The sequence below is a fragment of the Enoplosus armatus genome, chromosome 8 (assembly GCF_043641665.1).
Source record: "Enoplosus armatus isolate fEnoArm2 chromosome 8, fEnoArm2.hap1, whole genome shotgun sequence".
Classification (NCBI taxonomy): Eukaryota; Metazoa; Chordata; class Actinopteri; order Centrarchiformes; family Enoplosidae; genus Enoplosus; species Enoplosus armatus.
The window spans coordinates 18,743,913-18,865,059 of record NC_092187.1 but is presented as its reverse complement, the minus strand read 5'-3'; the positions used below and the strand labels follow the sequence as shown (position 1 = coordinate 18,865,059).

Here is a 121,147-nt window from a genome sequence, read left to right as displayed (position 1 = left end):
ACTCATAATTCACGCAGCAGAAATCCATGCTGCATTAAATTCACTCTAACAGATGCTGTCTGTATCACAGTGGAGTGACTCACTGATCAGTCAATGGTAAGAGCCCTCTCCCACAGCAAGCATGAAATCTTGCCTGGGAGCTGAATGTGGAATGTTAACTGCACACATTTTCATTCCACTGTGTTGGTTTGCCACTTCTTACGTCTCTTTGACCTCCCATACGCTCTCTACAGTGTGAGAGCAGCCACTTATCTGAGTCAGTGTTCCTGGACGGGCACAGCGGTGTGCTGACAAATAACACCAGCGTTTTACAACGGCGCAGCACTGCTGTAATTCATCCACCGCGAGCTGACTATAGCCCCACGTGTTCACATCCCGTAGGCGCCACTGCTGACAAAACTGACGCACACCTACACACTGACACACCAACACACCACTGACACACGCAGAAACGTGCTAACCACCCACCCACCCGTCCACCACACAAACGAAAAACCCTGTCAAGTGTTGAGCATCACAGGGGCAGGATGAGAGAGAAATAATGTTCACAGTTCATGTAATTCTGTCACAGGTTCAGTGCATCTGTCTGTCGGTGGGATGGTGGCCAGCAGGCTCCTGCATAATTACAAGGTGAATGAATCCTTGGACTGCATGCGATGTTAGCAAATATGTCTCTGCTTCACACACACACACACACACACACACACACACACACACACACACACACACACAGTAGGGAGGCAATAACTGGCTGTGGGAATAATCTCAGAGAATCTTGCACATTCAGTGAGTGGCAGTGAGTGTTACGTCTCTTTCACCAGCAGCTACATGTGCGAGTATACGAGCAGCACCTGCATCATCAGAAAGCATCACCTCAAATGATCTCATACGTAACTGCCTGCCATATTGGTCGCAGTTGTAGTCCACTTATGTAATGTAGAGAGCGATCTGATAGTTGTTTGTGTATTCTGGTCCTGTAAGGGTCATTTGGAGGGTAAAAACTCGATTGCTGTGTGAAGGGGAACTACGGAAAACCACAATCACCGTTAAACATTATGGAAAATTAGATTTGACAAGAGTAACCTTGTTGTGGTCGAATGTCTCTACAGTGAGTATTTATTTTCCAAAACACATCTTACAGGACTTAAACACCTAATAGTGTAACTGTTAAGATCTAAAACATTTAAACGCAAAAGCACTGAACAAAAAGACTGATTTTAAGTCTTTAAAGAGAAAACAGACAAGTCTTTGATCTCTTGTTCAAACACAAAGAAAGTAGTTTGATAAATTAATAAAAGTGGATGTGAAAGTAAACAAAAGGCTTAGTTTACTTAGGCTTACGTTAGCTGTCTTTACTCATTTTGTAAACTAAACAATATCTCTTTGAAAAAAAAAAGAGTCATGAATAACAGTGTGGGGACAATCCCAAAACACATGTAATGTTTTGTTCGTCTGGTGGCAAATCACATAACGAATAAAGTCTTTTTATAAGTTAGAGCAGGTCAAAGAAGCATTGCCTCGTCCCCCTGTGCCATAGGTCTGAAAAACAAAACTGAAGGGTTGATCCACCAGGGCCTTTAAAAAGCATAGTGATGTCTCGAGCTTTAACATTTGTAACAAGGAAAACCTCTTTTTCCATGGAGAGTCAGAGAGGGTCAGGAGAAGTGTGCTGCAGTCAAGACTGCTCTCGGGTATGAAAACTGGCTAATATGCATACACAGAACAGAAAATAGACTAAAGATTATTACTACAATTCATTGCTTGCAAACGATGAGCATATCAGTCTAAACATTATATATTACATAATTTTACATTGAATAGATTCTCTCTTCTACACAGTTGTCCCTCAGTAGCCCAAAATGTTTGCAGAGTCAAACAATCTCAAATTCCAAACCTGCTTTAAATGTAAATATTTGCTATCATATCTTTTACTTGAACCTGCAATAACTGATTTTTTGGCCACTTGGGGGCAGCAGGAAACATATGGTGAACTTGTAAGTATACAGTTGCCTTTTTAAACATCCAGCAGATTCTGAGAAAAATTAGCATTCAGTTATTTAGCTGCTAAATGCTCCAACAAGATTGAGAGTGTGCTCATTTCAAGTAAACATATTATAATCCAACACACAGTTGCTATATTGTAAATTTCATCAGTATCAACTCTTCCAGTTACTCTATGAAATGTGGCATCTGGAGATAAGTAAAAGTGGTCTATTATGCTGAGATTAAAACACATTAAAAACACAAAGGTTAATTCTGCATATTTCTGTCTGAAGATACTGTATCCATTGGCACGTATGTCTGTCATAAAAACTATTTAATATCTTAAAACTGAAATTTTAATCATATAGGGGCCCTCTGATGGTCAAACCACCCTCTCATTTATTGCAGAAAAGTAGTCAGATCATACTGGCTATTACTGTATCCAGCATACATGTGCTTATGGGACCGCCTGAGATCTGGGACTTGGCTCCTGTACAACGTTGCTGTCACTGTCTGTTATTGTGTAGGAAAATCAAAGCCAGATGACAAACAATAAACAAGCACAAATGTTATCGAGGCTGCAGCTTTGCAAGGGGAATAATTTTCATTGTTGGAAGACGTTTGAGACTTTCCAAGTACTTTGTAGTTATGTAATGATTCTCAAGCTTGATCTGAAAGAAAAAGCCTAGTGGGGAAAAAATTATACTTATAGTATCCTTTAGGGTATGCATCAACTTTTCAGCTGTCAAGATAGAGGTGTTTTTGATAATTAGGGCACTGAACTGCTAAAAAAAATACATGAGCCACAGAACATCACTTCTGTCAGTTTTCAATATCATTATGATTAACAGCCATGACATTGTCTTTTACTTTGCCTTGAAAACTAAGTTAGTGTCAATACTTAATAAAATGTCAATAAAAACTGACATGCAGGTTTTGCTACATTAATACAAGTGCATACAGAATAATTAGTAAAGGGGTCTAAAGTCTCTTTAATGATGCTTTGTTGGTTTGTTTTGGTAAAATAAAACAAAAGAAAATAAAACATATACAATGAAATATAAGCAACACGTTTTGGGATAATTTTTTACACAGAAGTTTAAAATTTAACAAACGGAGATGGAACACAAATGTACTTTGACAAAACAATCATCCTCACAGGGCCAGTGAAATTGCTGCTACTTTATCAACCCCCCGCCCCCCCCCCATCATTGGCCAATTGGGAGGTGTTGTCACGTAGCCCAATGCTGACATACAGCCCCTGTTAGCTCTACACGAGGCCCTGCTAACAAGCAGAACCAAGAGTTGCTGGGCTGTGTCCCACAGAGCCACCAAGCAGGCCTGTAATAAATGTCTCCTGTGGCTGTGCACTTCCCCTCCAGCCTCCGGTGATGAGCAGAGGGAGGGGAGAGACGGCGAGGAAAGAGAGAGGTATTGATCCAGGTCTCGCTCCTTGTTCTAAGGGTGAATATACAGCTGCAGGGTATTGGCTTTTGCAGTCTCCTTCAATAATCACCTTTTTTTCCCCCTCATTACTTCTCCTGGTCATCCACTCTCTTTCAGCCACACGTACAGTACATTTACACTACAGTCCACTACAATTAAACTGTGCATTCTTTAAAATTCTGTTTAAAAATCCTGTTTCTATCTTTTATAAATGATATAGGCTAATATCAGATGCATCTAATAAAATGTTTGATTACCAGTGAAAATGTATCCCTCCTCCACCAAGCTGCAACAAGTACAAGGTCCATGTTTCCAGTATTAACACTTTAGATGAGCCAACACCATCCGTTTTCCCCACTGTCTGGTGAGAATCTACTAATAGCTTGTTTCAGTCACAAAGTTATGTCATCGGGGCTTCCTGTGGATAAAGCAAGTGTTGTTCTTTACTGTGCAAGTGTTATTCTCTTCTGCCTGAGGAAAAAGCAAGAGCTACAAGGCTCATTTGGATTTTTAAGAATTTGAATGTTTTACCTCCAGTTGTGGAGTTCCCATAAGTGTTTTTTAATGACAGATCACATAATACACAATTAATTCCATTGTCACCAGCATTTGATCAACATTAAAGGAATAGTTCAACATTTTGGGAAACATGCCCCTCTCGGAGAGTTAGATGAGAGGATAGATATCACTTTCATATTTGTACTAGCTTAGTAAGCTAGTCTGGCTCCGTTCAAAGGTAACTAAATCTACCTAACAGCACATCTAAAGCACACTAATTATCACAAAAAATGTGTTTTGTTTTACGGGGAGTTGTGTGCCAAATTTTTTCTTGTCTGGTACCAGTCATAACCTCCCATAAAACAATGAATTGGTATTAAAATATTGGTATGTATTAAACAAATGAGATAAAATGTGTTAATTAGTGAGCTAAAGAGGTGCTGGTAGATGGATTGTATTACCTTTGGACAGAGCCAGGCTAGATGTTTGAAATCTTTGTGCTAAGCTAAGCTAACCTGGGCTGCTGGCTGTAGCCTTATATTTAAAAGACAAACACGAGAGTGGTATCAATCTTCTCGTCTAACTCTCCACCACAAAAGGAGCAGGTGACACTTACATAAATTATGTATTACGTGTTATTGTGCTTATTAGCCTGGTTGCTAAGCTAACCAGCTAGTTGCTGTATGTTCATGTTTACCTTATAGACATGAGGGAGGTATCAATCTTCTCATCTAACTCCAAAGCATGAAAGAGAATTTGCATGTTGAATGTCAAACTATTCCTTTAACATGAACAAAACAGGCAAGGCCAATAAAAGCACATCCATTAGACTCTCTTCTGTTTCTGTGTTGCTGAAAAGGCCAAATCCATAACCAGGAGGAGTGAACATTGCATGTACAAATACACATAAAGACCTCTTTATGTTTTAGCTTGCCTTGATTGCAAAACACTTTTTGTTTTTCAAGGATTATCAGTGACATTGAGTGTCCAATAAGCTGGAAGCCAAATAATTGAAATCACATGTTCCAATCACTTCCATGGCCACAGGTGTATAAAATCATGCACCAAGGCATGCAGACTGTTTCTACAAACATTTGTGAAAGAATGGGTCGCTCTCAGGAGCTCAGTGAATTCCAGCGTGGTACTGTGATAGGATGCCACCTGTGCAACAAGTCCAGTCGTGACATTTCCTCGCTCCTAAATATTCCACAGTCAACTGTCAGTGGTATTATAACAAAGTGGAAGCGATTGGGAACGACAGCAACTCAGCCACGAAGTGGTAGGCCACGTAAAATGACGGAGCGGGGTCAGCGGATGCTGAGGCGCATAGTGCGCAGAGGTCGCCAACTTTCTGCAGAGTCAATCGCTACAGACCTCCAAACTTCATGTGGCCTTCAGATTAGCTCAAGAACAGTGCGTAGAGAGCTTCATGGAATGGGTTTCCATGGCCGAGCAGCTGCATCCAAGCCATACATCACCAAGTGCAATGCAAAGCGTCGGATGCAGTGGTGTAAAGCACGCTGCCACTGGACTCTAGAGCAGTGGAGACGCGTTCTATGGAGTGACGAATCGCGCTTCACCATCTGGCGATCTGATGGACGAGTCTGGGTTTGGCGGTTGCCAGGAGAACGGTACTTGTCTGACTGCATTGTGCCAAGTGTAAAGTTTGGTAGAGGGGGGATTATGGTGTGGGGTTGTTTTTCAGGAGCTGGGCTTGGCCCCTTAGTTCCAGTGAAAGGAACTCTGAATGCTTCAGCATACCAAGAGATTTTGGACAATTCCATGCTCCCAACTTTGTGGGAACAGTTTGGGGATGGCGCCTTCCTGTTCCAACATGACAAGCAAGGTCCATAAAGACATGGATGAGAGAGTTTGGTGAGGATGAATTTGACTGGCCTGCACAGAGTCCTGACCTCAACCCGATAGAACACCTTTGGGATGAATTAGAGCGGAGACTGAGAGCCAGGCCTTCTCGTCCAACATCAGTGTGTCACCTCACAGATGCGCTTCTGGAAGAATGGTCAAAAATTCCCATAAACACACTCCTAAACCTTGTGGAAAGCCTTCCCAGAAGAGTTGAAGCTGTTATAGCTGCAAAAGGTGGACCGACATCATATTAAACCCTATGGATTAAGAATGGGATGTCACTTAAGTTCATATGCGAGTCAAGGCAGGTGAGCCAATACTTTTGGCAATATAGTGTATATATATCCAACAAAACCATTCAAACATCATTTATAGGCAACAGGCTATATCACTGAGACATGTTCCTCTGCAGATGGGATGTAACTGCCAAATGTTGGTCAATCACATTAAAGGAAGAGGCAGAGGTTGGTAAAATGATTTGAGGAAAGAATCAACAGCACCCAGGAAAATGGTACTCCTTAACACAATGGGAAATAAGACTTCATATCTATTTATTCTTTCTGTCTACAGCTGTTTTTTTTGTTTTTTTTTTAGAACAACACTATTATATTTGAGGTTTATGAATGATTAGCTTTTTTGGCATTTATAAAACGCTGGTCATGTTTGAAGTTGATGGCACATGTTAGCAGTGGCCAGATGTTGTAGACATGACGTGAAGACCAGACTGTTAATAACGTGGGACTTCAGGGAGTTTTGAGTATGCTGTTAGTTTAGTAAGACTATCGGGAAGGCAGATAGTCAAGCAGATGGGGGACTTTACATAACAGCACAAGCTAGAGCAGACGACAGCTTTCATACTGCTCCCCTGTATTTACTGTAGGTAGAAGCTATCCAAAACACCTGTTTATCTCATTCAGTGACTGGCTTGCCAGGGAACTGTGGGAACTTTGTTGATGGCATGCACGCACGCCTCCCAAAATCTGAAAGCATCTTCCTTTCACATAGATGAACATGGGTGATGTTGCTCTCAAAATGTGAAGCCTGCTGAAATATTCAGAGCTAGGAGCATTTGCCGTTCATAGGATTCTCATCAGTGCTTTGCCCATTAAAGTGATCCCAGTGCACCGCTCTCCCTCGTTCACCACTGCACGCACTGAAGTGTAATTAGAGAGAGAGGTTGCACATTTCCCTTGGGCCATTTACCATCCTCACTGTACTGCTGCTGGTTCCTTTCTGCATGTTTTCATTTGGTAACATCTTGTGCCAGCACTTCAGCACTGCCTGACCAGTGAGATCCAGTTCAGTGACTCTGCAAGATTGAATGCATGTCATGGTGCTGAATGAAAGGGTCAACACTTATGGGTTTAATTAAAAATAAAAACAAATAGGCTGTAATCCCAATGTTGGCTTATTGGATAGCCATGCAGTGATGCATGAATGTAGAGATGTGTAAATCACGCCATCACTTGCTGGTATTAACAAGATAAAAGAACAAAAGGCAAATTCTAAGTTTGAAAAGAAATGACATGATTTTGAATGTGCATGTCTGTATTTCTGTCCTCATGCAGCAGAACTGTAGCAGAAGCTGTAGGGCTGGTGTTGAGAGCTGTGAACTTACCTCCCTGACAAAATGACTTTGACACTGTATTGGTCTCAGGCGAAATAAGACATAAAGCACCCAATAAGCTGCGTGTTATGCGTTAACCTCTGCAGTCATGTGCTGTTGTGTCATGCATGCTAAGCATGGACAGCCCAGTGTCTACACTGTTAAAACACGCTACCCATACATTCAGCACAGCCCCTGGGCCCCGGGGAATTATTGCATGCTATTGGTTAGTAGCTGCCAGGGTGAATCCTCCACCAGAGCTCGTTTAAAATGCTGTCAAAGCTTTAATAGTCCCGGGGGCTTGGGCTTAGAGAGGAAACGCTTCAGTCTACTCTGGAAACAGAAAAGGCAAAACAGACAATACTATACCACAGGAAGTGGTACAATTGTTTTGTTTGAGCTTTGTTGAGTTTTAAACTAATCTGCTGTCTGGCATCATGCTCTGCACAACTGTATCTTGCATTTTGAACCCATTTTCAAACTATTGGGGTTAATTCTTTGCAGGCTGGATTAAATCTATCCGTTTGATTGTGAGCTGTGTGTGGTTTATCTCTTTCAATGCTAGCTGACCCCCAGAGTAGGACTGGACTTTCTCCAACATACAGCATAAAAGTGACCTTAAATCATCACATGCACATACAGTAAAATAATTATCCTTATTGCTTGTGTCCACTCAGTTCATGCATTTTTTCTGCATTGTTTTCGTCATGAAGACAAGAAGGACTCCTGACAACAATTAATATGACACCAATCTGGACACCATTAGTTCTAAAAATAAAAAAGAAATATGCCCTGAAAGTTGACCTACTGTGTAATTATTCAATATAAAGAGCAACAGTTTGCTGCATTGGGGGTTTGCAATTGCATTACCATAAACCACAACAGCTTCAGCTACATTATATTCCAGCCCAGGGTGTCATATTAAACGGATTTCTCAGAGATAGTCCTACGTAAATCCTACGGGAGGCAAGATCAGGCCAGCTGCACAGCAGCTGTCCCTAGCTGCTCAAATTGGCCCCCTGCACTAAAAACAAAATCAAATTAATATGCTGTTTTTCTCTCTGTAATGTGAAGGGATTAGAGCATCCAACAGTATCAGGATTTAGGATTCAGTGTATACTGCACATGACCAGGCAGAGCAGTTCAACTGCAGCAGCCGTGGTCAGGGCAGGGCAGAGGTCTGGAGGAGGAGCATATCCGTCCATTAAGAGCCATTCTTAAACAGGAGCAGAGGCTGCTGTGAGGATAACACCAAGGTCATATTAAATATGCGCAGATATCTTTTTTTTTAAGCATTGCAAAGTGGTCTAATTAGAGTGAACATCAAAGCTTGTTTAGCCAGCAATGAAAGTAATAGGATCAGAGGAAGCCACGGGATCACATTTATAACTATTAGTACTGAATATGAAGCAGTGTTAGGTCTTAACATGGTGAACAGTGCTCCTTCATTTTAAAAAATCAAGAGCAAAATCCCAAAAGGTGTAGTACATTATAAACCTGTTTATAATTGTTTTAATATTAAAACACAGATAAGAATGAAAATAAGTCAATGTGCTCTAAACTTTCCTTACTGTCATACCACAACCCTGAGCATCGGCACAACCTCCTGCTACACTACCCCCGTTTCCCAACTGAGTCATCCAGCCAGTCCATCACTTTAAAATTGTACAGCTAGATACCAATGAATTATCTGCACATCAACATCTTTCATGTTGGCAGGGTCACTAGAGGAAAATGTCTTCTCTCTCTGCCAATACGTCTTACTGTCCATTTGCACACATAGTATGTTTAGTAAGGGTTAGCTCATGTCTTCTGTATGTGTCACTGAAGGTGCCCTCAAAAGCCAGAATGTACACGTGCCGCCTTTGTGGACTACAGAGGGAGATTTGGTTTCTGCAACATGCATGTGTCCTTGGGGTGATTTAGTGTTGAATGAAGGTAAGTGGTGCGTAACTAATCAGGTGGTTTTCATCAAGTTTGAACACTGAATTCAGCCTTCAGTTGTCCATCTGGAAGAGCATAGTGCCAGTGGAGATGAGCACAAAGACAATTGTGGTATACATCAGAGAACTGTCTATCTCTCCTTCACATGACAAAATCATCTGCTTTCATTAAGGAAGAGGATACTTCAGATGTGGGCAGTCCATATATCTCCTTGGAGGCCACAACTGCAGGATGTTGGTGGTGACCATTTCCTGAGCATCAGACACACTGAAATATATTTATCAACAGAGTCACCGCCACTGGTGGATGAGACAGACCCTCTTTTTCAACAGCTGTGAGAGAAAGCTGGTGATATTGTAGGACCCTTAGGGTTATGGAGATTCAGTGGGGGGAGCATTGGTCACAGGGAAAGCTGGCTCTGCCAGCTGAGCTGGGGCCAGCACAGGTTGGGGGCTAGAGAGAGGCACAATGACCAAGCCCACAGTTCTGCACTTGTCTCTCCTTTCAGGCATAAACACTATGCCCTGTCTTCCGGACCAGAAAGTTGTTTGCAGGATACAGCTGTCAAAGGAACATGATATTTCATCTCTCTCTCTCGTTTCAGATGCTGGAAACATTTGGTGGTAAGGAATAAGGATGCTCTAAGATCTTTCCTATCCTTGTATTGAAGGATGATCATGTCCAACCAAACAATCACTAAAGCCAGGGTTGTAATGCAGTATATAGCAACAGCAACATACTTTCTTATTCTGTCTTACTACGAGTGACGCCAGCTCCCAGCATAAGGAAAATCGGGTTAACATATTCCACCAGCTCCTTGTCATTGACCAGAGGCGTGATGAGCTTCCGAGTCCCCAAGCATTGCGCACATCCTGTTATTAAATCTGTAGGTAGCACATCATCTAAAGAGTAGCCTGGCATTTGTCAGATCAAATCTGGCAACGGGAGCCCTGAATGGCAGAAGCTCCAGCCATCATCTTTCCACAAACTCTCAGATATTGTCACGTACGTCCTGTAGACACCCGTTAACAGGCAGTTTGAGCAGTGATGATGGACTGGAGGTAGACACAGAATACTCTGCTGCGCCAATATGGGCAGTGCACGTCTCACAGATGACGCACTGTAGCTCCATCTTAGAAGAGTGCTAGGAGAGTACTTCCATTGCTGCTGCTGCCATCTCACTAAGCTCGTCAGTCAGTGTTCTCCAGCTGGTCTGTGATCCCATGCCTGCTTGACACCAAGGGACATGAGAGCAGAGCAAATGTGGATCAACGGCAGCAACCAAGACAGGGCGTGATGGGCAGCGTTTAGCCAGTGCAGTGTCAGACTAATTTATCCTTGACTATGCTGTCGTCTTGCAACTGAGATGAGTGGCTAAGCCTACAGAGCGGGCAAAGTGAAAATAGAACATATTTCTGTGGCTTTAGATGTTATAGTTCACGCTTCGAGCAGCTGGAGGTTAAGTTTATGGTACATAGCTTTTTACGTTTCTTCTTTCTTCCCTGCTACTGGGAAGAAGCAGGTATAATACCAAACATATAAATGTATCCAGGGTCATATTGCTTTTGCTTTAACTTCATAGATTTCGGTGGATAGACACAGTGCATTGGTAACAGCAGAAGAACAAGTCTGCAAATGTAATCCACACTGTGTCACACACCAGCTTGACTCATTTTCATTCTCAGTTATATATATATATATATATATATATAACTGAGAATTAAGTATATCTATCTATCTACCTATCTATATATATATATATATATATAACTGAGAATTAAGTACATATATATATATATATATATATATATTCACAGCTCATGATGTGCTTGCCAACACACAGGGATTATAGTACAGTAGAGCATCTACATATTTAACTTCCTCAGTGATGAAGAGAAGAGCTGTTTCATTATGAAAGAAAAAGCCTTTTATAATCAAAGCTTTAGGAATAGAAGGGAATAGAATAGAATAAAGGCTTGAAATAATAATTAAGGTTTCACTCTTTATGTATAAACAGTCAGTTAGTATATATACAATATAAAGTACTATATAGGGATTGCGGCTGGTTCTGAAAGTATTTCTCACCATTGTAAAGACCATATAGGAATTATATTTCTAAAGATAGTGGAATTATCATTAAACTAAAATCTTTCATTTTGTATAATTGATATGCTCAAACCACAATAGAGGGTTATGTTGTGACCACCAGCTATACACATATACAGTATATATGCTAATATATACCCTTCCATTTCTGCTTCTGAGAAATAGCGTTTCAGTTAGTTTAATATGTCTAATACTACATTACCCACAAGCCTACATGGCTGTAACTACGGCAACGGTACTGGCCAGAGGCGCAAAATTCTTCTGGCCAAGAAATTCTCTGGTCAAGCAATCCGTTCAGTAATTCTGCTGATACTATTAAAGACAAAGGACAAAGGAAATAGAGTTAGAAAGGGAGAAAACCAGCTGTGATCAGAGCAGTTTAACTGAGGGTCAACTCACTGACTTCATATATGTCTATACCACTAAACGTCCAACTGAAATCACATTCAGAAATCCCTTTTTGCAGTCAAAAATAATGTCAAAATGTCTTTTAAATGTATTTTTTAATAGTTTTATACTATTAAAAGGAAGCAAAAATGTGTCGGGCGTGTGTTTGATTGACCGCAGCTGGTAGGCTGAGCACCGGCAGGGGAATGACCAAATAAACAAACTGTCGCTGTAGTTTACAAGCCACGGACAGACAGTGTGTTGCTAGCAGTGGTACTGAAGAGTACACATCAGCATCAAAACTGACCAACGTGACATTTGCAGGTACGTTTATAAGCTCTTTAATGTGCTGTAGCCGAGCAGCTCATTAGGTATCTATGCAAACTTATGTTAGAAATGTACTCTTCATTGGTGAATGTTTGTCTTGTCGCTCGTTCAACAAGCTAAGGCGTAGGGTAAGACGTGTGTTCATGTAAGTTTGATAAGGAGACTTTAGCAGGAAAGTTAATGTGGGTTGTTGTTCAGAGTCTGTGGCTCTTGTGTTGTGTAGCTCAGTGTGACCGTCTGCCATTGATAGAACACTGACATTGCAGTGCCTTATGGAAAGATTTGATTGGCTGAATGGAAACAAGTTCTCCATCTACATAGATGGACGACAAACGACATTCTGACAAATGAATGCAAAAATAGGGGCCGCCAATTCTGAAACCAAAAACTATAAAATCTAAATGCATCTCTTTCTGTTTGTTTTACAGGGAAGGTGATTTACAGAGACGACAGATGCTTTAGCAGACAAAAAAGACAAAAGGCAATTTAATTTCTCTTGGACTTTAAGATATGACAGAGGTTGAAGGGACCGCAGACCAAAGCAGAGGACAGGTTTCTCTTGCTTCATCTGCAGCCAGATGGCCCAGTAGGCAGCTTTTAAAAGAAAAGCAGAAGGGAAGTGAGAGTCCGTCCCTGTGGGGCTGTTTAACGCTGTAGGACAGAGCGTTGAGCTGGGCCTGTCTCCTAGGGGCTCTTGTCTCCCTGAGCCTGCTGCTGGGCACAGACACAGAGCTGTGGGCTGTGGATAGGTGTGTGGGCCACAGGATCACAGCAATTATTAAAAGCAATCACAGCATCGAGTAAATTACTGTTATCAGTGAAACATTTGGAACGAGCGCAGACATCTGCATGAGCTGACGTCACCGAGTGACTGAAGAAGTTCCGTTTGATCCTCATTGAACGTGTCTGAACGCCCATCAGTGTAACCTTTATAGGTCAGTCTGAGGTCGGTAAGTTGTGGCTGTTGCTGGTGGAAGATGATGCAGTATGTACCCTGGTTCCCTGATTATTAGTGTTTTGCATTTTGTTGGATATCTGGATGAGAACAAAACTTTGTGTAACATTATGAGCTGTAGGAGACCTTAATGAGTGTTTATACATAGTGTTGGTTTAATCTAAGCAGTGAGCTCTCGATGGTTTAATTTAAATTTTCAATTGTTAGATTTTTCCTTCAAGGTGCTTACTGTTGTGTACAACAAGTGTATAACTGCTGGCAAGATAATTTTAATTTGTGTTATTATACAAAGATGTGATGCTAATGAAAGTTAAAAAATGAAGAACAATTATTCCTCTCTGCTGTTTATTCTTTATTTCGTTGTTTGGGAACAGTCCAGCTTATTCTTGGACAGGAAGAACATCATGTCATGTTTGTGAAAAAGAAATCTCTTTATATTCACTGGACTTCCCAAAGGGACATTTTTCAAGTAATATTTCTCCAGGAGACATAAAATTAGATTTTTGAAACATTCATTCAGTTTTTGTGCATTACTAAGTACAATGGATCCTTTTTTAAAGTACACAGCCAACAACTGTTGAAACTATAGAGACTGAGCACATAACAGCAACCTCCCGTGTGTGTGTGTGTGTGTGTGTGTATGTGTGTGTGTAGATATTGTATATTTACGCAAAGCTGATATTAAAACACGCAGACATGAACAGCAACATCCCCCCATTCATTAAACTCTAATCTGCGTATGATTTCTTTCTCTATGACTGTATGACTGACACTGATATCAAACATTCACATCATTGTGTGAGCGCAGAATGGAGTCTTAACATTCATCTCAGAAGTGTATTACTGATTCTCACATTGTCGCCATCACTAACAGCCATGGGATTGTGTGGTCGAGTCACAATACTCGTGACAACAATGACAAACGCTTGGCTCGCTTTACGCTCGAAGCATCACATCATCACAAAGCAATTCCACCAACAAAGCTCGGCCTTGACAACAGTGTTCTTCAAAAATAAATTACTAAAGCTTCCAAATATGCATAACATTTTATTTAGCTAAAAACTCTCCAAATGTGCATCTAAAGCTCCTCAGAGATTCATGAGAGTCATCCATCTGCGGGAACATTTGTGTGCCTTCTGTTCCCTTCGTATATTTATGTCGACACACAGAACAGTTAAAACTCTACCTGGTTAAGATCTGAGTATGGGTTAAGAATCCTGGCTTACATTTCGATGTCCTCCAAAGTCATGGAGGCAAATAAGACTCACTCACACTCATCTACTGCCATTCTCATTTCTTCCCTGGGAGACAGGTTGGCAAACTCCCGTGTTTTTTTTAGAGATGTATCTTTTACTATCTTTTATCTGTTGTGTTTTTGTGTACATTATTTTGATTTGTGATGCCTCTAACTCTTTTTGTATTCATTGTTTCTGGCCACCTCCAATATTCTGACTGAAAATCTGACTTTTTAACTGCTAAATAGTCCGCTATGTTCACCAGCTAGTCGCTAACTGTGTCTGTCTGCTGTTTGTTGCTGGGCAGGTAGCGTACAGTCGATTATCAAATGTTGTTTGCTTAAAAAAGCTGCCTGTTGTGGCCGAAAACTGATTGAAGAGGGCAGTGAGAATGAACCAAAACAGTAATTTCACATTACACAGAGTCATTTAATCCATTGTTAATCAAAGTATTGATTAGTGCAGCTTTATTATCAGCAGTTTGACCTAAGCAAGACCTTTACCGGAGAATCAGTGTTGCATGAGACACTGTAAAAAAGGCTTTCAAGTCACAGTCTTATACATACCAGCATGCCTCCAACAATGGCAACAGAAGAAATTGCCCTAGAAGAATCCACGCGGATATAAACAGGCTTTAGAGGATTGTTGATTATTGCCAGACTGGGGTCAATAGTGACAACGTATGAACACTTAAGTATTATAATAAAGACACACAAATGGACTAAAAGTGTCAATTGCATGCGGTGATAATTTAAGCAAAAAACCTCACTAACGCTGGTATGATCCTTCAAGGTAGCATGTGGACAAGTTCATACTGTAAGTAAATGGGGTCTAATTGGCAGAGTGACCCCGTAGACCACGCATTTGTTCAATTGCTACTTTCTCCGATAAGGAAGTGTTGCAGCAGAGGGACGAGGTGGCGCGGATGAGTGCTAAACCTGTGACTGATGAACACAGAGCAGGCTGCATTTCTCTGAGTACCCTCTGCTGGAAGGACACTCATTTACCAGATTGATGGGGCGCTTTATTGCCTGCCACCTCTCTTCCTTCTTTCTCACCATCCCCTCATCTCCTCCCTCTCTCTTATACCTATTTCTCTCTTTATCTCCACCTCCCTCTCGGTCTCCGGCTCTCTCTCTGCTTTGTCACGCACACAAACACATACTGTAAATCCACACACACTCTCCTCATCACTTCACACACACACACATACACACACACACACAATCTTCTCCTGGCGCTGTGATTGCTTTGCGGAAGGACAATGAGACTCTCTCCTAACCTCTTTAACACCTCCACCGCCACCTCCTTCGCTTATTCGGATCCCCATTAGCTGCTACCAAGGCAGCAACTCATTGGTGTTCAGCCACTCAGCTTTGTTCATCAGCAGAACAACAAGCAAGAAAGAACACACACACACACACACACACACATACACACACACACACACACACACACACACATATACACTTGTGGTTTTAATTGGAACTACAACTAACAATGATATTCATTATCGATTTATTTGTAGATTAGGTTTTTGACCACTAGTAATGCTATGGAGCAGTGTGTTGTTTGTCTAATGCACGTACTTTCTTTCTTTCATTCTTTCTAATGACCATCAGGGGGTGACTCCACTGGTTGCAAAAGGAAGTCAGATTGCAGAGAAGTCTATGAGAAAATGACCCCGCTTCTCACTTGATTTGTTACCTCAGTAAACATTTTCCTAATGACTTTATGGTCTCAATCGCTAGTTTCAAGTCGTCTTCAACACAGCGTGATGTTCATTTAGTAAATTATTATTAAATTATGAGGCAGAGTATGCTTTAGGGCGGGGCTACCTTGGGATTGACAAGTCACTACTGCTGTAAAACCTGTCAATCAGGATAGCGCGTTCGGTTGTACTAAAAGACACAAGGAATCGGCTGCTAATTTTTTCCGATAAGTGCGTTTACAAGCTAACTTTGTAAGCAGCTACTTCCCATGGCATAGCTAGGAGCCATGTGCAGTAAGGTTGTCTGTATAGGTGGGCGTGCATATTATCTTCTCAGATCCCCATCTCCACCCTCTCGTCCAAGTATGCTCACTTCTGGTTCCAAAAAACCAAGATGGCGACAGCCAAAATGACAAACTCGAGGCTTCGTTACCAATGGGTGACGTCACGGTGGCTACGTCCACTTCTTTTATACAGTCCATGGGTACATATTCCTGCCAATGGTTTCATATTATTCCACTGATCTACAGGGGGCTGTAATGCATCAATAAAAGCAACAATGCCTTAAGCAAAGGCAGAGAAGAAGAAAACTGCTAGCAAGTAAACATGGATGTAAACAATGCAGGTTTCAAAATGTTAAAAAAATAAATCTGTAAATGTTTTTTGAGGAAGGAAACCTCAAAGATACACACAACGCATTTTGGTGAGTAACACTGAATGTAAACACACACCTTCACTCATTTAGTCTATTAAATGTCAGGAAATAGTGGGGTAAAAATACAGATCACAATTTAACAGCTCAAGATAACATCTTGTTCTGTCCAACAGGCAGTCCAAAACCCAAAGATATTCAACTTGCAGTGAAAGTTCATATTTGAGAAGCTGCAGAAAGAGAATGACTGTCATTTATGCTTAAATTAAATTACTTAAAGTGGCTATAATCTGTATTTTTTTCATTAACAATGGATCGCCTGACTATGTGTGTGATGTGAACGGGGTCTCATGACAAACCCACGAGATTTTTCACTCAACCCTCCAATTCCCCTTAACTCTACAGAGGTTTTGTGCTTTTCTGTCTGTTTAAGTTCATTGTTTTGGTTTCATGGACCCCAACAGTTTTCAGCAAAAAGCTCTGGTAAACCAACTGTACGCCACCTGCCCAGCACCAAACGGCAAACAGACAAAGTTAGTGACTAGCTGATACATAGTGGAGCATTTAGCAGCTAAGGAGCCAGATATTTCCCTCAGTAGTTGGACTAAAAGAGAGCTAAAACAGAGTGAGTAATGGACTAACATTCATCAGGTGAAACACAATCTCCAAATGACTGATAATATTACTTTGTATCTGCAGGATGTGTAAATGAGCAACTGTTTACTGTCACGTTTTCCATAACAACTTGTTCAGAGCTTGTCATGCTGCCCCAGTGTGGCCAGAAAATGTTGGTTTAAACAAACAATCCAAATTGTTGACAATCGTAATCGTTTCTGCATTAGTTTCAATATTTTCAAAGAAATCAGGGATTACATTGCAAATAGCCATCTCACTATCTAGCATGATATCCAGGTTGATATCCACAATCAACAACAACAGCTGCATCAAATCAAATCAGTGATCAGCTGGGAAACCGCTGCCTCATGCATAAATAAAGGCCACCCCCTGGCCCTTGTGCGCTCTACGCACCTGATCTTACTCACACAAACATTAAAGGCCTTATCTAACCAACTCCAAGCGCAAGTCACACTCATATGATAACTTATTCATGTGCGGGAACATGCAAGAGACAGACCATAAATTGCAGGTGACATATGGATTTTCTCCCCTTGGGTGACGGTGACGGGGAGATGAACACATGGCTGCACAGACGTGGCAGCCAATGCCACTGAGCTCATTGCCCCTCGTTGACCTGAGAGAGGCCAAGGGCAATAAGTGATGAGTGAGTATGTTTTTGACCCTGAAGAATCTCACGCTAATACAGCATCCATACATGTCTTTTACCCTCCCCCCAATTCAATACTACACAGTCTGACTCACCAGCTGCTCTCACAGAACAGAGCGACTGTTTTCACACTGGCTGAATAAGACAATGCAGGTTTTGTTTTCTTTTTGTTTAGTCTGTTTGATGTCAAAAGAGATATGAGGTAGCAGATGTGAGCGCTTTTTTCTTTTTCTTTTACCGGGGCCCTTTCTCAAACCCTGGTGATTAAGTGAATCACCTGACACAAAGCTAGTTCTAAATTAGAGCTCCTTCTCTGCCGGTGAATCTTGCCAGAATTGTACGTCGATGGATGCTGTTCCTGCAGAGGGACCATTAATAGTGTGGTGATCATCATCGATTTCCCCCAGGTAATCATCATTTGTCACATTTTAGACATCCGAGGGTTTAATGCGGCATCACAAATGGCTTTCTGATTAATAGGAACAATGCTCCAAGGAAGCAGCAACACAGAAGCCGTTCTCTGTGGCGCCACTGCTCTGCCAGGACGACCCTTCTTTGTCGCCTGTTTGGAAATTCAAATATACAGCTGGTGTAAAGCACGACAACACCGTGACCTAGAGCAGGGAGGCAAACTCAGACCGAACAGCAGAACAGGGGAACAGGACATTTTTGGGATAACAATTCCTAACTCTAAGAATGCACACACAGACCAGCGCTTAAATGCCAAAAGTCCATCAAAATTAAAGCACGTAGCACGACTCTTCTCCAAAACTCCATGCTTTATTCACCAAACATTTTCCTCATATGTTATGTGACTGATAGATACCAAATATACAAAACAACATTATCGTCATCCCTTTTTTAAACAACTAAGAGTCTCCAGCCATGTTAGCAGCTCTGTAAGGCTGCATTTATGCTAGTGCAATGTTTACCATGTTCACCATCATAGTTTAGCATGTTATCATGCTAACATTTTACTATTTAGCAGTAAACACACAAAGTACAGCTGAAGTTGATGGGAATGTCATTAATTTTGCAGGTAATTGGTCATAAATTAAGTATTTTGACTTGATGGTGCTTGAAGAAAAATGTCATTGCACTCCTATGGCATTGTCGGACAGTTTAAAAAGTTTAGAAAATAATCAAAATTGTATCTGAGATATCGTCTTTTTTATGCCATGCATTCTTCTTCGTTATCAAAACCTGGTGCCTACATTACCCACAATGCAACGCGACCACCGAAAGTGCAGTTGGACACTGTGCTAGTAGCTAGAGCCAATGTTGCCTCAAGCCGCTCGCCTGAAGCAGAGATGAGTAGCGGGCTACAGAGGTCTGGTAAGCACACTTCTTTTTAACTCCACACCCCCAGATTTCTTTCATTTTCAGACTTCAGCAGCAACAGAACCACAAAAGAAATTCCTCTGTAAGGAAAAGATGATAATAATGTTGTTTTGTATACGTGGCATTTACAGTGGTCAGTCAGTCACATAACAAATGTGAAAAAGCATGGTGTTCTGGAGAGGAGTTGTGCATCTCGTTTTAAGCTTAATAACAACATGTATAAGGAATAAAGTATTTGACCTAAATCATTCAAATGTGCTTTGTGCCGCTCAGCTTATAAAGACTTTGAGGAGCGCTCAGAGATGCTCCTCTCCTCACCAGCACCAGAGGTCAGGACCCTGGACAGCTCCATTAACTCCGACCTCTCTGCCAATCAGCTCAAGGAAAAAACGTCTGTCAGCGCGGCAGCAGGCGACTTTGGAGTTAGGCATTAAATAAGTACGGATCTCTAACCCTCTGTGGAGTCTAAACCCCGGCTTATACGCAGCTGTGTCACGTGTCACATCCGCTCCAGCTGTACCTCATTTGTGCCTTTGGTTTGATGGGTCAAAGGTCCCGCTGTTTTGTCTCCTCATCACACTTAGGATGACACTGAGATCCGGAGATAGCTGCCCTTCGCTTTAATCTCCCTGGGATGAATTTAATCTGAATTAAGGCCTGGCCATGCGTCATTACTTTTTATATACACTAGACTTCAACTGAGGTCAGTCAACATTTAACTGAAGTGCAAAAAAAAACAAACCGCAGAATGAACAACATCAGCAGTTAGAGAAGTTTGTCCACGATGTGACTAACGGAAGTTCATTATGTCCACTTAACAGTCCATTATTCAAATAGATTCACTAATAAATAACAATGTGTTTATTGATTTTGTTTAATTAAATAATGGATCCTACAGCAGAGACACATCATCCTCACTCATACAGAGAGCTTAAACCTCATGCGGCAGACAACATGACACTGTATAAACTGTGATTTATCATTCACCGGTTTAACCACCAAACCACATCTCACATTTTACTCTCAGAATTTTGACATATCTATTCAGAAATGCGGAAGTCTCTTTAAGACACCACTAGATAAATTATTAATTCATGCCGTGGTCACACAAAATAACAAACAAACAACAACAAACTCCTTGTTACTCAGGATAACACACAGAACATTTTAACAGGAGAGTATTTTCTACTAATCATAGAAACTAGTGAAAACTGTACACAGCAAAGATGCTTACTGAAATAAACCCATATCATAGGGCTGTTGTATTGCTTTACATTGGATTGTGTAGCTGTTTGTGTTTGTCTTTTTTGTGTGCTACAAATATTTCAAGGAAAGGTTAAACATCTTAGTATATATGCTTATTTGCTTTCTCCCATGATTCACATGAGAAGATTGATACCACTCACATGTCTGCATGCTAAATATGAATCCACTGCCAACAGCTAACGTAGCTTAGCATAGAGACAAACAGGGGAAACAGCTAGCCTGGCTCTGTCATATTTCCCAAAATGTTGCACTTTTTCTTCAAGCAATCTGAATTTAATATGAACATGAATACCACTCCATGAAAACAACACTGGACCCAATAATATACAAATCTTATCCAATGTGGCTTTAGTGTAAAACATTGTGGACATTTGGATGCATTCAAACAGTAAGAATATTCATTCTATTCTAATAGAAAACAGGAACTTCGTAATTGTATATAGCAGTTCTGATCTGTTTGATATGAAATCATTTTCTTTCATTGGAGTTCAGCACAGGATGTGAGACTCTAAGACTGTGTCAGGCTACTAAGACAGAAACAAACTAAATCCATCATAGATTTCAGAAAACCAATTCAACTAAACTTATTGGATTCTTATTTGAAGGTTTAAAGCTTCTGAAGTACGACACATGAATGAACTGTTACTGATCTGCTGTTGATAAAAATCAACATGGAATTTTCATGAAGAAGGTTTGTGATTTGAATTATATAACAATAAATAAATAATAATAAACAGCTGCTATTCTTAAGCATGCTATATACTGTACATCTCCTGCACTCTCTGCCGGTAGAGAGTTTTTCACTCTGCATTTAGTTTTAATTTTATGACTTCCAGTTTCAGTGACCATACACTACTTCCTACATCTGAGCAAATATTGAATGAATCCATTGAATCTTAATGATGGGAATGAGAAGCTCTTTTCTCTTCTTTTCATTATAAAACTTAGAAGATGGGTGGATTTCAAAATACAATGATTTATAAAGCTTTAAACCATAGCTTTAGCTATGACAGCTATATCTAAACGTCAAGTGTGACTAATGCACTATCATGTGTTAAGAGCTGAACATTAGGCAAGTATTTAATAGCGCAAAACCAAATAGCAAACAACAGGCACAATAAACAGTTTACTTTGAAAGCTATTCATGGTCTGCATAAATTGAGGGGATTAAACACAAACACATTAAACCCAGGAGACCTTAGCGAACCTTCTGTCATTGTATATGTATGAACAGGCCCTCAAGGTCTCTACCAACCCTTCTTGTCTTTTTTTTTGCCAAGACATTTTCTCTGGTAGATGTCTGAATCAATGACTTTCAAGGCAGGAGAGAAATGGAAAGAGGAAAATAAAGCAGGCAGAGAAGAGAGAGGCAGGCAGACAGAGAGAAAAGGAGTTTGTGTGAAAGATTTAGAGGTTGAGATTGAAAATGCATAAAGGCAAAAGACGGCTTAGCTCCAACCCAAAATCATTTGGCTATTTTTCTGACAGCCAGGACTTTGAATTGATTTCAAAGCAAAAAAAAAAAAAAACCTTCACCAAAACTCCTTTGAATACATTACACAAAGAAAGTAAGCATATTTGAATCCGAATGGCTCCGTAGACACAAGACCGACTCTTGAGTGTGTAACATGAAGCAAGTTGATGTGACAGTTTTACAAGTTTCCCCAGAAGACAAAAGCAACTCTGTCACTGGATGTTATTCCTGTCACTTCATTTCTGAGTCACATCCTAGAATTTATTCTTGGCCATGGAAACAGCTGTTTGACAAAAAAAATCTTAACTCAAGGTCCACTTTCTAGTTCTACAAGCTTTCTCCAGTGCTTTCAACTGCATCATCTCAGATATCTGCGACTACACCTTAAAGACAGGACCGGAGCCAGAGACGAAGTGTGTAACATCACGTGCAACAACTGTAGGTAAAGTTGACATCAGCTGTCTGTGAACACCGGACAGAAAGCGATCACAGCTCCGACTGAGAAGGGTTCAAAGGTCGTCGACTGGGAGGCAGTGGACGACCAGAGAAAGATCAAGGAGGCTGTTCACTTCCAAGGCGAGGGCCACATGCTCGACAGAGGAAGCCGACCTAGCATTACCACTAGCGAGCTAATCTGCTTGCATGTCTACTTCCTGCTGGTCACTAATGGCTATGCAAGGTTTTTTATTGTAAAACAGAAAGTGACTTATATTTACTGGATGTTTTTACGGGAGGTTTTCAAAATCTGATGTATAATGTCATATTCTGGAGGGAGGTTAATTTGTTACAAGTCTTTATCTAGTTTGTCTTTCATAATAGTTTTTATTCACAGTGGTGAGGTAAGATAATGCTGTGTCCAAACTAAATACACGTGAAAAATAAAGAAGGGTTGATCGACAAGTTGTTTTCCTTTGCTCCAGAGAGTTTTTACAAATTTTAAACACATTTTAAACACAGCTCTTTTATGCACTTCTTCACTAACCACCTTACAGTCCAAGTAGACGAGCTAGCAAGGTTAGCTATCTGTCATGTGACCCTCGTCTTGCAGGTCGTAGCGGTTAGTCAGCAGTCTTTAAACTCAGACGTAGTGCTGCCGTGCTCAGGGGCATCAGAGGCAGTAAGTGCTGCTAACCACAAAATGCTGATGCAGTTTAATGAAAGTGTAGCCGTGCATTATGGGAAAGGGAACATGACAAAAACATGCTTTAAATGGTGCCCATTTGCCGTCACGATTACCCATAATTTTGGGCATGATTACACAAATAAATGAATCAAAGTAATCTGTGTACTATACTACACACTAATCAATGTTATCAATCAATTATATAAATTATGTAACACGTACGCTGTAGTTGCCGTGATTTCATTTAAAGACCAGACTTGCTTTTTTTTTTTTTTTTTTCAGTTGAAAAGTGGTCTAATTATAAACCCAGTATTTACTTCAGGTCACAAACTTACAACAAAGACAAGGCAAGATGTCCTCGCTCATCCCCCAGCCTTTTCTAGCACAATGTCTTCTCCAGTTTCACATGAATTATTCATGGCAGCAGAGATAAGGAATTATGTAAAAGAAGCAGCACATAAATCTCTGTGGTTAGGAATAGTTAATCAGAGCATCCCAAGGGGAGGTGATAATGCCACGGAGTATGCAGTTGAGACGGCTTCTCAAAGTTACTTTTTCAGCTCTGCAGCTTGCTGTGTGTGTGGTCCAGGTGTGGACATGTGAGTTGGTGAAGGGTAAGGTCACTCAGCTTAGTATTTTAATATTAGTATTTTAAGATTGTAACATACACCATTTGGTTTATAATGGGCAGGAATGGATGCTGATGAGAGAGATGAGTTGTTGTGAGAGGATAAAAGAAAAAAGGAACTCCACAGCACTGACTGTCAAACGCACCTATTTTGATTTCTCCTAAGAGCCTGGTTCACAGGTGTGCGTAGCTTTGGTTCACACATAAAGACACCAGCAGCACATCGACCTCTATCATCCTATCTGCTCCGGGAAATATCTCTCTGCAGAAATGGGGTGGATTACGTTGACCTAGTGTGACACGGGTTACTGGAGCAAAGCGAGTGTCAAAATGTGACAAATCTTGCTGAGCCCTCAGTTCCCAAGTCCCCTTTGTCCACTCCCACCTCCATACTAAAGAGGCACTCAGTCACAAAAGGCAGCGCAGTGGTAGAGGATATGGATTTAACAACAACCATGGGCACCTGGTTATGTTTTAAATGGGGGAGCAAACTTGGAAAGATACATAATTGGCCATCCTCCCCCCCCAAAAAAGGTAATTTACGTAAAACACATTTCCTGCATTTCTACACCACCTAACCTCTTGGATTAAGAGGAGCCGACTCTTTGATTCGTGTCCTTTGCGAAGGTCCCATCTTCACGGCCGAAAGTTAGTTAACGTTTACTCGCAAATCTGTTTGGCATTTCGGCAATATTACAATCCTACTTTTGGCTAATTTAATGTTTGGCTGGAGTCAGTGGGCCAAGCAGGTTCAATCAACATACACTAGCTTGTCTTTTCCTATGATCTATTTACCGTCCATGATCGCAGTTAAGCTAAATGGCATGTTTCTCTCCTTTGTAAAGAGTCAGACTCCTGTGTGGTTTGACAGACTGTGACTGACAGCATGCTGGAAAACGATCAGCGGCAGGTTTGACTGAATCAACTCAAAGGGTTGTTTTCCACTACTTGTTTTTGTCAGATGCTGAAAATAGTAAAATGATAATTGACATAAGCTGCTTAAATATAATCACCTGTTTGCGGGAACTGTATGAAGATATGTTTATTTTTTAAAAAGACAAAACGTGGTTGGACAATGGGGATGCATTTGCTCCACTTGCTCCATTGCTCAGGCGCTTATGACAACAACATGGTGGTTTGCTGTCTGCAAAGGCTAAAAGACGTGCTTATCATCATCATTTTTGGTTGGGAAACTGATTATTCATGAAGAGTTCATGAAACTTGGTGGAAAGCTTACATCTGGCAACACCTAGGGGAGCCCACGCAGGCGGGCCAGAGACGAGACTTGTAAGGACAGAAACGGGTGTGAATGGAGATCAGCTCTGACACACTGGCCCCGATATGTGAGGCCAGTGTGGGCAACGGCCTGTCAGGTCGTAGGCAGAGATGGCTCCTCATTGGACTGGTGTTAATTATGGGGCCAAAGGCTTTGCCAAGGCTATTTGTCATGATGAGAGCTCTGGCAGGCAGAGGACACAGTTTTATTTGGAAATGTATGATCCCCCATAAAGAGAGAAGACAATGAGAAACTTTCAAGTTCCTGTACAGGATGTGATAATTCATTTTTTTCCACTAAATAAACTTTCAGTACAAAACGATGGCATATGTGCACTACATTAGGCTGTTTAGACATTCAGCAAGTTGACTTTTTTGTGTTATCTTTTAAACAAACTATAGACTGGGAGCCATCTCCGGTTAGTTATCAATTATTCACAGGACAGGCTTTTTCTTTATGTTCCCCAAAATAATGACAGTCCAAAATATTCCCTGATAAAAGGGCCGATTCAGAATAGGGAAAGTCCATCACGGTGCGCGGCCTCAGACCATTACGGTTTCACTCTAAGTGCAAACAGTCTCCACATGAGTCATCTCGGTTTTCTTTAGGCCGGCTGAAAACGACACTGGACTCGTTTTTTACTTTTAAATGTATAAACTTCACCGAGGATACATGGCAATACAAAAGGGCCACGGTGTCCTCTTGCCCCATCATCCTTCACCGGACGATCATTTTTGACACAGGAGGGGTGTTGAGGGGTGCATGTTTTCTGGATCACATGCGTCTACCCTGCATGTCCGTCACCTGTCTCCGGCTCCGGAGCCTGACAGGGCAGCAACGCCATCTCTCTGGATAATTAAAGCTGTGAGTGCAGACTGACATGTCCTGCAGTGAGAGGCGAATGCTCACAGAAGCAGAAGTCCTTCTGTATCCAACTTTGCCTGCTACGATCTCTTACCTCATTAACTCAAGCAGCTCCGATCTAACGTTGCCTGGCTTCTGCATGTGTGAGAAAAGCGAATCTGACGAATAATTACAGATAACTAAAACCTATGTCAATATCTTATGTTGCAGGCCAACTATAATGTGTATTTATTTAATTGTACAGTGCAGTAAATGCCATCATCATGGTAATTTGTAGGGTGAGGGTGAGTTGTACAGACAAAACATCGCTTTTAACCCCCTGGCGTTAGATGGCTCCAACAGAACAGCAGGTATAATTATTATTCTAATTGGGGGCAGAACTACCAATCATGGGGTCCAACAGTAAAAAACCAGTGATATGCTACAGTGTTGCTGCGGACTGCATGAGCAGTGTGAATGCTTAAAACCCTGGCTGTTTCCCTGTTTGTTTCATTAGGTCACGGTGACATCTGAGAGCAGATGTTCAGGCAACACATCCCACAACAACAACAACAACAACAACAATCTACCTGAGAGCTGCAGCGCGCACACATTCACTCTCAACACACAGACACACACACACTCTTATCTTCGCTGCTGCATAAACGCTGCCTCATGTTCTCCTCCTCTTTCATCTCATTGTCTTTCTCTCACCCTCCCCTCACTGAGAGCATAACACAAAATGGAAAAAAAAAAAAAAGTGCTGACTGTGAAAGGGATGACGCAGTAAACATAGCTGCTCTGAATATCTAAATTAAAATTGGCCTTGTGTATTGTTTGAATTATTCATAATGGAAAACTGGATGCAGCTGCTACTACAGGGCAAGAGAAAACCTCTGAGTTACAGTTACAGTCGGGTAGGTTACTCCATTTAACTCACTAAAGTGTTAAATTATATTTAATGAACTGTAGTCCTATAAAAGCATTTAGAGACATGGATTAAGTTTTGCCATCTAACCTACAACACCATTTCTTAATGAGATACTTTAATAGCAGTAGCAGTAAATGTGCAAACAAACAGCAACCTACCAAAGTGCATTTAACAGATTATAGCAGACTCAACTCCAGATCAAGCCGGCAAAGCCAGATACACAGTATATACATTATGCAGCATGTACTCAACAAATATACACAAACAACAATGTGTTCATGTACAATAAATGATTACTTGGTACAGTACTTGATCAATGTTATAATTAATTACATCACGCAGGCCATCACCTAATTGAAAATCTAAATTAATGTTAATAGTCATATATATGTTGACATATGTGTGAAATTACTTGACGATGCACCAGAAAGTGTTGTAGATTGTAGTATCAACACCCTGTACCCGGTTTCATGCTATCTGGTTTAAATAGAAATGTATTTCCATCATCTATTGTTATCTATCATGTGATGAGTTTTTTTGTCTATTTATTTGTTGTGGTGTTTTTGTTGTTGGATCTTTTTGTCATTTTCTGTGTTGTGGCTGTAAAGACTACATTTGGGTAAAAGCAGAGACCACGGTAGTGTTTGAAAAAGTTCAATTTAAAATCTTGTAAAGTTAAAATTTTCTGTAACTAAAACACTTTTTATCCCCCTCAGGATGAATTGTAATTGCTTTGATGAACCCCTGACTTTTCCTCTAGCGCCATCATCAGGTCATAATTTCAATTTGTCCAATACTTTCGTAGTTATGACCGAATACCTGCAGAACTAATGAAAATTCCCATCAGCCTCAGGTGAACTTTGTGTTTAGCGCCAATTAGCAAATGTTAGCATGCTAGCATGCTAAACTAAGATGGTGAACATGGTAAACATTACACCTGCTAAACATTAGCATGTTAGCGAGCATTGCTGTAGACTCCTGTTACATAATGTGGCAGAATACGTCTACATTGTCTTGTATTCAGGATACATACTAGCATTATAGTACTATAAAAAACATGAAAAGCCACATTATTTTATTCATTGCCTTAATAAATGCAAATTAAAGCAAACTATGACACTCTGCATGTTTCTTTTTCTTACTCTTGTACTGCTAATATTTTACATGAATCACCTATGGCACGGTGTCAAACAGCGCAAATTAAAAGCTTTTAAGTGCTTCCTTGTGCTCATTAGCATAAGTACTGAATGGTAGGGACTGTGACAGCTCTTCAGAAGACAAAGATAACCTCCTGGAATGACGAGCCTTGAACCTCACCTCTCGAAGGGATACGGGAGAGACAGAGGGAGTGATCTCAGCTGCCGCCTGAATGAGGGCACCTGGTGTGGGCCGTTGTTCTATCAACCCCTCCCACTGAGCCTTTAAATCTCATCCACTTCATGAGAGTCACGTCTTCACTTAGATAATGAATTATGGATCCCAGCCAGGGTGATATTCAATTTTAGATGAACTGCATATCTTCATTTGGTGACAGTGCCACCGCTGCCATAAGGGACAATCCCTTCTCAACAGCATGAACCCAGATACAGAGGAAAAGCTCATTACTATCTATATTCATGATGAGGACTTATGCAGCGTGCGCTTGATGTGTGCGTGCACACTTGTGTCGTACTAATGCTGTGTAAGCACCGTAAATGTATGTGTGTGTGTGTGTGTGAGTGTGTCTGTATACTGTTTGTATGTGTGAGCGTTGGTGCTTTCACGGGAATGTGAGAACAGAAGATTTGCTCGACTCTGGAGCAGGCAGGTTAATTCTGCATGGTCTTTCTAAATGTAGTCGCAACAGAATGCACCCGGCTGTTGTTCCTTCTGCCTGAATACACATGAGTGGCCAGACTGATCTTTCCCCTGCTCTTTCTGCGCTGAAAAAGACTAAGATGCTGTACGCAGACATGTATAGTACATTTATGAGAACATGGACCAATAGTCTGTGTGAAGGTTCAGTGCAGCGTGAGCAAATACAGAAAAAAACACTGTGACGAGTGGCCTTCTGCTGCTGAGCCGGTGCTACACTCTACCGTTCACATTAGTCTCAGTTCATAGAAATATACCTATTGTAATGGTGCTTGTTGTTGTTGCTACATTCAGGCCATTATTTCGCCAAAGTGATGGGCTAAAAATAGGCTGGCATTTTAAACATTAAAAGGGTATTGCATAATGCTACATAACTGTAGCTGCATGAAATTAGATGGCAACAGCATCACAAATCTTTAAAATCATTGTAAATAGAAGAGGAAAATACAGCACATGTGACAAAGAAAACAATTAAAGGAGCGCTCTGCGGATTCACTGATTTTGCACGTTATAGTCAGTTTACTATCACATGGCTGTGTTGCTCTGTTATAATAAGTAAATAATAATTAAATATTAATAAAAAATTATACAAACTAATATTTAACCATAATACTAGGTATTAATCAGATAAACACTAAATAAATGGAAAATAAATGAGTAATGTCCACACTCTTATTTGTGGTTAGTCTTAAAGAATCTATGTTTTGCTCTGTGTATGTGACATTTATGTAAATATTATATAAACAACAATATTTGATCGATTTTTCTAAAAACCATCCTTGCCGAGCCACGAAACATACTATTAAGATATTTTATTGTCATTGTTACAAATGTAAATGTAATTTTGAATGAAGTTTTCTTACTTTTGCATCAGAACTCGGAGGTTCTGGTTTCGCCGGCTCTCTGTAAAAGAAAGATGTGGGAATTTAGCAGGCAGGGAGGGCCAAACAAAAGACTGAATTACATTATGGGAGGTGTAGGATCAAGAGAGCTCGACCTATATTAAAGTCAGGATATCTCGAGGTCATCTCTTTTGACCATTCGTTTTTTCAATATGTGAGTCCCCCAGATTCATGGAAGTGCTAAATCGCTGGATCATTCCTTCAAGAATGAACTGTCTTCTGTTGTCTGGTTTACCAAACAACCTCTCTGTTGATGCACCTTCGTCTTCTAGTCTTGCTGTTTAAAAAAAGTCCTGGAGAGTCTTAATAAAGGGCAAGGATTTAATGTGCTGATGCCTGCCTGAGAAAGGAGTCATACCATGCATATCCTGGAATGGCAACCTCAATTTCATACATTACTTCGGAGAAAGGTTAAACTACTGCGATCTCAGATGAGATCAGTCCGTAAAAAGCAAGATGATAATCCACTGGAGAGGAACTTTGATGCCACATTCGTCTCCCTTGTGGCTGCCGGAGAAGAACTAAAAACAACACATCACACAGTGCGCTCCGCTTAAGACATAATGAGACGCTTTAAAGAGCACATGGTGTACATCTGGCAACTCTGGGCCTCATTTTGGATTCAGTTAGGAAGATAATCGTCCTAGCGTGCAATTGCATTCTCTTCCAATTCTAACAAAGTCTAGGGTGTGTGGATCAAACAAACCAGAACTTGCATCCAACTTGGATTTCTTATGGATGTAGGACACTGACTCTCAAGCTGAAGCTCCACTGACAGGTCTCCTTGGCAGTATATTAAAGTGCATTACGTATGAAGGCCAGGGTATACTTTATTAGTACACATATACACACTCGCACTTACATGTACATACAGGTGCTCGCACAGACTGTGTATATTAGTCCAAACATCCATAAGCACCCCCAAATTCACACACACACACACACACACACACACACACACACACAATGCATAAAGCTGTTTTAAGTGACAAAGCATTGTCCTTGGATGCTCAGGCACACTTTGCCGCAATGTATTTGAGCAGACCTCCTTGCTGTCATGCTGCAGTAGTGCGGTCTACTCGTTATCTTGTGTCATGTGACAGCATCTCTGAATCATTTGGCCCTGGGAGCTGAACCAAAAGGGGAAAAAACTCACAGCCGCGGCTAAACTCAGATGACAGGGAAAGCGAGCAAAAAACAATGTCCTTGTCCCTCCACGGATTACATAAGAAATTCCACCGATGTCAATCATGCACTAATAGGCACTGTCCTCCAGAGACGTTTTCTCCGTAGAAAAATAGGTACAGCGTGTAAAGCAGCACACAGAATTTGGCAGATGCGAGCATGCATGTCTGTGTGTGTGTGTGTGTGTGTGCATGTGTGCAATAAGTCAATTTAGAGCCTCTTCATTATAATTTAGATATGTTTAACCCTGTCAGCATAATGGCGACAGTCTATTTTTATGTCCTGTGTGCACGGCAGATCCTTTAAAGAGACTGAGCTAGAATGTGATGTTGTTTGTCAAGAGAGAGAAAATAGAAGTGGAGTGCAAAGGGTGCTTCAAGGTTAACATTTAAAAACAGCTGGTGAAACAGGTGAGCTTTGAGGATCAACTTTACAAAAAAAATGTAATTCAAAGATAAAAATCTATTGCTTACTTTAATAGTAGAGCCTCTTCTAATTCTCAGGACGCCCCTGATAACCCTTATTGGTAAGCCAGTTGTCTGACATTTGAGAGGCGGCATTGCTGTCAACTTCTGACTTTTATGTCAACAAGTCCAGTGTTAAGTTTGCATTCCAGCTAGTTAGCTTAACTTGCTAACGTTAGCACTGATTCCCACCGGATGTTGCTTTTTGTTCATGTTATTCCAACACTTGCTGAGTCAGCAGCAGTTCTTGCATACTTAGTGTTGTGTTCGTCCCACATTATAGAAAGGAGGTGGTCTAACTAGCATCCAGTTGTGAAGACAGCAAATGACCGGTAGTCCTGTAACCTAACGCGCAGTAACTAACGTAAGGACTAACAGAGTAACATAAGGAGTGCTCAAAGCATCGGCTAACAACGTAATTCTCCAAGCTGGTTAGCTACCCAAAACTTCCCTCCCCCTGGAGAACACTAACATAGGGGCCCGATCACTGCAGAAAAACACATAACACTTACATTTCTTCTTTTTGGTAATCACCAAATAAGTACACAAATCAAATCAAACACCAATGAGTGATGTACTGATTGTGACGTATCTTGGATTTGCAGGTATTGTTTGTTTTTTTATTATTATAGTTTCTGCTGGACAAACATTAACCATCTGATACTGTACAACAGTGAAAAATGCTGGATATTTATGGATAATAAGGGCCTTCTTCTAAAGCAAATCATCACAGTTAAGAATAGAGTATAGAATAAGTAAAGCTAGTACCTGTAATTTCTCCATCTCAATGTACTGCAATAAAAACTCTGTTCCATTGCACAAGAGGCACTCACAGAAATTACATCAGTAATATGAGTAAACGTAAAATAGATCGACTGAGCGGAAGTGGATTGACCAAAAAAAAAGTGAAATACATTTCACTTCAAAAAACAACTTCTGGATTGCACTGATCATCAGTCAGTATGATGTATAGTATTGTGAGGTATTGTTGAGTTTGTAAGGGCCCACTTTACGATGAATAAATCCAGGACATCACAAACAAAGAAACAATAAAAGCACATGGACACAAAGCAATTGCTTAACCATCTGTTCTGTGTGTCTTTCATTATCTCATCTATCTATAAGCAGGGCTGGATGATGTCAGTGACAGCAGACTCAATGAGCCACCATCTGAGAGAGAGAGAGAGAGAGAGAGAGAGAGAGAGAGAGAGACTGCAAAGACAAGGCACATGACACTGGAGGACATGACAGCAAACTGCAAACAGCTTAGCAACATCAAGGCGCTGCACAGGCGTCATGCTGATCAGTTACATCATGAACAGAAATATATGGCACCAACTTCTGTGGTTCAACAAGGACAGGAAGCAGCAACACAAACCAATGAGCCCGGCACTGCAGGTGGTCACTGGCAGAGATGGAAGAACATTGTGATTTTTTAGCAAAACAAGTTTCAGCACATGGGTTTTGTAAAAAAAAACAAAAAAAACAAAACAAAGGAATACAACAGAAATGTATCTAATAATTGCCTCTAGTGTAACAGCATGAACCACTAATAGATCAATCAGAGAAGAAGAGGACGCGGTTGTGAAAGGGCAGCGCTCTCAAACGATGCAGCGCGTGTGTGATGCTAGAGGACATTTACGGTCAGCAAAACAAGCCTTAAAGGTATAATATGTAACATTTCAGCATTAAAATGTATTAAAACGACTAGACCTATTTTGTCGGGTTGTGTACTTAGATTATCCCCAATGCTTCCAACAATGTACAAACCCAGAGAAATCATATCAAATTTTATTCACAGTAACCAAGAATTTCATTTGGTTGACTGTCAATGGCGTCATATGCCCTTTAATTAAATCTCCTCTAGTTGTTGTAACTTCTGGGGAAACACAGGAAACACCAGATGTTATTGATGTCATTTTGCAGCACAGTAATTCAGTAGAGACCTAATATATTGATGTGATATTTCAACATCGATCTGGGCCACTACGATGTGCAACTATGGCTCATGTCAGCAACCAAGCTAATGGGTACAGTTACGTTACAACGTTACAACAACGTTAGACACGCTCAAAAGGTTATTTTTTGTATGATTGTTTTGACCACGGACAACAGTGCTGGGCTACCGCACGACTGAATTTGCCACATAGCGTTAGCTACAGTAGCTGTATGGGTAGTCGACTCATCTTGCTAACTTAACATTAAAACATTTGCCAAGATGATAACTCTCCAGAGACCCATATTATTATAAACCTCTGAGCAGTGTTTAATGTCTGGTAACCCTTTAATTCCTGGATCCTATTCCATGTGTTTACTGGTACCTGAAGCAACACCCCACCCCCCCCCCCCCCCCCCACACTAATAATGCATTTTGTTTATGCAGGACTGATTGTCTGTTTCCACAGTACAGATAACAGTTAATGGCCCCATACTGGCCTCATCAAGTTACAAGGAGGCTCCACTTACTGGACGGACTCTCCCACCACTTGGTCACTCTTGGCCAGACTAACCACACTCACTATCTGTCCCTGTACTAAAGACAAACCCCCTCTGATCAAATGTCTGCCAAGGGTCTTCTAGAGGACAACACCCAGGAGACAGCTCCAAACATCTTATTGATCCGACAGCGAGATCAAGCCCGAGTGGCCAGCCTGAAGTCTGAGCCGCCACGTCCAAGACCGCGGGAACTACATGCAAGCGTCGACACAGCAACAGACATGATAAATAGAGGAGAATTCATCTCCTTGGGGTGTAATCCTCTTAAACTGGTCAATTTTCCACAGCAACATTTATGAAACCCCGGTCAATATCACTGACAAAGTGAAGAAGGGCTTATGCCATTAAAGCCTGGATAGCATCACACATAAATCTCACTCACAGTGGCAAGGTGGTCAAGAAAAAGCTTGATAAATGAAGTGATATGAGCGTCCTCTAAAACGCTTTAAGTTTATTGTATTAGGGCGAGGTTGTGGCTGTGTGGGTGCGTGAGTGGGTATCCATTTCAGGTGAGCCGGGCCTGGGAGTATCAGCTGCAGCCATGCACTTCTCATTACTCTGGTCAGCCTGCTGTGAGCACTCCATCACGCACAGCCATCATGCTGCTGTCAGGCCAGCTGCACCAAAACACACACACACACACACACACACACACACACACAGGAGGAGCATTCGGTAACACAGCTTATCACCGAGCCTTTCACACCCGAGAGCTACCGTCAAAAACTACGATCAGCTGCATCAGGGGCACTCGCGTACGTGATGAGAGAAATCTTAATCGCTAAATTGATGTGTAGTTGCTGCACTTCCTCTCGTTCGCCTCACTGGATTGGTGTCTGCACCGCTGAGTTATAGCTTTAAGAAGGAATAGTAAACACTGACTGGACGGTGACCGATGTTGTAATCAATACAAATCATCTGTACATTATGGTCAAATACTGTAGGGACGTATTCATCACAGGGTTTATAATTGGTCAAATGATCAATTGATTGTGATTTACTGATTCATGAATTATTATATTCTTTAAAACAAGTAAAAAGCTGTGAAATATAATTCCTCTCTGTTCTACAAGCGTAGCACCTTTCAGCTCATTGTTTTGGTCTTTACGGCCCCTAACTTTACTGTGTTGGTTCACTCTCACCGCTATCTCATCAGTGTTGTTTCCAGTCGCAGCATAAACATCAACTGTACGAGGTGATAATACAGCTCGTTTCCACTTCCAAGTGGTCAAGAAATCTGTAAATGCAGGTTTGATATAACTTTTAAAGCAGTGGTTTGGCAACAATCGAAAGTACAGCGGTGTAAAAGCAACTCACAATATTCCATATTTCGCTGTCGTTTAAAAAAAAATGTGTTTACATTCACTATAAACAATCTAAACATCATATTCTTTTGACTTGTTAGGGTTTCAGCCTGCGTTGAGACACTGTGCTGCCTGAAGAAAGTGGTTTTATTGTAATTCCAGTGAAGCTTCTCTGAGAGGTCAAACAATATCAATACACACTAGTTAGTAAGAAGCATGTATTAATGTTACGGTATATCTTGTCCATAACTGGGGAAATCAGATGTCTTGTGTTAAACCTACAATTCTGCATGACTCAAATGTCTTGAATGACTGAAAAGTGATTTGATTAGGTGACTGATAAGGTCCATTCTTTTTAGGGCCAGGCCTAAAGCAGAAGCTATACTAGAGGAATTCAATTAGTTTATCCCTTTTTGTAGGATTTGGCATTGTTGTCTGACAGTGTGACCACACAGGACCACCCTTGACCTTTCACAAGCTTAAAGTGAGATTTGATATTGAGGGGATTACAAACCAAAGAACAGTGAGAAACCATTTGTATTGCTCTAATACCAATAATCAAAGAAAGAGAAATAGCTGTGTGCTGAAATCTCAAAGTGGCATTGGCTTAAACTGATAATCTGACAGCTATTGTTGCAGCGGTTATTCTACACTTGGGCTTCGGCTATGTTTACGGCCCCATTGCACAGAACATAGAGAACAAGCCAATTTTTGCTTCCAGTGGCTGAATGTGCTTCCGTTTGATTATTAATGTCTTTTATTGCATGTCTTCTACTATGTAGATGAATAACGTAAGGAAACATTTGCAAACACTGACACAAAATAAAATATAAATGGTGCTGTATGTAGTCACATTAACTATTTAGCACTTAGCTGATGATATATGGACCTTCAATTGTGTCGGTCTGCATTTTGCTATCAAGCATATGTAAAACATAGCAGTACAAAAGCGACATAAAATCTTCCATACGTTAACCCCTAATACCAGTAGTGTAGATTTTTGATCATTGGGCTTATGTTACTGATAACATCTATATACATACAGTATTTATCATGTGTTCACAGGGTTTAAGTTGTGTGTGTGTTTAATTTGGCCTTTAAGAAACATATTTTTTGAAATACAAACATTTAAGCTTTAGACAGAAGGAAAAAAAGTGTTTTGTGAAGTGACTGCAGAGTCTGGCCGCAAGGATTCCTGACATCAGCACTACCGGTTGATCACATCAAATAACAGGCTGTGAGTCAGCTTGCTGGCTGGCTAGTTAGTTAGAGGGCAATGATTCAGATTTACTTCTGAGGCAAACTTAAAATTCATGTATATCCTGCAGTGGTTTCTGCTGATGAGCAGATTTGCTTGGAATCAGAGGATGATACATTAAGTGATAAGCGGCTGGTTAAAAAAATAAGAGGGATTTATGTGTTATCTGTAATCTGTTAGTGGGTGCTGATAAGATAAAGAGGTTACTTAGTTAAGCTGTTTTGACAGAAAATTAATGAAGGGGGGAGAAACAACATAAAAAACATTGAATGGAAGAGACTTTTGAGATTTTGTTATTTTTCCAAGGTGACTTCTAGATACTTACAAAAGCACTCATTAAAGGTTTTACTAATAGAGAACGACAGAAGTTGTCCTTTTTCCCTTGACTGTGTCGCTGATGGTCTCGGTCAGCTGGGATCGCGTACCACTGGGATGAGAGGAGCCATATGTCATGGGGGAAAAAATAATAATATTCACTATTAGCATACCAAACACCAAGCACATAAATAATGCAAAAGTTACAGTTTCTTTGTTCAAGGATACATCACTCAGAACTATAGATCAGCATTTTGGGTGCCAGCGTGCGGAAAAGTCTTTGATAATGAAATGCTGAATGCAAATCCTGACCACATGTTGAGCCAGAGGGGAGGCCTTGATCTCAGAACAATACAAAGCAATAACAAAGCTGGCTCGATCAATAGAGGAGGTGTCCCATGAATCAAACCCGGCCAGAACCGACGCTGATGAGTTTTGAAGAATCGATTTCCTACAACTGCATTTTTCGAAGGTGCGGCCTCTACACCCTTAAGTGTAATAAAAAAAGACTTACAAGCACAAAATCAAGGTGTCGAGACCCAACTGACACTTGACCATTCGCTAAGCCTCGCTCCCGCTTAGTCCGTTTTTCCATTTTCCCACGGCACATATGCAGTTTACAATGATAACGTGGCAGATTTACCATCAAAATTCATAGTAATTTTTCAAACAATGGGTTCTTGATTTCAGACAAAAGTAAATACAACTAGGCTTGTATTTTCTAGTCAACTTTGCCGCCTTGAATGACAACTGGCAGGTTTTATCAGTTATAGCTAGCTAGCTAATTAAGTTAACATATGCTAACATTCCAGCTGTTTGGCTGCTTATCTTACATATTTGTTGTTTTTTGAAAGAGTATGTTTCCACTTTTAACATTACAAGACAAAATGCTTCGAGGATGAGGACTAATTAAGTGTGTTAGGCAAACGTAATGCTATTTCAGATACCATTGCTGGGGTTGCTGGCGTGTAAACTTCCCCAAATCCAACAAAGCGCAGTACCAGAGCTAGCTAACATTAGCCTAAACTCTGACATGCGTATCGATTACAAGTCTATGTAAACCAATTCAACATGTGAAAAAATCCAAAAGTTGACATGTTGCTAAGCTATGATTTGTGTTCGGGAGCTGACGTTCAAGAGAGAGATTTATAGCTGTATTTCACCAACATGTTCATCTTCATCAGCAGCGGGAATGGCAGCGTCATTTAAATGCTGGCGATCAAATAAATTATCAACAGAAATTAATCACCACCACCAACAACCTCCTCAGATTACCGCAACCACCATTACTTCAGCTGACATTTCCTCTGTGTTACACCTGTTTGGCCGAGTCCGGCTTCAGCTTGTGACAAATGAGCCTGTCCCGCCCTGTTTACCCTCAGGTACCGCTAATTTTCAAACCCAGGCCTCCCTAATTTTTAAATACATTTTCTGTCAGGTGTTTACTTTTTCCATCTCCTCCAGGCTGCCGCTACCAGCAAGACGAAAGAAAAAGAGAGGAGCACTGCACCTTATGGTTTATCAAAAACTGAATGAAATGAGAAAGGAGGAGAGGAGAAAGTCTGAGTCAAACTGAAATTTGAGATGAGTCTCAGTGCGACAGACTCGGTGCCAGGATGGCAAGAACATTTAAAAGAAGGAACAGACAGTAACAAGGGCAAAGACGAGGAGAAACACTTGAGAGAAAAAAGGGAGAAAATAAATGAAGAGGGAGCATTTAGGATAGAAAACTGCCAGCTGAGAGTGAAAAATAAAAGTAGGTAAACAGAAATGTGTGGGAGAACCATACACAAAAAGGATTGTACAGGATGAATGAGCGAAGATAAGTGATGAGGTGAGGCTGCTGCGCGACAGACGTGTCGAGCTTGATGTATGAGCCTCTTGTCTTAAAAACACTGAGACAACCTGACAATATGTCTCACTGTGAGCACACGAGGAACAAAACTGGTGGGTGTTAGTGTCTCCGAGTCATGCCTGAAAAAACTCTCACTCCTGTGGGGTGCGTTACATGGAGCAGGCGGGAGGGAGGGGGGTCTAAGAAACCATGACGACTGAAATGTGATGTCTTAAAGTTAGATTTCGTGGGAAATGGCAAACCACACAGCAGGGCCCCGTTGCAATCACAGCACAACAATGCCAAGCATTGTCTAGCACTTTATGTAATATCACGTCAATGAACCTCAAAGTAAACCTCTAATAATAACAAGTTTCATCTGTGATTTCTTGTGTTGTGTGGCGTTTTGAAGAACAGCCATAGCCTACATGAATAGATGAGCCAAATGCTGTGAAGGCTAAAAACAGAATTATTGCATTATCAGGTGACTTTGCAAAGGCAGTGCAGTTTCATCTTATTGTCATACTGATTGAATGAAGGCCAGGAGTGATGACATAGCAGTGGGGAGTGAGAGGAGAGTTTATCCTCTGGCCTCAAGGAGGGACAAAGGACAATGGCTGGAGTACACAGAGAAAGAATATATAAACATCTCTCCGCTCAGCTCTTTTCCATGCTTATACAATCATCCCTTCCTTCCATTCTTTGCCAGTATAAACCTTGCTTTACTTTAATGCTTTGAACACTGGGATGAGGAAAAGGGAGAACTTGAAAGCCCCGTCAGGCTGAGTTTGAGGTCCCAATGAGGTTCTTAATGAAATCCCAGCGGCCTGTTTGTCCATCAGTTTGACAGCAAATCGCGACAGAGCCGCTCAGTTAATAGTTTGGTGGAATGAGACAAAGCTATTGTGCTTTTGAGCTATTTTCTTGCTGGACAGGCTTATTTAACAGTTTTGGCTGTCCAAGTCCAAGTCAAGCCTCAAGTTCTTAAGTACAAGGGCAAGTCACTGTAGATCCTTCAGGTCTCTGATTGCTGACAAATAAATTATGTTGCATTTGAACATATTCCTTTTGAAAGTCGTGTTTATACATAGCTGAAGCCAAGTTCCTTTCATTCGTAGGCCTAATAATTAAATACTCAAGGTGTGGGGCTACACTAGGCCTGCCTGACACTGTCTTTCAAAGGAATAGCTCAACATTTTGGGAAATATACTCTTTTGCCTTTTGCCAAAAGTTAGATGAGAAGATTGATACCACTCTCATGTCTGTACGGTAAATATAGCTTAGCTTAACATAAGTAATGGGAATAACTGCCAGCACCTCTAAAGCTCAGTAATTAACATGTTGTAGACGTGAGAGTAGCATCGATCTTCTCATCTAACTCTCAGGAAAGATGTGTATCTCCCAAAATGTCAAACTATTCCTTTAAGTTTAAGTTAGTTACATTTCTGTAATTTAAGTCCAAGTCTCAGGTCTACACTTTTGTCATAAGCATCACATGTGATGTGCAACAAGAGCCACCAGGTCATCATGTCTTCATGGTGGTAAGACAGTGGCTTCCGGTGTTGCCTGGCAGTTTTTAAGGACAGTTTCCCATGGATTAGGTGGATGGACGGCCCCTTCATCCTGGTTCAATTTCCTGTGAAACAGTTTCCAGATTTGAATGGCTTCCATAATCCACCAGTGCTACTTGTTACTTTATGACGAGACAGTTCTGTTCCCCTCACACTCCGCGATGTGGTTTGCTCCCTCGCAATGATCTGAGATTGCCGACTTCAGGTTTTCTCGGCTGGCTTGTTTCCCCTCCTCTGTGTTTTTGGAGCGTGTGCTCCAGAAGTCTCCTTTTCACACTCTTTTCATGTTGTCTTTTCCCGGTTCCAAAAGCTTAGCCTGTCTCACATATGTTTTTGTTGCAAGACAGGTATCGGATCTTTTAAATGACGTCACTTTGTTTTTCGCTGTCAGTTTTGTCCTCGGATCGTACTGTACGTCACCACCTGTGATGCTTCTAAGAAAGGCGGCAGAGCTACAGCTAAAACTGTCAGAGTAAACAAACAAATACGCTGGGCTGTCAGTTTCGTACATCTGAGACCAGCTGAACCTTTTCCAAGTAAGATCATATCAAAAATATGCTACTAAAATAGGAAAAATACACACTGGAGTTACATCTACAGTATCAGCTATACTTCAAAATGACAGGTCAATGACAGGTTTTGCCTTTATTTGACAGTTGACAGTCTAGAGAGGGATAGGAAACATGGGCAGAGAGAGAGAGAGGTATGACATGCAACAAAGGTCCCACGGCCAGGAACCACTACCGGACTCCCCTCAGATCAGCAGATTGTACCTGCTCACTTGGTATTTAGTACTTCAACCACAGCCACCAAACGTTACACACAGTACATTTATAATATAAAGTAGATTTGTACATGGAATCAGCTCAACTAAAGGAACAGTCTTCTCCCCCTCAAATGCATCTAAATTGTTTTTTACAGCCCCTCAGTCGCCACTATTCATTCTAACGCAGGCTTCATGTTTACATTTGTCGCTTGTGATAATGATAATGGCCTCCTTTTATGTTCCCCGTTCCTTATACATTCATATAAAACGGCCTTTTCTGTGCCACACAGGACACACATCTCCTTTGCTTGAATCATGACATTCAGCTTCTGACGCTCGCCCACATTTCAGTCATCCTTGGGAGGAGACAGAGCTGGCAGCCTCACATCGGCCATCCAGGGACAATGCGGCAGGCAGGCAAGCAGCTCTACTACAGTAGTGGCATGGCAGGTTCAGCTGAAGGAGAGGCACTGACACACATACTAATGAGACTCTACGCAGCGCAGTGACCAGGCGTATGCAGGAGGATCAGGCAGAAACAATCACACAGCTACCAGAGAGCATATTGCCTCGTGGAAACCCTCCTCTCTCCACCGTTCAGGAAAAGTTATTTGCTGTCTTCTCTTTCAATCTCGATCCTTTCAACTTTCAAAACATATAGACAAATCTGTTGCGCACTAAGCATTCACAACAACAGACACACATCAATCTCGTTACCGCAGGAACAACAACCACTGTTGGTCAGTTAGATCAAGAATATCCTGCAGGCTGAGCACAGGCTGTCTGCTAAAGTATTCGATTACAAATTATTGAAATTAATCCATTAATGAGCATCTTTTCTCCTTAAGCACTAACAAAATGTCTTTGACAGAGACAGAGACACATCTTTATTTTTTTATTTTATAAAATTAGACTCTAGAGGCACTAGAGAACCCCCAGCAGCAAGACAGCAAGACATATACACCACCTTTCATTCAGTATTATTGATATTAAAGGTACTACAAGTCTATATTATGTCAAATACAACAGTTTGTCAAAGCTGCTACAGTGTATTTAATGCTCATTCCAGTATATTATCTGGTGTGTTGGCAAAAAGGCAAAAACAGCTTGCATCTGCACTCTGAAGTGATGCTCCAAAAAGATTAATTTAGTGCAGTTATCTTAATCAAGTTTACGATATACAAAGGAAAGGATCTTTTCTTTGTGTAGGCCTGTTTAATCACACTTACACACAAGACAGCTTTCTTTATCAAGGTTAGCGGACAATCATGGTCATGGTTTAAAAAAAACACACACAACATTGACTGCCGGTCCGTTCAGACACATTTCCATCTGGCCTGTTTATCTGACATGGGGCCGGTTCAAGCGCCATTGAGGTGTTGTCGTAAGCAACCAAGATGGCCGTCACCGATGTGGAATGTTCTGAATCCGCAATCGTGTCAGTATTAAACGTACCGGATGGTAGTGAACGTTCTTCTAAATCATGTCATGCCAAACGTCTGTGTGTTATGTTGAACTAGAAGCCATATGAATTGGATGTTGAAACTAGCTACCTAACCTAGCGGCCTACCGCTATGTCACATGTTCTGTTGTTCTTATTTGTTGTAGCGTCCAGAGGAATTTTGGTCTGCGCCCGTTGATAACGCCAGGCTAGAAACGACTGATATTGTCATTCTTCTTGGTAAGACAGTCTCTAATTGATTGTAGGGCAAATCAGACAAAGTCTATATGTAGATCTTCTTTGTCTCAACAGAGCTGACAAAGACAAAGACATCACGTTGAGACGCTGAAGCTGTGCTGAGAAATCTTTGTGGGAACATCAATTTGAAGTACCTATAGTCTATAAAAATACAACAATTTGAAATTCTAGTTTGTACAATTTCCCCCCGGGGATCAATAAAGTATTTCTGATTATGATTCTGTAATGTAGTGCAAATATTTGGTGTAAGCCAAACCTTGTCTCTCAAATACAATCAGTCAAAACAGGATTTCTCAGCTTGCATGACAAAGAATGAATGTAACAACAACAGAACATGATGGTATTTATTGTACGTACAGTATATGCTTCTGTGTGCTATACAAATTAAAATAGAAGAGAGGAGGATTAGAGGGAGAGATGAAGAGATAGAGGAAGCAAGAGTGCAAAAAGTGACCTTTGGGAGCCCTTGCAATTCTCCAGATGAAATTCATTACCACCCCCAACAGATTATTAAAGAGTGAGATTGCCTTGTGATGACGGACAGATGCTCTCCATGCAGGTGGCAAATCTGAGGCTAACATTAGTTCTGTCATTAGTCAGCTCCTAATGCTGGACTGTGTGTGTGTTCCTGTAACTATACCCATTGAAATGTACAGCTTTCAAGAGGAAGGCAGCTCCTTTATCAGGGACCTACAGTCATGTTTCCAGACAGGATCCCTTTGGGAAAAGCTGGAACTGCATTACATCTCAGAGTCATCCAGGATGTGCCCTCCAGCCTCCTGTGAGGCTCAGGAGCATCTTGCTGCCCCATTACCTGCCAGTCTTCAGGAACAGCTGCCTCCCTCCTGCAGTGAATTATGCAACAGTGGTGTTTACAATGAAGGCACACTGCCTGTAGAAACACAAACAAGGACGTATAACCTCAGTGGGGTGAGGATGGAGGCTGGGCGAGTCTTCCTGCTGTCTTACAGTTAGCAAGATAGGAATTTACTACAGACATCTCAGGGTGACCCGCTCATCGACTGACGCTCCACGCAGAAGGATGACAATGAGACCGGAGGTCAAGTCACGTTGAAGAAATATAAGTAATACAGACAGCCTGCTGTGGTGGCTGTGAGGTTTAGGTACACACAAGCACAAGACAGCAGAGGAATTGCAGAACTCAGTTCTTTGCCTGTGTTGCTAATCCTGCCGCAGTGACAGAGCAACACAAGTTTCTCTATTGCATCACACGACTCTCTCTCCAAATCCAGTGAAAACACACAGCACTGATGTCCATTAGCCCACGTTAATGAACAGGGAACACAACAGTCCATTAAGTACTATGGATACTATCTTGTTTTTTCCCCTGGATTTATCTTCTAAATGTTTATTTGGTTATAATCTGGACAACATATGACATAATGAATGAATAGCGCTAATATGACAAGATCTCACGTGTGTTATTAATTATTCATGTGACTTTGAGTGCTACTTAAACGCAACAAGCTCCACTTTGTGCAATGAGTGTGAATGCGCATGAATGCACCATGAATAATATATATAAGACAGCATACTGAAGCATAGAAACAAAGGCAGCCGTCACATGTGCTAATACTGTTGTTAAGTTTGAGAGTGTGAGGATGTGACCACATTGTCATGCAAATCTCTCGCAATTCTAATCGCTAAGATAAAACGGAGAGCACTAGATGTATCAACTTAGATTGGGAGGATTTATACCTCAGGGATTAACAAAGAATAAAACACAATGTTTAGCAAACTGAAACACCCTTGGGCTGACATAAAATACAGTTGTCTGTATGTGTGCAGTATATATTGGTATGGTATTGGAAAAGGTATATGTGGAAGTTAATACACTAACAGCATCCAGGCTAACAGATAAGGTGCACTGAGGACCAAAACTTTAATAAGGAAAAGCACACCTTATGTCATGTGGTAAACTGTGCTATTTAGCTTCAAGGTTATAGTGAGGGTGAGTGATCATGAGAGTGTTTGTGTTTAGCAGTCCTGGGGGACGTGTTGCATCTATCTGTGAAAAGGGAGACAGGCTTCAAATTGCCTCACCGCTGAGGATGACACAGTGCACTATCACTCCTTCCAGCTACAGTCAAAGTTTGTGTGTGTGTGTGTGCGTGTGTGTGTGTGTGTGTGTGTGTGTGTGGGAAGAAGGGACGCGGGTGTGTAAAGTCACAAGGTTGAATGCTGTTCTTGACTCTTTGTGGCCCTGACAGTGAAGGGGCTGTGTGGGTGCGCACGAGAGAGTCCCTCCTGACCACACATGGTTGCGAGTTACTAAAGTAGTAAACAAGGCACGGGGGCAGCAAAACATGTAGAAACCAGCTACGAAAACACATTAAAATCAAATAGCATCACCTAAAACCTAAAACACGTATTACAACAACAACACAAGCAATCCTGTCCCCTAGAAATTACACTTCTATACATAAAATATGTTTATAGAAAAATCTAAGGCCACCTGAATTACGTTTTTATCAACTTCATCTGGAAACATTTTCTCCTTATGTTGATGGTCAGTAAAGTGGCTATCATTTACAATGGATCACATGACTAGGTGGATGTGTCAAAGTGATGAACCCACCATTAAATTATCACCTGACGCTGCAGTTCCCCTCAGCTCTATGGAGCTTTATAGCATCTTTGAACACAGTGTTTTGGTTTTCTGCCCCTCAACTTTACTGTTTTGGTTCACTCTCACCGCAAACATCAGTGTTGTTTTCATCCACAGCAGGCAGCTGTTTTCAGTGAACAAGCTCTAAAAATCCACCGTCCAGCATCAAACAGTAGATGCACACAGTTAGCAACTAGCTGGCAAACATAGTGGAGCATTTAGCAACTAAAGAGACTGCCATCAGGAGTTGGTGGAGACCCCAACCTGAGCTAAAAGACTAAGAGAGTAAATAATTAGATTCGTCAGTGGCTAGAAACACGACTCCAAATTAATGTTAATGATAATACCATCCAGCCCACACTGCTGAAGGCCAAGCTGGAGGAACTGCAGGTGGACGCTCCCCTCGTCGCATGGATCCACAGCTATCTGACGGGCAGACCACAGTTCGTAAGACTACAGGGCCGTGTGTCTGACCATCTGATCAGCAACATCGGAGCCCTCCAGGGAACTGTCTTATCTCCCTTTCTCTTTACCACCTACACTGCAGACTTCAAACACTGCACAGAGTCCTGTCATCATCTATCTATCTATCTATCTATCTATCTATCTAATGTTGCTGCTGACACATTTGCATTGTCAGTTTTACATGGTGATGTTATGTCAATGTTAAGTTTACAAGTTGTTTCCGCTGCCCCCAAAGTGGCCCAAAAAATAAGTTATTGAAGGTTTAAGGAATCTGATATTTACCCCTATGGTAAAAATACAAGTTTCCAAAAATTAGGTGGGTAACACTTAACAATAAGATCAACAAAATTCTACGTTGTTACTGAGAAACAAGTGAGGAACAAATCACAACAAAAACATGATAGAACATTTTAATGTTACGTTTAGGTGCTCCAACCTCTTGGATAAAGTTAGGCAAAGATCATTGTGTTGGTTAAATGTTATTATATTATTATGAGACACAATGTGTTAAACTGAAACCACAATCTTTCCAATACTTTAACCAAAGTGCATTTGTTGCCTGAACCGAACCACACGTGGGAAAAGTCCTGCTTGTTGTACCCACACACTCCAACTATGACTTGCGTGTGGTGCAGAAACATCAAATTTCCTTCATTAATAAAATATTGACATAATTCAGGCGGCAATAATGTTACACTAAAATGTTTTTGATAAAACAAATTAGTAATAGGCTCTGACGTAATTTCTAGGAGACAGGATTGTCACAAGTTGCATTTATTGTTGATGGTTTGCGCACTACAATTGAAAGTTATATCTCTGCAGTTTTCCAACTTTTCCGTTATCTCAAGCTATGGAAGTGACTTTACGTTATTATGCAAGATCTTGACACTGTGCACAGGCAGGATTAAGTCAAAGCAGAGCCATGGTGTGATTTCCCAGTCTCCAACTCAAGCTTAGTTTAATCTGCAGTTCACAAAGGGCTACAGTATTCCTTCCTGAAATCCCCCACTCAAATGTGTGTGTGTGTGTGTGTGTGTGTGTGTGTGTGTGTGTGTGTGTGCAGATGTCATTGAAAGTGCACGTCAGCTTGCTGCAGTTTGACTCATTACTTTACAGCTAATGTAGACAGTAAATGCTAGTTGAAGTGACGTAAGGTTTGTTGGGTGCACGCTCATGTAGATTGTGTGTACCCTCCTTGAACAGCATTTTTATGAGTGTGTTTTTTTGGTAAATTGTTTAATGGGAGAAGGTTTCTTACCGCCGTGTTACGGCTGTTGCTGTAGAGACACATTAACATAATAAAGGTCGGTGTACTCCTTGAGAAGTAGCAGGTTCTTTAAAATTAAAACCTAATAATGAGAGTGGAGCATTTTTTAAGCCCATGAAGAACTTGATTTTTTGTACACTATGTCAATCTCTCTCGGTTAATGTGGGTTGAAACGGCTAATCACAAAGGCGTGAGGAACTCTTACAGTCCAGCTGTTATGTTGTAGATGCCATATGTCCAGTTCAGGGAAAAACTGTTACCTCGAGTTTAACATTGACTTTCACTGTAATACAGAGACTGGTGGTGTCTGATCTGTATAAAGTTTGGGTTGTTAAAAGGTGGATATCTATCTTAGATATTTTAGACTGCCCAGTATTGCCCAGTATTGAATTATGTCAATATTGGATGAATCTACATCCCCCAACTTACACCTACATTCAGTGTAATGCAGGAAGTAGTCTGTCCATTATGCAGGGAGGCAGGAAGTGAGGGTGTGGTGGTTGGGTGTGCAGCACATCTGACTTTCATGCAGGAGATGCTGCCATATTTCATGCCTCATCACAGACCTGCAATTAACATTTGTTTGTATTATAATAACCATAACCATGATAAGTGTTTTAATTGCCTAAACCTACCAGTACCATGACCATATGTATTTGCTATAACCACAGTCTTCCCCTGATTGTAATTGTCGGACACAGATGATTTAAGAATTGCAAAGTTATACTAGATTTTTCTTAAATCAAACCCCATTTTTAATGCTATTCATGGTCTGCATTTTTCTGCAATAGTCATTCAATGTGTTTACATACGGTTATTGTCTCTCTATGTAGTCGTTTCTATTGTTATCGGTCCGCCACTCCCACACTGGAATCAGATCTCACAACTTAAACACAAGGGATCCACATGATGCATGTGTGTAATCCAGAGCAACTTTATCTCATTGACAACAGCCTCACTGTTTGCTGTTTGATCTCCGTACATCGAACAGTGGACTGAACGCTGCTCCTGCTCCACATTAAAAGCATTCAACTGGTGAAACATGGGGAGGAGGAGAGTAATGGAACTGAAAGGAGCAGCCACGGTGAGCTGTTGGATAAAAAGCTGCAGGCAACAGGCTGCAACACCTCCAACTCCTCAGCAAGGTAACCAACTTTACTGTGTCCTGCTGCTGTGTGGGAAACTACTCACGCAGTGTGTAGCATGAAATCAGATTGCAATTACTTTTGACTGGCGTCTTTATGAAAACAATATAAGTTTGTTTGGTTGTGCAAGTAAACAGACATACAAGCTGCTCCTCTGTTGTATTTGAGGCAAAGTAGCTGCTCAAGGACTGTTTGCTGTGGTATTAAACCACACTTGCTGTTACCACGGTAACCACGGGTGTCGCCAAATCAACCAGGACTGAAATTTTAGGATTACAACTTTAAAAATGTTGGAATTGGAAATAAAAAATAATAAAACACATTGCGACAAAATCATCCAATGTTGATTTTCTTGTCTGGCAATGGGGTTGATTTTAAAACAAAACTTCTAATCTTCACAGAAGAAAGACTAGCGGTACTTTGTCTTTCTTTTGTCTTTACTATTGAACAACGACGAACAAAAGGAGGTGATGCAGTTTGGCTGTGGTGTATCTCTTGGCATGAATATGAAGTATCTATTTAGCAAACAGGCTTAATCATTGCGTAAAAAAAAATTTAACCACAGGCACACAAATCTACATCAGTCTTGGTCAGAAATGTTAATTCTCTCTGCTGACACGTGGGACCCTGATACTGATATCAGTGCATGAAATAATGTGGAGCCACGCGTGTCAAAAGGTGAAAACAATCTCCGGGTGTGGTGGGTGAGAAGCGGCGATGGCAACAGGCATGATAACACGAGACGCCGGGTCCATATGGTGCTCAGGGGGGCCGGGGCTGTGACACAGGCGCGCCCGGGGTCAGGCCTCAGTTTGAGTGGATGTAATCGGTGGCAAAAGCCAGAAGGCAGACATCCCATGGTGTTAATCTGCACAGGGCTCAGATCTGCTCCCTGACTTCCCATCAAGCCCACTGTGTGTGCACGCTGACTCCCTCGAAGTGACGCGACATTTTCAGCTAAGACAACCAGTCAGTAAGGAAAATATATGACATTAATGATGACACAATCCATTTACAGTAACTTGGCATAATGAGAGGGAATCAATGCAGCAAGAACTTGATAATAACTCCCAATAAAGTATTTTTCCTTTCATCTTGTCTGCATGTTTGTTTGTTCACCACAATGTTCCCACATGCTTGGCCATCAACACATTAAAGTCAATATGAGAACGTTTCTCTGTCCTCCTGCTGTTCTCTGGAATATGTATGTGAATTTATACATTTGATTTGGACCTGCTAGTGGGAAGCAGGTTTCCAAAAGGCAAAAATCTGTTTTGAACACCATGTTTTCTTATATTTACATGGAAGTAATTAAAGCCAACTTGTGATTCAAGGGCAGCGGTTATTACAGTGATACTCCTGTGAGCTCTGTCGCTGTCCAAAAAAGTATTTTTATATACACACAACCACCCACAGACACAATCACCAAGAACTGCCCCAGAAATTCAAGCAAAGGTTATAGAAATTCTCTTTGTAGTCGCAAAAGAAAATATCCCTGAGCTTTGAATATCACCCTACATTATTTCTGCAGCATCCTCGGCGCTCTGTATTGCTTCTTCTTTCACACAGCAAAATGTCTCTCAGTCATGTTCAGCAGCTTCTTCCATCAAGGCTGTTTTATTTCTTGTCCATGACAATCAGTTGTTGGTTTGATTGTAAACTGTGAGCAGAAAAACGAAAGCAAATCTGTTTATTCATATTTCCGTTTCATTTAAACCCAATTTTAATGCTTAATATCCCGAGAAAACTATTATCCTTCGGACGTTGAATGAAAAATATGGACCGCCATAAAAACATTGACACAAACAAACAGCTGTTGCTGGGATCTTCCCCACATTGGACACATGAGACATAATTAATCACCAGGGGACACAGACTCATTAATTGCTGTGTGCTGATTAATTGTCCCTGGTGAGGAGCGTTCAGCTTAACATGCAAATTTGTGTCAGAGGATCCATTCAGCGACGCAGCCCAGGCAGGGACTTATTGTAAAATGACACATGCAGGGAGATAAGAAGACGCTTGTCAGGGGCCTACTGTAAAACAGTTGTTTCTATTTTGAGCTCTAAAACAAGAAGTGGAAAATGTTACAATTTGAATTTGACGAATACTGAGAGAGACCTGAGACGCCAGGAGGAAAGAGAGTTCTTCAGTGACGTAGAAGACGGAGAAGAAGACTGTTTATCTTTTGATTTGCTTTGTCCTTGGGTTTTTTTTTTTTTTGCTGCATTAAACAAACCGCTAAACAGCAGAGGAGAGGAGAAGTGAGGAGAAGGAAGAGGAGAGGAGATGAAATTATGAAATGGAGAGGAGATGGCGATAGGAGAAATGAGGAGAGGAGGAAGAGGATAGGGGAGGAGAGGAGATTAAATGATGAAGGGGAGAGGAGACGAGAGGAGGTGAGAGGAAAGGAGAGGAGAAAAGAGGAGAGGTAGGAGAGGAGAGGAAAGGAGACGAGAAGAGAGGAGAGGAGATAAAAGGAGAGGAGAAAAGAGGAGAGGTAGGAGAGGAGAGGAAAGGAGACGAGAAGAGAGGAGAGGAGAGGAGATAAGAGGAGAGGAGAAAAGAGGAGAGGTAGGAGAGGAGAGGAAAGGAGAGGAGACGAGAAGAGAGGAGAGGAGAAAAGAGGAGAGGTAGGAGAGGAGAGGAAAGGAGACGAGAAGAGAGGAGAGGAGAGGAGACAAGAGGAGAGGAGAAAAGAGGAGAGGTAGGAGAGGAGAGGAAAGGAGACGAGAAGAGAGGAGAGGAGATAAAAGGAGAGGAGAAAAGAGGAGAGGTAGGAGAGGAGAGGAAAGGAGAGGAGATAAGAGGAGAGGAGAAAAGAGGAGGGGTAGGAGAGGAGAGGAAAGGAGAGGAGACGAGAAGAGAGGAGAGGAGAAAAGAGGAGAGGTAGGAGAGGAGAGGAAAGGAGACGAGAAGAGAAGAGAGAAGAGGAGATAAAAGGAGCGGAGAGAAGAAGTTAAGAGAGGAGGAGAGAAGACTAAAGGAGGGGAGAGAGGACAAGATGAAAGGAGAGGAGAGAGGAGATGTGATAGTTGAGCTGTGTGACCTGATGGCAGGAAAGGTCACTGACTCAGCAGCACTGAGCAGCATCAGAGGAGGCCGACTTTAATCACCTCCACAACACTTCATCAGCTCCTGCGTGAGATGGACTGAGAGAGCGGCACCACCAAGGTCATAAAATCTCTCTCAGCTGAAGTAATACGGAGCGAGATGAGCCACTCTCCTTAGAGATGAAACCACACCATTTTGCTCTCCATTTGAGTCCTCTTTATCCGCCACTTTGAGAGGGCGACGATGAGACAACAGCTGATCAGATGGAGCACCGAGACACTTCACCAGTGGTAAGGAGGAAGTGTGCACATGGCTGAGTTTCATAAGTTACACCGATGGCTTGTTGCTATGGTAAATATAGAGCAACAACAGCTTGAAATGACACATCTACTGTATTTAAACCATTCACAAGTCAAATTTACAGGCAGTAAACACATTAGTATCGTCTTTCCTCCCTTTCAAACTGACTAACGTGAACATGCGCTTCATACTGCAGCAGACATAATAACATAGGAAACGTAAGTAATCCACCCCGACTCGGTTACAGCCGCTACATCATTCAATATAACACAGCGTGACGAGTGACATGAAAGGCTGGTGAAATCCGCTATATTGTAATTACCTTGTTGTGTTTGTCAGCTGACCTTAACACCCACCACATACGACTGATGCAGCAGAGAGATTGGCAGAGGAAAGCCGGCAAGTTGATAAAACGGAAAGAGAATAGGAGACTACGAGAATGAGAGAAGAGGCCGGGCTTCAGAGACTGTACGTCCATGTTCAGTGAAATGCCAATTAGGCCGATACCTTGTGACATTTCTGCTCTTTCTCTTCTCATGATACAGCTAATGCGCCCCAGCATGGGCAGTCATACTTCAGAAAGCCTTATAATGCTGAAGCTCTAACACAGGAGGTCAGACACACAGGATCTCAACACGTGTGCTCTCTTAGCTGCCATTTCTAAAACTAAAGGATATGGGAAAGTACTCTTATAGTATTTGCTGTTGGTGGAAGACGTATTCAGACGTTTTACTGAAGTGGAAGTAGCAACACAATCAGGTAAAAATACTCCATTACAAGTAAAAGTCCTGCATCCAAACTCTTACTCAAGTAAAAGTACTTAAGTATTATCAGTACCTACAATATAAAAAGTAAAATTCAATAGTCAGTTACATAATATATAGTAATACATTTTACCTATCATTCTACATACACGAGTTCATGTAAATAAATGTACTACTTGGAACTTATAGTTTCTTGTTTGAATGTTTTGTTTAGATGCTCAGTGCCACGAAAGGTATTACTGTATTGTGATTAACCTGATGAAGACTCAAGAAATATATAATATTTTTTAAGTAATCCCTTTATTAAGCAGACAAACTGCCCCCGTGGTTGTTATGTTGTTGTTCATTACATTATTGGATAATTGTTAACGATGCATTAAGTGCATTTTACTGCTGTAGCTTGTCGAGGTGTTCATTGTTTACTGCCGGGTAGTTTAATCTGTAACAACAGGTCATATTTTATGTTTTGTATATAAAATCATAATCAGCAGAGTCATATGTAAATACAGCTAGCAAATAAATTCAGTAACTAAGTACATTGACTCATACTGTACTTAAGTACAATTTTAAGTACTTTACTTGAGTATTTCCATTTTATGTTACTTTATACTTCTACTGCAATTCAGAGGGATTATTGTACTTTTTACTCCACTGCATTTATTTGACATCTTTAGTTACTTTTCATATTCAGATTATTATAACAAAATATAATCAAAGAATAAATTATAATTATAGATTTAGCTACCCAGCAGTAAAGAGAGTATTTGAAATCAGCTCCAACTTTACCAGCTGCAACATTAATGCATTAATAATTATAATCCAGTAATATAATATATATTATTCTGAAATGGGCCATTCTGCATGATGAGTTGTACTTTTGTTACTTTAAGTAGTTGTAAAAGAGTATTTCTACACTGTGATATTGCCATACTTTTACTTAAGTATACGATCTGAGTACTTCTAGTGTAGTGCAGTAACAAGTATAATATTTCCCTCTGAAATGTAGTGGAGTAGAAGTATAAAGTAGCATGAAATGAAAGCACTTGAGTAAAGTACCTCAAAAGGACAGTACTTGAGTATATGTACTTGGTTATATTCCTCCGCTTGTTACTAGTGAAGCTGGAAAGAGCGTTCAGAAGACACAATCCACCAACTGCAACCTTCTCAGACGAGGACAAACGTTCATGCAGACAATTTGCATGACAGTAATCTAAATGTCAACTTCATGTATTCAGTACGACCGTTTGCGCAGTACTTCTTCGGTTATTGCAGGACTCCACAGGGTGTTAGCGTGAAAAGACTTTTAAAGCTCTCGTGTCCTTTGACGTCATACTGATGTGTGTGATACTGTACAGCATCTTGTCTAATCACTCCCTGCAGTAGCCCTGACTAAGCCAGTTTAAAAAAAAAAAACACCCACATCCTGGATGAGAGCCAGCTGGGTTTTCTTCAAACTCTCTGGTACAGTATCATCGTGGCTGTTGGCTCCCTGGCAGCAGATATGACATTGACACCTTAGTGAGAGCCTGCAGTCCACCACCAACAGAGCTGTTTTGTACAGGATACCCAGTACTCTGTTTGTGCTGCTCCCTACTCAGTTTGTATGCTTTAATTCTGCCGCTGTTTATTATTAGAGCAAACAATCCTTTGCACGTTTAAAAGCATGAAAACAGAAAAAGGGGTATTTACCATTCAGCCTATATTGTGATGTGTAAACCTTTCAGGCTGCCCAAGCACTCTTCTGCCAGCGGCAGAGGCTTGTACTAAGCTACACTGACATCCCTCAGTGTGCCATCCACAGATTTGTGGTCCCATTGAGCTGCGGATGAATTATTAATCAGCCTTCCACTAACAAAATGGGCTTTTAATTGTAGGGACTCTTGTAGGGAACAACAACTGAAACACGGGCCTCGATGCAGACCGGCTATCGATCAACCCATCCATCTGGATACAGCCTCATCCTCTGCTTCAGAGAAGTATGCTGGTTTATATCCACACTGGGATCCTGCTCCATCCAGAGGACAGAAATATGAATCTCACATACTACCAACATTTTAGATACCAAACAAAAATTGAATATTTTCTAATTATTCCGGCAGTGAGAGTGATGAGACTTCAAAGGGGAGATGCTCCTGTGGTTTTGCTGTAGTCTGAGATTTCATACTCATCCAAAGCCAGAAAAAAGCTGTGCAACCATGAGCACGAGTAAATGGTAATTTAGTGCTGATTAATTCAAAATCTGCACCGAGTTAAAAGCTAACAGAGATTTGCCTAATTGTTCTCAAAAGACGTGTTTTTCCCTTTTCAAAACTCTAAATTCCCTTGCTCGTTTTCCCCTACAGAAATCATGAAGGCAAGGAACTGATAACTTTGTGAGACACAATATATATTAGGTCCATCTACATTTCATCACTTCCTTAAATGTTTCAGGCTTAAATAAGCTGTATTCTACTTGCCTTAGGAAACTGACTTTGGCAGTCAGGAGTCAAATTCATGATAATAAAAAAAGAACCGGGCTGTTGACATTCACAAGTCACATATCGGTATCTTGCAGCGACAGCCACGAGCTCGCGAGCCGACAGGTGAAGAGCGACCTATTTAAAACACGCAAATCGTCAATTTGAACTCAAGAGGGGGATCGACGATGCAACAATGCAGCCTAATGAGCTCCAGTCGAGCCGTCAGTTGTTTTGGGGTTTTTTTGCGTGTTTTTTTTTTTGACTGAAAGCCGCAACGCCCGATGTAAAATCCTGAACGTGTCAACAAGCTTACCTTTTTCATTTTATTGCGATCTCCTGCAGATGGGTGTCGGTCACACGGGAATAGTTATCCAGCTCTTACATGTCGGCCGTGATATCACTGTCAGCCGGCTGTTTATCTGACGGGAAGGTAAACAAGACGCTCCTAAAACATTGCTAGAAATATATATATATGTAATATTTTTATCCCTCAGATGTATGGGAACAATCTCGCTGCGGTGACTGCGTGTCGGTCCCCCGCACAGTTCCGCGGTCTTCTGGTAGCAGCTCACCGGTTTACAGAGGGATCCATCACGGCAGGGAAAACGCAGTTTGGAGGCTGCCGGTGATGCTGCTGCAGCAGCGTTTGGTCCGTCGAGACGCGGGATGAGAGAGGTGGGGGTGGATGGGTGGGGGTGGGGGGGCATCCGAGGGCCCACGACAAAACACTCAGCTCCGAAAAAATGAACTCATCGGACCCGAAATCACGGTCTCATGAGCAAACGGTGGTTGATGAATCACCGTGCGCACTGAGAGGCATCGTGCGCGCGTGTGTTTTATTCTTAAAGAGTGATGCTCTGTGATGACTCAAGGAGAGAGCAGAGAGACTTTAAAGGGGGAAATTCATTCAAAAATAAACTACTGTAGGTACTATTTTGGATTGAGGACAGTAAAGTCAAGACAGCTGTCCCCCAATAAGATCAGAGCATCCATTGAGGATTTTTGAAGTTGTTCTGTTGGCACTGTGTTTTAGGGCTGCAACTAACGGTTATTTTAATCATTGATTAATCTGCTGATTATTTTCCAATCAATCTTAAAGCCTTTGACATTTCATAAAATAGTGACAGTTGCCTATAACTATTTCCCAGAGCCCAAATTCAAATATTCAAATAGCTTGCTCCTCAAAAAAAAAAACACCCAAATATTTAGTTTCCTTTTACATGAGACAAGAAATAAGCAGCAAACAAGCAGCAGACTAGCAGTTTCAGCTCAACCCCGTATGAGTTTTTGTTTGATTTGTTCAATTCAAATGAGTTTTATGTGAATGTGAGTGAGAAAAAAAATCCCCAGAGGCGTGTAGCCAGGATTTTAGAAATACTGACGTCAAGAGTCAAACACTCAAGTGTTTCAGTGAAAACACGTTCAATTAGCATTTATAAACAGTAGAGATGTATAAGCACTTAATAAATAGTCAACATAATGTAGTTGTAAGCAGATATAAGGTCATATTAAATGTTGATTGATGTATTTGACAACAGTTATGTCTTATCTTATGAAGCATTTGTAAACAGTTGATGAATGGTTATTAACACAGAACAGTTTGACCAAAAACAAGCTTTAACTCAAAGTGCACTTACTAGATTTGTCCTGGAGCTTTCAGCTGCATCTTGTGGCCTTCATCAGCTGACGGAGTTTGCTGAGTTGTCATGGAGAGTGAGGTCTTATTTAAATGATTACAACTTTGTTAATGATTCATTGTCTATTTGCAGATAGGTTGTGGGAGGAGTGGCCTTTAATTGATTCACACCTAAAGCTGCTTTAATCCCTATTTTTTATTCTTAGAATTGATCAAATAACTATGTCCAATGTGAAAGGTAATTATCTTCCACTCGCAATCTTGCTGTATTGTTTCACTCACTGCTCTCATAGGGCCGTTTTCCCAGCACCAAACAGCAGATAGACAAAGTCAGCAACTAGCTGGTGAACTAGTGAATATAGTGGAGCATTTAGCAGCTAAAGAGACAGACATTTCACCCAGGAGCTGGTGGAGACCAAAAACAGAGCTGAAAGTCTGCTTACATTATAGTGTGTTTTTTTTATACACTCAGTTGCCTGTAAAAATCAGCTTAGATTTATGCAGTCTAACTGTGGGGAGGTTATATGTTTATATATATTTGTTTATATACTCATTATAAATACTAAATTGGGTGTTGCTTGCTTTTGCTTTTCTGATTTATTTGTCATATTTTATTAATGCAGTCAGCAGTTCAATTGCATTTTCTGTCAATCTTAATTCCTAAAGCTTCTGTTTGAAATCCCTCTCTTTGCAAATTGTGGTGGGTAAACACTCTGTTATGTATTCATGTCAGCCTAAAAGTAGTCAAATTTGAATATATTAAGTCTGAAAATGTGTCTGTTTTTTAATTGTTAACCCCCCAAATTCCCTGAAAAAATTCAAAGGACATGATCATTAACTCCTCCATGTTCCAGACAAAATCGCCACAATGCTGTTACAGATGTTCGCAGTTGCTCCATTATTTACTGTCTGTGGAGCAGCTACAGGATGACATCACCGCCCCAGTCTGTCTATGAGCCGTTAGGGGCTATTTTAGGGTGGATTTTCCCTTTAATCTATGAAGTTATGGCTCCCCATGAACGTTTGTGGAAGTGAATAATGGCCACACAGATGTTTGGAGGCACAAATTGAAGGCACACACACACACAAAGAGAGGTCTGTGCCACCAGCAACTGCATGAATATGACTAATCTGCAGTTTGAAATCAAACTGACAATAAAAGACAATCTGTCCTCTCCAGAGTAATGCCCAGTAGCACACGCATTAAGGATGGCTGATTGGATAAGACCATGACTAATAACTCTGCATCTGATCCAAGGGTGGATATCCAAAGGGGCACCGAGGCAGCTGGTGGTTGTGTTGTAAACTCAATAGTTTTTTTGTTCAGCTTGTCCTTTTCCATAGGGCTGAGCTACGTTATCTGACAGTAAAGCCTGACTGGATGTGGGTCTGTGACATGTACACTGCAACCAGGCTTCAGGCTGTAGCCATTCACATAGGTAGTGGATCAGTTGACTGCATGTCTGTGAGTCACAGACACACACACACACACACACACACACACACACACACACACACATATACACACATACACTGAACATCTTCAAACTCTCCAACCCCCACAGCTCTGGACACTTCACCACTGCTATAAATGTATAGCATATACATATATAGAAAAGTATACATGTATAGCAGTGGTGGACTGTAACTAAGTACATACTGTATACTCAAGTGCAAATTCGAGGTACTTGTACTTCACTTGAGTGTTTCCAGTTTAAGCAACTTTATACTTCTACTCTACTACATCTCAGAGGCAAATACTGTTCTCTTTACTGCACTACATTTGTCTGATAGCTTCAGTTACTTTTCAATTACAATTTTTCATTTCAGTCTTCCAGTCCAGTGAAAATCATATATCCCTCCTTCTTAAGCTAAAGAGACAAGACAATAAACAAGACTCCCGTTGGATTAGCTGGAAATACATCATCGCAAAGCCGTTTTTCTGAGCTCATGAAAAGTTGACTTTTTAGAGACACATAGTTCTCACAGGACAGCGACGCTACCAACATAAGATGATCTTATAGAATATGATGCATTGCTGTAGACTAAACTACACAACAGAATATAAAGTACTCAAAATTAGCACATCTACAGCAGTAAAATGCAACATACACATTAATGCCGTTGTAATATCAATCCAAACACATCATATGTAATAGTAGAACACTGACAGGGACCATTTTACTGCAGAATGAGTACTTTTACATTTTATACTTTATGTACATTTGCTGATAATACTTACATAACATAACTTTAATTAAGTAAGGTTTTGAATGCAGGACTTTTACTTGAAGTGTCTTCACAGTGTGGTATTAGTACTTTTAGTTAAGTAAAGGATCTGAATAGTTTTTTTCACTACTGATGTATAGTGACTCTATGATTTGTTGGCAAAATTACCAAAATGCATCCCCCTTGTTAACCTGCCATCCCTACCTCTCCGTCCCCTACTGGCAGAGAGATTGCTGTGGCAGAGGGGTTGTTTGGTTGAATATGTATATTGTATGTATGTTAGTCTAGTCTCCCTGACTCATAGATCCTTTATTCAGAATGTATGACCCTGACAATGACTCTGAAATATCAGCAGCCTAACTGTGTATTGATTGCTGTCCGTGGTGCTGAATTAGCTGACAGATTTGTAATTGCGCCTTTTTCTCTTAGTCCCGCCCTTCTGTCAGTTTCATCTTGGATCTATAATATTCTCTATGTACTATAAATGCTCAATTCTATACTATGTTGTAGCCTATATAGTTTATAAAGTAGTGGCTGCCTGTAGTATTCCTATAATATTTCTATGATCATTCAGTAGCGTTTGTGCTGCTGAAAATACACCCCCAGACCACCTCTGTAACAAACATATTTTAGGGGAGACATGTCTATGGTTAAAAAGCTTAAAAGTTCAAAGCTTTGTGCTCTGCTTTGGCCTGTCCTCTTCCATGTTTTCCTTTTGTTTTTCATACAGCCAGAATAAGGAATGAAGTTGTTTTAGACCAACAGTAAAACCAAATGCTGCCAAAGGAAACAGTAATGAAGATCCACAGTCGCTTTGCTGCATTAGAAAATACCACAAGAGCAATGGAGTTAAATACTATTTAACTGCTTTAATGTGGGTCATTATTTTCTTCTTCAATAAAGATTTCCCTGAAATGCTTATGAGATAAGCAGACCATGTCTAATTAGCTTAGCACCAAGAGCCTGTATAAGTTAAGATGGATCTAGTCAGGTAGTTTTTACAGTCTGTCTAAATACAACATTTTGCGGTGTTGTTTAAATGTTTTGAGACAAAGCTGTTTGGCCAACTATTTCCATTTAATGTCTTTTTCCCCACTTCTGTATTTTATGTTCCAGATGGAGAAAATCAGGAATTGCTTTCACAATCCCTCCATCTTTGTTAGTGTACTTTACTTTGTGTGGCTCATTCAGTCCAAATGCAGAAACTTCACATGAAAGCAAAGCGTGCTGAATAAAAAAAAAATCTCCTTTGACATTAAATATGTAACAGAATGAGGTTTGTAACTGGCTGCTTTCAGCGTTGTAACCCCAAACAAAATCGTGACACACTGTTGGCAGAGAGAGTGAAAATAGTGGGACAGTCTTTGCTTTGTCTCTGGCCTCCCTGTGTGAGCAGTGTATGATATATGGTGAGTGTTTTGGAGGAGGGAGAAAGCTGTTCCACCATCAACTGCCAAGCTCTGTTGCGAGCTTGATCAGATCAGTCCGTTCTGTCATTGACAATCTGTTTCATGTAACAATTCACATATTCAGTATTCAGCACTCGTTCCAGGACTAACAAACTGTTTCTCAGATTACTCAGAGATCATTACTGCCAGGTGTGTGTGCCTGTGTTGCTTTCACCCTCCATATTTCTGATGCTTCAAGCTGCTTAAGACAGCCATTTTGGACCTGCAATTATTTTTAGATTAAATTCATGATATATAAATTGCTGTATTAGGTAACATGGACAAATAATTAAGGTGGAGACAGAAGGCATGGCATTAAAACAAGAGCCAACAGCCATGTTAGCGCTGTGAGGCTGCTTTGAGCTAAATTCTAACATCAGCATGCTAACATGCTCGCAATGACAATGCTAACATGCTGATGTTTTGTATAATCAAACACCAACCTCCGGGTCTGAAACGTGAAGCCAATGCGGCAGTGCCTTAACCCTGCATTCTTTTTAATGGTCAGCAGGGGGCGACTCCACTGGTTGCAAAAAGAAGTCCGATAGTATAGAAGTCTATGAGAAAATTACCCTGCTTCTCAGTTTAGGTATATGATTTATTACCTCAGTAAACATTTTCTTAATGAGTTTATGGTCTCAATCACTAGTTTCTGTCTTCTTCAAAACAGCATGATGTTCATTTTGTAAATTATGGTCCCATTCAGAGTAAAATAGATGATAAAGGAGGGTATGCTTTAGGGCATGTCTACCTTGTGATTGACAGGTCGCTACAACGGCTGTACATTTACAAGCTAACTTTATAAGCAGCTACTTTGCACAGCGTAGCCCGCAGCCAGGTGCAGTCAGGTTGTAGGTATAGACGTGCATATTGTCCGCAGGTTATCAGATCCTCAGCTCCACCCTCTCATCCAAATATGGTCACTTCTGGCTCCAAAAAAACAAGATGGCAACAGCAAAAATTCTAGGCTTCAAAACGATAGTCCACAAACCAAACAGTGACGTCACGGTGGCAAGTCCACTTCTTTTACACAGTCAATTATTATGTTTACCATGTTCACCATAGCGTGTTAGCCTGCTAACATTTCACGAAATACAATGTTGATGGGAATGTCATTCATTTTGCAGGTATTGGTTTTGTCAGATGATGGCGCTAGATGAAAAGTTATTACGATTCAGCCTAAGTGAGACACGAACGTCTGTACCAAAATTTCGGGGCAATCCATCCAATACTTGTCGAAACATCACTAAAGAAAACAAAAATGTCGATGTTGAAGTCAGGGGATGACCAGAGTCAGTAGCCTTCTTCTTCTGGGGACCAGGAATGTCTGCACATCCTATAGTTGTTGAGACATTGACTGACCAACAGATTAACATCGCCACCGGTAGAGTACCGCCACGGGGCTGACAATGTGAGGCAGAGATGAACTGAAGTCGTCTGAGGGTGAGATCTGTATTTCAGCATTTTCTCACAGTCTGTTATAAACTGGTAATCAGTCAGTTGTGTGGCTTGTTACATGCATAAAAAGAAACAATGAAGAACTGAGTAGATCGTAAAAATAATAAAATACAACTCATTAATCTGTAACAGCACATATTTTATTTATTTTATGTAAAACTCACCCCATTTTTAAAGCAATACCACAAACATTTCACTATCTGTATTTTCTATCATTGGACTCCTTATCCTGTCTTGAGCTCTGTTCCAGTAGCATGTGTTTCCCCAAACACAAAGAGTCCAGAGATCGTGCCCACTGGCATGCATAACTGGGTTCTTCCTGTGGAGGATTGGCATTAAAATGCAGACTGCTCCTCATGCTCGTGCCCCCAAGATATCGCGCCAATTATTTGTCTCTGTGGGAGAAACCTATTTGCGGAAGATATTCTTAAAATAAGAGTAGGGAGCCACAGCCGCTCGACATCCTTTCTGCTTCCTGACTGGACAGTTTACGCGGGCACGTGTCACCTCTCGCTGTGACCCTGCAGGGCCATCTAACTATGGCTGTGGAAAGGTAGTGACGTTGCAGTCACCATACAGGCGCAGGCTTTTGGTTGTGTTCACACCCCTGCAGAGAGAATTCAGTCCCACTGTGCATCTCTGCGTCTCCATTTTAGTGAGTTAACAGATCTGTACAACTTGCCCATGGCTCTGTCAAACATGAATCCCAACCTTTCTTCTGCCACAAACACACACACACACAGTTTTTCAGTTTTGGATGTGACAAATCACAAATGGGAAGACAACTCTTCTCATTGTATCAGTTAAATCATTGAACCAACATTTAAAAGAGGTGCAGGCTCTGGTTTATCTTCAGCGCTTTTGTTTTCCATCTCTTTTCAAGACCTTTGATTTTTAAAACAACATTCACTTGCTAATTAGGTGACTAATTGGATACCTCTCTCTCTGGCTTTGAGTGTGTCATCAGTTTTCACACTGTAATCCAGATCATTTACTTTAATATGCGCAGACAATTTACAGCTGAATAAATTGGATTTAGTCTCCCTTTTTTTATCACTGGCATCACATGTTCAGCAAATGTGTGCTATTTGTGCAGTTAAAGGCTCACCATCGAAATACAGAAAAGTGATCCCAGATGTGGATCCACACATTAAAGTTAAAGTGATATAACACTGTGAGCATTAAACAGGCTGGCAAAGACAGTCTGCGATGCACAGAGGCAGTGGGATGTCAGGGGCAGCCGACAAGAGGATGTTAGGTGGGCGAGTGGCATTTCATCATACAATCCATGTACAGTAATCAATGACCACTCACCGGTTGGAGGGAAGAGGGACAGGAGAGAGAGTGAGAGTGCCAGTGGGCATGTCAGATAAAAGCCCTGAAGGAGACAAACTAGGGAACAGGACGGGGGTGCGCTGAATTTGGCGAGGGGGTACGGCGGAGAAAAGTGGGGATGTGTAAAAGTTGTGGAGAGATGCAGAGATTAAAGTAAGCAGATGATTATGTAAGCAGTTGCTTGACGTGGGGGAGACTCACATAAAAGGCCATGGAGACTGTGCTGATTGGAAAAGCTGAAGAGCTTGCACCTCCTCTCTTCTGTATAATCCATCTCTCAGCGATCGCACTTCAGATCAAAGACTCCGATTTTTTACCCTAATTAAACATCTTTTGTTATGACAAAAAATACACACTTGTTCTTTGTCTTTCAGTTTCATTTATTTACCCTTCAGTGTTCCTGTAGGAAGAACTAAACTCAACACTGCAGAGAGGGGGGGGGGTGTACTTACAGTAAATGTTTTACCTGTTACTAGAGCGTGACGGCCTCTGGTTGGGGCAAATCTGGTCAGCAGTGCTTCTATTTTAAAAACACCACCAGCCTTGTGAGCCTGGCACCATTCAGGCAGCACTGCAGATGGCTTTGTAAAACCAGCTCCAACATCGACTGCCTGGATTCATGTTTGGGGGGGGGGGGGGGGGGGAGCAAACAAACAGGAAGTGCTGAGACAAACTGCTTTCAGAATATCAGAATAGCTGAGCTCAATTTCTTCCAGTGTGGAGGCAATTTATCGAACGATAGAGTGATTTTGAATCCATGAACGTGAGCCAGACATGATTCATGAGTCATGCATGTAAACAACAGTGTGTAAACCACGCTGTGTGGGACATCAGTCCTGATGGAGAATTGGATTTAGAAAAGATTAACGATTCAGGGAAATAGAAGATTGGTTACAGACAATAGCAAGCCAGTCTGACCAATGACTAATTGTATTGTGGGTGCTTTGATGTGCACCAGATTAATGAACATGTGCTGGGTGAGTTCAGGCAGAATACTCTGTCAGCCAGACCATGAACACATGGTTACAGGGCTATACTGTTCCATTTCATATATCTCTTCTGCTTTCCCTGGCTTATATGGTCCTCTAATATAATAACACCATGAGTCTGAGGTTTTAACTGTACAATCCAGGGCTTTGATTTTACTCTTCTATTCAAAATAAACACTAGCACTAGACTAGACAATTAAGATCCTCATTTATCCCATCAATCATGTGGCAAAACAACAAAACAACAGCCTCGCACAAAGAAAACAAAAAAACAAAAAAACAAACCCAAGGCAATCCATCATGAAGCGGAAAGTCATCAATCATATTCTTTGTATAAAAAAGAAACACAAATAATAAAGCTGAGGTTCATTATTTTCAGGTCAAAGAGGTGAATTCCTGAAGTGTTCCTTTTGGCCACGTTGATACTGTATCAGCAGTTTCACTTTTAAATCCTCATGTCAGGTTTTCAAATATCATCAGGGGTAAAAGCCTCGAGGCACAAACGTCAGACTGATATTTAGTTTATATTTAAATTCTCCCGTGGATATGTCCCCAGATTCTATTAAAATCAACTTAACATTTACAGCAAAGGCCAATTTTACGGCCATGTTGAGCAGCTCTCGCTTTGACCATATGATCCAATTACTGACCAACTGTACAGTAAGATCATTAATAGAGTTATCGCAGCTCACAATTAGAAGCCACTGAAATGTATATTTAGAGATGCTGACTCATTCAACAAAATATCCCTGGAGGACTCTTCACCATCACTGTTACGTTTTAGTCTTTAACTGGGTGAAGTGTCTTTTTGAAAGGGTTGTGGTTACTTGTTCAATACATTTTCATTTTTTAATCATTAAGGTCAGGACACCTCAGTCAGCACGTCCAACTGCGAATGATTTTTATTTGAGCAACCGCTAGAAAAGGAGGTAGGATTTAGAAGAGGACCAGCTCAACTCAGACTCCGCACACAGAGTTCTTGTGCCATCTGTTGGATTCACAGATAACTGCAGCAGGGCAGAGATTGTCTTTATCTACCCTCATTCAAAATCTAAAAAGTAAGGATGATTTGCATTGGATACCTTTAGTAAGTAAATGCCTAATGCTATTAAAGTTGTTAGGAAATACTCAAAATCTGTTCTCCCAATGTTCTATAATATATTATTATGAGGCCTATAGGAAACTAAATACTTAAACATTTTAATGACAAATTGTGAATAATAAGTGTAATAATTATGCAGTAACTTCATGTTTTTTTGTTTTAGTTTTTTTGCTTCTACATTTCATCCGATCACTAAATAATGCTGCTCAATATTCAAAATGTCATGTTTGTATAGACAGTACATACAAATCAACCACAACATTTTTGGACACATGATGTCATTATGGAAACTACAGCAGAGGTATTCGGCTTGAGTAAAAAGATTGAAGATATTTGCATGGAGCAAGTGTGATACAACCTCAGGCACCTGCATGAAATAATCCAACAACAATGGTGGGAAAAGTTTTCAGATACATTAATTAATAGTAGAAATAGCTCAATGTAAAATATACGTTATTACAGGTAAATCTTCAAAGCGTTACTAGAGAATTATTATCAGCTAAATATACTAATAGAAGTACTCGTTATGCAGAAAGGCCCCTTCCAGAGAGTTATGTTGTATAAAAATCCAATTCACAGTGGTAGAAGTATTCAGATCATTTATTTAAGTAAAAGTATTAATACCATATTGTGAAAACACTTCACTACAAGTAAAAGTTCTGCATTCAAAACTTTACTTAAGTAAAAGCATGTATTATCAGCAAAATGTAAAGTATTAAAAGTAGAAGTATCTCATTCTTCAGAAAACAAGTTCCTCAAATTTGTACTTAAGTACAGTACTTGTACTTTGCTACATTCCACCACTGGTCCTACAAAATTGCTAATAATGATAATAAATTAAAATATTGAGAATCTTCTTAGCTTTTTTAGTTCAACACATCCTTAATTAAGGTCCCATACTGTTTGTGTTCAACAATAAAACGATGAAAATAGGGATTTTTTTTTTTTTTTATGTGAAATTCACCCAGAATGATCAACATCTAAATTATGTTGGAAATATTCACTTCCATCCCAACAACATCACATCAAATATATCTGCACATTCGTAGTACCCATAAATAAAACTCTAAAATAAGAGTGTAAACACAGAGAACCTGAATTGATGTTTAGATTTTCTTTTTTTTTCTTTGACGAATATGAAACATGAGCCACGGCAGCGGGCCGGGTGGGCGGGGTTGACCCGGGTAGAGGGGCGGGGCAGTTGAAGGGTCAAAGTTGAATTAATTTTGTCTTTTGTGCCAAGCAGAAGAGTGGAGTCCGATCGAACAGCGGCGTCTCTTCCCTCTTCCCCGGATCCTTTTAAAACTCCCTCCCGAACCTCTCCCCTTCCACCCTTGCCACCCTACCCACCCCCTGAACACACTTCAAGGGACGGTTCGGGTAAGTCCTCCACAAATATGGCTTTTTTTCCCCCTCTTCTCTTTGCTTTCCTTTCAGAGTGAAGGACAGGGATAACTCGGCGTGCCTCAGTGCGCTCCGTAGGCCGCGGGATCAGACTACTTCCCGGATCAGGCGATGCTAACGCTAGCGACCTGGATGGAAAATTACCGAACTGTATTTAACTTGATGGCCGATTAGGAGTTAGTTGCTAGCCACTGGTTTTCACGTGCATTTTACAGATGGTGTGGCTAAATATTTCCAGCAGGCTAATTATTCATTTAGGTTTGAATTTGGGAAGTTACTATAGAAATGTTACGGTGCTAACTTAGCCATCAAATCTTGCTTGCGTGACTAGCTGTGATGCTCATTCTAAAATAGGATATGCAATGTTAACACAATGCTATGAGCCTTATGTTGTTACTACCGATGCACACTCGACATAGGGTTACTATAATACAAAGAGGACGTCCTGGTGGCTCGCCTTTAGGCCTATAAAATATATAGCGACAAGCTATGTCGCCACAGCTGTTCAATTCCAGATAATAGACACAGCCACTGTGAGACAGTGGGTCATTGTGCTAACGTGAATGAGTGGACTCGGGCCAGTCTAACGTGAATTACTGGACTGAAACGTCTCATTCTTTCGGTGTGGCCGGCTAACGTTATTAAAGTACAATACAAGCTCAAGTCTACACGACGTTAACTGCCTGCATCACCTCATTGATCTGCACTGACAGCAGTAAACAAGGCTTTCTACTGAGGTGTCCCCATAGTTTCCAGCAACTACATTTGTCCCTAATGGTCCATTTTCCACTTTATTGCAGACATTCAGCCAGTGACCAAAGACCCACTTTTGTTGGCCAGTTTAAGTGTGTGCATTCAGCTGCAACAATGGACTCAAGTCTTGTCGAAGGAGGACTTAATGTCACCTTAACCATCCGACTACTCATGCATGGGAAGGTGAGTGTGGCTGCATGCAATGTTTGATAACAAGTTTAAAATGTGAGCCCCTCTCTAAAGTCCCTCCTCAATTTATTTAGGTCAATCTCCGCTGTAGTAAGAGTAAAATGAAAACAAACTGCCACTCACCATGAAGAATGCATTCATCGCTTTAACACACATTTTGATTCTCTTCTGTAGGAGGTTGGAAGCATCATTGGCAAGGTAAGTTGTTTTCACTGCCATATTGATTCTATCTACATCTTGCCCCTTGGTATGTTTTGTAAATATTTTGTGTCTGTGCTTTCCTTATAGAAAGGAGAGTCAGTTAAGAAGATGAGAGAGGAGGTAAGATGTTTTTCTAATTTTTTTTTTAACGTGGGTAAACGAGAAAACACATGTTCTTAATTTTAGCGACACTGACTCATGCATCTCATGATAAACGCTGTGACTGATTCTGATATTTCCTGTTTTGTCTGCACAGAGTGGCGCCCGCATCAACATCTCAGAGGGGAACTGTCCGGAAAGGATCATAACCCTCGCGGGACCGACCACCTCCATTTTTAAAGCCTTCTCCATGATCATTGAGAAACTGGAGGAGGTTAGATTTGCCCGCTACGTCTCAAATCACACACGTTACAGCGATAGAACTGACAATTTAAAGAGTTTCCTCTTGTTGTGTTGCCTTCCCTCCAGGACATTAGCACCTCAATGACTAACAGTACGGCCACCAGCAAACCACCGGTCACCATGCGCCTCGTTGTGCCTGCCAGCCAGTGTGGCTCCCTCATTGGCAAGGGTGGCTGCAAGATCAAGGAAATCAGAGAGGTTTGTCTGTCATATCTTTTCTTTTTGTGAAGTTTGAACCCGTGTCTTATCCCCGATGTGTCCTCACTCTTGTTGTTTGTGTATGTGTGTTTTCAGTCAGCAGGAGCTCAGGTACAAGTAGCAGGGGACATGTTGCCCAACTCAACAGAGCGTGCCATCACAGTTGCAGGGACCCCACAGTCCATTATTGAGTGTGTCAAGCAGATCTGTGTCGTCATGCTTGAGGTACGGATACTGTTTATTTCAGTGCTTCTTTCACTCTTTTGAAAATGTGCGATGACTGTTGTTGATAGCCCTGTTTGTTTTTCATTTTCTGTGTTACTGTTGATCTTACATCGGTAGTTAATGGTGGATGTTTCTGTTTTCTTAGTCTCCACCAAAGGGAGTGACCATCCCGTATAGACCCAAACCCTCAGGCTCTCCTGTCATCTTTGCAGGTGGTCAGGTAAACAACGAAAACATTTTGTTTGTTTGTTCCCGTAGATTTGTCTCTAATGCCACTTGGCCAGACTGTCTCATGTACATATTTGTTCTGAGGCAATTCTGGCCAGAGGGATTTAGTTATGCGCAGGTTACCATTCCAGTAGTGGGTGTGCTGTCTTTAGCATGTCTGGCTTTGTTCTTGTGGCACGCCAAGGACAGAGCACTGATGGATATTGGGAGTACACAGAGTGTCACCCTGCCACACCCTCCTAAGTGCTGTTCTCTCCTTGCAGGCCTACGCTGTCCAAGGGCAGCACGCCATTCCACAGCCTGATGTAAGTGAAGGGCCCTCTGTAAGTGATCCAATATATTTGCAACTTCGGTCCTGGGAAGCCATGCCACCTTCTTATTTCATCCCTTTTGACTTTTAATTTTTCCAACCACCACTGCCTGATACACACATCCATATGATAATAATAATAATAATAATAATAATTTATAATTCTAACTTTTTTTTTACCCTTTAGGCTAAATCATGAGTTCCATGTTTCATCTCATATTTTCCTCTCATTCTCACTATAACCACTTACAAAAGGGAAATAATTACACAATTCCAACTTTGAATTGTCTTCTAGATCTTTCCTCACTCATAATTTCTGCCTGTTTGCTCTCCGCGTCCTCTCCTCCGTTGTTTCGACAGCTCACCAAACTTCACCAGCTGGCCATGCAGCAGAGCCCCTTCCCCATTGCACATAGCAACCAGGGCTTCCAGGGTAGGTGGACAGATTGAAAGAGGGAATGCAATTGCTGTAGATTTGTAATAATCCACCTAGTCAACACATTCATGGGGTTTCTTTGCATTTCTTCAGCTGGGATGGATGCCTCTGCACAAACTGGCTCTCATGAGCTGACCATTCCAAACGATGTAAGTCGCATTTATCTGCCTTTTTGCTTATTTGTTGTGTTTGTATCTTTCCTGATGCTGATGAGTTTTTCTTCTCCCTCAGCTCATTGGCTGCATCATTGGCCGTCAGGGCGCAAAGATCAATGAGATCCGTCAGATGTCAGGGGCTCAGATCAAGATTGCCAACCCTGTGGAGGGCTCAACTGACAGACAGGTCACCATCACTGGCTCCCACGCCAGCATCAGCCTGGCTGAGTACCTGATCAATGCCCGGTGAGAGGCTTTATGCCAGTGCAACACATCCATCACCATCAAGAGCAGCGAGTTGACAGGAACACGGCAACACAGCAGTGTTTTCAGTCTGACTGTTTACTTTGTATTTGAAATGGTGCAAGAGTGTAGTTTGTCAGCATCGATGTGACGATAGGAAGCATTTATAGGGGTCAGCATTGGCAGGACAACAACATGATGATATGCTTTAACTGACTTCTGGAGTTTTTTTATGATATGTTTATTTGGTCAGCCAGTAGCCATGTCAAAGACTTTGTCAAGCTACCCTCATGCTTATTAATAAGAAAAGCCTGGGGAATGAAATAGGTCAATATTTACCAAAGCTTTATTCACATCAGACTACTTTTTACTGAATGGAGTTTTTTCTGGGAGGTAAAAGACAGCAGCATCTTGACTGGTGCTGGAAATCACACACTGTAAAAACTGACTTGGCCAATACTCTGGTAATAATTACATCACCCTACTTTCAACTGTGAAATCTTTCCGAATAAGAGTATTAAGTCCCATTTGGATACGTAGATAGTTTTTAAAGAACACCTAAGGTAAAACCTTCCTCTTTAGCCTGGCTTTTGATTAGAATGTTTTATGGCCATCAATTATTTTAATGTAATGTTTTAAGATGTTTTTATCCCCTCATATTTTATTTATTGTCTTATCTATTGTATTGTATCTAATTCTTGATTTTATTTCTCCTGTGGATTAGTCAATATTTTTTTTGTTCTGTCTTATTTTCAGCATGTAAAGCGCTCTGAATGACATTAACCTGTCTGAAAGGTGTTTTGCAAATTAAGTGCGAATGATGGTTTTTGTTATTACCAAATTGCAGAAGGTAGTTGGTAATAGTCACGGATATTATGCAGTAAAATCACGAGACACAGGACTCAAACGGCGCACTGAGCTAATGAAACTTAATAACAAGAAATGCAGTTTTCACCCGATGAAACTGAGATACGTGAATGTTGTCTGTTGCATTATTTCAAATCCTGGAACGCATCAAGCATCAGGTATCAGATGTCACCGTCTAAAAGGGGACCTGTTATGCTTTTCCTTATTTTCTGTCATAATGTTGGATGTTCATATTGGCAGAATAGCATTTTACTAGCTACGTTACCTTTTTGTTATTTCCTCACGGCTGTTAATAACAGGGGCATATATAGAAAATGTGTATATACAGCTTGTGATTGAAAGACTAAATCCACCGTTGTGCCACACAATAAGCAGGCAATGAGCGTAATATTTACCAAACAGAGATGTCCCACTTTAACGCTAATCTTTGTTCGCTGTGGACGTTCGTGCCGTCCACTCTCTTATTCCAGATCGTATTCGGGCTCCAACATTTACAGATGGATTTGAGAAGTTGCCATTTCCAATCATGAACGAGAAATCATGTTACTTAGAAGGTTTACAGTTTGCTTTCAGAACCTCCTCACCGGCAAGAGGACAGGTCCCATTTTAAAGCTGAATGAGCTCAAGTATTTTGAATGACAGATTAAGGTTAAAGTTTTCCTGTTTTTTTTTTCCAGGCTGTCCTCTGAAGCTACTGGACTCGCAGCCAACTGACATGGAGGATCTTCATCAGCACCTAATGTAACCCCTCCCCCTACTTTTTACCAAGAGGTCCCTTATTGAACTTAATGCAAAAACCAAGTACTATAAACTCACTGTTTTCTCCTCTGCTTTGGTTAGACACCTCAGTTGTAATTACACCATCATCATGATATTGGTATTTTATTTATTTATTATGTTTTTAAATTCCCTTTGCATATAGTTTTTAAAGACTTCCTTCTGTTGTATTTTTTCCTCTGATTTTACTGTATATCTGTATGATCTTCTTGATATAGGTAAAAAGTTTTAGAAAAATCTGAAAAGGCATAAATAATGTTTTTCTTATGTCAGATTTTTCTTAGAAAATGTAAAAAATGAAGAAAAAAAGACACAATAACATTATAGATGGACTGTTCTTTCCCTTCCTTTTTAAATATCTATTTATTTTTATTTAATACACAGCTCCATGTAAGAGTAGAAGTCATTGATATTTGCCATCTTCTATTTGAAGCTGTACTTCCTGAATGAGGCATTGTGGGTTTAACGGGTTTCAGTGGGTGTAAATGATCTCCAGTTGAAGATGTATGCAGGAAAAACCTTTTTAGTCAGAAGGTAATTTATCCCTTGTTTGAGTGCGGGTTCAAAGGAGAATTTTAAGCTACATTATGTCTCACCTCTAATTTGCTGAGTAATTGTTTTGTGTCATTCCTGTGTTTCCATCCGTTTTTATTTCTCGATCAGGACTTTTGAGCATTGTTGTGTATTGGATTCTGTTATGGGTGGGTGGGCCTTGGTCACCAGGTGTGGGCCTGAATGAGAGGAAAATATTTTTTCTTTTCTCTGAAATTACTAAGACCATAGTAATGACGACGATGATGATGATAATAATAACATTGAAATGTTTGTTTTAAATAGAGAAAATATTTTTTTTAACTGCAGGGCTGGGGAATGCTGCAAGGGGCAAAAACTACAAGACATATTGGTCTTTATAAGTATATTATGCTGAGGTATTAAATTATGATTAACTAGAAGGAGAATTATAGAATTAACACTAGTTTCCTGCTATCCTTTTTTGCCTGGGTCAGATTTTATTTTTTATTATTCTTTGCAGGATGAAGAAACTCACGTTTTTGTGCACGTTTTCAAACTATTGTAGATCTGGGTGCAATTAAAATTGTTGAAGAAATGAAATGCAGAAATAAAAAAAAAAAAGATGTGAAATGCTTAAACAATCTTTGGTCGTTCTTATGTTGTAATGTTTACTTATACTTTACTTTTTACTTCATAAAGGCAGGTGACAAAACTACTTCATTACCCTGTTATCAAGCTCAGATTGATTAATCATCCAGAAACATGGTCCTGTCTCTAGGGGGGGGGGGGTCATACAGGTGTGAAAGGGCAAAGCTGTAAGTTAAGAAATGACACTGGAACAGTTTGGACATGCTTAAAGTCATTGAAAATAGTCTTTTTATTTCTCGTTCAGCTGTCTTATGTGACGCAGCAACAGCACAAACTGTAGCTACGACATTGACCCGTCTTTTTAAACAAACATCACACGTAGGTTTTTTTGTTTGTTTGTTTGTTTTTTAACCAATACATTATTTATTGTTGCTCATAATATTTTGCTTTCGATATAATTCCTATGTTACAGGTACAATGTGCAATGCTGTATAAAAACAAAACATTTCTATTCAAAACCAAAGGATACTTACTGTTCTACTAGTAACCACCACAGAGAAGTGCTCTATTCCTTATCTGGCTACTTCCGTAGTTATCTTAAAGGGTAAAAGGACCAGTTGAGGTTTTTCTGAAGCCTATCAACATCGTGAACTATAGGAGTCCTCCTGGTTGATTACTTAAAGGGGAACTCCACCGATGTTACACGTCTTGGGGGAGTTACTGTATATGTGGAAAAAGGTTAGCGGTTTTATACGACTAAACTGCCTCAAGTGACCCAACCTGAGTCAGTGTCGGACTACGGGGTTTGAAATGAAAAACAATCTGAGGGTGTGGAGTTAACGGCTCGAGGCTACATTAGCCGCGACTAGCATCCGAATATCTGAGACAACCATCGTTGTCGAGTTGCATCGTGAGTAATGTTGATAAGAAAGAGGAGGATATCTCTGGTTCTGCTGCATCGATTTCTGACCCCTTTTTTTTTTAATGTTATAGGAGTGCAATGCTAAATCGGTGCAGCACTCTTTAAACTAAAGCACCCACACCAGTGTTTGTTGCTGAGATCATTTCTATTAACTCACGCGCTACCTTTCAAATGCACGTCCTACTAATAAAAGTTCAACATGTTTATAAACCGGTAGAGCAACACCGGTATACATACAATGGCAGAAGTGCATTTTGAGTAAACCCAAAGGTCTGCCATCACACATTTCATAAGCTTAATGAAAAACCTCAAGCATGTCTTATGTGTATTTGAAACTCAGTAGTAGGAGGGTTAAAAAAAATAATATATTACCTACTGAGAATCCTAATTATGCATCATGATCCATGTCTCGGTGGGATTTTCATTCCATTTTGAGTTTTTTTTTTCTTGAGTGCTGACATTTATTAACAAAAAACAAAATAACTGAAGTAATACTTTCAGGATTTAAAAAAGTGTAAACTTTCACAAAATATAAAACTGACACATTCAAACCATAAATTATAAACATGTAGTCATGCATTTGTTCACAGGGCTGCATACCGTTTAGTCTTACATTTTTATCTTACAAATAAAATAAAGTTAGATATTTCTCATGTGGCATGTAATGGATATTTACATTATTATTCATTAGTATTTGATGCATTAGTGTGTGGAGTATCATGGAGGATGCTCCCAGAGTGAGGATTAGAGTGTTTAAAGGACAACTAGTGTGGTATCTTGTGCGTGCGTGTGCATCTGTGGAAGGGTTTTTGCTGAACTGGAGCAGTGGCTAAGGTTACCTTGGTAACTATTTTGCCTTTAAAAAAAACCCTACTGAACTTAAATGACATTTATCTGATGTCACAAGCTGCCAAAATATCTGATGTCAGGTTATGACAAATGTCCTATGTCATCTGATGAAGGTTTGCCAGCCAACAAACTTATGAGACACCATAAGTCAACTTGTCATAGTCTGAGTGGTGTAGTAGGTGTGATCCCTCATGACAACAGTAATGTACTGCACTGACAGATTGGTGTACGCCTGTGATGGTTGTTCACTGTAGGAGAGCTGGAGGCCTCTGCTAGTGTCCAGTGGTCTATGGAGGTCCTGTATGGGGCGCCTGTGGAGACCCCTGACAGGGTTGAGACGGCGGCGCCCACGCTCCAGCACTGGGAGGACGGCTGGGCTCCCCGCTACCTGACTGATCCAGCTCAGCACTGTCACAGTCAGAATCGTCACACAAAGCCCGACTCTAAAGAGAGAGTGGGAAACAATGTCATACACGACCCACAGCAGATGGAAGTGTTCAGATCCTTTACTTCAGTAAAAGTACTAATACAACAATGCAAGAAATACTCCATTATAAGTAATATTCTGCTTATATTATCAGCAAAATGTACTTAAAATATCATAAGTAAAAGTACTCGCTCTGCACAAAAATGTCCCCTGTGACTGATGTATTATTACATATGACATTATTCAGTCAGGTACTTTCGTTCAATGGTTTCCAACCTAGGGGTCAGGTCCCTTTGTAAGGGTCACACGATAAGTCTGGGGGGGTCATGATAATTAAAGGAAAGGAAAAAAGACTTGAAAAAGTTCTGCTACACATCAATGTTATTCATTTTTTAGACTTTTTTTTTTTTTTTTTTTTACGTCTTTGGGCCTCAAACTGTTATTTAAATTAAACTATCTGAGAACTCATAGACATCTGAAATGTGGCCCCAACCAAACAGTGTTTTTTGTAAAAGGTCAAAGGTCAAAAGGTTCAGAACCACTGGTTTAATCTTTAATAATGCCTTGTATTTTTTTCTATCTTTAACTGAAAAGTCACTACTAACCATATCTGTCAGATAAATGTAACGGAGTAAAAATGTAAAATAATGTAACATAAAATGGATATACGCACTACCCACTGGTTTTTGTGGTGCTTTCACATCAGTCGAAGAAGATGACACAAACTGACACATGCGATCCTCTGTGGATCCTCTTTACCTCATTAGGATTCTGCCCGGCGTCCAGCTGAGCTTTGGCCTGGCCGAGGGCTCCGTCTCTCTCCGACAGGCCATCAGAAGCCTGCGCGGGATCGGTGTTGTCCGCCGGGATCTCCGACCCCTGAGAGAGGAGGTCGTCGCTGCGGTCGTCCAGCCTGTCATCCGTGTTCGTGCTGACCACGTCGGGGGTGCCGCTGTGAGAGTGGTCGGTGGTGTGGCCCTCCTCGCCGTCCGACACCGACAGGTTCTCTGAGCTGAAGGTAGACACCGACTGGCACTTGGTGATGCTTGTCGGACGCCTGGAGACGAAACAACAAAACCACCGAATCGATGATGACGCAAATTAAAAATGATTCTTCGTTCTCTGAATAAATCAGCAACTTGTCAGAGGGGGAAGACGGCTTGAGGGAATTTTACAGTGACGAAGGACGGCAAGTTACTCACCGTCTCCGTGGTAACTCAACCTCACTGTCAACTTCACCCTCCTCCTCTTCTGATGACACTCCACGCCTCTGTAGTCAGAAACAGGAAAGATGCAAGTGAAAATGATCAAAGGGACGCTGAGGAGGAATATGAACAGATATCTGTATCCACTGTACCTGTTTGCGTGTGATAGCTGCCCTGTACAGAATGGCAGAAGGGGTGAGGTGCTGACTCCCAATTCCCCCTGATGCCCCCCGGGGCAACCTCACCGCACCAGCTCCCTCCTCTTTATCCTCCCCATCATGAGGCAGACGAGGAGATCCCAGAGACCCCCGCCCTGCTGCCGCCCCCCTCCCACACGGTGAGTCTGGGCTGCTGGAGAACGGGAACGATGCAGCGTCCTCGCTCGGCGTGTCACTGCGTGGAGGAGTTTCTGTGAGATCATCCAGACAGGCTGCCTCCACCTCAGATCCCCCTAACCCTGCAGAGGCACTGAGGCTCCCCCCTCTCTCCAGCCCGCTCACAGAGGGCTCCCCTTTTCCCTGGCCCTCTGCCTCTAGTGTGGTGCAGATGAGGTCAGGGCTGGAGGAGGAGAGCTGCCTCTGCTGCTGCTCATGGCTGAGGCCCCGCAGGGCTGCAGAGGGCTCCAGGAGCTGCTTGGAGGTGTTATTGGTAGAACTGTTAACCTGGGCAGTTGTGTCCCTATTAGGGGAGGACTGATTCGCCTTAAGTCCAGCCAGGTCCCCACTGCTGCCCTTACCGGGCTTGCGATGGCGGGTCTTTACCCTCCGAGACCGGCTGGGAGAAGTGGAGCTTCTGTTGGGGCAGGCTGGGATAGTGACTTGCATCACGGAGGAATCCATTTTGGGAATGATTACCTCAGACTTGAGGATGTCTGGCCTGAAAGAGTAGGAGGGATTAGTCAACAACTACAATCCACAAGCCTAATGAATATTCATTTATCCAGTTCAGTATCAATCTTTTATCAAATAGCGACTGAAATGAGATCGCATACCTCTTTCCTGAAGGCAGTTTCTGGGGGACATTTCTCTTCTTGATGAGTTTGTCCATGGAGTTGGAGGAGCTGCTCTGCCTGGAGCTGTGGTGCTTAAACAAACCTGGATACTTCTTATCCAAAGACTGCTCTCTCCTGGAAAAAAAATATACCAAATGACACCAAAGTGTAAATGCGTTGGGGCTTATTAATCATGTAAAGAATGTTAGCGTTTGACAAAAAATGGATTTATTTGCACCTCTGTAACTCTTTCTCTTTGAGCTCCAGCTGCAGCATGACAGCGCTGAGCTCCATGTAAAGGTTGTTAGCCCTCTCCAGTTTCCTCTCATAGTGCTCACGAATGTCCAAAGCATGCCTGAGAAGAAAAGCGGCTGCTAATGTCATTGTGCATCCGCATGAGAGATTCCAAATCCTCCACAATAGACATGCACTTGAGGCACTTATGTCATCCAAAACAACAGAAATGACATCGAGAAATGGGACAGAGTGAAAGTGGCCTCATACATGCGAGCTAACATAGTAAAAGTACCATCATCTGCTGGTTGGACACCCTCAGTTAGCATGAACCTATGAGATCTAAAAGTAAAAATCAGACCTGAGCTCCTCTCTGCGTCGGTTGATCAGTTCCTCATCGAGCCGGTGGAGACAAGTACCCTCAGATTTAATCTTCTCAAAGTGCTGTTTCACCTCTTCTCGCCATTCAGCCTGATGACAGCACATTTCTGTTAACCTTTAAAACCAGCTCTCTTATGTATGGCAGTAAATGTCTGATTACTGCATGGGTGCATATCTATTTGTCTATTTGTGTACATCATGTCTGCATATTTAAATGTATGATTTGTGTGTCTTTCGGTGCATCTACAGATCTCCCATATTCAGACTCGGAGAAGCAACCATACCTGAGACTTGAAGTACGTCTCTTGTGGAGTGGACAGCACATCAGCGGACGCTATATCCAGATGAAGAAGGATCTGACGGAAAGAGGGCCTATTCCTGGGTTTACAGTTCCTGCAAATCCAAGATGGGAAAGACAACTGTGTACATTTACAGTGCACTGTAAAATCAATCAAGTCCTTAAACCACAGGCTAACGCCTGCCCATGCATCTACTCTCAGCCCTTTCTTCTACTACTCTACTCTGCTAATTTTCTGCCTCTCTTGCCCTCTCTTTCCTCGATCTAACTGTCCATTTCCAGGCATTGCTCACCAGCATTGTCTGAGGAGGATCTTGAAGCCATCAGGGCAGCTCTCAGGTACGGGCAGCTGAAGGCTGTTGTTTCCCACACCCCAGATGATGGCAGACGAGTCCACATCTTTATAAGGGATCTCTCCGGTTAGCATCTCCCACAGCACCACTCCAAAGGACCTTAAAGTTAAATCAAGCTTTATTTATTCAGGGAGCCTCATCGAGGTCAAGATCTCTTCAACAAAACAGTCAGAGGAAAGACATTATGTGCATACAACATCACAACAAGACAAGTAGAACTTTAAATCCCTCAGAGGAACAAATGTCCTTGAAACAGTGAAATAACAAACTCACGATATTGATACTATATCTGCTCTTCTACTGTAGTTAGTAAGGTCATTGCTAAATTGCTAAACTAAGCCAAGAAAATAAACACGTGCTGATGTATTTGCAGGCTAGAAAACATGTCACTGTTTATCAGACTTACCAGATGTCCACCTTTTCTGACACTGGCTCGTTCCGAATGACTTCAGGAGCCATCCATGCTACGGTGCCGGCAAACGACATCTTGGTGCTCTTGTCGCTGAGCTCCTTTGAGGTACCGAAGTCAGAGATCTTCACCAGGTCATCATGTGTAATAAGCATGCTGCAAAGATGAGATTACATGTAATTTCACATGGAAATAATAAGGAATCTGTCTTGACATGTCAGGTCTTGCGTTGTGTTGAATCCATCGACTTACTTGGGGGACTTGAGGTCTCGATGGATGATTTTGTGGAGGTGTAGGTAGTTCATGCCACCTGCAATGCCCATGGACCAGTCAACCAGGAGGGAGGGGGTGATTTTACGGCCAGCCCTCAGCACCTCATAGAGTTGGCCTTGGGCACAGTATTCCATCAAGATGCAGTAACAAGGAGCCTGGGTGCACACACCCCTGAAAGGAAGCACGGCAGTCAGATAACATAGCACGATATCAGAAGTGTGATTTATGCAATTAAATGATGCGTGCGCCTGAAGGATATCATGAGGTTCCTCACTTGAAAGTGATGATGTTGGGGTGCTTGAGTTTGCGGAGGTGTTTGATCTCGGTCTCTTTGATGTCCCGCACTTTCTTTACAGCCACGTCTTCTCCGTGGAACTTGCCAAGGAAGACGGCCCCCTGCGCACCGCTGCCTACCCACTGCAGGTCGGAGATTTCCTCGAAAGGAACCTCCCAGGACTCTAAACGAAGACCAACAAGCCAACAAAAACAAACTCGAGTAAATTGGAAATCCTGAAGCATTACACAGAATTAACATGGGCATTGCAACAGAGTCCTTTCAGTAGCACCCTTTGAGTGATTACTGAAATGATATCCATATACATTGTGAATCCTCCAAATGTCAATATGTACTCTTGCCAGTTTGGACAGGGAGGAGTCCTGGGGTTTTCTGAGCAAATGCTAGGTCCATGCTACACATTAGAATGGGCTGGCAAGACACAATTATATCATACAAAGTGCCTGCCATGTTCCAACAAATGGTATATTGACAACTTATCTAGCAGAACCTTGCATTTCTATCCAGAGATAAGAGAAAAATTGAGGGAAAAACAGCACTCAACTTATAGTCTAATCTGTCTGTCATCTGTCATACGGACTCTACTTAAATGACTGTGAGAGCATGGTCACTAAAGAGAGACGAGCTGGGCAGAATAAAAGAGACAGGCAGATCAATTCTTCATGAGGTCCACTGAAGTGTCGAGATCTCCGGAGAGCTGCTGCAGCAGAGGCAGGTGCACATGATGCTTCCCTCTGGCCAGCTGTGAAAACTCACTGGAGCTGATGACTGTGAGTGAGACGGGCTGACGGACCCGTAAACACAGTCACGCTGCCGGTGGGACATGGTGGCGGTCAGAGAGCAATGAAAATAATGGAGCTCTAGTGTTGGAAAAAAACAAAGTAAATTCACTCAAGTACTGTACTTTACAATTTGAGGTACTTGTAGTTGAGTATTTCCATTTTTTGGTACTTTACACTTCTGCTCCACTACGTTTCAGGGGGAAATATTGTAGTTTTTACTCTACTACATTTATCTGACAGCTGTAGTTAGTTACTTTAAGATTTTACATTAAAAAAAACATATAATCTTATAAATAATGATGCATTAAGATTAAATGTGTGTCGCTGTGGCCCCTTGTCATGTTGCAGATGTCTATGAGTTGTTAGCAGTTCCACCAAAGAGACATTTCCCCTCAAAACTTCTCAGATGGTTTCATTTAAATAACTATTTGAGGACCAAAGACGTCAAATAATCCAATATTTGACTAAACAAAAAAGCAAAGATTAGAAAAAAATCAGTTTCCATTAATCATCTCACAACCTCTCAGATTTATCTTGTGACCCTTTAGAGGGGGCCGACCCCCAAGGTTGGGAACCACTGGACTAAACTACCTGACTGTATATAAAGCAGATCTACCTCTACCACCAACTTTTGTGTAGTTACATCACTAACAATCTAATAATGTACTATATGATAATATGTCTGTCAGGTGCAATTCTTCTGCGGAACAAGTACTTTTACTTTTGATACTTTAAGTACATTTTGCCAGTAGGTAAGGCCTTTTATTTATAAAGAGCTTTTTTTAGATTGTTGAATTGGTACTTTTTACTTAAGTAATGGATCTGAAGACTTCTTCCACCACCGTGGAGGTCAAGCTTCATCCATGAGCTCAGATATTCATTTTCTATGGTGCATCTTCATGGTTACGAAGGCACCACAATACTTTCATATAGTGAATGTTTAAGTCACAAACTAGTCTGACTTTTCTGTGTTCTGTGGCATTAAAATACACTGTCCAAAACACAGAGGAGGGTCGGAAAACACAGAAGTGGAACATTTACTGTCACATACCTTCATGGCTATGTTTGTGTTCAGTGGAGTAGGCCTTTCCAATCATGGTCCAGACTGGTTTTAGGCAGCCAAACAGTCCCTCCAAAAAACCTCCACTTCCTGATTGTAGCCGAATGTTCTCCGACTGGCTCCGAACAGCGCCAGCCTCTGGACTGTGCCCCGCCTCGGCCCCAGCGCCACACTGGCAGGCCTCATGTTCATGTAGTTTTAGCACGCTGTTGTCAAAGTGGGCTGAGGGTCCATCACTGGGAGTGGGGCTGCTGCCGCCCGGCGCCCCCTGTCCACCCGTGTCAATGGACAGCACGTTACGGAGGACACACTGTGTTGGGGTCAGGTCCGTTTCGGGGGTGCAGGCAGGCGTGTCTCCATCGAGTCTTCGATAGGGGGGTTCTGAGATGGGGGTACTGAAGCCTGACAGGGAGGGGGAAGGGGCGCGGGGCTCATGGATACAGGTCCCACTCATCAGGGGTTTCCCCAACACAGCAGGTTAGGGTGGATGGAGGATGGGAAGATGAGAAGAAAGCCTGCAGGAGATTTATGATAACAAGAATGATTTATAATAGTTAGCATAGCCATGTTTCATTTTTATGTTAACAGGTAAACAGTCTACTTACTAAGTGTTGATTCATTTCAGCACTGGACAGCTCCATTTGCAGCGTGGAGCTGTCCGGTGCTGAAATGACTGACACCTTTTGATCTTTTAGGAAATGACTAGAGTTTCCACTAACTTTCTTTTATTCAACCAATGCAAAACGCCAAAACAATAGAGTCCTGCTGTGAGTTGGGCATCCAGCCAGTGCCTCAGTTTAACCACTCAGTCGCTCCATTTTCACAACCAAATTCTGTCTGAATCATGCAGTAAAGCCTCATCTCCGTGTCTATGAATGGGAGAACCAGCCTGCCCAGTGGAGCCATCACCCAGAGTGGAGATGGGCTTTATGAATGAATCGACCAGAGGAGGTTGTACAGTCCACGGCCCTGCATGTCACCTGTTCTTTAACTGTCCCTCTGAGGCGCATCAGTGTCCGACAAGATCAGAGCAGAGCCACTCAGCAGCTCCCATATGTCGTCCGTCATGCATCAAGTGAAGAGCATTGTGTGCAAGAATATGACGAATTGCATAACCACATCGGTGTAGATGTGTACGTACGTCCGTGTGCGTGCGTGCATGTGTGTGTGTGAGAGAGAGAGAGAGAGAGAGAGAGAGAGAGAGAGAGAGCACATGTATCCAATTCACATATTCTACACCAGCTCCATTTCTTGTACTGCACCACTGCATGAGAAGAGCCGCGGCGACTGAGCGAAATGAGAGCGTGGAAAAAAAAAGAAAACGGGCAATAAACAACCACCGGGCCTGTGGGAAGGAGCAGTGCACACACGCACACAAACGCAGGAAGATCAATCTTTAAATAACCGAGGATGTGATGATGACACTCAGCAGCATCATAGCCGACGACGTGCATGAATTGCAAGCCCGATGCCTACTATGGTCCATGCCAAGTGAAACTGCCGCAGCGTCTGTACATTTACTCAACGTTGGCATCAACACAAATATTTCGTACTGTGGGCTTTCTCGCTGCACAAATATGATTTTCTAGCATTCATCGACGATGATTCGTTTCTTGGCAGCATCAGTTCATTGGTGCAGTGTGAGCGGCGTGAACGCTCCCGCACCAAGCAACGGCATCATACCTAAACGTCCTGCGATACCTGATTTCTTATTCAATCAGCATTTAACCGGGATAGTATGACATTCCCATACCTTTCTGCCTGGTTGATGTCGCGTTGTCAAGTGAAGGGGTGGGCTCGGCTTTCTATGTGTCGGTGATAACGAGCAGATCGTTGTTTTTCTTCGGTCCGGGCTGCCTGTTGTATTTCCAGTCCCCGTATCCACGAGTTCCACGTTACTGGGATGGATCCCAGCGGGCAAATTGTGTTATCAATAACCGGGGACCCATGCAACGTGAGGCGCGCTGGGTTTTTTGGGGGAGGGAGCTGTCTCCTTCCCAGTGCTGAATTGACGTCACGGAAATGCGAGTTGTGCCGCAAGGGGGCGCTACCACCACCCTCTGCAAACACATACACACACACGGAAGCGGCTATCAGTTTTCCATCATCACATCCATTATTTCCATATTCCCAAACTGTCTCATTATGGGCGCGTTTCAATCACTGATTTCTATGTTTGAGCCGTGCTCTAACCACACAGTCCCGGATCATGACCAGCATCCACCCTGCTGCTGCTGCTGCTAATGATGATGATGCTGCTGCCGATGTGTCCTTGAGCAAGACACGCTGAATCCCCGCCGGCTCCAGGGATGCTGGTGTGCCACTGACCATGCGCTTTCCCCTCCCTGGTGAGGAGAGAAAGGCAGCATCTTTATCTTCATCTTGGGCATAATGTGCAATATCATGGACATAACATTGAATCCAAATCAACCATATACAGTCACCTGTATTTGATATTGTACATACATAGCTATATGCCACTTCTCATAGATATCTACAACCTATGCAACCCACTAAGAACGATCCTCACCGTTAATCTGTTTATATTTTTGGCATTGTGTATATTTTGGATTGCACCTTATTGATATTTTATTTTTAATATTTGCACTATTTCCTAATTTGTACTGCAACTGGTGTACAATAATTCTCTCGGGATAAATAAAGTTATAGCTTATCTTTTCTTATCTTATCACAAATCAGATGCTTGTTTATGCTTATAATGTGGTCAATAATATGATGAGGAAATACACTACAGGGACAAATCGATGTGGAAACAACTCGACTTGTAGAAGTTAAATAAAGTGATTGATTTATTTCAGGTGTCTCAACTCTTTAACAAGAAACAGTTGGTACCTGTTTGGCTCAGAGTGGATGCAACGTCGCTCTGTGTCCTGAAGGGGGCAGCACATCAGCTCTGTCCGGTTTGTGCTTTGTAGCTGAACTCCGCACTGTTTGTCCCTCTGACTTGCCGTAGCCAACCCGGTGGGATTAATTTGAAGTAGACAACCGAAAGTGTCACAACAGTGTAGCGTGTCCTTTTATGTTGTTTGGAAACACAGCGCACGATAATTGACCGCATTCAACAGGACACACTACAAGGTAAATGACACGACGTATAAAACGTAGAGCGAATGTTGCCAAAACCAGGCCGATACCAAACTAGTTAGCTGGAGCCAGCTATGCTAGCTAACTTTAACCGTTAGCAGTTTGTCCACTGTATTCCTGGTGTGAAACGTTACATCCACCACTAACTTACTGTGTTTACCTGACTGACCCATGGTGTGTTTCCAGGGTTTTGGTGGCCGGGTTTCACCGTGTTGAAGATGTGCTCTCTGGCGCTGTTTCCCCCTCCGCTGCCCTCCGGACAGACCACTCTGTGCGAGTCCAACAACGAGCTGCTGTCAGGAACCACCACTGAAGACCGAGCGAAACAGGTCTGATTCAGAGCTGCTGTGGCTACTATACAGCCCGCTTAGATATAATGTGTAATCTCTTACTAAACGGCATTAGAATAATCATGTTTCCAGTGACATTCCAGCTCACTTGTTGATTAAACGTTTGGTGGTTATGGGCAGGGATCCAAAATCACAGCCCGACCTGGATCCAGAAGACAACCATGTAACGTACTGTAATTTTATGTATTTGTACTGCGCCTAGTAAAGGTTCATTGTATGTTCGTGTGTTTTCTGCAGGACTCAAGTCCTCTGAGTTTGTATTTCCCCCGAGAGTCTCTGAAGCTCCACAGTCGCACAGAAAGCAGCAGCAAGGCGGCCTTCCTGGACCACTCTGAAACACTGTGGATGAGGAGTGCAGCAGCATGGTATGTAACACACACACACACAGACACAGATTAGGTGTGGGAATTATAGCATACAGTATATACCACTTTTTTATTATGTACACCTAGCAAAAACTAATGCAGTCCAATACAAAGTTATAATGTCCAGTTTTTGTTGAAACTGTTTTAGAGATGTGTTGATTCAACTCTATGATAATTTAGGGGGATGTAGTTTGTGGTGCTGTTGGACTGCATTGTATTATACAGAAAGGTGTTTCTGTTTAGCCTACCCTCATTGTGATCAATGAGTTGGACATCATAATAGAAACATCTGTCGGTATAATGCAGTACAGTTAAAATGGAATGATTTCTTACTTCATGCTTTTACAACATACAGCTCCATTTGATGATATCACAAGAGACCACATCACAGTTTACTGTCCTATCAATAATTTCTCACATCTATCACAGACAAAGATATTGTACGCAGCTTATCTCTGTCCATTTCAGGCGGGATGGTGGCCTCACAGGGCTACTCAATGAAATTACCAACTCACACACAGAGGGTACGTGAGGCACGATATCTTCTGTTTTGCTTTAACACATAATGACATGATCCTACATATCCACTGATGTGTGTACGTACATTAACTCTCTTGTATCTCGTGCTCTTGTAGTGCCTAAATGGCTGTCAGTGAGTTCTGGTTGTATCCTGGCGTTGCTCCGAAGGGTCTCTTCCTTTCACGGTTCCTTGTTTCCTCATCTCACAGTAGGTTGTGCTTGCTGGTTAAATACGTTGTTGACAACAATACACTTAATTACCAGATATTTGTTGTGATGTGTTAAAATGTGTGTTAACCTGTTTGTCATTTGTTCCACAGTTGAGCAGTGAGGACATGATTGCTGAGTTTTCACAAGTTCTGAACTGGTAAGTGCCATCTTCGTAATCTGTAGTTTTATTTTTGGTCTCAAAGGGCAAATGATTGACGATATTATTTATTATGAAGAAATTGGTGGTGGACTAACAGTTTTTAATATGAATATAATTGTAGAGTGGCAACAATTAGTTGATTCATCCTTTTGTCCATCAACAGTAACTTTATCCACAACAGTTCTGACAATCAATTTTTCAGGCAAAAATGCCAAACATCTGATCGATCCAGGCTCTCAAATGTGAGGATCTGCTGCTTTTCTTTGTCCTACATTAAAGTAAATTGCATATCTTCAGGTTTTGATTGGATAAACTTTTGGGTGATTTTTTGCACCAGAACATTGTGATGGACGTTTTTCTGATGTTTTATAGACCAAAACGATGAATCGAATTATCTGGAAAATAATTGTCAGATTCATGGAAAACAATCTTTAGTTGAAGGCTTTACATAAATGGTTGCACAGTTTTAGGATCTTTATATACATTTGCAGTGTTTTTAGGCAATGGTTTGAAGCTGTATTTTAAACAAGAATTAAATCAGTCAGTGGTCAGTGACCTTTCTCTTCTCTAATCCCTCTTGCTTTACCAGGTCTGACTGTGTGGTGCGAGCCTTTGCCTGGCATCCTCATACAGATAAATTTGCTGTAGCCCTACTGGATGACTCCATTAAGATCTACAACCCCAAAAGGTACCTTAACTAAACTCTGAAGAAGGCACACACTGCCAGAAGGACAGTTCAGGCATTAAAGTGTACGCTGCCTATCCCTCATTTAAAAAGTTTTACACTGTAAGATAAAAACAATGACACGAAACACGGATCTAGCAGGAGTAGTCTAAAAAAGCAGAGTTGTAAGATACCTGTATATTTCTGATACTGAGATAATAAAAAGTAGTCCAGCCTTGGGAGAGCGCCGAAGTGTTCACTTTTCATGATAACAGAATGTCAGTTCTAATCTGTAGAAGTACTTGGATGCAACTCTTGTTCCAATCACGACAAAGCTGTGTGTCTCCAGGACAGGCGACGTACAGACTGCAGGTCAGCCTCGTAGAGCTGCGTTGTTTTTGATCTCTCGGTCTCCTTTTGTCTTTCAGTGCCACAACTCCCACACTGAAGCACCGTCTACAGAGGAGTGTTGCAGCAGTGCAGTGGAAGCCGCTATGTGCGTCTGCCCTCGCTGTCGCTTGCCAAAACTGTTTACTGGTCTGGCACGTGGACCCCTGCTCATTGTCAACCAGGTACGTAAACTCCCTCTCAGTGTATCTGCAGGTCTTGAAAAGTATTTTAAAAAAGGCCTCAGAAGGTATTCAAAAGTGTTGAATTTCATTTACAAAGGAAAACAAAGGAATTGAATATTTTTTCTTGCCTGCTGTAGGCAGCACTAGTTAATTTTTTTGTATGTGGTTACTGGCTAAAAAAGGTCTTCAATGTTACTTGTTGAACACTGCAGAAACCCTCAAAGTATTTTCCTGTGCTGTGCTCTTCTTCCTCTCGACCCGTCCAGGCCTTCGTCTGGTTGTGCTCAGGTTTTGTCTCATCCCGGTCACTCTCCTGTCACTTCCATCGCCTGGTCTCCAAGCGGATCTCTCCTCCTGTCTGCCTCGCCCATGGACACTGCAATGATGGTACAAGCGACTGCTTCATCTGTAAGTCCAGTTAATCTTGCAAGAAGTGAGTCACAAAGTGACATTTGGCATCAATGTATCTTTCAGGTTTGGGATGTAGCTTCAGAAAGCTGTGTGCCACTTCAGCGTGTTGGAGGAGGTGGGGTCACCTTCCTGTCCTGGTCCCCTGATGGCAGCCATGTCCTGGCTTCTACACCATCTGCCCTGTTCAGGTTAGCGGCAGCACCTCAGAGATTCAAAGAATATCGAAAGATTTGCTAATCTACCCTCCTTCCTTTTAGAGCTACAGAGCACATCTCAAGGGAAGGATACGTAAAGCTGCCACTGAATATGTGTGAAATATCATGATTAGGGTGTGTGGACCCAAGTTAAATGGCCACTTGCAGTATTATAATCACGGCCCGCTCACCTTTCATGAATATTTATGAACATGCAAGGGGTTAGTGGCATAGTCTGGAGTTTAGCAGGTGTTACAAGATAATAAGTGGAAAGGAAGTGGAGATTTTTACACATGGATAAGGAAAGTTTCTTCTGTTCAGGGTTTGGGAGACCAGGATGTGGACCTGCGAGCGTTGGCCATGTGTTAAAGGGCGCTGCCAGGTGAAAACTTGTCTCCACTTTCAAAGTTATTGTTCCATTATGTAACCAAACGTTTTCTAAATCACATATTCATTAAATAATTATGAATCTACGTTTGTTTGTTTTGGTTAGTCCGGCTGCTGGAGTCCAGACGGGAGTCGACTTCTCTTCACTGTACAGGGAGAGACGGTCATCTATGCTCTGACCTTTACTGGTACACCAGGTTATCTGACCAGTTCTTTTGTAGAATATACAGCCTTGTTGATAATTGTTGATCTTGAATTGGTTGGATGAAAACGTGATTAAAATGCTTTCGCTAATTTGTGTAACTTAGCAGGTATTTTGATGCGTTAAAGAGTAAAAGAAGTTGACCTGTGTGATGTCGTTGCTATTCAGCAGGCGTACCTACGAGCACATCAAAAGGGCCACAGGCAGCAGCGGTGGTGGCTGACCTATCGGAGACAACCTTTAACACACCAGATGGAGACATCATGTAAGAGCTCTAAACCAAATCGCTAATTGGGCCGTCTGTCAGCTTAACTACATCAAAAACAGCGAGAAGCTTCCAAAAAGGCCCAGAGAGAAACAGCAAGACTGGAGCACTGTGCTTGCCAAAAAAAGAGACTATTGCATTTGATGAGCACAAATCAGCAGGCAGGCAGTATTCAGTGCTGCTTGACTTCTGTCTGCAGCATCCTATCTGTAACATTACAGCCACTTACAGTCAGCGCCAGTGTCGCTCACCCCTGTCTCATTTGTCTGCCAGTGTTGGTGGAGAGATCCAGTCTTTAGCGTGGGACCCAACAGGAGAGAGGCTTGCCGTGCTTCTCAAAGGTCTTTCTCACTTTTCTTCAATTCACCCACCATGAACCCTGTCGGTATTATACTGGTGTTATTTTTAGTAGAAGTTTTAATAACTCATCTCCGTCTTATCTGTTCTCTCAGGTGATCCACAGGCAGCAGACCGATGTACAATCATAGCCATGTTTAAGACGAGAACCAACCCCATTTTTGAGCTTTTGCCATGGTTTGTACTGTTATGTGTGGTTGCATTTCATATTTGTGTAGTTTTAGCAGAGCTCAAAAGTATTGCATTTCCAAAGGTAGTACTTCTGCATGTACTGAATATTTCTTGTGTTTGTCTGTTTAGTGGTTTTGTTCAAGGGGAGCTGGGCGCCGAGCCAAGACTGATGCAGTTCCACCCAAGTTTTCAGCATGGCGCTCTGCTCACTGTGGTCTGTCTTTACCCCATATCATTTCTGTTTTTTCTCTCATATTAGTTTAAGTTTTGTAAATAATGTGGTGGTTTCAGTCATAGACAGGGTATCTGCAGGTCTTGTAAAGTCTTAAAAAGCATTGAATACAGTTTCCTCAACAAACTATCAGGAGCTATACACTTTTAAACTAAAAGTGGTATTATTTCGACAGTGCGCACAGTGGCCTGTTCAGTCCTTTTTTGGGTCGTTAACACTATCAGACTTTAGTGAACAGCTGGCAACAGTATCTAGGAAGCTCTCATAATTGGCAGGTGTTGATTTTTAGCAAACTTCAATTAATTAATCATTTTTAATTATCATTTTTTGACACTTATCTGAGGCCTGGTCACATTAATAAATGATTAGGAATTGTTGTTTTAAACTGCTGGGATGTATTGATAAAAATGTAATATAATAATATAATTCTGGGCTATATCGTCCCTTCTGGTTTTCCATCATACTTTTATTTCATACTTTGGCTGGTACAATCATCAAATGGGTATAAATTATATTCTGTGTGGTTTTAAATAGTCTCAAATTTAAGTTGGTGAGCCCTGCAGAAACCCTCATCGATGAATAACCACATTTGCTGCTCCCTCAGCACCTACACCTCCAAAGTAACATTTCTCTCTCTGTTCTCAGTGTTGGTCCAGTGGAAGAATTACCCACGTGCCTTTCTACTTCCTGAGTGCTGGCGTCCCCCATTTGGGCCTCAGTGGCAGTCCGTCACTGCCACGCCCTCAGGCAAGGCCTGCAGACTTTGCCAATCAGTCGCTCTTTACAGAGCTCATCTCTTGACCGAACCTCGCCCACTATCACTCACTCACAAGTTATTGTTGTTATCATGGATTTTCAATAAATGTGCCCACCGTTCTTGCTATACTAACACTTGTTTGTTCTCTGATTTGTCAAAACAATTAAACTAATTAGAAATGTGGAATTTGTGCTCCAGAGCTTTTAGTATGTGGTGCGTTCAAAATACAAAAGTCAAAGGAGACAGAATGCATACTAAACAATTCTCCCACAATGCAATGCACAAAGGAAATGGAGGAGCAACTCACAGCTGAAAACAATTAAGGTAAATGATAGTTATAATAATAAATAAATAGTTGATGGTGGTGAAACAGCTCCAAAAGTTTTGTGAAACATAAATATTTCATCTTAGGAAATACATTTTGATATCTGATTGGCTTTCTAAGGTCGAAGATTGATTGTATCATCAATCAACGGTAAAGTATACAGTATACTATGTAGTACGTACTGTATAGTATTAGTATGTCATATGTATTTGGTACACTGCCAATATTTTCTATTTCTAGCATTCTTCATTGTCAAAACATTGAGCCTACATTACCCACAATGCAGTGGAACCCCACAGTGAGATCGGAGATTCGGGTGTGTTATTCTAGTAGCGGCTAATGTTGCCTCTGGGCTGTCAGCCTGAAGCAGAGATGAGTAGTGGGCTACAGAGATCTGGTAAGCTAACTTCTTTCTAACTCCACACCCCCAGATATTTTTTCACTTTCAAGTTTGTAGTCTTTAACCCCAACCGACATTGACTCAAAGTAGTCTCTTCAGGCAATTTATCGGACATTGCAGCTTCCTGTGGAGCCATGAAAGGTTTTATATTCAACTTTTTTCACATATACAGAACTAAAAATGAACTTCCCATTAAATGTGATCTAATTTAGTTTTTTTCCGGTCTTTTCACAATAATTGCCATTGATTTTTAGTTCAGAATAAGGTGCATATTTTTAGTCAGGCATATTTTTATATGCATATTTATGAAATGTAAAGCAGGCCTTTTGTACATTAAATTGTAGGTTTGGATCACTAATGGTACATTTGATTTTAAATAAGAATATGTCACCGTGATGGCTTAAGTCAAGCTTTTATTACTCAGGACAGACCGGAGAGGATGCTGGCCACAGTACAGACAGATGCAGCTGTTCAGTTGTACCTTTTACCCTACAAAATATTTGATTCCAGTCAACAAAATGTTCTTTATTTATTCCTATTAGTTCAGACAAACAGGAGCCAACTACGCCCAGCCACACCCTGAAACCGCAGAACGAATACAGTACTTTTGTTCCTTTTGTTATGAGATTCTCTCATATCAAAATACACACTTGCATCCCAGTCTTCAACTTTCACACACTCACACACACAGACTATGCACTCATAGTCAAGAGTAGCTGACCTCATGAAATACAAGTATAACAAAAGAATAAACATTTAAGCACACATGAATGGTTCTGTTGAAAGAAGAAATACGTCCCCACGCCATTTCTGTTTTTATTCAAAACTCAATTAAAAATCAGCTTCATTCTTAATTCGGTTTTCCTTTTATTTTCCAATTTACATCAATTAGAAGTGTAACAAAATAAAAACAAAAATGATCATAATAAAATTAATTCAAAAAATGTACACGCCCTCACACACACACAGATACAACCCACCCTGGTTGTTTTAGAGCAACCGTCCTCGGAGACCCGCGTTCAGCTTCGGGGGTCTGGACTCCAGAGGAGGCCTCCAAATGTAGCCCCTGTCTCCCCTTTCTTAACCCGACTGCACCCCTCCTCCAGGGTGGAGTGTGAGTGTGTGGTGTGAGGCTAGTGGGAATTAGGGTTGGGGGGGGGGGGGGGGGGGGTTTGGTGGAAACTGAATTACAGAACTCATAGCACCTTCTGAAGAGAGAGCAACCCAAAGCAAAGATGGCCATTCAGCCCCAGATCCATCTGAAAGCTAATTTTTGGTCAGCCCAGATTTAAACTCAACATTTTCACTTTGTTTTTCAGCGTGAGGTAGCTTTAAACAATCTGGATGACTACAATAAAAAAAGCAAAACAAATTTCCCTCAAATTTTTGAATGAGAACTGGGCCTTCCTCTGATGGGCAGTCAAGGGGTACAGGACATTGAAACATACATCCCAAATGTAACCTCACTTTCCAAAAAGTGTTGGTGTGCATAAAGACACATGTACACACATAATGTGGAAATATATATAAAACCATCTGGTTGTTTATAAACACAGACTTTTACAACAATAGAACCAAGGATTTATAATACACAGTAAAGGTTTTGCTCCTGCTCGCGATGGACAGGCCTGGAGCACCTGGATCGGATTTTACTTACTGAGAATATTTATTTTTGTCTACACTGATTCAAAATGCCGTATTTGTGTGTCAGGAGGGAAACGGGGGGGGAGGTGGAGTAGGACTGGGACAGGTTGTGCGGCTGTTCTGTAGTGGAAAGGGGGCTTGTCTTACTTACAAAGTGAACCCGTCCAGTCCTACCTCAACTCTGCCCACTCAGGTTAGACAATAAATAAGTGACATCAAGTCATGTTTCTGTTCTCCATAACTTGTTCGCTTGGTCCCTCTTCCTCCTGGCTCTGACTCATTCCCGTCAACAGTGGGCCATGGGAAACATGACTGGATCTCAGGAAGCGGGTTGACAGAGAATGCTGGTGTGATGTACAGATATTGCCGGTGCCCTTCAGTGCTAACATCCAGGGAGTACAACTTGGAGAGCACTTCGAAAAAGTATCAATTTTCTTTTTTTTATTTTATAATTTCCAGTCTTCTTTATTGTGGAAGTGTGTGTAATGTTTCAAGGTTGAGTTTATTTATTTCCTGTGTTTTTGGGGGGCCATTGTGATATTCCACTTTACAAGAAGCAGACTGCGCCTACATCCACGCCAAACTCCTGATCCGCTCCTCCGATGTCCATAGGAGCAATGTCCACGATTGGCAGACGGGAGGTTTTCTGTGTTTTGTACTCAAAGACAGTCTTGCCCCACCGGCCTGTATGTCTCTGTTGGTTGAGAGTAGAGAAACGTATCAACAGCAGTCCAGTAATACAATCACATATAAAACTTAAGAGAGATGATTTATTTCTGGCTCTGTTTTTCAGCTCACCTTGCAGCCATCCTCCAGCACGCTGTATGTGAAGCGACTGTTGCCCTCTGCGCGGATCTCCACATCGTTGGAGCCCTGCAGCAGCACAGCCTTCTTCAGATTGCCTGTGGCCTGGTCCATGTAGGCAACGCTGTTCTTGCAGTGGTAAGTGAGATTCTGGGACGCTTCAGTGGACAGAAGCCTCAAGAAGGTCAGCTGGACGCTGGCAGCGTTGGCAGCAGGGCCGTCCTGAGCGTAGCTGAACTGTACGACCAGAAGACGGGCGAATTCATTACCAGCTTTCATGTTAAGCCTCTTTGAGATCCGTTTATAGACAAAGAAGTTATCTTAAGCGTTGTATTGTAAAAGTGCACTCACGTGGAATCCTCCATTCATGGTCTCTCCGAACCAGACGTGTTTGCGGTCCTTGCTCTTGCTGGTCCACCAGTTCTTCTGTGGTACCTTGGCGATGCTTGGGTAGACGCAGGTCTCTCCAGTCTCCATGTTACAGAAGACCTTGATGGCATCAGCTGTGCTGCCAATGTTGGGATCAACCCAGTAGTCACCTAAAGAGATGAAAAAAGTGGGTGAGTAAGGAGTGAATCCTGATAAACTAAATGCAGCTTTGGCAAACTTTTCTCATCTATTCTAGAAATAGATGGAAAACATGCTCATACCCAAAGACCAAGTCATATATGTATTTTGAAGGAATGCCACATAAATAGAATATAGAAGGATTTTAAAGTCACACTGGAGTCATTATCAGAAATCTGACAGCAACATGCTGAGTAAGGTATTAGTAGTTCTAGGTCAGGTTTGGACATCAAGGTATCTGATTTTTGCTGTAGGATAAGAAAAAGCTGATCTGGTTCATGGTGGTAATGACATTCCTGTCGTGGTCCAGAGACTTTATGAAGGTTTTCTGCCTCAAGTCCTTGGTACCAAGAACAATTACCTTTGGTAAGCATTTATTCAGGCAGGGCAACTTTTATACACCCAACCATTAAATCAAGGGGAAAAGGTGTAATGATAAGTCTGTCTGATTCTGTGTCCCTCTCTCATACAGAGTTGCTGTCAGTGATGCAGCCATCTTTATTCCAGTATCACTGAACAAAATAAATCAGACCTTCAGTTCACCATTAGTAAAGCTGATCTGAAACTGAAAGCAGCACCTTATGAGTTACAGGGCGAACAAGATTCTTCACTTATGTTTAACTTTATTGTTTTCCTCCTTTAGTTACTTTGAGTAATAAACCCTGTTCATTAAGTAATATTTTGATAATCTAAGCAGTATGATTTACACGAGCCTGTAATTTATTATGATATTTAAATCACCAGTTACTTAATTTGAGTGATATGTCTTGTTCCTTTAGTCATCTTTGATAGTTATACACATTTTTGTCTTCCTGCTGTTGGGACTGTCTCAGCACTATGATGGGGGCTAAATCCAGATTAAGAATTGTCACATTTTCTGTGAGCAGTTAGCTGACTACTAAATTGGTTGTAAACATTGTTTTCTAGGCCAGTACTTGTGTTGTGATTAGAAGTAGCTCTTTTTCAATGCAGGATGTCTTAGGAGCCTTTTTGGGGTATTTTAGAAAGAAATAACTAAAAGCAAACTATCAGCAGACTTTCTTTCCTTTCTTTATCATTTTCAACCCCCCCGTCCTACTTACCGCTCTTCCACTCAGGGTGGCACAGTTTCAGGTCTCTGCAGGTGCGAGCAGGGTTCTTCTGGGTGCCGTCAGGGCTGCGCAGGTTCTCGATCTGGTTGTTGAGGGACTTGAGTGTGGAGTCGACCTCCACGTCGTGCTGCCTCAGGGAGCTGGAGGCCTCATCAGCCCTCATGTACCTGAGAGGATCAGGGGACTTCTCAGTCTGACCCAGACCAGCGAAGGCAGACATGTCGATGCCAGGGCCAGGGGGACCAGGAGGGCCTGGGGGCCCGGCGTTACCAGGAGGACCCTGAAGGAAGGCAAAATCAGGAAAGGGCTCAGGGGGGCATGCACAATCAGGCGTAGTAAGACAGTGCTGAAAAAGTACAGTATATAGGCTTATGGTTTTATTTTAAGGACATGTTACGCACAGCAGGACCAGTTTCTCCAGAACGTCCACGAGGTCCGGGGGGTCCAATGGGTCCAGGCTGTCCATTTGATCCATCTTTGCCAGCAGGTCCGGTTGGTCCGGGTGGTCCCTACAGAAACAGTGAGTGTTAAAGTAAATGCAAACATGAAAACATGTAAATGCTAAGTATGAAACATTACTCCGTTTACTGAACTTTCTATTCAAAGTGTAGAGCTTTTTTTTCTTTTTTTTTAGATCCATCATGCAGTCTGGATAAGAAAAAATCTGATAAAGCAATTCATATGCAGCAGCAGTTTCTCTCTATTACCCCAATCACCTCCAGACCCTTTGCCTTATTATGCCTGAAGATTATTTGTACGGTGACATTTCCCTTCATTTTTCTTATCATGCGCAGCGCTTAGCTAATCTAGAATAGATTTTGAAGTCCATTTCGGATCTCAGCAGGAGTGGTTTCACAAATCATGGTCCCCCCTGTCGGTCTGCCTCTTTTCCTTCCAGAGAGTAATTACAAAATGCCTCAGCTGCCCATCTTATCACAGCAGTGGGTAATTAAAGAACGTGGCCTTTCCTGTCCCCGTCTTCGTCAGGTGATTGGAGAATTACAAAAAGACTAACCTGTGCCCTTCATTACCATCACATATCTCGGGTGTTAAAGCTGCAGGATGGAAATGTAATAAGAGTTTTTCTTCTCTTTCAATCTTTGCTTTTGCTCAGTTTTCTCACCTTAGCTCCACTTGGTCCTGCAGGTCCAGAAGCTCCAGAATCTCCAGCAGAACCCTGTCAGGACAAGGACAGATTAGATGGTAGAACAGACAAATGAATCGAAGTAAGATGAAAAGTGGTACTGCAGGGATGAACTATTAGATTTGGATTACTTACAGGAGGTCCAGGAAGACCCTGCAGACCAGTGAAGCCACGGTGACCCTTCTGTCCCCTCTCTCCAGTCTCACCAGACTCTCCCTTGTCTCCACGTGGTCCTTGGGGTCCCTGGAGTAAAGGTTGGACATGTATTAAAATGCATGGCTGCATATGTGTAGCACTTTTAATTACCTAAATCAAATTAAAACCTAAAAAAAGTAAATGATAATGTTGCAGTGAGAGATGATGATACTCACAGCCATTCCTCTAGCGCCAGCGGGTCCAGAGGGTCCTGCGGGTCCTTGAGCACCCTAAAGAAAGAAACAACAGTGTGGGTGCTTCCTCGTATTAACATTAAAACTATGAATCAGTGCCTGACACTGCGCCTTTGCCTGTGGTCCCTACAGTGTCTTGTGTTACTTACACTCTCTCCTCTGTCTCCCTGTTTTCCGAGAGGTCCGACAGGTCCGGGGGCACCAGGAGAACCGGGGGCTCCAGGGGCGCCAGCAGGGCCAGTGTTACCTCGCTCTCCCTACAGGAGGACACACGGGGATGACTCAGGATAACAGCAGTTTCTGCAAACTCGCAGATCTAGTAGCTCTTTGTCAAACTGTGTGATTTGTTGGACTAGTTTCTATGTGAGGCAGAAGTCTCTCACCTTGACTCCAACCGATCCGTCTCTACCAGGAGGTCCATCTGATCCAGGGGTACCCTAAGATACAGAAACATTGTTTTTTAATGGCAGCCTTTTGATTTGATAGATCAAGATGACAGTATTGTTTCCGGAGTCTATTGTAAATGTGGCCATTGTGTAAATATCTGCTGTTGTAAATATGATCCCTGTTTCTGCAGCCATACAAGTGATGCACAGCTGATGTGCTCTTCTTGGTATTATTGTGTAGTTCTGACCTCTCTTCCAGTTTCTCCAGAAGGTCCAGTAAGTCCAGGGGGTCCCACAGGTCCAGGAGGTCCGCGGTCGCCAGAAGAACCAGAAGCTCCTTGTTTACCAGGTTCTCCCTAAACACAAAGGATATATTATTATTACATTTCAGTAGCTCCTTTGACATTGAAGATGCAGAATAATGTTCTGACTTTCAACTAATCAATAGAATCACTGGTCAGAATCATGCTTCATTCAAGGATACTAACTCACAAGAGGAAGTCTAAAGCAAATCTCAGACAAACTATCAGACATAATTGTGTGAATTTATGTTCAGATGTCAGACAGATTTGATCTGGCCTCTACCACATTTCAAGCAGCTTACATGGAAGCTTAAAAAAGCTAAAAACCATTGATGAAAGCACTTACAGAAGGTCCAGGGAGACCAGGGAAGCCTCTCTCTCCACGCTGACCAGGCAAACCAACAATACCACGAGATCCAGCCAGACCCTGAGGACCTGAAGGCCCATCAGCACCCTACAGGTCAGGAAAGAGAAGACTGAGTGAGTATTCAGCTGTATCAGACTGAATTCAAAGTGCACAGACCATTTTCTCACGTCAGTAAGATGCAGTTTTTATTCAGTTTATTTGTGAATACTAGGTTGAAGGTGCAGCAGGCTGGATATTGTCTCGGAGCATGACTCCAGTGACAGGTACTTATAGATTCTTGTGAGGTGCAAAATCAAACTCACAGGTGGCCCATCCTCTCCAGGCTCTCCCTTCTCTCCTTGTGTGCCAGCAGGTCCACGAAGGCCATTGTCTCCCTGTCTTCCTGGGAGGCCGGCATCACCACGAGCTCCCTTTGGTCCGTCTTTACCAGCAGCACCAGAAGGCCCAGCAGAACCAGGGTTACCCTGTGATGGAAAGAGAGAATTTCAGAGGGTAAGAGCAGAAATACACTCAATATGTACACAAATCATTTTGGATTGATTGGGTAAATTAATTTCCCTTCTTGGAATTTGTTATTGATGAAACACTCACATTAGGGCCAGGTGGTCCAACTCTGCCAGCAGCACCAGGGAAACCAGTAGCACCCTGTCAAAGAGAAAAAGAGTCCAGTAAGCATAATCATACCCAACATGTTGACCTGTGTGATATATTTATCACTCTATCATCAATAACTAAGGAAGGATTCAGCAAATATAAATTATGCATCTCAATTCACAGTGGTCTGGTCTAAAGCTTAACATCTCTTGTCCCTGTATGTGAATACACCAAAGTAAATAAAAACAACATGCTGAATGCTTATGTTTTATGCATTACGCTCCTGAGTAGGTCTGAATCTTACAGGCATTTAAAAAAAGGAACACACTTCCACATGTCACAGTAGGAAAAGCACACATGTGATGGCTGAATTCCATTTAGCCGCTTTCAGGGTCCTGGTATTGTGCATGTTGGCACACTGTCGTAGCTGACTGAGACACCTGAATAATATGGAGCCATTGTTAATGTTATTAGTAACACCTGTGTTTTCCTACTATGAGAAGTGAAAATGTGTGTTGTTAAAAAGGCCTGTTATGCAGCCAGTATAGGTTCTCCTTCTATATCTTTATCTTTTCTCTTTTTGGACTTTTCCTTTTCTTACTTGAGAGAATGAGTCAGAAACTGTTGTAACTGTTTGACTGTAAAGCCCAATGACACATTGTACAGCACGTGATGATATTGGGTCATACAAATAAATGTCACTTGACTTGAATCAGGTCATACACATTGAGCCATATTTTACTTGATGTTGGCTATCTGCTTATCGGAGGCATCCCTGCTGTGCTCCTTACCACTGGAGCTCACTTCGCTATTAGCTAGGAATGCTAGCTCTATCAATATTTTAAGTAGATCAAAATAGAATCTTTTTTTAATGTAAATTGGTCTATGTCGACATGATTGACTTGCCTAACAATTAGATTTACTGTTTAGCTACCCTCGATATTGTGTGTGCTGTGTGTAAACGTGCATGTGTCTATTCTCGATTAATCGCTAGGTCAATATATTTTCAGAAAATAGTGAAAAATGCCTGTTAAAGCCCAAGCTGATGCCTACAGGTGGCTTGTTTTGTCCGACCAGCAGCCCAATACACAAAAAATATTGATTTACTATCACAAAGAATAGATAGATTATCAAAATATTTATTACTTTTCGACTTAATCGACTTATCAATTAATCAACTTATCTTGCTTATGTGAATTGTGTGTTGAGTATTACTGACGTTGTTGCACTCTTAAATCAGTCAATAAATTAATGAATAAAGTGACTGAATCAATGAATCAAGGTCCAGAACTGTATGAACTGTATGTGTATGTAATGTACTGTATTTGTAACGTAATGTGTATAGTATATATCTGCATTCAGCAGAAGTGTTGTGGGAGTTACTTACAGCAGCTCCCTGAGCACCACGTGCTCCTTTAGATCCAGATACTCCAGTAGGTCCCTGAAAAAGACGGACAATTACTCATGTTGATGTTACACTAGAGTAACTTTCAAACACTGCAAAGATCCAGAAATGTGATCTAATATATATAGATCTGGTTCCAGGACTTAATGTATATTTTGATATTTTGAGGTCAGGTACCCACCACAGGTCCAGGAGCCCCAGATGGTCCCTGAGGTCCAGGAGCACCACTATCTCCCTTCTGTCCAGACTCACCAAGCTCTCCCTTGGCACCAGGCTGACCATCTGCACCCTGGATGTTTTAAACACAACAGTAATATTGGCAGAATGTCGACGAATGGAAATTTGAAAAATAATTTCTAATTTTTTATTTAATTTGAACAAAAGGTATTGTGGTGACTTTACTTACAGGGGGTCCAGCAAATCCAGCAGGCCCAGGAGGACCACCCTCACCACGGTCACCCTGCAAGAGGACAGATGAGACTGTCGGTCAGTGCAAGCTTTGGCTGAGATATTGATGCTATTTGTATTTTCAGTTATTTTATATTTTCAAAATTCTTCTCCAACCGTATGTTTATTGGTTCTTGTTCATTAAGAAAACAAAACACTGCTAAACATTTACAAAAACCCTCCCTCCTTTCCCCAGTATTGATAAACTTAGCAAGCAAAACATACACAGCATCCTCACTTAATTGAGAAGGGGCTTCATTATTTCAGACACACAGCAGCTGATCAACTTTGGGGTATCCTGCATACTGTGCGCATGACAAAAAGAGGTACTTACAGGAGCACCACGAGCACCAGAAGCACCAGTAGGGCCAGAGGGTCCAGTCTCACCCTGGATAGGAGGAAACAGTCAGTCAAACCAACCAAAATAACATACTATATTTTAATACACACACACACACACACACACACACACACACACACACACACACACACACACACACAGTGAATTGGGCCCCTGTTCATTCAACTGATAACATTTCCCTTTAACAATCCAAAAGGTAACACTGTTATTCTCACCTTGGCACCATTGGGTCCAGATGGGCCAGGAGGACCAATGGGACCAGTCAAACCCTGAGAAAAGAAAGGAGCATGGGTGAAGAGATAAGAGGAGGAAACAAGTTTTAGAGAACAGAGTTTGGGTGTGATTGAATATTATTTTGACTGACAAAAAATCTTCACTCTGTAATGGCAGACCGAAATTAAAAGAGACCATGGATTTATTTTGAACTCACTCTTGCACCGTCCTTTCCAGGAGCTCCCTCAGGTCCTTTCTGTCCGTTGTCACCCTGTTGGACAAAGAGGAAGGAGTCATACATTAAACTACAAGGTCATGACATTTGCTCTATCAAATGTACCATTTCACTCATGAAATAATCAACAATATGAAAATAAAGAATTTGACAACAACGAGAATCTGTTACTTACTCTGTCTCCCTTGGGTCCTGGGATGCCACCGGTTCCTCTCTCTCCGGGCATACCCTGCAGGCCAGGGGGTCCCTGGGATCCAGCACCACCAGCTGGTCCAATAGCTCCCTGAATTAGAATTAGGAGATAACTTGTCAGTCAAATTCTTTCATGTGTACTAGTTTCCTATGAACTAACTGAACCTGAGTGCGGACATGCTGGTCCCCTTTTTACTGGCAATGAAATCGTCTTTTTACTATTGTGAAAAGCCTTAAATACATCCTTTTTTAATTATTTTTTTGTGCATTTTTGCCTTTATTACATAGAGACAACTGAAGACAGACAGGAAGGGTGGGAGAGAGAGAGAGGATAACATGCAAAAAAGGTAAGGACTCACGCTCTACCAGGAGAGCTACCAGAATGCCCCAGCCTTAAATACATCCTAATGAAGTTTAATTATTCATCCAAAATGTCTTAATGTCTCAGAAAATGAGAAGTTGACCAAGGCTGTAGGTTCATGTTCAATATGAGGAATGAATAGACCAGAAAGGTCTTCATTAGTTCTTTTTAATTCATTTTAAGCAATAGTTTTGGGGAATTTTTTTTCAAGAATTAGATGAGAGGATTGATACCCCTCTTATGTCTGTACAGTAAATATGAAGCTACAGCTGGTTAGCTTAGCTTAGAACAAAGACAGGAAACGGGGAAACAGCTAGCCTGGTTCTGTCCAAAGGTAACAAGGTCTGCCTACCAGTACCTCTAAAGCTCACTAATTGACACATTTTTATTTGTTTGTTTAATTTATACAAAAACGTTGCTAGTGTTAAAACAACACATTGTGTTTAACGGAGGGGTTATTTGCCAGACTATTTCTTGGCCGGGCTCAATAACTTCCTGGAGTCTGGTTGTCACTGTAAGGTTGCCAGGCAACCAGACTCCAGGGAGTCAGTCAGCCAAAGAAAATAATAATATCCTTTTAGTTCTTTTCATCATTAAATTAGCAAAGAAATTATTATGAAAGAACAAATAAGTGTAATTTAAACTTCCAGCTAGGGGACTAGTATCTTTAGATATCTTCTTCTAAAATCACAAACGTGAATCTAGTCATCTCAGATTTCTTTCCGGCTGCACATTGAACCCTGTGAATAATTAAAACACCTGTGGAGGAGCTGCTGTTGTAGCGCCTCCTAAAGATGATCATTGACCTGTAAGGAGGGCACTTTAAATCTAAACACAAAATCTGTCTCAAAGTCGTCCACTGACCTTGGGTCCATCACTCCCAGGTGTTCCAGGAAGTCCACGAGGTCCCTGAAGACCCTGAGCTCCAGCACCACCCCTCTCACCAGGGAAACCACGTTCGCCCTGTTAGGAGACAAAAAGACACTGAATCAATAAGAGAAACAAGAAATGGTAGAAATTGCTCAGTTATGTGATGTGAGAAAGAGAGAGTGCTTGTTGGCTCCTATGTAGTACCAAGATGATAACGTCGAGGTCTTGTAAATTAGCCGTACTATTCATGTATGAACCATATGTGAGAGCAGCACATTCAAGTTGTAATTGGCTATGTATATAGTATAGTATTCTTTGCTTTGAAATCAGTGGAAAGGAAGACATGAAGCTTTAGCTTTGAAACTCACTCTAGGTCCAACAGCACCAGCAGCTCCACCCTCTCCAGAAACACCCTGCAGAGAGAAAAGATGTATTCCTGTTATTGAAATAATTACACACATCTAAACTTCTGTATCGTAAAACTTCTGTTGAGCTTTGATTGTTAGTCCTAGCATGAAAAGCCAAACCAATTTATCTTACAACTAAATACAACTTCAATCCAGAATGTTGTAATGTAATGAAAGTCATTTGTCTGGGCTCAAAAACCATCCTGCAGTGAGAAATGAGGCTTTTACAGAAGTGTACTGTAGAGAGGTCCTTATTACCGACACAAAATAAATTGAATTTTCAGCTTTTTGTTTGCTTTCCTGCCCGTGACATCAGAGTCATTTAGTTATGGATTAACCTGAAAAAGCTGTGCAGAAATTAAATACAGAAAGTAAGAAATCTTGACTGGTTAGATTTATGTGCCCAAGATGTTTCACCAAATATGTTTGCGGGTTTTTTATCCCAAAGGGAAAGTGCATTGTTACAGTAGCCACTTCACTTAAATCACAAAAACAAACTTGGCAGATTAGCAAAAATACAATTAAAAGGCCAAATGATATACAATGACTAAAACAGACTCATACATTAATGGAACAATATAAAAAACTGGAGACTTAATATAGCATCATACCTTTGCAAGCATGATAGTTCTACTAGACTGATGCTTAACTGAATAAGCTGCAGTTACCTTTAATGTGAAAGTTATTTTTACCGTCTTGAAACAGAGACTATTATCGCTTCTCTTTCACCCCCTTTATTTTTACATATGCTGTTATTTTCATGAAAATGCCATCATTTGGCATGTAGGTGGAACTATACAAGCTCTAGGATATTTGTAGTTTGCGTCCAGAGGGTTGAAGTATACAACGAAAGACCAACTGATGAAACAAACCCCAAGCAACAGGTAAACACTCACCTGGTCTCCAGGTTTTCCAGCCTCTCCTGGGGCACCAGCTGGTCCAGGCAGACCCTGTTCAACAAAAGCAAAGGGATTAATGATATCTGTAAATATAGACAAGTAGTTACCTGTAGGTCTGCTGTTTTCCTGAATAAATGACTCTGGGGTGATTGTCTGTCCAACACTATAATGTCCAGAGCTTGAACTCATATTGAAAATCAATCATACTAATATTTTAGCTTTGGAGAATGGACAATGTATTTCATTTTTTTTGTTTTCCAGACTAGTGTGTCAGGGGTTTGATGAGAAAATAAACTCACCTGGAAGCCATTAGGTCCAGGCTGTCCTTGCTCTCCTCTCTCTCCAGCAGGTCCCTATGATAGACCCAAACACAGGTGATCAGTCAAGGACAAAGGGCATGTGAAAACCCAGAAAACTGTCAGCTGAGTGTAAGACATATCACTGAAATACTCACAGCAGGGCCTGAAGGTCCAGAAGCACCAGTCTCACCATCTTTTCCAGAAAGACCCTGTTCAGAGAGGAATATTTAAATAATTAAAAGTGATGTGGGGACAGAAAATGATGAATCCATTTGTGAGGTTTGAAAGTATTTATGGAGAAAATGTACTCACTCTCAGACCAGGACGACCCACGAGACCCTTCTCTCCTGGCTTTCCAGGTTCACCCTGTTGAAGAAAAATCACAGTAAGTAGTAGTAGAAGTAGTAGTACTAATAGCGATATTTGGCTACTTAAATGCTGTATTACGGATTTGTCCCATCTAGACTGTATATTATCCGGTTTTCATTGTGCTGTATGAACATGTTGTGTGTAGTAGTGAAGACACCCCTTGTGCTCCGACTTTACTCTAAACTCACATTGGCTCCCTTTGGTCCAGGGAATCCCATCACTCCTGGCTGTCCACGGGCTCCCTGAGGACCAGGTGGGCCGGGGCGACCGTCCTCACCAGAGGCACCCTGGCAAAGGCACAAGGTAAAAATCACAAACAGCACTAAAACCCAGGGATAACAGATATTAACTTGGGAGGGGAAACGTGTGTGCTTATCATGATGCTATGCTTGCATACATAAAGATTATTATACTAGTATGCACAAAAAAAGTCTCAAGTCTGAATAGCTGTATGTGGGTTACAAGGTCTATGGCTGGTAGAAGAGTGTGTAAACTGTTCTGCTCTCAGTTATATGGACTCCATAAAGCTACAATGAAATAGTTGTAGTTCTACTAGTTATTGGTGAGTAACACTACAATGTTTAGACTTATCCAATACAAGGCTTTCATTTTAGAACTTTGTCAGGTTTTAAAGTGCTGTTTTTAGGTTTAAAATGCTGCTTTAAAGCCACTTTGAATGGGTCAGCTGCTTTATTTTATAATGCCAAAGTCTCTAATCATGAAAATAAATGTGTAAAGCACATTCTCACTTTTTGTGCATTTTGCTGTTATGAGAATGTATATATATGTTGATGCCAGCATATTGTAACAAATCAAAAACTCCTGCTAGTGATGAACTGAAATACTGCAACCTTTCACAAGCATGACAGGAGGCACCACCTAAGGATTAATATTATACTCACAGAGGGTCCCACTTTGCCTTGAGGACCAGCATCTCCGGGACGACCAGTAAGACCCTATGAAAGGCACACACATTTTAGAGATCGTCAGGATCATAAAGGAAGTGGGACAAACCAAATAAAATCAATCAGATCAAACCAACCACACTAAACATCCATCTGGTTTGAGACTAAGAAGGTTACACCTGAGCAACACTGTCTGACTGTTTCTGGGCTGGTAATGAATAAAGAAGCAGGACTCACTCTGGCTCCGGGGAGGCCAGACTCTCCTGTGCGTCCAGGGTCTCCAGTAGCACCTTTAGGCCCAGCAGCACCAGGAACACCACGGTCACCAGGGGCACCCTAAAGAAGACAAAAGGAGGACAGTTAAATATCAGTCTGGTAGAAATATGGCAGCTAGTTTTATGACCATAACAGTCAATATTTTCAGTCAGTGAGCTGAAATTGGTTCTGAAAGACCCACCTTAGCACCAGCAAGACCATCCTGACCTGGGAATCCACGGTTACCAGGAGCTCCCTAAAAATAATCAATCAAGATAAATTTGATTAGATCGTGCCTAAAATAGCAACAGCTAATTCATAAAGTCACTTTTTACCAATGTTATTGTACATCCTGATTACTTACTCTCTCTCCTGGAGGTCCAAGTGGTCCAGCAGTTCCAGGCTCTCCTCTGGCACCTCTCTTTCCTTCTTCACCAGCAGGGCCAGGGGCACCTTGAGGACCAGCGGGGCCCTGGAGAAATGAAGATATGTAAGTAAATCTTCTATGTAGTCTAAATCTAAAAGATGTTTCACAGTGGTTATTGAATATTTGGTCAAAAAACACTGAAATCAAGTAATAACTGAGCAACTCACAAGCTCTCCCTTGGGTCCAGCTTCACCTTTGAATCCAGGAAGACCAGGGTCTCCCTAAATATGGCAAGAAAGAAGACAGCCACAACAATAAATAATCATAAAACCAACAAGTATTAAGGTTTCACAGAGTTTTATTATTATTTATTCTTAAATGACTTACAGACTGTCCCTTTGGCCCCAGAGGTCCTGTAGCTCCCTGTGGTCCAGGTGGGCCACGGGGGCCTGGGAATCCAGGAGCACCAGCAATACCAGACGCACCCTTCAAGGAGGAAAGACAACAAAATTTCAGAATAAAGTACAGTTATATTATCAATTATAAAGAACCAAGGTGATGGAGGACTTAAAAACCACGAATACAGAGAGTGGACTTACAGCAGATCCTTTAGCTCCAGGAATACCATCAGTACCAGGGTTACCCTATTCAAACAGAGAAGAAGAAGCAAGGCGTCACGTTATGTTGACAGTTAATTAATAAATAACAAACACAGTGTAAGAATGGTACTGTTGTATGAGTGAATCAAAATCTGGATGATCAGGATGAGTGATGACAAACGAACCGATGCTCCAGCAGGTCCAGGAGATCCTGGGGTACCGGCCTCTCCGCGGGGTCCCTGTTGTCCTTCAGATCCACGGGCTCCAGTAGGACCAGCTTCTCCCTGACAGGACACAATACATTTATCATTAACAAGCAGAAAGTCATTTGTTCTACAATTCATTACCTGTGAATCCAAATTTGTACCTCCATATAGCACAGCTGAATATGATGGTATGTTTTACATCTGTTCTTATATGTTCGCATATATATTTAAGGAAAATGACCAGTCAACTGAATATGACATGACCATTAACTTATCTTTTTCTTTCCTGACAAGATTACTTTACTACAAGAACAGCATATAGGAGTTTATGGGCTTTTATTCTATGTAACCACACCAAATAAAGAGTCCTCAACTGACTGAAAGTACTTTAGGAAGAATTCACTGTGTGAGTAGAAACTGAAGATGCAGTTAACCACAAATGGTTCAAGTGACACTCACCTGACTTGTGTTGCTTTATTTTCCTACATAATGTCTGCTACAGACAAATACTGGTTTATGATAATGTGATCCATACAAACCTTGGATCCTGGAGATCCTGGGAAACCAGGAGCTCCAGCAGGACCAACAGGCCCCTGTAGATAGAACAAAAATCTGCAGGTTAGGGTTCATGTCTTGTTTTATCAAAGGAAATAACAGTATAAAACATTATTAACAATCTAACAAAAGAAAAAGTAATTGGATGAATTGGATGCAAAGTGGGAACTGTGATACGTACAGGTGGACCAGCAGGACCGGGCAAGCCATCATTTCCACGGGCACCCTGAAGAGTAAAAAGACAGGATAGTCAGTTGTGTGCAGCACAATGAAGAGACCATGAAATTATACGTTTCTAAAGGATTCAAAGTTGTAACAAACAAGGTACAAACTAGAAACATATTGATGCAAAGTGGGTTGACGCAGATTTGAATTTGTTACTCACTGCAGCTCCAGCAGCTCCGGGACGTCCCCTCTCACCAGGCAGACCACGTGGACCCTATGACAGAAGATACAATTGGTAAGTTTAACTTAATCATTATGAAACATATAGCTCAAATTTATAAAGCTATTATGTATCTTCCCCAGCATCCCATTCTGCTACTATGTAATGTTATAATATGGCAGACCAGATAAAGCACTGGAGACTCACCATGGGTCCAGGGGCACCGTTCTCTCCGGCAGAACCAGACTCACCCTGATAGGAACAGAGATCAGAAAAATTAGAAGAAGTGAGCATAAAACCGAGGAAGCAATTGCTAAACAAAGAAAATCTGGATTTGTTTTAAATGTATATTGTCACAAAAGACACATACCTTGGCTCCTGCAGCACCATTTTCTCCCTTAGCTCCATCCAGACCAGGATGGCCCTACAAAGAAACATGACAGGACTCATCAGGACTCAGTCAGTCTTAAGTGTAATGAATGAGCAGCTACAAGTCTGTGAATATTGAGCAATTAGTTATCCTGCTTCTCCTGTTTAGCAGTGACGGTTAAAACACTCACTCTGTGTCCTTTGATTCCAGGAAGTCCAGGAGTTCCAGGGAATCCACGAGCTCCCTGAAATACAAACACAAAATATTTACTGTTTTATTCTGTTGACTTTGACATGTGGTGTAATCCTGGAGTTAGCAGAAGTAAGAAATAATCAATGAACGCTCACCTGAGGCCCTGCAGGTCCACGCTCACCAGCTTTTCCAGGTTTGCCAGCCTCACCCTAGAAACAAACAGGAAGTGGAAGGATTATTTGTTGAAGCAATGTACAGTAGCTGCACTGCACATTACTGTGGTGGAAGGATATGCATGCAGCCTGTGTTTTGTGAAGTCATCAGTTCCACCAGTATTGTTAGGAGATAGACAGTGCACCCTGGTGGTAAATGTGAGAATAGTGCGCTCATAAAAAGTTGTTAATATGTTGGATTGGTTGACTCTAACATCGTTGTGAAATAATAGTGAGACAATAAAGTGGAATAGATGTGACATTGCTACTTGGTACATAAGAGAATAAGGAAACACTTTTATATAATAAAATGTTTCAATTGTGGTTTCTTTGACCTTTGACCTTGGCTAAGTGTAGATTTTGCACTTATGTTTTAAAGGGCTGTGGGATTCATATGAAGAAGAAGCCTCAACACTTACATCGCTTCCAGGTTTTCCAGAAGGTCCAGGTGGTCCACGAGGTCCCATTGATCCCTGTTTTAAAAAGAAGATAAATCATTAGTGACAGTTATCTTATTGATCCAAAGACAATTAGAAAGACTTTTGTGCTGCACTATTCAAATACTGCCTTCATACTGTCCATCGGTTTAACAACATTTGTAGCTACAAAGCAGAATTTGGTGATTTCATGGTGTGAGAGAAATAAAATCAGTACTTGTTTCTGTGGAAGTAGGTGCTGTTAGCAAATCCTTAACAATACAGCAAATGTGAAGAGTACAGTCTGAAGTCAGTATGTAAGGTGCACAGATGCATTGTGGGACAGGTATTAATACTTACAGCTGGACCAGGCTCTCCAGCCTCTCCAGGGGCACCTTGGAAACCCTGTGGCCCCTATAGGTGCGAATGACAAAGCAAAGTATTAGGGATTTATTCGTTTATGCCAACACTTCTCTATATATTTCAACATTAGCTGTTTAATTATAATGATCAATCACATAATGATGTAGTGCTGTAATTGAATGCACTTACAGGAGCTCCACTAGGTCCAGGGGGACCACGAGGACCCATAGGACCCTGCAAGAGAAACACAGGACACACAGAAAGTTAACCTGGCATCATTTTTTTTTACCACATAGTGTGACACATTAACTTGAAAGTTCAACATTCAAAGCTATTGAGAGGGATGAAAACATTTAAACCTAACTCAACTCTGGGCTCAGAAGATTTTTAAAAGAACATATCTATAGAGTTTAAAGTGGCTATCCCCTTACAATCCTACAAAACCTTTGCCAAACCTATTTATAGGGATTTCTAAATTATAATATATTTTTAAAATATGGTTCTTAAGGCATATTTTAATATGGTTCATACTCCAATTCTGCTCAAATTCAGTGTCAACAGCAAACATGAATTTAAAAAGTCTGCTGAAATCTGTGTCTGAGTGAAACTACTGAGCCACAAGATGGCAGCATCGTAATCATCTCAATGAATATTTACAGTTTATTTTTTACAACTAATCTTCAGCAGCAACTCTGAAACAAGCTAAATGTCAGTAATGAGGTTTTGTCATTGTGAGAGATGGACTGTTTACATACTAAAAACATACACATACACTCTTCCTGTAAGATATACCCACTGTACACATCACTACTTACCATTGGTCCTTGCATCACACCCATCTGAGCGCCTCCAGCCTTCTCATCGAAACCTCCAGCCATCTGAGCAGCAAAGTTCTGCAAAAACACAAAACAGACAGCGATTGAGAGTCGGTTTATGTAGTTTATCCTGCCTGAGCTGCCTGAGCTAAGTGGGCCATTACACATAGCAGCAAGTAAACAAGATTAAGTGAATTACTGACTTAAATGAGTTCAGTCACCATGAAAGAAAACATAAAGACAAAATGTGCCTGCACCTGCTCCCTGCTGAAGTAAAGCACCATTTTCACCCTTTATATTTCTTTGAAAGCATAAAGTACAAGAGTACTGCAGTCCATTTGAGACAGTAGGTCTGTAGTGTACCTTCATATCCTCCCCTCTTTCTTCTTTGAATAAAAAATTAATCATTTTATGGGCTCATTTTGAGCTGTTTCTATGTATGGATCAAGTTTCAAAGCCCAAACGTTCATTCATCTGTTAAATTCATCCTGTACTTTGCAAATAGAGCAAACAGGGGATTTAGTGATAGTAAAGACATTGATAACGCTCGTGATTTATTTATATCAACAATTTACCATTAAGACATCTCTATATATCTATACCTCTGTCTTCTTGTTTAACCACACATTTTTATAAGTGTGTGATATGTGATATGGGAGTAAAACTGTGTTGTTGAGACTTAAATCTGAGGAAGAAAAGGTGGATTTGGTCAATTGTTGTTTATGCCATGTATTATAGAAGTGCCCTTAGACTCACCCCTCCAAGCCCTGGTGGTCCAGGTGGGCCGGAGGGTCCAGGGTTTCCAGGGGTGCCAGGCTCACCATCTCTTCCTCGAGGTCCAGGATTTCCCTAGGGAAAAAGAGAGACGGTTATTTTAAGTCATCTGTCACCAGGAGTACTAAAGAAGACTTCAGGTCAGAAATGATCATTCAATTCTGGTGATAACCCACACAGGTGCATGAAGCTGTTTTCTCAGATTATTACTAGTTTGTTTCGTCAGTGCCTTTTATAACAAACCACTTATAGAAGAAGTTGAATATCTTGACGATTAGATTTGGATGCTCCTACTCTTAAGTTGTAATAACACTGCAATCTCATACCATACAGAACTCTGTCAGTTCAATTGACTTGATATTTGGTGGCCCAATACTGCAATCACATTACATAAATATGAGACAATTTCTTCTGAGTAGATTGGTGGAGGGGTGTTTTTTTGGAGATGGTGTGTTGTCTCTTACCTTATCACCCTTAGCACCAGCTTCTCCGCGTATTCCCTGCTCACCTGGGGGGCCCTGCAAAAACAAAAGATATTTGTCTCAGTAAGATTCCCAGGATGGGTATAACTCTATAAACACATTTTGTCCTGTATTTTTAAAAAATGTATAATATTTACCATAGGGCCTGGTGGTCCTTTTGGTCCTACAACCTGCACAAAGGTGAAAAGAAAGCTTTTGTCAGGTTTCTGGGGCTGTTGTCATGAATTACTCTTTATTGCAAGACCAATATTTCATGTCGTGTCCAGCTGTACCAGTTTCTGAACAGCTAAAATTAGAGAAGAACATTCCAACTTTGTAGGAGGTGGACATCAAGCTAAAAACACAATCTGATGAGGATTTCGTTTGACAGGACAAGTTTTGCTAAAAACATCACCTCCTCTTAACCTCTGGTTTGGCTCACTTTGTTCACCCGACATGTGCACTTGCAGCAAAGTTGCTGAGAGGATCTAAGAGGATTTGATTGGGTTCATTATGTCCAAGGAATGCAGGGTTTTTCCTCATGTAATAGAAAGTTCAATGAGGGATTGTTGGACATTGTAGTTAGCCTCTTATCAGCGATTAATTGCCCCTTTAATGAGCAGAAATGTTTAAGACTCAAGAAAAAGTGGGATAATCAATTAATTGAAAAAATAACAAAACAATGGATACTTTTTCAGTGTTTGAGGAGTCAAATTCAACAAAGCAAGATCTTGAGAAACATGCGTATTGTTTAGGAGATTATTATGGGCATGAATGGGCAGTGTTGGACATTTAAAGGTCCCAAAAAAGAAAACTAACTTCTGTAATTATTCATTCCAAATAAAAGCAACAAAGGCAAAAAAGGTTTGTTTGATCAGTTAACACTGAGTGAGATGATGAGTTTGTGTATAAAGCAGTTTAGAGTGGAAGTTTTTTGTACAGCAACAGAGTGTAAAATTTTTTCAGCCATTCCGTCAGTATGATGAACTGCAGAGGATTCATACTTACATCTGCAATGTCTCCTGGTTCACCTTTCTGGCCCTGATTGATAAAAGAAAGAAGTGATATCAGTGGCCTGAAACACTTTACTAAGAAACAAACTACTTAATGCTACAGATTTTACAAGAATGATTTCTTGTTTATTTTATTATTTATTACTTATTGAGTGAATGGATATCTGTATTTTCCCACAACCCACTGCCTCACCTTAGCGCCAATTGTCTCTGATGTTGCAGATGGATGTATGAAGGGGGGAAAAGAACAAAACGTTAAAAGTGGTAAACATTTCAGACACTGGATTGATTTGAGTTGTAGTCTGTGATTCGTTGGAAAGGAGACCTGCAAGGAAATCTAATGATGCAAAAGTGATCAAATACCATTCACCAAACCCAAAGGCAGAGAACCCATCCAGATTATATTAATGGTGAGATGTAATTCCAAGAGGGATGAAGCAGAAGCAAGCATGGACTAGGAGATGAGAATTACGTATTTAAATTCAATCATTAAAGCAAAATGTAAAAGTAAGTAAAAGGTAAGCAAGCTGTAACAGCCATAGTAATAGCCAATGGACATCACAAAGTCAGCCAGTGCCAGTAAGCTTTTTGTTTTCAAAGTTGTGTATCTTATATTGTTATGAAAGATGGTTTATACCCAATTTGTGGTAATTCATTTATGTTTAAGTGAAACTTATTCTATTTCTGATGACCTAGGAGATCCATTACACAGCAGGAAATTGGCTTGGATGTTGGCTAAAGTATTTTGGTCAAGTTGTGACTGATTAAATTACTATTTTTTCAAAATATAAATACACACCTGTACATATACGCTCTTCAATAGCTTAGTATCTATTTGGTTAGATAAATTAGTCAAATCATTGTAATTGCCATATACCAGGAGGTCTCTGAAGACACCACAGGAATACAGTGGCTCTTGAACCTTTGACAGGTTCATCTTTATAGTCTTGACCTGAGACCTCATACATAAAAGGTATCTGAAGACACCTTAACCTTAAGACCTCCAAATGGGTCGAATAAATCATTGAGTTGAGGCTCAGTATGAATGTAGGCTTCATCTTAGTCATGAGTTAAAATGAGCAGAAGCGTCTCTACTGGTTTAGATGAGAACCAGACAACAAATCTCAGGATCCATCTAATTCACATGGAATAGACTTTCATTGGGTATGAGATCATCCTGATAATGTTGTTTATCTGGTCTCCATCCAAACCAGGCATGTAGAGGGCCACTTTGGAATAGGGAACATCAGGCGGCTCTGATTGAGTAAAATAACGTTATTGACTCATTCCAAATCATAAAACTTAAATGTTTTAGAGCAGCCAAAACCATTAAAATCACATCTAGAGACTATAATCAGTTACTACTGCAGCCCTGATCAGGCAGAATATATGAATCCTGAGGCAGTTCCCCATTCAAAAGTGTTAGCCAGGGTGAGATAAATGCAAGCTAGAAGAGTAATTTATTTATGGGTATGTGAATAAATAAATTACAACCAATGGGGGCACTGGCATCAGCAGGGCAGATGGGACAGCACTCTCCAGATGGGATGATAGGGTTGGCACACTCTTTGATCTCCTCGCAGATTATCTCATCACACAGAACCGCTCCGCTGTCGCACACACAGATACGACACGGCTCGGGCTTCCACACATCCTTATCATTATACTGCTGGCCGTCCTGGATGCAGCCACCTGCCTCCTCTGTGGTGGCCAACAGGGGGCGCGTGACAGGTGGACAGAGGAGGAATAGGAGCAGTGTGGAGTCAGAGGGGTTGATTCAAGAGAGAGTTAGATAGTGTTGTTAAAAAAAGGTTGGTTTAAGAATGTGAAGTAGAAATAAGAGGATGAAAGGGGTTCAAGGGGCATGGCAAAGAAGAAGTAGGAGTAATAGCAGTATGGGGGTAAGGTGGAGGAGGAGTGATTAGTGAGTGAAGGGGAGGGATGTAGAAGGAAGAAGGAGAAAGACTTTATGAAGTAGTTCAAAGTATACAAAAAGTGAAATTCGATAAACAAGTTATAACACAGGAATTAAACATATGAGTGTGACTGCATGATGGTAATGAATATAGAGTAAGTGGCCTTGTTGCTTTGATGCTGAAGAACAGGTGCTGCCCAAAAATACACAAATCAGTAAATGTGAAGCACAACTGTAATTTAAAAGTTTTAAATATAACTTGTGAAGTAAGAAGCAAGAAAATGCTTTTTCATGTGGGGAATTTTATAGCAGCATAAAGTGTAATGTCAACAAGAGCCACAGTTAACAGTGGTGTCTGAAGCCCTAGTTGAGGTATTTCACGTTGTTGGCTGAGTATATTTAACCTGCAGGCCTGCTCTCCAGCTCGTATGAATGAACCTCTCTTACAGGGATACTGTGCCCAATTGACAAGCTGCTGCCTTAAGTAAACACAGGGTCCTTCTAAATTTCTCCATCTGGATCCCGTAGCTGTGCCAAGCACCAGAGCAAACACATTGGGGAATTAAGAATGGGTGATTTGTTTAATGCACACAGCTTAGGGCTGGGCCTTCTAACTTGATGTTGTTTGTCTTTTTAAGCATATTTGTGAAAGTGATACTTAACACATACATGTTACAAGGCTGTTTAGTTCCTGATCAGAAATGAGTTTGGCTACTTGCAACTGAAATCTTTGCTTTCTTCTCCGCCAGCATTTCTTTTTGATTACACTTTATGGGTTCATGTGATGCTGAAAGATGATTAATTCTATAAGAGAGGGAAGTGGAAGCAGGAAATGTGGAGCAGTAAAGTCCATCTTGCTATAAATACAACTCTATGTCCATCATCTGTTGACACCCTGCGGTGCTCCCTGTCCTCTGTCCTACTCCCTTCCTGCTACCCTTTGAGCCTGCTAGTCTGGGGTCAAGCCCTTTCTGACCCTGTCACTTCACATCTAGAAAACCCTGAATCTGCTCCAGCCAAATCCAGTGGGTGAGGTTTACATATTTTCTACAAAAGAAAACTGTTAAACTCACATTTTGCGCAAGGCAATTTTTAAAGAAAATCCTGATTCGTCTGACAAGTGTTTCTGCTACATAATATTAGAAAAAAAAAAACATTAAACAGAAAACTAGTACTGCAATTTGAGCAAACACAGCAGGAAAGGCTGAGCAGCAGGACTCAGGTGAGGACAAATGGACACTTGTTCACCTGGTCCTCCATCCCACACAGATGTGCCTTGACAGCCTCATCTATCCTACAGAAAGAAATTGACTGGCTTACTTGGAAAGACCAGGCTTGACATTATGCACTCACATCGTCACAAACAATGAACTACTACACCTTTGTAAATAGCACGTAAAGTAACTGGCCATAACATAACAAAACAAAAGCAGCATCCGAGCTAACAGAATTGTGCTCTTCATGCTCTTCATTTGACATCACACCACTGGCATTTGATTTGTCTCCCACTATTCTTCTGAAACATCAGGTAGAGAAGATTGTGAAAAAGAAGTCAGTAATGTCATCAGAGTAACAATGCACCTTTTTTTTTTGCAAGTTAAAAGAAAAAAGGCAAGAAAAACTGTTCAACTTACGGTCGTCCTCCTCCTGACATCTGACCACGGATAGTAAAACAACTTGGGATGCTACAAGTAGCAGAACAGTCCTTGAGTCCACAAAGCTGAACATGTCTAAATATTAGACATGCAGGAGCTTGGGTGAGAAGTGAAGGGATGGACGAGACCAGGCTTTCAGTCAGTGGTGTGTTAAAGTGTGTGTTCCCAGAGACTTATGGCACCATGCAGTCAAACCCTCCAAAATCTAAGTGGAATCCAACGCGGGGCCCCAGCTGGCACTCTGCACCCACCGCGTCAGGGCAAGCACCGCGGTTTTATGTCCACTGTGCCTTGTATGGATCTTCGTATATTCCAAAATACCAGTCCTTCCCCCAGACCCCCTGTCAGGCTGAAACCCGAACCTCATCTCCCCTCCCCTCAATCCAGCAGCACCTACTCTCCCAGGGATTTTTTTTTAACTCAAGCCCTCCTTTCTCCCTTGACCTGCTTGGCCCGGCCTTGCCAAGAGATGCACCTTCACTTTCACATTAGAAAGGGAGCTACAAGCAGCAGAGCACAGGTCAAGATCTGACTCGACTGCACACCATCGTGTCAGTGAATTAACAACTCTCAAAGCTGCCTGAAAAAATGGTAGAAGAACTTCTAGATTAATTTCAGAGCCATTCTCAGTGTTACAATGATATGTAATTTAATAAAAGTAAGAGCTTTGTTGGCATACGCATACATGAAAAAATTATGTTAGACTGCGTTAAAGGAAATGTTCTACTGCTTGAGCATTTGGAAACCGATTACAGACTAACTATAGTATTTTCTTCATATAAAGAGCTAAACTATGTTGTAGGTCATTATACCTAAAAACCAACTTCTTGAAAGATATTTTCCAGACCTGGCTTTAATTTGGTCTTTGAAGTTCCAGGTCTGACTTTTCTACAAACATACCTGGAGCTCTATAAAACCAAAGTATAAGAAAAACTTTGATCCTAAACCTAAAATAAAAAAAAGTCCAATTATCACTGACATAAAATCGTTGTGTGATTAATTTCTGTGTAACTAAACTGGAAGTCTCTTTAAATTAAATGAACATTGTGGATATTAAGTTTTACCTGAGTGCCAGATGCAACTAGAAGTCTTTTTTTTAATGTTAGACGTGTCAAGGAGGACAAAAATAGAAATGCAGATTTTTCTAGAATAATGAAGTGCCACTTGCAGTTAAAGGTTATGGGAACTCAGCACTGGGTCAGCGGGGTTGTTTGTTTCGGTCTAGTCTCTTGGATTATGGATTAATCTGCGGACCTTGGGCAACCTTACAGTGTTGAGCTGACCAATCAACAGTGCAGTTATGTCATGTTCACATTGCAGTTAAACTTTCTGAGAGCTTTGTCTGTTTGGACAAAGACCATTAACACGAGGTTGTGAGATCCAGTTAAAACAAACCTATTGTGACTCGCGCAAAAAGGAAATTTCCCTGGACACACTACATTTTCCACATTCAGCAGTTATGTTCATGTCTGTATATCACTTGCCCATGTGCAGTTTAATTGTGCGGCAGGTCTGTAAGAGGATTTATTTATCTTCATAGCAACATTCCTGACAAAATAGCACATATATGCCAGAAATATCTATTGTGAAGCAGAGCCAGAAGGGTGATGAAACGTCTGTGTGATCTATATCGTGTACGTCTCTGGGAGATAGGCCCAGGTGAGTGAGCTTGAAAAGAGGTCTTTGTCATGAGGAGAGGCACAGTAATTCCAGGGTCACGACCTTCTAGAAAGCCCCCCCCCCCCCATTCCACATACAGGAAAGAAAGATTTGAACCCACCATCTTAGCTCTCGTCTACCAGGTCTATGAGCTTTGGTATATTGGACTTATGTTTAAGGCAGAAGTTGGTAGAAAACTGATGCAACATCAGCTCAAATTAGATCGCTGAAACCCACAGGCATCTCCTCTTTTGTGCAACGTGTTTTTATTCCACTTTTTTGTCGTCTGATACTCTGTGACTATAAAGCATGATCATCATATCTCAGATCAGCATAGTACAGTCAACTGACGATCGTAGGATCTTCTGGTTTTGAGCCATTTCAAGTTTAAAAGGACGCCACGACCAGTGATGATGCTGATGAGTCCAGTGATGAAAACATTTCAGGAATTTAAACAGCCAGTTGCCCAGCTGAATCAATAATCTGTGGGCTTTAGACAATAGAGGGAGTATACAGCTCCATTCTGCACTAACACTGTGTCTTCTTTGTTGTGTAAGGGGGGGATTTAACTTAGGGAATGACTGAGAGCCTGATTTATTACAGCTGTTAATAGGAAGGCTTTAAAAATGTTCCTCTTGGAAAAAAAGGCAAGACTTCAGTACAGTAAAATAGTAAAAATAGATGGAGGAACCGAACCACCCGGAAATCACAGATACATGCAAGTGAAGTAAAAAGAAGTAACAAAGATCAGTTGATTATGCCTCGTCAGAAGAAGCAACACTGCGGGAAAACAGAAATCAAGATACTTAAGAAATCACTGCCACCATTTATAGCATCCCACAAGTGCTGAGGATGTATAAAACAAGAGCACAGCTGAGAGCTGTGTGGAGCAATCATTCAACATTCATCTGCCACTGCTCCCTTTAAAACGATGTTGCAGCCATGTCACAACTTCAACTACAGATCTGTATCAATGTACAGCAGGAATACTGAGTTCATTTCAGCTCCACACATCCTTTTTCTCTGCTGCTCTGACTGTATACTGCCTTCTGCCGTCTCCCAGCACACACAATAGGCCTCTGTGTGCACGGACCCGCGGAATGCTGCGAGATGGCAGGGCAGTGGGATAGCTGCATGGTGAGGATGGGGGTTGGTGGGTGAGGAAGGGTGTGGAAGCTCGGAGGATGAAGGAGGAGGGGGGTGTTGGTTTGAGGGTAGGGGAAGGGGAAGAGATGGCAGTGACGGACGGAGGGTGGTGATGGGGGGGGCTGACCTTTCACAACTGTACGGGTGCACAGAGGCTCCAGGGGTCTAGAGGGTGTCTAGGTTTCGGCACAGTGACCGCAGCAGAGGGGTGGCTGTGGTCCTCTGTGTACACACAAACTGGTGACGGGAGGGTAGTCAGCACCCACCTGGGGGAGAGGAAAGGACAGACAGGCTCTGAGGGCTAGCAGTGTCTCACAATGTGTCCTGTCCCTTATGAAAAACAGACTGGGTTGTAATTAACCAAAAGGGAATCAGCAGAGGACAGATAAGACGCTACAACACGCTCAAAGTGTATTGTTACTGTGATAAAATCACTGTTGTCGTGACAAAATGACAAGAGCTACTTTTAAGAAATAAAGCCAAGTCAAAAAAACATGGAGAATATTTAAATACTGTGATTTAATTATCAATGCAACAAGACTAACTAGCCACGCTAGCGGCACCTTGAGGCTGTTCATTACACACCTGAATACGAAATAGGTTTGTTGGATGAAAAAATGCAGAAACAACTTTGCTACTCTTGTTTTACTGCTGAGGCAGAACATGTAGTTTGGCCGGAGGACAGTGCCAGAAGGAGAGCAGTGTCTCTACCTAAATCAAAAGGCCTTTGTACAATGGCCATTTCAGGACATGTGAGCCGCAGGTTTACCTTGTCAGACGTGACTCAACTTTCAGCAGTTCAAGCTGTTTGTTATCAGCCTCCAGTGGATGACATCAGCCTTAGCTGAGCTTTTAGCTCATCATCAGCATGCTTATGTGCTAACTACTGGATATGAACATGTAGATGTGTAGCATGTAACATATGTCATACAGGTGTACATATGGCTTACTGTTAACATGCTAACATTCAGCATGTTATCATGCTATGTTATCATTAAACCTGCAATAACTGAGTTCTTGGCAACTTGGGGGCAGCGTTAACAAGCTGTGAACACAAGAACATAATATCACCTTTTAAGTTGACATGACGAACATGTTAGCAAACAGTTGCTTTCATCCAGCAGTTATGGAAAAACATTATCATTCATTTGGAGTCTTTGTTTCATTCATTTGTTTCTGGCCACCTGGCAACTTTAAGTCCAATATTCACTCTCTTTTCGCTCAGTTTTTGGTCTCTACCAACTCCTGAGGGAAATATCTGGCTCTTTAGCTGCTAAATGCTCCACTGTGTTCACCAGCTAGTGGCTAACTTTGCCATTCGCTGAGCAGGTAGTGCACAGTAGGCTTTTAGAGCTTTTTCACTAAATACAGCTGCCTGCTGCAGCCGAAAACAACACTATGAGACTGGCGAGAGTGAACAAGAACAGACCATTAGTGGGCTGGGGAACGAAACAATGAGGTGAAACTCACTATGAAGCTCTAGAATAGCAGATTCGGGTGATAATTCACACCGACATGAGACATTGTTATTATAAAAATATGGATTGTTGCTGCTTTAAAGTAAAAGTACATCAGAGGCTGATGGGAATTTGGTCGTGGTCTGACTGAGCAATAGCATAGCTGAAATAACTTCACCCACACAACACGCAAAGATATACTACCTTTTCACCTAAACATTGACACTGTGGATATCTATTACAAGAATTTATTTTAACAAACTATCAAAACAAATAACATAAATTATGATATAATAATGATATATGACATATATGCACTTACATCAACATAAAGGGAAATAACATAGGCCATTTCTCAGTCACTCAGAAAATGAGGTCAGTTAAGTTAGTTAATTGGTTATTTGTTTTATTCAAAGGTAGAGCTATCATGTCATCGGTCTTAGTTTCATCATAGCTACATATTTGGGTTTTTAATATGTGATTTTGATGTTTACTGTTAATTCTTCTTGATGTTATGTGTATATTATGTTTGAAAACATATAATAAAATATAACAATGTAGTTATTGAAAATGTGCAACTTAAAAACAGAAATGAACTACTTTTGCAGAACCCTTGGCCCGTCCTTAAGGCACCCCAGGGTGCTATGGCGCCCACTTTGGGAAGCCCTATCTGTCAGATAGATAGAAAGAACCTTTATACCTTCTCTCTCTCTGTGTGTGTGTGTGTGTGTGTGTGTGTGTGTGTGTGTGTGTGTGTGTGTCGCTATGTGGGTGAGGGTCAATTTAGAGAAGAGATGGAATTCCTTTCACCCCGGGTGGAACAGGGATAATGGCCCTTATCCTTTAATTTGAGAGATGCATTAAACGATGCATTAAATCTCTAGAAGCATTTAACTGTTTCTAATAAGGAGCGTTCGTTTCTCCATGTACTGTTCCTATTTCATGCCTCGACTTAATATCAAACGATTACCATGCAGGCAGTCTTATGTTTGACCATGGAGTGGATTTTAGGCTTAACTGAAACTGGAAATGGATGAAATTAAGGTGTTTTAGGCACTTTGTCTCTGTGGTAATAAAACATTCACCATGAGTGGTATGTAGTAGCCTGAGTAGAATATGTTTCAAGGTCCAGAGGGGCTTTGGGTGGTTTGGAAAAATAAGCATGTATCAACCCTATGAAAACGGCAGTGTAATTGGTGTAAGGTGGCCAGAACAGGCTGATAATGAGGATAAGTAATGTGTCCCATTGCTTTAAATTGCTTTAGAACTAATAAATGTGTCTCATCATGTTCATTACCACATATTTTCTAGCATAAACTAACTAAATTAACTTTGAATAAAGAGGGGTAGCCTACATCTTCGGCAGTCTCTTTTAAAAGTTCTTAGATGCTGTTAAACAGTTTGTAACTTATATTTGTTTTATGATCCCAATGTAGAATTTTTATCTGATTAATCCAAATACTGTTCCAAATTTCAACATCTACTACACTTTTTCCTTCCTAAAGTCCCCAAAACTGGCTGTCTAAAGTGGCCTCTAAGCCAGGGCTTTATCCAGACCTCCAGATTACTGAGCCTGAATCAAAGCACCAGGCCCGGTATGTTTCTTTTCCTGTGTGAGGTGGAGGGGGGAAGAGGTTAAGTTTGTGCAGGCTTGGT

The 121,147-nt window shown here is 41.4% G+C and overlaps 4 protein-coding genes across 9 annotated transcripts; 2 read left to right on the top strand and 2 right to left on the bottom strand.

Annotated features, from left to right (window-relative positions):
- Positions 1-66,058: 66,058 nt before the first annotated feature.
- On the top strand, positions 66,059-71,370 carry LOC139288492 (poly(rC)-binding protein 2-like). 2 transcript variants are annotated; one of them, XM_070909797.1, is made up of 13 exons: positions 66,059-66,191; positions 67,016-67,151; positions 67,332-67,355; positions 67,446-67,478; positions 67,615-67,731; positions 67,827-67,958; positions 68,055-68,183; positions 68,329-68,403; positions 68,675-68,716; positions 69,082-69,154; positions 69,251-69,306; positions 69,389-69,558; positions 71,100-71,370. In XM_070909797.1, the coding sequence occupies exons 2-13, from the start codon at positions 67,083-67,085 to the stop codon at positions 71,134-71,136; spliced, it is 957 nt and encodes a 318-aa protein (XP_070765898.1). In that variant the 5' UTR covers positions 66,059-66,191; positions 67,016-67,082; the 3' UTR covers positions 71,137-71,370. The 2 variants fall into 2 exon arrangements, with proteins under 2 accessions (XP_070765898.1, XP_070765897.1); XM_070909796.1 differs by having other exon boundaries at positions 68,675-68,734.
- A 2,988-nt stretch (positions 71,371-74,358) lies between these two features.
- On the bottom strand, positions 74,359-81,233 carry map3k12 (mitogen-activated protein kinase kinase kinase 12). The gene is made up of 13 exons (XM_070910618.1): positions 80,771-81,233; positions 78,917-79,100; positions 78,622-78,813; positions 78,367-78,525; positions 77,901-78,059; positions 77,594-77,702; positions 77,290-77,399; positions 76,933-77,049; positions 76,695-76,829; positions 75,856-76,579; positions 75,701-75,768; positions 75,258-75,555; positions 74,359-74,514 (listed from the first exon to the last, which is right to left on the bottom strand). Exons 1-13 carry the CDS (start codon positions 81,231-81,233, stop codon positions 74,359-74,361), a joined length of 2,874 nt encoding a protein of 957 aa, XP_070766719.1.
- Positions 81,234-83,771: 2,538 nt separating this feature from the next.
- aaas (achalasia, adrenocortical insufficiency, alacrimia) lies at positions 83,772-89,832 on the top strand. 3 transcript variants are annotated; one of them, XM_070910681.1, is made up of 17 exons: positions 83,772-83,878; positions 84,071-84,213; positions 84,472-84,599; positions 85,068-85,123; positions 85,235-85,326; positions 85,439-85,485; positions 86,078-86,176; positions 86,581-86,724; positions 86,991-87,111; positions 87,199-87,323; positions 87,651-87,711; positions 87,823-87,904; positions 88,087-88,183; positions 88,457-88,524; positions 88,636-88,717; positions 88,841-88,925; positions 89,589-89,832. In XM_070910681.1, exons 2-17 carry the CDS (start codon positions 84,103-84,105, stop codon positions 89,742-89,744), a joined length of 1,554 nt encoding a protein of 517 aa, XP_070766782.1. In that variant the 5' UTR covers positions 83,772-83,878; positions 84,071-84,102; the 3' UTR covers positions 89,745-89,832. The 3 variants fall into 3 exon arrangements, with proteins under 3 accessions (XP_070766782.1, XP_070766781.1, XP_070766784.1); XM_070910680.1 differs by having other exon boundaries at positions 87,823-87,913; XM_070910683.1 differs by lacking the exon at positions 83,772-83,878 and having other exon boundaries at positions 84,103-84,179; positions 84,480-84,599; positions 87,823-87,913; positions 88,114-88,183.
- A 2,784-nt stretch (positions 89,833-92,616) lies between these two features.
- On the bottom strand, positions 92,617-115,302 carry col2a1a (collagen, type II, alpha 1a). Of its 3 annotated transcripts, none has more exons than XM_070910485.1 (54): positions 115,209-115,302; positions 113,154-113,360; positions 111,853-111,869; positions 111,655-111,687; positions 110,805-110,837; positions 110,650-110,703; positions 110,168-110,260; positions 109,412-109,489; positions 108,786-108,830; positions 108,594-108,647; positions 108,237-108,290; positions 107,761-107,814; positions 107,604-107,657; positions 107,414-107,467; positions 107,251-107,295; positions 107,044-107,097; positions 106,840-106,884; positions 106,643-106,696; positions 106,083-106,181; positions 105,898-105,942; positions 105,686-105,784; positions 105,526-105,579; positions 105,296-105,403; positions 105,134-105,187; positions 104,914-105,012; positions 104,674-104,727; positions 103,960-104,058; positions 103,715-103,768; positions 103,558-103,611; positions 103,403-103,456; positions 103,101-103,154; positions 102,166-102,210; positions 101,792-101,890; positions 100,550-100,657; positions 100,357-100,410; positions 100,142-100,195; positions 99,900-99,953; positions 99,525-99,578; positions 99,300-99,407; positions 99,101-99,154; positions 97,711-97,764; positions 97,422-97,583; positions 97,099-97,206; positions 96,699-96,806; positions 96,448-96,501; positions 96,214-96,321; positions 96,047-96,100; positions 95,811-95,918; positions 95,655-95,708; positions 94,933-95,040; positions 94,523-94,811; positions 93,225-93,412; positions 92,868-93,110; positions 92,617-92,763 (listed from the first exon to the last, which is right to left on the bottom strand). In XM_070910485.1, exons 1-54 carry the CDS (start codon positions 115,300-115,302, stop codon positions 92,617-92,619), a joined length of 4,464 nt encoding a protein of 1,487 aa, XP_070766586.1. The 3 variants fall into 3 exon arrangements, with proteins under 3 accessions (XP_070766586.1, XP_070766587.1, XP_070766588.1); XM_070910486.1 differs by having other exon boundaries at positions 113,166-113,360; XM_070910487.1 differs by lacking the exon at positions 113,154-113,360.
- Positions 115,303-121,147: the final 5,845 nt, after the last annotated feature.

Excerpts from the sequence above, each read along its gene's own strand:
- LOC139288492 (XM_070909796.1), top strand. The coding sequence starts at position 67,083 with ATGGACTCAAGTCTTGTCGAAGGAGGACTTAATGTCACCTTAACCATC. Across the intron at positions 67,959-68,054 it reads AGATCAAGGAAATCAGAGAG|TCAGCAGGAGCTCAGGTACA; the intron begins GTTTGTCTGTCA and ends GTGTGTTTTCAG. Across the intron at positions 68,184-68,328 it reads TCTGTGTCGTCATGCTTGAG|TCTCCACCAAAGGGAGTGAC; the intron begins GTACGGATACTG and ends CTGTTTTCTTAG.
- map3k12 (XM_070910618.1), bottom strand. The coding sequence starts at position 81,233 with ATGAGTGGGACCTGTATCCATGAGCCCCGCGCCCCTTCCCCCTCCCTG. Across the intron at positions 77,050-77,289 it reads CGACGCAGAGAGGAGCTCAG|GCATGCTTTGGACATTCGTG; the intron begins GTCTGATTTTTA and ends TTTTCTTCTCAG. Across the intron at positions 75,556-75,700 it reads GTTGAGTTACCACGGAGACG|GCGTCCGACAAGCATCACCA; the intron begins GTGAGTAACTTG and ends TTTCGTCTCCAG.
- aaas (XM_070910680.1), top strand. The coding sequence starts at position 84,103 with ATGTGCTCTCTGGCGCTGTTTCCCCCTCCGCTGCCCTCCGGACAGACC. Across the intron at positions 85,124-85,234 it reads TACCAACTCACACACAGAGG|TGCCTAAATGGCTGTCAGTG; the intron begins GTACGTGAGGCA and ends GTGCTCTTGTAG. Across the intron at positions 86,725-86,990 it reads CCCTGCTCATTGTCAACCAG|GCCTTCGTCTGGTTGTGCTC; the intron begins GTACGTAAACTC and ends CGACCCGTCCAG.
- col2a1a (XM_070910485.1), bottom strand. The coding sequence starts at position 115,302 with ATGTTCAGCTTTGTGGACTCAAGGACTGTTCTGCTACTTGTAGCATCC. Across the intron at positions 110,704-110,804 it reads AAGGACCACCAGGCCCTATG|GGCCCCCCAGGTGAGCAGGG; the intron begins GTAAATATTATA and ends TTGTTTTTGCAG. Across the intron at positions 92,764-92,867 it reads TGCTGGAGGATGGCTGCAAG|AGACATACAGGCCGGTGGGG; the intron begins GTGAGCTGAAAA and ends CTCAACCAACAG.